Source organism: Medicago sativa, chromosome 5 (genome assembly GCF_051527215.1).
Source record: "Medicago sativa cultivar Bolivia chromosome 5, Bolivia_mono, whole genome shotgun sequence".
NCBI lineage: Eukaryota > Viridiplantae > Streptophyta > Magnoliopsida > Fabales > Fabaceae > Medicago > Medicago sativa.
The window spans coordinates 14,774,703-14,918,881 of NC_140753.1; the positions used below are offsets into that span (position 1 = coordinate 14,774,703).

The following is a 144,179-nucleotide window of genomic DNA, read 5'->3' on the forward strand; positions in this document are numbered from 1 at the left end:
TCCCTCGATGTTTTTTTTTTTATTTTTTATATTTAACAGTAATGATATTTATCTCTTATTTTTTAGTTTCTTATTTTGACAAAAAAAATTCATATGCAAGAAGCAATGTAGTCATTTGAGATTGTAATTTTTCAATCAATGCAAAATATATCTTATAAATAAAAAAAAATCTATTTTTGCAGATTTGAAATTTTATAATTCTAGTTTTTTAATTTTGAAATTATGTCATTTTATATAATTATTTATTTAGATTATTTTTCAAAATTTTGTTGTTGAAGATTTTTGTTTGATTGTTGGTTATAATTTGTTACTTTAGTATGTCATAAATGGTGTCATTAAAAAAAATGTTTGTCTTAAATGGTGTAATTGGACTATGACTTTTATGCTTCAACCTTACATTGCCACATGTAACTTTTCTTTTAAATTTGATTTGGATATGCCATGTGTATTGTTCATTTTAAACATTCTCAAATGTATGTATAGAGGATTTATAATGAGCTACAATAAACCACAAAAGCCGCATTATCGTATATATATATTAACAATCACGGTACCACACCAACAAATGCTTTTTTTCTTTTCTTTATGGTGAACACCAACCAACGAATGCTTTCTAATATCTTTGTTCTATGTACTATGATGTAGCTCATGGGCATGCATGTATTTATATTATTCATAGAAGTATGCATAATGTGGTTGTTTTTTTATTGACAGATGGTAATTGCTACAATTTTAATAGTGGAGAAATTCCATGACTCGTAACTTTTTTTATTACTTCTGGGTGTCCTCCAAACTCCGTTGTTAATTGTAAACATAACATTTTCCCTAAAAAAAAAAAAAACATAACATTTGAACTTATTAATATTATTTTTATTATTAAAAGTATCCTGATAACCATTCCCTCATATATGAGTTAGTTAGCACTTGGCCACTAGCAATATAACCATTCTCCTTTATTGACAAAAGTTATTTTCCTAAGGATTTAGACACCAATGTTTATTTTAATTAACTGGCAAACAGAGAAAGGGACATCCATAAAAGTTTCTGAAAAGAGGGGCATTTTCAAATCACTGGACCAAACGCAATAGCTCAAGGATTTCACCAGTCTGCAGATATTTATCACCACCCTTATTTATGGAATCTCTGAGAGTCTTATACTCGTCATATGTAAAAGGTTGATAAAGACGTGGGTGATCAAGGTCCATCAACTCCTTTGGAGTCTCAACATTTCCCTTCCTGTCCCAGCATAAATGTAGCAATTGAATAATGTGTAGTAGCTTCCTTGCATTGTACGCGGTGCTTCACATTGCAAAACCTTCCATTGCTCCATACCTGCATTCATTTCATATATTAAGGTCTTGCATGAAGCAAACAGTTTGCAAATACCATAAGTCAGGTTTTGCTTTTTTGTTTCAATTTTTATAGCTTAACTAAGCTAAAGCACAAGGGAAGGTCACTAATCACTCATTGAACTATTTAGTTTCAGAACTTTGACACTTTCTTTTTTCCCCCTTTTTTGGTTTCTCATTGATAGCTCTAATATAAGAATGTTTTTAGTGTTTTTTTTATGTGAACATACCGCATTGTTTGCAGTGCAGTAAGAATCGATTTTAAGCTAAAAAACTATCTAATCCTAAAATAAAATTATATGTGGTTCAGTTTGGTTTGGACAACTCATAAAAAAAACATGGTTTAATCCAATTCAATTTAATAGGGTTTAATTTAGACCAATTTTAGGATGTCCAAATTACAATTATAAAACTCCTATTAATATTATAAATACACAATAAGGTAGTATGTTTTATGCAAAATATAACATATAATTAATAAACTAAAAATTAACATTACGAAATGGCAGTGATCGATTATGTTTGAAACATATGAAATAATAAAAAAATAAGATTAAATTTTACTAATAAGTATCATTAAAAAATAAATAAAAACCAACAAAAAAATTATTCCTTAAAAAAACATAAGTATTAATACATATGTATGCAGTTTAGTTCGGTTTGGTTTTGAAAAATGAATTTGAAATCTGATTCGATCCAAGCGGTTTTACAAGTCCAGACGCATCCAATAATATTCAGTTTTGTATGGTTTTCTATTTTTTGAAATCTTATTAGGCACCAAACGTGACCATTTCCAGTCGGACTTCAAACTTGGTTCACCACTTTGTGGGAGTTTGGTCCCTTTCGCAAAACTCAATCATGTTGGTATGAGTTCTCTCTTGTTTTATTTATCAAGTAAATAAAAAAAATAAAAATAGTTTGTCACTATTTTCCACATTGAATAGAGATAAGACCCAACATCAATTGATAAAGATTGACATTTCTCATCTTACAAACATTTTTTTTGTAAGAATTAGTTAGATTCAATATAAAAAATATACTATGATTTTAGAGCATATCAATCGAGTCACCCACCATATATTCATGCATCAAATTGTTTGTTTTATAAGTTTGAATCATACTCAATATAAAACCTCAATTGTCTATATATAATTGTAGAGGATAAATAAGGCTCTCTAAAAAATCCAATTGTCTCTAATATTTTTTTCAATCTATATAATATTATAGACTAATGACATGGTAGAACTAAACATTAGAGACTAGTTAGTATTTTCATTTAGCTGCAACTTTAGCAACAAAATTAGTGAATTACTTTGTACTTAGTACTTACTCGAGCAATATCTCCAAGATTGGCAAGAAGGGTTCCATGAAATGGTGGGACCGAGACAAATGAGCCAGAACTGTCCATCACTTCAAGACCACCAACATTTTCATCATCTTGAAGAATTGTTAAGAACCCTGAATCTGTGTGCACTGAACCTCCAAGGGAACCTATTGATTCTGAAGTGAAGTGATATTTGTTAATTCTGTACTGACAAGGCCAATCCTCGAAATCAACATCCAATATGCCTAGTGCCTACTGATTCAGCAATCTTTTGTCCTATTTTTACAGCCACGTCATGTATTGCTTTGCCATATGTCTCCATTATTTTCCTTGTAATCAAAGAAAATCAACCGTTCACACTCTAAGAAAATTGCGAGGATTAAAAGCAAAGATGATATATTTTCATAAATTGAAAATGTATTTAAACTTATAAAATATGGGTGTGCGTGTCTGTATATATTTATATATATATCGACAAAAATAAATGATATTCATTCATTCAAATTGATAGAGTACGTCGATACAATACAAATTTAAAGTCGATAAAAACAAAAAGGATGAATATGGGAAAAAACTTACAACATCCATATTAATATCATAAAACGACGATGTACATATGCCTACATATATGACTAAAGTTTTCAAAATATCATGTCTCTAAATCTGCAATGTTGACAACGTCAAAGTCATTGAGTGGATCTGAATTAAATCAAGGCTATTATTTCAACCAAAATCAATTAAACAGGGCACTAAGACGGAAAATAAAAAACACATCGCATAAAAACAAAAAATCAAAACAAGCAACGATGAGATCACAAAAACATATGTGGAGAGAGAGAGAGAGAGAGAGATTGGAGGGGTACCGGTCCTCTTCCATATGTCAAGAACAAGAAGAAAAAAATGATGACAGGTAGAGTTTAACTATCAGAGAGAGCTATAAAGTTGTTTCAATACTATTAAAAGAAAAAATAGCTAATTTAAAAATATAAAGTTATAAACACACACGTTAACATTAATAAGTTTCCCTCAAAAAAAAAAAAGTTAACATTAATAAGTTCAATTTGTCACATGTCATTTCGTGATTTATTATTTCTTTTTGATAACTCGTCTATAATTCCCTCAAAAAAAGATAACTCGTCGATAATTAGAATCTTGTTCTCAATGGGCGCCTTAATATATCCCCATGATTTAGACCATTAGGCCTTTGTCAGACTGCTTTCTTTTTTTTTTGGACAAATGTGAGACTGCTTTCTGAGTTAGCAGCCTGACACATTTGGTTCATTTTGTGATTTATTCTACAAATAGAAAATAATCTATTTATTTATTGAAAGAGGGATAAATTACATATTTATAATTGCAATGAAGACAATAAGGAATAATATCATTAGTTAAAACAAATTTGGGTGGAATCATTTTTTGTTAGAGTTTACTTATATTCCTGTCGGGTTTTAAACTATCAAGGTCCCTTTCCCTTGAGAATCGAAGGATTAACACACGCAAAAAGTCAAAACAAATCTCGAGTAGTATCACGTTAAGTGCATCTAGACAGATTTTCTCAAAGACATATTTAATACTACCTCCGTCCCTAATTATAAGACCCTTTTAAGAATTTTTTTTGTCCCTTTTTATAAGACCCCTTTGCTATTTCCAACTACATTAATTATTTCTTTACATACATGCCCCTATTTATTATACATCTTTTTCTTCAATCAACAATAAATAACATGTTGAAAACATAAACCAACCCTCTCTCTTAAAGGATAAAATTGTAAAAACAATAGTAATTACAAACACATTTAATACAAATATCCACTATCTTAATTCCCGTTATTTTTTCAAAAGGGCCCTATAATTAGGGACGGAGGTAGTACGTGCTATGTATATTTTCGGAAAAAAAATAATAATCATAATAAATATGATGCCCAGTTAAAATTACCCAACGATTCTGATGTAACCTTTTGTGAGGATGGTGCGATCACGATCTTTCTGTCGTGACAATGCCTCTTTAAACCCCTTTTTAAGGGTTGTTAAAGTTGTCGCGATTTTTCACTGATGGTTTCTGGTTTCCTCGTTGTCGCCTATGTTGTCGTTGTTATCTGGCTTCTCTGACGGATTGACAGTGATGAGGGTTGTGAGTTACTCGTTGTTCAGTACTCCAAATTTCGATCTGTGGGTTGCAAGTTACGTGGTGACCTTCAGATTGGCTTCAGACTATGTTGCTCATAAAGGCAGTTGATGCATTTTGATATCTTGTTTCGATGTAGTGGGTTCTTGGTGTGTGGATTTGTTTTCTTGTCGGCAGTCGAGGTCATCCGCCGGTTATCAAAATTTGGGTTTAGTGCTCACGAAAGTTCACACACCACTTTTTTTTTTCAATTTGGTTTTGCTCTCGTACGCGATTTTGCTGGATTGTGCATATGGTGCATGGTTGTTTGTTTTGGATTCGGATTTACTTGTCTCGTTGTGGTTTCTTTACCCTTTGGGTTGATCTGTATTACCTTTTTAGATGTTTATTTTTCACTTTCATTAGGTCGAGTTTTACATCTCTAATCTTTTGTAATCTTCCTTTTATTTTAACTTACCCCATTCTTCTAATAAAAACGTAATTCATGGGTTACCAAAAATATATATGCAATTTTTTTGACAAAAACAAAACGATATTTATTCATTCGAATTAATTCTCCAATAAGTCGGACCTAGTTTTCTCTCTCTACGTTCTCCCTCCCATTTTCTTCCTTGAGGGAGTGGTTTTGGGTCAATTTTTTTTATTTGAAATCACCCCTTTTCATATTTTTCTCCCCGTTTTAATCTAAATAAGTGATTTTCACATATATCTAGATTTATTTTTTCGTCGTCCGAGTGTGACATTGTGTTCTTCATCGTCTTGTGTCGTATTGTTTGATTTCTCATCTTGGTGCGGTGTTCGTTTGGTTCTTAACGAAAGACCAGCTTCAGACAATTATAGATTCAAATAATGGTTTGAGCATCAACGTTGCAGATCTATATGCATAAGTATTCGATCACTGGGAGAGCGAGAGAAAAACCTCATGTGAGGCCACCACCAACGATGACATAGTTTTATTTTGTGGGTGGCCATTTTTTTTAAGTAAATGTGGGCGGCCAATTTATTTAGGGTGAATTTTTTTTTATTAGTACATTTTATATGGGTTAATTCGATTGACTATTGAATTGCTTTATGTTAAATATGATTCAATCTAGTGTTTTAACTTTTAAAATTCAGATTGGTTATCAACTCAGTCAAAGTACTAGGTTGTTAATCGAACAACTAAGTCATTGAATAAATCATGTGATTGAACTGAATGAGTCGTCCGTGTAACTCGACTTCTATAAAAGAAAATATACACACACACCCACACATTAAATCGAGTTGAACCTTATGATCGAGTTGTTACATATATATTTTTTGGTCAAGTAGTCTAGTTGATGTGGCTCACACATTTTAAAATGTGGAGAAGTGGGAAGTTTGGGGTTCAACCTCGGTCCCCGCCTAATATTGTACTTGCCGCTACCAATTGAGTTGTGCCTACATGACCGAGTCATTACACATTGTAATGTTAAAAAAAATAAAAAAAATCATTACATAAGAAAATATATTTATATAGAAGTATGATAATGAAATATATTTTAATTTAATAAAAAAAATAGTATTTATAAAATTAATATTCAACATTTATATTATATGTTGGTGGGGATGGAAAACATATGGTAATCGATTTAATGGAGGAAAACGGAAGTGAGTGGAAAATAGATGGTATCAAGGAGGTGTTCAATGGGAGAGATGTCGAGAATATTCTTGCCATGCCAATTATGGATAAGATAGGAGAAGATATACAGTGTTGGAAATTTACAACCCATGGAGACTACACTGTTAAATCGGCATATCACTATACCATATATAGTCTTCGGTTGAGTGAAAGGTAATGAAGATTTGGAGACTTCGAATTCTGCAAAAAAAAATAAAGGTAGTTTTATGGAGGGCAGCTAGAGGATGCCTACCTACGAGACATGGCTTCAAAATCGCGGTGTCCATTGTATGCAAAAATAAAGGATTTAGTAGAAGGGAAACCATTAAAGACTACAAAATCATGGGAAACCATTATAAGCAAATGACTATCATTCATTAACCCTAAACTCAAATTAGTCATGAAAACCCCAAAAGGATTTAGTATACACTACATTTGTTGGTTCTGATAAGCAGCCAAGAAAGGTTGAATCAAGGTTGCACATTGGATTTTATGGCAGTGGCAATGAATATCTTTGTTGACAGAGTTCCCTTACATGCTTTGAATGGTTGAAGATTGAAAAGTTTGGCTTTTTAACCGAATAGTAGGTTGTATAAATATCATATATTGCATTGAATATAGTAGGCAAAACATAAAAGCTCCTTAATAGAAAAACAAAATAGTGAGCATTATGGATATGATCTAAAACTTAAACTATTCCTGTTGATCTAAACCGAATCCTGCTGCGACTTACAAATTAAACTTAAACTGAACAACATTATGCACAAGAATTGATTTCCCAACTGCGCATTGGTTAGCAAACAACTTTACCACAGACTATCTCTTCCTCTCGTTTTGAAGACTTAAGAACTAATCTTAAAGTGTTTCACCCACCTTGATCTTGAAGGGGTATTAGAGTGATCATATAAACAGTCTTCTGTTATAGAATATGTTATTCATCATCTATCTCCTAGAGTTAGTTTAGTTAGGATCTGTGTGTAATGTATTCATCTCAGTACTTATATACTTGTGCTCTACTTTGTAATCCTTACATCAAATAATATCAAATGGTAAAAACAGAGTATCGCCAATTTTCCCAACTATCATTCTCTAATAGCATGTAATCAGTATCATATAATCAACTACATGTACACAAGGATGTACACTTGTACACATACTTATTTGTGAGTTGTGACATGGCCATGGAGTGTTGGATTAAAAAAAATGATTATCAACAAGATGCGCATTGCTGGATGCACATGCCCAGTAGAGAGGATGAAGTCCTAATATTCTCAAATCTTTACGCCAAGCGTAATAGCTCAAGGGCTTCACCAGTGTGCATCTTTTTCGAAACTCTAAGCTTTCTATAATCATCATAAACAAAAGGTTTATATAGACATGGGTGATCATGGTCCACCGCCTCTGTTGGGACCTCAACATTTCCCTTCCTCGGTCCCAACATGAATGTAGCAATTGAAAAGCGTGTGGTAGCTTCCTTGCATTGTACACGATGCTTTACATTGTAAAACCTTCCATTGCTCCATACCTGTATTCATTTTATTTCATATATTCAGGACTTGCAGCACACAATTTTCAAAAACCATAAGGTTAAAACATAACCTAAGGACCAAATGAAGGAGACTAATCATTGATTAACCAATTTAGTTTCTGAACTTAGGCACTCTCTCTTGCTTTGGTTATCATGTAAACAAAAATAATAATATAAAACATTTGTTATCTATGTTACTATAGTATCTAATATTTTGTTAAATTTCTTATATTCTGTCAATATAAAATAGCAGGTAGAAAAGAATGTGAAAGTTTAGTGACAAAGTTAGTGATTTACAGTGTAACTACTAACTAGCACTCACTTTAGCGATGTCTCCAAGATTGGCAAGGAGGGTTCCATGAAATGGTGGGACTGAAACAAATGATCCAGAACCGTCCATCACTTCAAGACCACCAACATTTTCATCGTCTTGAAGAATTGTTAGGAACCCTGAATCCGTGTGTATTTGGACTCCAGGGGACCCAACAGATTCTTTGGTGAAGCTATATTTATTAATTCTGAACTGGCAAGGCCAGTCCTCAAAATCAGCACTACCTATGCCCAGTGATTCGGCCATCTTTTGTCCTATTTTGACAGCCAAATCATGAATTGCTTTGCCATATGCCTCCATTATTTCCCTAGTAATAATCAATCAAAATCAACCGTACATAAAAAGGTCAACAATTGGCTACAAGTTGAAACAGAAAACTAAACTAAACTAGAAAAATAAATATGAATAAAATGGTCGCAACCGTTCAAAACTAGTAAACCAATGAAGCACACTACAAGATCATTTTTTGGAGACATTGACAAAGATCATAAGAAACTAATAGCAAAACATTCTGCTCATAAAAATTGCTTTCTGGAAATCTAACTACTTATTAGTCACATTCACAACACATGAAGGTTTTAAACAAAGGTCCCGGCCAAAATCTATATTGCAGAATCAAGATATTTAATGTAACCATCATCATAACACAATCCTAATTAAGACAAAATCATCCACATTTGACTATAATTATGTACAACAATACTATCAAGGATCATAAGTTGTAATGAACAACAACCTTAATCACATGAGACTGATAGTTTGATCTGATGGTTATGATTAATTGACAGTGTATATGAATAAAATCCTATTCCTAGATCAATTAAATGATAAACTGAACATAAGAAAAATGAAGAAACCTTTGATGAGGTGTGGCATTCAATTGAGAGCAGAATTCCTGCACAGCTTGTGAAGAACCTAAGTCATAGAGGCCTAAAGCTTCATAGAGAGGATTAACAGCACTTGGTGCCATGTAACCACTACCAGCAATAACATCTTGGTTGTTTATCTTGATATCCATAGGAAGATCAAGAAGAGCTTGAACAACGATCTTCATATCAGACATAAGAGTAGAAGGAATAGAGTGGTTGATGATCCTGAAACAACCCCATTTCTCACATGCATCTCTTAGCTTTTTGCATTCGGATTGCTCTGAAATCTTGTCAAGATCAATCACTGGAATAGCCTCCTCCATCCTATAAAAGATGAATCGGTGATGAAGCAAAGGTTATGACTTATGACACTGGTGCTGGTGCTAGTGGGATTCCACTTGAATGATTTTGACTTTGATCCTCTTGTTTTTATCTCTCTCCTATTTAAACATTCTCTCTCATCTCATTAACAACGTAATTTATTTTAATTATTTATTTATTTATTTATTAAATAAATAAAAAAACACAAATGTCACTGGAGTATTTTCCCTTATTTAGAGGTTGCAAGTATTTTCTCTAGTGTTTTGCTGATTTGAAAAAGTAATCGTTGCTAGAAAACGTGACTTTGATTAAAATTATAGCTATAGATATTGAAAGACAATAATATCCCAAAAAGACAAAAATAAGAGTCTTAAAAAATCATTAAATCATTAAATCCCCGCGTGCTTAGCTCATTTGGTAGAGATAATGCATAATATATGTAAAGTTTCGGGTTTAAATCTCGGACACCACAACAAAAAAAATCACTAATTTGATTAACAATATTATAAAATAAAATTAAAAGTAAAAGAAAACAAAGCCTAACAGCTAACAAATCTTAGGATAACTAGTAAAAAACAATAGTGTTAGTATTTTTTTTTTTTAAGGGACAATAGTGTTTATAGGATATAAAAATACACTCACATTGAGTGTTGATAGCACCATTCAATTTAAGCTTTCAGACTATTCCCACGTTGTAAAGTTTGTTTAAAGTAGAGAGGAGAGATTAGCTGTAAATAAGTAGTAGTGTAATGTAGGGCATTGCACTCTTGCAAGTCTGTACTTGCAAATTGGTTAGCGTTACGCTTGTTTGCAACCTTAGCAATTTTGTGACTATGAGTCTGATTCACCGTCGTCATCAAACTCGTTGTTGTGATACTAGCATCAAGAAAAACTGGTGGACGTGATGATGAGCCTGTCTTTCGGGATAACAAAGGATTGCAAGTCAAAACAACAGAAAAGTAGAAGAAAAACACAAGGAGATTGAAATAGAATGGAGCAAGGGCTTAGCTCAAAAGCTAAGCTGCTAAAGGAACTAACAGCTGAGAAGGAAAAGCTGTTTGAGCGGACCAGAGACGATCCTAAACTTAACAAACTATTGGAGGAGAAGGTAAGAAGGAATGATCCTATGGCACATCTAGTTAAGAAAAAAATATCCGGAAGAACCGGTTCTTCCATAGTTGGGAGAAAGTGATATAATGAATGAATCTGGTTTTGTTGTCCCTCAAGATATTCCAAATAATAGCTGCTTGAAGAGACGTTTAGCAGCTGCTCCAAATCGACGACACTGGGACGGTGTTGATTTGAGTAATGGGTTCGAGAAGGAACTGTTTAAGAGAACAAATGAGAAACAAGCTATGGACAAAGAGGCTTATCGTGGGTCTGTCTCTGATATGTGAAAACTGATATTGTATTTATAGGCATGTGTTGGTATTTGCATTTATTTATTTTTATGAGAAGACACTGAATAGACATATGTTTTCTTCATTGTATAATTTGTCTTTATTGTTCAAATCCTGCAGAAATATGAAGATAAATTTTGTCAGCATTGTTTTGGATGAGACAAACTTGTTTGTTTTATCGACCTATTTCTCTGACTAAATTAAAGTTTTTTTAAAAGATATATACATATTTTATCTTTTGTGACACTATATTCTTCAAAAGAATAAAGGTCCCGTCTTTAACATAATTTCTTAGTTTGGAACTCAACTCCAGATTATCAACATCTAACCTTATACCATCTCACAATCATGCAGTGTATCAAAGTACCCAAAATTTTCCTTTTTTGAAGCTAGCTTATATTTTGAAATCTATACCAACACTTCATTTTACCTCAATACTAACACTATTTCCTTGTGTCATTGTGAAACGACATGTCTTCAATATTAGTTAGCAGGAACTATCATATTAAGGTAGCATAATGTATATACTTATGTATATGTGAATGAGTTAAAGATTACTAAAAATATATACATGATTAAACTATACAGCTTGTACCCCTCTGAAACAAATTACAACAACCTATTAAGCCTATGAGATCTTGGAATGTGGAGACTGCAGCATTCCATAGACAAAAATTACAGCAGGTGGTCAATCCATTGCACTATAAGCCATTTATGAACTCTCAGTTGCCTGAAGCTACTACATTGAATGGCGGCCATCGCTCCGCTCTTTAGTTGGTCGTTTATCTTGAATTTCTTCTAAATCTTCATCCTCCCCTTTCCTACCTGCTTGCTCCTTCCAATAAGCAACCAATTTCTTCAGTCGAGCGATCTCTTTCGAAGATATGTTTTTACTTGGATCATTCACAATTGACCTCACACGCGACGCATACCTAACAGGAGTGAAAATCAGCCAAGTTATACTATTTAAAATTTGAAAGTCAAACATTTATAAGTTCAGAAAAGAGATAACATACATAAGAGAGTTATGCGTCTCATCCAAGCTTGATTCTACTGGAGATACATTCACAAACATGAGAGTTTTGGCGTTGCCTCCAAGTGAATCACTCATCAACATAGTTAACTTGTGATTTCTGTAAGGTATGTGTTGACCCCCTGAAGATAAAGCACTAATAACATCTCCAAGTGCTGATAATGATTTGTTTATACTTTGAGCTTCTTTCAATTGACTACCCTCAGAGCCTGACTTTTTAATTCTTTCAGAGCCAGCAAGATCCACAAAACTCAGCTGCATAATAAAATGTTCGTGTTTAAAATAGTTAACAAAAAAAAAATGGTATAAGTTGCATATATAAAGATATTCATAGATATAAGACAATTAATACCTTTCCTCTTGCAGTTGATTGGCTTTGAAGGTTGACACTTTCGATTACAACTGATAGTATAAGATGAGATCTTGAGCTTTCTTCATTCATTTGTGTCCCTGCTGTATGCCGCCGTTCCGAACCCCTTTGTATTATTCTATTCAATTCCTCCATGGTGGAAATCGACACAGTGGTTGCGTTTTCTACCGTTACCATTCCCTAAAATAAACAATCACAGCTTAAGAGACCAATCCATAAAATTAAAAGAATTATGAAATGGAAAAATTACAATCACAAAAATAATGAGTAACCTTTGAGTCCTTCTTAATCTCCAATTTTAATCGCTTTGCATTCTTCGGCAACAAGAGATCTACAAGTGTATCTTGATATAATTCCAACATGTACGCCTGCATCGTAAACACAAAAAGAAGTTTACATCAAACCGTAAAGAAAGACATTTGTCAAATCAAAGTTGTGGTTAATTTACTCAACAATTGTGTGTGCATTAAATGTATTTAATGACATAAATTTATATAGATGGATAGACAAATGTTTATCAAGCTCCATTTTGCAATTGTACCTTCAAGGAAAAAGAAAACTTGTTACCATCTCTCCTTAAAATTCTAAAAAGCTCTGTAGTAGCACGTGGCGTAAGGCCAGGATTGTTTTCGGATCCATATATTGTAAACGTCTTTCCAGAGCCAGTTTGACCATAGGCAAATACGCAAACATTATAACCGTCTACAGCAGATTGCACCAAGTACTGCATTGTGAATTTCCAAAAGAAAGACTTAGTAACGAGCATAAGAAAATGTTAAATCTATTTCAATGTAAACAACTATTTTGCTTGTTCGGAAAAAAAAGTAAACAACTATTATTTCTTAGTAGTTATGCTAAGACTTGCCCTTGTATCTTCAAATACTTCTTCTTGAGTTGCATTGCCGTTAAACACGCGATCATATATGTGTTGCTTTGCTTTATCATCTTTCCATGGATGCTCAACAGTAAACTCGTCTACAAAAGTAAGAACTTTTCTTTCATTCACGGCAATCTCTTTTTCACCAAGGGGTCTTAGACGACAGTAAACTCGTATTTTTCCTTTCATATCTGAAAAAGATAACCATATTCCAATGTTTTTATTATGTATGTGAGTTATATATGTAAATATATATACACATTCACATAGACATTAAACTTTATGTTCACCTTCTATGGTATTGAAATATCGCTTTCTGAGAACCTGCTCCTCCTTATAAAGTGATTCCATGTCAGCTAGTTGTGCCGCTTGCATCCTCAGTATGGAAGCTGTTTGTTCATTCTTTCTGTCAATATCCTACATAAAGCAAAATTGAAATTGATAAATGAAATTACTTTGTACTTGACGCAAATAAAGTGAACATGTTGAACCTATAAATAAAAAGTAGCAAAACCTCTTTCATTTCTCTCAAATCTTCTAGTTCTTTTAAATTGTTCCTCAACACAGCCAATTCAGAGTCCTTCGCCAAAAGTGTAGATTCAGCCATAACCAATTCTTGTTTAAGCACATCTAGTTTTCTTTCAAGGCCATGTACTTGAGAGTTCAGAGCTTTGCGTTCTTGTTCAAGTTTTCGTTGAACATAATTAATCTGCGTCACACCAACCAGAATTTATGTTGATTGAATATATCATCTTAAAATTAAGGCTTTTAAATTTATATATCTAGTTCCAACATGCTATTTTACCTCTTCAGTATTCTTCTTCTCAAGCTCAGATATCTTTTGTCTCAAAACTAACTTCTCATTTGTCAAGCATTTGATGGTCTCTTCAGCTGCCATAAGCTCATCTTTACAAAGTCTCAAGTCATCTTCAAGCTTTTGCAACGCCTATTAGGTAACATCGGAAGTCAACATTATAAAGATGAAAACAGTGGTTGATCAGCAAAAGAAAAAGAAAAAATCAATATCAGCAACAGAAAGTATCTTACTCGGTCGTTAGCTCCAATAGAGTCCTTGTTGGTAATCCCCTCTATCATCAAACTATTCAACTTGGCTATCTTTGCTTCCAAGCTCCTTTTTTCTATCATTTTAGCCTAGTAAATTTGCATGATCAATAAGAAAAGTTAGTAATGCAAAGATAAAAATGAGACTCGTACGATGAAGTTATCAAGAGTCAAAAGTTCTACCTGAAGTTCATTATCTTTTTCACTGCATAGTGATGTAAGCCTATCACGGTCATTCGTAACTTCTGCAAGACTATTCTTGGAAGTTTCTAAAGATTCTTTCAAGCCTTCTAATTCTTGGAGAGTCTCCTCTTCTTGTATTTGCTTCTCGTGCAATTTTTCCATCAACTATTCAACATGATTTAAATATTATAAACAGTTAGGTGCTTGTTCTACACCTTGTGTAATACTCTAAATTATATACCATACATTAGAATCTTAGACTTACTTGATCCGCCTTCCTTTGAGAATCTTCAACAGCTTTTGTTAAATCTTGAACACGTTTCTCATACGATTCCATATTCGGAGACTTAAATTCAGTAGAAATTTCTTTATCCAAAGAACCTGTAGGAGAAGATCGTGTTTTGGAATATCGGCGCAGCATTACATCATTTATGTGTGTCTGAAGGGCTACACAAATTTCTTCTCCCTGCAAAAATGATAAAACAACAATGATATAAAATAACTCCAATCTAACAAAAAAATATCCATCAAGTCCAAAGAGAAAGATTGAGAACTTGAAGAGTAAAATGGTAAATTTCAATGAAGGTGTTAACAATACCTGCTTGGTTTCAAACTGGAATATGTGAAGAACACCGGCAACTCGCATTTTAAAAAATACAGCAGTGTTACTGCTTCCAAATTGCATTATGTCTCTCAATTCAGCTGAGTGCAAATATTCCTTTGGAATGGGACGAAAAAAATGAATCTATAGAAAATTGATCAGAAACAAACATTTAATTAATTAAAAGTACAATTCAGTGTTCTATTACATGTAAATTATAATAAACCTTGTAATATTATCATTATGACGTTAAATCAGTTTTGAATCTTACCCCTCTCTTGTTAATTGCTAGTATTATTCGTCCAGGTAGGAGTCCAATAGGATCATCAATTTTGCGAACATTAAAAAATACAGAAAAGCCATAAGGAAGTGTTCTTATTATATGCAGAAACTGTTGTCTTGCATCATCTTTTGTGACATTCTCCTGAAAAGGGAAATCCATCTTATCACAGATTGAACAAGAAAAACAATCAGATGAAGTTAAGCTCTTATACCAGTGAATGATAGCAAGAAAGAATATCCAACTCCCATTCGCGTCTAGCTCTAGTCATTGCTATTTGCCTGGGAAGAAATCGCTCGAGAAAGGAATTCCAATCACTGATAAACACAGAAATCACAGTCAGTTGCAGTCATAATATAATAGATCACAGAAAGTAGAAAATATTGTAAAGTTTGGTCACAGTAAAATCGATCAAAAGATGTTAAAATAATATTGGAACATAGTTTCTAGCAAGATGAACATTCAAAGTCACCTACGGGCATGATTCGGGTCTTCTAACAAATCCAATCTCAGCCAAGATTTGCAATGCAGAAAGCTTTGATGCATCTTCCCTTCCAATGGGATAATTACCCAAAATATAATCATGCTGCAACTGTAAATAAGTATCCAAGCACCAACAAATCAATACCTTGAAGCAGGTCAGAATTCTATTCAAATCAAAACAATAGATTGTCTGGCTGGAGAAAACATTTTCTAGTTTCACTCATAATTAAAAAATGTAACATTTTTTTCACTTATTTCCTGATCTCAAATATTTGTATAGGAAATGGTAACAAAGTAGAAAGATAAAAAAAAAGTGACATTTTTGTAATTACTAGTGAAAACTGGAAATAAAAGGAAACCGCTTTCTCAAGCTAGACAGCCCAGGAAGAAAAACCAAACAAAACTTGTAAAACAAAAGCAAAAAAGGCATACTTGTACGTAGGACAACTGCCAAAACATAGGATCTGTCACAGCTTCATCCGATTCACGAAATAACTTTTTCTTGAAGACCAGTTTGCAGTGCAAAACTTCTCCCTTACTTCGTTCTTTTACGGCCTTAAATTCCGCTAATAGATCCCCGATATGTTTATTGTCGTCCAAACCAATGTACTCCTCTGAATAATAACATTAGAAGACTTGTTATACTACTGATCTCAGCTAATTTAATAATATTCACAAGCAAGAAGTGAAAAAGCCATACCATTGCCAGAATCAGATGATTTAGCGCTTGTGACAACTTTGCGGCATTCGTACAAGCCAAAGCTAGAGTATGTTGACAGTTTAATGATTCCTGCGAGTTCCTCGACAGCATCCGCTACGGTTGTTGACATGTCATATGTAATTTCTTCAAATGTTTCATCCAGAAAGAAGACTATAGTTGTGAGCTTTTTCCCAGTCATCCGAGCTTCGATCTCAGCAGGTCCGGGTATTATATGCCTAGGACCAGCCTTGAGAGAGTGCTTCAAAGCATTTAAAGTGTTCAATGCAACACCTCGGATCCCAGAATCAACAGCCACGCCATGCGCCACGTTATGGGTATATTCAGACAGATATCCTCCAATGTCTTTGCTTGGAGGCATGCACGACACACATAAATACATTAGCTCCCATGATTTCATCAAGTATTCCCTGATTTTGAGACAAGAAATGTATCAACCATTAACCAATAGTACACAAACAACATAAATCCAGCTACATTGAGCAAAGACTAAGAAAAGAAAACATGAAGCATGCTACTAAATACTAAGAAAAAAAATTTACCTCTCCGGATTGTTTCTTGTTTGTTTTGATATCTGCACAAAAAGTTCATCGCGGAGTTCCGAACGCTTCAAACTTTGCTTGTATAGTTTACCTACAAGCTCAACCCGGTCCTCTAAGCTTAGTGAAGACGAATCAACACCCATATACTTCAAAATCATTTGGAACAACTTTGTTGCCCGGCTTGCCAAATCGCCATTCAGCTTAAGCAATGATGTTGGTATTGGATCCTGCAACTCATGAGTTAGATTTTCGTGTGCTTAATAAAAAAAAATAACCACATTGAAAAGTTTGTATTTGATTACCTTTTGGAAGCAAAGCATGTCTTCGATTGTAAGTTTCTCTCGAACTTGGGGTCCCACGGATCGTTTAGAAAAAAATCCTCGCTTCCCGGCAGAGTGAATTTGTTTTTGCATCAACTTTAAAAAACCTTCCACCTATAACATACAACATTTGAGAAAACTTGATAACAAAAGATCATGTCCCCATGATCATAGCAATATAGCACTAAATTAGAAAGTACACTACCTTTCAAGCAGAATGTTATACAAAAATCACTGAGACGCAAAATAATAGGAATGCATGACTGTTAAAGAAAATAATATTTGAAACAAGATTAACATATATAGTTTCCCACCTGAAATCTGTCAATCAAAGGTGCTGCTCCAGCGAGTTCTGCTGGAATAGCCGTTGATAGAGTTGTTGGTGTGCTGCAAGTAAAAATAAAATACAACGTCAAAAACTGAAGAATACTGCATACGAGCAAACACACAATTCATTTCACTTTGTTGTTAGCTAGTCATTCAATTCAAGATTTGAGTATGTTTGGTTCCACTTTCGGGGGAAGTAAAGTTGATTCTAGATGTGTAGAATTGATCTTGACATGTTTGATTGTTCTCGAATAGAATTGATTTTGCCTCTAGAATTGATTCTAACATGAAGCTATAATTTAGAGTTTTTGCTTCTACAATTGATATATAGCCATAAAATTATTGTTCAACCCACACTTTTACACGAATGCATTCAAACATAAATCACTTTATATTTTACCGACTTTCAGCCATAATCAAATTTGTAGAATCAATAATCCTTCCCACCGCAAAACCAAACATGCAAAAAGCATAAAAAGTACATTCTTAGAATTGTGGCTGGATCAGACAATAAGAAGATAATGCAAGAATTAAGCTTGTGTACACTTTCCCTTCAATAAAATCTCTCCCCTCTCCCCGATGAACCAAACACAAACGATTTTAAAATTTCTCCCCTCTCAATGGTTGAACCAAACATACCCTCAGAGAAACAATATGGAAGAAGAAAATAATATTACTAGCTTCAAAAGTAAAATTAGCTAATGTGACTTATAAATTTCAACATTTGCTTGCTAACATCCCAAATTAATAAAATGTTCATTTTCCACACAAACAAAGTTATAAACATTAGGGTGTAACTCGAAAAGAAAAGATAATACTCACGCTGGTGTGAAATTGGAGCCATCGCTGTCATATCCATCGCCATTGCTAACAGTAGCATAGCTATGTAAAGGTGTACCCTCACTACCATTGATAGAACCAAATGAAGATCTGTTTGTCCTCACACTTTGGGCGCCGGATGGTGGCATATCAAATATCATATTCTTTTGCCAACAAACAAAAATTGAAACTAGTCAAAGCAAATAAGCTTGTTCTTCTTCAAGCTCCCCCACTGCATCACCAAAAACTTATACATAAGTTCAAACAATACAACACACACACACACACACACACACACACACACACACAATTTGAGCTATGTTGACTTAAATAAAAATGTTAGCTTGTAAATTGCAGCATAAAACACAGGTCAGGTATAAATTCAAAACCATATCATAAATAGAACAGAACAGAAAGAAATTAACAAAAATACAATTTTTTTTTAACAATTCATGAATTTTATCACCAAAAAAAAACATAACAATTATGAAGGACAAAGAAAGAAACAGACCCAGAAACCAAAATGCTACAACATTAAACTAGCAAGTACAAAGTTAACAAAAGTAAGAAACTTTGCATTTCCACTAAAAAAAACATGAGGATCCAAAACATGAAGAATGAGGTTAAGATGAAGGGAAAAAAAACAACCTTTGTAGCAGCAATGGAACAAACAATGTTGTGCAGTGCAAGAGAGAGATCTGGGCCAGTGAGAAAGTGAAGATGAAGCAAATTAAGAATAGATTTGGTTGAAAAAAAATAATTGAAGTTATGATTTTTGAGGCTGAATTGTTACCAGTGGACAAAAAAAAAAAAACAAGTGAGAGAAAGTCACGAGAACATTATTAAACAATGAGGCTTTTGGGAAACTTAAACTACTTTTACACTTTCTTCTTCTTCACTCAAAAATAAAGATTGACATGAAAGAAAGAAAACACAGAGAAACAAGATTCTTGTTTCACAACTAAATATACATAAACATAAACTTCATTATCATTTAAGTAACATTATTATATTATATTATATAGTTTTTATTTTTTAAATCTTGTATTTCCATTTGGCATAAGACTATGTTTGAGTGTTTTGTTTAGAAAAAATCTAAAATATGAATGGTCTTTGGAGTTAATAATAATTGATACTAATTGATGATTTATAACTATTCAACCGAAAAAAGATTCTCATAATCTAGTGATTATGCGGCCAAATACTTTGGCTTACATAAATGTGAGTCCCTTTCTCTTCTTCCCTTGGTAATTTATTTATTACTACATGCATATGATATGATATTAATGTACATAAATTAGTTTGTGTGACTATCTTTTGGTTTTTCACACACTCTAAAAGTATGTCATTTCGTGTTAGTGTAATGTCACATACTTTCAAAAAAAATTGTATTTAAATAAATGTGACATCTTTGATTAAAATTAAATTCATTGTTTCATGAAAAAATAGGTAATTATCTAAAATTTGTCAAAAATAGACGGATAGGGGTATACATTTTCTTATCCGAGATTAATGATTAAAATTTGTCCTTTTTTTTACTGTCTTTTATTTTTAAATAAATAATATATTTGTCATGCATATGTGTCGTAATATAAAAATGTAATTAAATAATAATTCATGCATAATTTGAAAAGGTCATAGTGGACCCCACAATCTTTGTGCAAAATTTGTCACTGTCTGCCTCCGGCGGGAAGAGGCCACCCAAAAATTCTTGCTTAGTCGTCACACACTCTTCATCTTCCAGCTCATAGGGTTTTCCAATTTAATTGTATAATAAAAAAATAAAATTAAGAATGCATGTTTTCCACCCAAATATTTTACTCTATTGCATGATCAATGTGTATACTCCCTCCGGTCCTATAAAAAATAAAATTAAGAATGCATGTTTTCCACCCAAATATTTTACTCTATTGCATGATCAATGTGTATACTCCCTCCGGTCCTATTTATAAGATAAAGTTGACTTTTTAGATACATTGAATAATGTATGTATTTAGTCAAGAACCTAAACCAAATACATAAATTATTCAATGTATCTAAATAGTAAATTGTCTCTTGTAAATAGGACCGGAGGGAGTATAATGGATGACTGTTCTTCTTCTTTTTTTACAAATGGATAATTGTTCTTAGTGGTGCTTTTTTCTGGTACAATAGTGCATATTTTATTAGGGTTTTACTTTTCCCACCCTATGGGTTTCCTTGCGCGCCCTATTTTTTTTAAGAATGTCTTTGAGTTTCCGGATTTTAGAACCCGGAATGGTGTTTTCTTTTGTTAAAGGGTGAAAAAAATAAGTTACGGATTTTTCCGGATTTTGTAATTCGGAAATCTCAAAAAATAGGGCGCGTTACATGATTTTTCGGATTACATAATCCGAAAACCCCCTAAACACCCTTTTTTCATGGTGTTGATGCAATCCGGATTCTATAATCCGGAATGCACCAGCACCAATTTTTTCATATGTAACAAGTCTTCTGAAATTCTATGTGCATCTAAACTCTTAGAACCAGGACAAACTTTAAAAGTAAGAGTCCTTAACGATGTTGAATTTGCATTCTGACTCTTCTGAATGATCCGACACTTGTACGGTAGAAACATCGATGTAACTCTGAAGTGTAAAAATTAAAGTGTCAAAATACAACAATAAGAAATAAGCTAAGAAGCTTAGGTAATCATGTTTACCTGTATAATAAGTTCAACCAAGCCATGAGCACATTGGAGTGCACTAACAACATACAAAAGTTCTCCTCTGTCATTGAAATTCACACCACCCAATTTCAGATACTTTATGGACCTGAACGAGCCTTTTAGCAGCGTTGGACGAATGATATTTGCATACTGCATCTATATGCATATTAGAAAAAACTATGAGATAAGCAGAAACAAACCACACTTACAAGTGAAAAATAATAACTTTCAGCATATATATTCACTAATGATCCAAGGTTGATATATGTCAAACTCCTGTTAAGGTTGATATATGTCAAGCTCCATGATTTTTACACCCAAAATTCAAAATTCCATCATTTATACTTTTTTTCATGGTGCTAATGCAATCCGGATTCTATAATCCGGAATGCACAAGGGCATTTTTGAAAAATTTACAGGGCGCGGGAGAAGGCCATAGGGTGGGAAAAGTAATTCCCATTTTATTATCATATGAATTGGTGATAAATGTCACGCAAACATGTGTAAACAAAATACTATGATATACTCAAATAATATATTTGTTCCTATATATAAGACCCTTTTGTTAAAATCACGGGAATTAAGAAAGTAGATATTTGTATTATACTGTAGTTGTTTGTAATCACTATTGTTTTTACAATTACAATTTTATCCTTAAGAGAGAGTGTTAGTTTATGTTTTCCATATGTTTTATTGTTGATTGAAGAAAAAGATGTATAATAAATAGGGGTGAATCACCGTTGTTTATAATATATCTATTTTTGATTTGTTAAAAAAAAAACTATTTTTCTTAATGTATGTTAATTAGTTAATTTTGTTTATAATGAAACCGAAGAAAGTATATATAGATAAAATAAAATGGAGTCAGTTTTCATTAATTTATATTGATGAAATCGTATACATATGTAATTCGTACGTAACCTTGTCAAAGAAAATGTGACTTGTACGTAATGATCTTACTATAACCTAATTAATCTGCCAATGGAGCCGGCCATAGCCTGTACAATCTACAATGAAGAAAACAAAATATTTATAGAGATTGCATATTAGACAAGGAAACTATAGATTCAATTAATGTGTAGTTATAAGATTCACGAGAAAATGAATATTTCATGACCTATTTTTTCAGCTACATTATGCAACTACGATCGTTTCTACATAATATTATGAAAGGTTGCTTGAAAGTTGAAACCAATCAACCTTATGAGTTAATTAATACCCCACGCCCAACAACCGTGGCATTGCAGAGTCATGTGATAGTTAAGACAAGCATGAGAAATGCGAGGGACACTGATCTTTACTCCTCATATTGAGTGGTCCAAAGTACAATAAGGGTGTTAAAGAAACTATGCTTGATCAAAAGAAGCTAGTAAAGCCAAATTATATGGTGGCAACAACAAGAAAAGCGTCTCAAATTGCTTTATACTGTAATTTATTTTTAAATTAATTTTCTCTAGAATGAGTGCTAACAATATTCACTTTAACGTTCGGTATTCATTTTTTTTTATCAGATGAAATTCAAGTGGATTCTAACATTTTAAAAATTGGCTCGCATAAAGCGATAGAAACTTAATAATTTCACAACACTACTCTTTTACTGAGAGTTTGTAGGAACACTATTTTAACAATAATTTTTTATCAAGCGAAATTCAAATGAATCTCATCATTTTTAAAATGACCCCAATAACGAGCTCTAATTAAATTTTACACATTAAAAATGGACCATGGACGTTAAAGTGGATGTTCTTAGCATATTCCTCTAAATATTGTTTTTTTTTTTTTAAGTGATTTTCCACTAAATATTAAATATGCATTTTGTTTAGAACCGTATCAATGTTATCCTTCATAATTTTAATGTTTCAAAGTCATTCAAAATATTGTAAAATGTTGGTCAAGTTTCTTTTAGTTTGGATTTTCTATCAAATGCGTTCTAGATATTATTATTACTTGCCTGGTTTTAAATGTATTATAATATGCTTTTGTAAAAAAATGTATTATTATGATATTAACAACTTAACATCATTTTTTTGTCAAGACAACTTAACATCATTACATAGCTCTTGGAATATTAATGGGGGTACTAATTTAATTAACAATTTACAATTTTAAAAATTGTTAAACACGTTTGTGGTCCTTATAAAATATTTATTTCTTTTTTTTTGAGCAAAAAATATTTATTTCTTATTTTAGTCAAATAAAAACTTTAGTCCTTGCCTTTGACAAAATCGGGTGTTTTTACAAAAAAGAGTGTTGAGATAATATGCGCCACCAACCAGGATACCCGAGGGCTAAATTACCATATTTTACCTTCAAGCACCAATAGGAAAGTGACTTGATTTTACCTAAAGGATTATGAATAGAGACCTCCTTTCGACTAAATATTCTATTATTCATCTCTTTTCAAATTACTCAAACACATGAAAACCAAATAACATACATGAAAGATAAAAAGCCAAACTGCATAAAATGATACGGAATACTTGAAAGATCAACCGAAGAGAAATCAATCTAATGTTGAACATGTTGTCAAGTGTTGAAGAAATTACTATTCAAAAACAATTGATTAGCCTATTCTTAAGCATCACACCCGCTAGCACAAAGCTGAGAGTATTGATTAAGGATGTCTCGCCTAAATATGTTATCCTTGGTAGGAAGCCGATTTCTAAGAAGATGTCTAGCAAACACAGATACCTCCAAAGGAATATCATTGTGTCAAAGAAGATCTAAAACAAGAGTATGAACATGGGGAATAGATTGAGCTAACAATTGGTCAGGTCTAATTTCTACTGCCAATGGTCACGACTGCTAACTTGTAAAGTAACCATGTTAAGTAAAGCCCTACACTCCACTACCAACTTCTTCTCCCACACAAACAAATGACGCCTCCAATTCCAAGCATCTCCTCCCTCATCCCACCCCAAAGCAGATATATTTGCCATTGACGCCCCTTGATTCATTGACAACTCAAACAACCTCCTAAATCGTTCTGTGATAGGAATACCTCCAACCAATTATCAAACCAAAAATAAGTATCAACACCATCACGCACCACCCTTCTTAAATTCACTTCAAACTAACTTCAATCTCCGAACTCAATAACATTACGAATCCACACCAACTCCTTCCACCAAACATAATCATCTCTACCTCCTTCCTTCAAGTGCTCCCTCCTAACCATATTCCGCCCTTAAAACCTTATACTACAACCCTCATTTATCTACCAACATCCTCCAACACCACTTCCCAAAGAGCAATATTAGACTCCCTCATTCTCCCATATATAGAACCTAAACATATTTAACTTATATAAAATTAGTTGATATATATCAAATAAACGATTGATTTGGTTCATAAACTATCACCATCTCTTCAATTTAGTCCTTAAACTATTGAAAGCAACCAAAAGGTCTCTAAACAATGAAAAATACATCAATTTAGCCCCTAAACTATAAAAAAAACTATCAATTTCGTTTCTAAAGGGATTAAATAATTAGATGACAAAATAGTTTATTGACCTTTTAGCTGATTTTAATGTTGTAGGGACTAAATCAATGAGAGTGTGATAGTTTAAAGGTGTCGTTGATTGTTTATTTCATATATTTTTGCAAGTTAAAAAAATGTTACTCTACGTAGAAATTCACAGTAAAGATTGAAAATATACGAAAACAATAAGACAATTTATAGTCACACCCCGTTAAACCCTAGTTACACCCGAAGTAACAAAAATACCCTTAAAATGAAAATCAATTTTCAAGTGCATCCAAAACTTTTTGATTGTTATCTCCCTCCCGTAACGTGTATTTATCTCAAATAGTTGTAGCACTCGCAAACTTAGTTTACAAACTATGTAAACTAAAATATAACATGTGTAAATGGGACTTATGTATACTTTGTAGTTTGTATGTAAACCAGGTAAGGTAAATAAACTTTATTTACGTAACTTATATAATTTGAGTTTATATGTTCTTTAATGTAGACCAAAGCCATGTCATATACGTAAACTCAGTCTAGGTATTCTATATAAATGTTTATATCTGGGAGGATAGTTCCAGACTTCCAGTGTTATCATTAAATTTTAATTAAAATTGTGTGTAACTTAAATTTTTAGAGTGTGACTAAATCGTCGAACAATAATATTAGTTGTCAAATCAACGGAGCAATACAATGGCCCATACAAGGTTTATATTATTTATAAGTTTACATTTTAGTAGTATATAAATGTAACGAATGGTTCTGACTTTAAGTTTACCACAATGAATATAACTCTTGAATCATATGATATACTCTCATTAACACTTAATTGTTTTTTAAATCAAATTTGACGTGTTAGCTCAATAGTAAAAATTTAACCTTATAAGATTTTCATTTTCCCTTATTTTCTCTATATTTCTTTTATCAACCAAACAAAGTAACTAAAAAATTGTTTTTGCTTTTCTCTAAAGAATAAATTGAATTTTTGGGCCAAACAAACATGGATCTTAGGGTTTTCAAAATCATAGCCCAAAACACACTACATTCCTCTCACCATCACAAAACAAGCCCTTCTTCTCACACACACACACACACACACACTTAGCAGTAGCACTCCCGCAAAAACCCTAGCTAGTGTTTCTTCCTCCCTCCACCAATGGCCGCCGCAGCAGCAGCACGTCCCCTTGTCACAATCCAAACCCTAGAATCGGAAATGTCCACCGATTCACCAACCACCCTTCCAATCCCCGATGTCATGCGCGCTTCAATCCGTCCTGACATCGTCAACTTCGTCCATTCCAACATTTCCAAAAACTCCAGACAACCTTACGCCGTCAGCCGGAAAGCTGGTCACCAAACCTCAGCTGAATCATGGGGTACTGGACGTGCTGTTTCACGTATTCCTCGTGTTGCAGGTGGTGGGACCCACCGTGCTGGTCAGGCTGCTTTTGGTAACATGTGTCGTGGTGGTAGAATGTTTGCTCCGACTAGGATCTGGAGGAAATGGCATAGGAAGATTAATGTTAATCAGAAACGTTATGCTGTTGTTTCAGCTATAGCAGCTTCTGCTATTCCTTCATTGGTTCTTGCTCGTGGTCATAGGATTGAGACTGTTCCTGAGTTTCCTCTTGTTGTTGGTGATGCTGCTGAAGGATTAGAGAAAACTAAGGAGGCTATTAAGGTTTTGAAGCAGGTTGGTGCTTTTGCTGATGCTGAAAAGGCCAAGGATAGCCTTGGGATTAGACCCGGGAAGGGGAAGATGAGGAATAGGCGATATATATCGCGTAAGGGACCGTTGATTGTTTATGGTACTGAAGGGGCGAAGGCGGTTAAGGCTTTTAGGAATATTCCTGGTGTTGAGATTACTAATGTGGAGAGGTTGAATCTTTTGAAGCTTGCACCGGGTGGGCATTTGGGTAGGTTTGTGATTTGGACTAAGCCGGCTTTTGAGAAATTGGATTCGATTTATGGGACGTTTGATAAGGCTTCGGAGAAGAAGAAAGGGTATGTGTTACCTAGGGCTAAGATGGTGAATTCTGATTTGACTAGGATTATTAATAGTGATGAGGTGCAGAGTGTTGTGAGGCCGATTAAGAAGGATGTTAAGAGGGCTACTCTTAAGAAGAATCCACTTAAGAATCTTAATGTTATGCTCAGGCTTAATCCTTATGCCAAGACTGCTAAGAGGATGGCTTTGCTTGCTGAGGCTGAAAGGGTTAAGGCTAAGAAGGAGAAGCTCGATAAGAAGAGAAAGACTGTCTCTAAGGTGATGTTTTTATTGCCATTGTGCTTGATTTTTGAATGTTGTCATGTTATTACAATAATACTAATGTTTGCGATGTGTAATCTGCATTTAGACTAGTTGACATGCTTGCATAACTTATTGCTTTGATTGTTTGATGTATAGTTTATTCATATGAATTGATCATTTTATGTTGATTTGGTATTGTTCCTAGGATTCTGCCAAAGGAGATGTATGTTCTAGTTGCACTTTGATTTGAATTGTGATCTTGCTGGTTTGCAGTGACTCGTTTCCATTTAGATTTAGTGCTTTAATTAGGTTGTGTTTGCATACCTTATATAAAAGTTGAGATTGTTTTTTTCTTTAATTTTGATTCTATCGTGAAGATAGGATGGGGATCTCAATTGCATGAAGGAAACCAAACTTTAATAATTTAGTATGAACAACTTCATTTTGTTTTAAAGTTGTTTTTTTGTAATAATTATTAGTTTTTGATTTGGGTTTGTAGTGATTGGTTATTAGATTTAGTTAACTTCATGTGTAAGTGAGGGCCTTTGCACTTATATTGTCTTAAGTGCAAAGAAGCAGAGTATCTAACTTACACAAAACTTAAGTTGTTTTTGTAATAATTCATAGTTTTTGATTTGGGTTTGTAGTGATTGGTAATCAGATTTAGTTAACTTCATGTGTAAGTGAGGGTCTTTGCACTTATACTGTCTTAACTGCAAAGAAGCAAAATATCTCACTTACATGTAACTTAAAAACTAAATGTAATCATAGTAGTAAATAGTGGCCACGCGTCGCCGCTACGCTAACCGTCGTAGCGGTGCGGAATAAGACAGCGGTCGCTTCAGCTGCTATAGCGGCGTAGTGGAGCGGAGTGGATTGCGTCCGCTTTAGCCGCTATTTGATTTTAGTTGAAAATTTCCAAATTGACCATATTTTAAAAACATTTTGTATGCTTTCCAAATTTCTAAATTGATTTAGGGCATTTTAGGGTTCTTAAAACCAAATAGACTTTGTTGTATGGTTTCTCTGTTCTTTTCTTATTCCTCTTTTTTTCTTTTGTTTTACGGTTTCTCTTGTTTTTATGATTTTTTTTATTTGTTCTCTATCTTTTGTTTTTTGGTGTTCTGTTTTATGAATGTCTCATGAGATTTGAGTGTCATATTTAATTTTATATTAAATATAGTTTTTTTTTTTTAGAAATATATAAGTTTGTTTATACTCCCACTTTTGGGGTCAGCCACTATGCTCCACTTTCCGAGATCGACTACTATGAATGTAATTAAAACTGATTAAAAACCATTACAATCTCAAATTTAAATAAACCCTAAATTATACAAACCAGATTAAAATAAAACTAAGTTCATCTTAAGTTATCAAAACTTGGATTCTCATCATGCTCTTGAGGTATGCATCAAGATACATACTTGTTCGAGTGATCAATGTTTGTTTGTTGAAACTAGTGAGCTCCTTGCATATTCTGCTCTTTACTTAAATAGTGACTGATCTTCCTGGTTTACTCTACTATTTTATTTAACAATTGGTATTAGCACACCCTTATTATTTATCATGCAAGAAAGTATTTTTTAGTTGTAAGTGGATTTGATGGCAGCTTTGGTAAATTCCTGGGAATTGCAGTTATTAATTTAATGTACTTGATTTTATTTCAAATTTAGACAATCAACCGTGTGTTTAGATGAGTGGATGAGTTGATTTTTTGGGGAATAATGGATGACTTTTGGTTTGTGCCATTCCATATGTTCCATGCTTCTTTCTGATTGTGTCTTTTTTTGCTGTGTTCCAATTTAGACATTCAACCGTGTGTATTTAGATGAGTGGATGAGTTTGTTTTTTGCAGAATAATGGATGAATTTTGGTTTATGCCATTCCATATGTTCCCTGCTTCTTTCTGACTGTGTTTCTGTTTTGCAGTATCGAGTAATTTGTTTTCGTTAATTGACAATTTTATTACCATTTATTTATTGTCTTAAACTAACATTACTTTTCATTGTGTTCCTTTCCCTCTTTCAGGAGGAAGCTTCTGCCATCAAGGCTGCAGGGAAAGCTTGGTATAACACCATGGTCTCAGATTCTGATTATGCTGAATTTGACAACTTCTCTAAATGGCTAGGGGTTTCTCAGTAAAATCCATTTATATGTTCGCCATAGTTTTTTTTGTGTGGTTATCTGAACTAAATAATTTTGGTTTTTTGTCGTTCTCCGGTTTAAGATTATTACACATTATGCAGACAGCATGGAAATTTTGTTTTTGTTTTAGTGCAAACTGTTTGTTGCAGCTGAATAATCTAGCTTTTCTACTATTGATTTTATAATTTGTTATATGCTGTCCCTGGCCAAGTAAGGTATGCACCTAGCTATCGGGTGTCTGCTGACTGTTAGTGCGTGTAAGCCTTGCGTAGTTTTGGAATATATATATATTGGTAAGAATCATAGTGAGGCACCACAATTTTGGCAAAAAACTACACTTTGGAGGCAGTGTTTGAATTCACTGTGGTGCCCTGTGCTACATATTGTAGTTGAGATTTTCATGCTATAAGTGCATTTAAATGCGAGAAATGTTGATCCAGTGCCAAACCAAAGATATATTGAGTTTCTGCAAAATCACTTTGTCACGGTGATTTTGTAGTGTAATAAATTGTTTTTGCAACTGTCTTCAAATTCAAAACCTCTAGTTTGTGTAATAAATTGTTTATGCAACTGTCTTTGAATTCAAAATCTCTAGTTTGAGTTAACGACCAGCACTTTTAAAGGATCCTTAACCTCATTTTCGATTGGCCTGCAGCCGTGGCTGCTGTCATGACATTTCCTTCCATGGGTTTCTTTTAAAAGAAAATGATGCCTGATGTGTTCAGCCTTAGTTTGATTGTGTGAATACACTTTAGAGAAATGCGTTATGCGTTATGTATCGAGTAATAATAGTGGCGGTGGTTATGTTTGTTTATTGTATGTTGAGCATTGAATATATTTCTGGGATGTTTTCATAATTGTTTTATAGGGGAATTAGTCACTTTAGTCCCTGAATGGGAAAGGACTAGTCACTTTAGTCCCTGAATGTAGAGAAGTTGCATAACAGTCCTTGAATGTAGATTCTGTTAGTCAATTTTAGGGACTAAAGTGATTAACAGAGTCTACAATCAGGGACTAAATTGACTAACGGATTCTGCATTCAGGGACTAAATTGACTAACAGAGTCTACATTCAGAGACTATTTTGCAATTTATTTGCATTCAGGGACTAAAGTGACGACTCTTTTCCTATTCAGGGACTAAAGTGACTAATTTTCCTTGTTTTATATATTGAGTATTGACTGCCCATGGAACTAGTAGCAATTTGATTGTTCAATCTCTATCAACTGTTTTTAACTTTAGTAATTTATTAAAGGCTTTTTCAATGTTTAATTTCTTTTATAATTTGGGTTGGTTCAGTTTTTAAAACAGATTTTGCAGATCACTTAAATGAATGTAATTCTTGCAAGGCTCTCATTAACTTACAAAGAGTTGCCAAATAACTTCAAGGGACTTGACAATGACAACCATAAAAAAAAGAGTAGAGATCCTCTCCATTTCTTAAAAAGAAATTAAGAAATGGACATCTCCTAACCTGATATAATTAAATAACTTAAAGGACTTTGTAATTTAGCCTTTAATGATTAACAAGCTAATGTCCAATTGAAGCTATTATATACCCACACCTTAAATCCCAGCAATTAAAGCAAACTCATCCAAAACACTCCTAGATTTACGTTTCTTCATGCAGAGCACATATTAAGAATGTAGAGCACGCATTAAGAGCGATGATTTGTGATTTAATTTGTACTAGTATGAACACCCGTGTCGGCACGGGTTAGAATTTCATCATCGAGAATACTGTGATGTATCAAGTGTTAGATAAAGTTCAACAATGGATAAAAGAGTAGAGGTTGAACAACAAATAAGTGAAAAAAAAACTCATAGACTTTAGCCTTAAAATATTAGATGTAGAGGTGATATCATTCTTACTTATGTGATTGCTCTTTCTCCAAGGTGTTGATCGATACTTGTGTTGGCTGCCCAACAAGGGCATATGGTAGTATCATATCCCACTTCAACAATGTGGGGGAGTGAGAGTGATTCTTGGTCGTGGATCTTGGTTGGGGGAGCTGAGGTGTCAAGTGTGAGCTAAAATTTCACGTGTATGCAAGAGTATAAGTTGAACAACAGATAAGTGTGATGACCCATATATCTAATGCATTAAGACTTTGGTGAAGATGTGATGTCAATCTCACTTGTGCGGTTGCTCTTAGCATAAAATGATGATACAATTAAATGTAGACTTCCATGGAAGTCCCGACATTATGATGATTCATTAATTTGTTTTGGTAGTTTTTGGGTGTTATTTGTTTGAAATTTAATCTTAAATTTTAGTTTTTGGATGTCGTTTTCTTTTATGCAATTTTTTTTTATTCAATCTCTATTATTTTAAATTCCTTTACTTTGGTCTTTGGTAGAATATGACAATGAAGAAATGAAGACGTGTTCTCTCGAGTTGATAAAATACATGTTTCTTAGACATTTTAAATTGATGTCGCATTTTTTAATGAGTCTAATATTTTGACAGCATAATTTCCAGGAAAATATAACTCTTTCAACAAACTCATAAAATAAAAGCAAATCACTCTATTCACTATACTCTCATGGATAAAATACACACTCCTTAGTTTTCTCCCGTATCATTTCTCTCATGTTCAAATTTATTTTTCATCTTATTTCTTTTTCTAATTCACTTTCTCTCTTCCTTTTGGTGAATAATTACTCATAAATCTCTAACTCATTCAATTAACCCATAAAATTCAAAATAATTCACTTTAATCACAATACTTCCACGGATAAAACACACTACTTTTTTTACTTACCATTTCTCTCATTTAAATTTCTTTTTCATATTTTTTCTTTTTCTAATTTTCTCTCTCTCTTTTTGTGGAAGATAGGAGCAAAAGTCTCACACTTCTTCAACTAACCCATAAAATTACCATAAATTCACTTCATTCCTTAAAACTCATGGACAAAATGAACAATTCTTATTTTTTTTACCAGTATCTTTTCTCTCAATCACAAATTGTTTTTCATCCTCTTTCTTTTTATAATTTATTTTCTCTCTTCTCATGAAAGAAAGGAACGGAAACCTCCCCCTATTAAACTACCATCAACCCACCCTTTTTACCGTGGTGTGTCTCCGTTTAACCTTATTTGGGTAATTCACATGATTACGGACATGGGGAGTCACAAACTTTAGGGAGAGAAGTTAATGTGTCAAATATGAGTTAAAGTTCTACAATGGATGGAAGAGTAGATGTTTAAAAACATACAAGCAAGATAACTCATATACACATGCCTAAAGATTTTGGATAAAATTGTGGTGTCATTCTCGTTTGTGTGGTTGCTCTTAGCCTAGTGTGATGAACAACCCAACGTATCTAGGCTCCACTCGAAGTTTCAACACTATGACGATTTTTATTTTATTTTTAGTTTTTTGGGTGTCATTTGTTTAATTCATTTTATTTAAATTTTATATTTTGAATGTCATTCACTTTCATGCACTTTTTTTTGCCAAGGTAGTATTTTGTTTATGCAATCTCTATTATTTCAAATTACTTCACTTTTGACATTTCGTGGATTTGACTAATATTCTCCAACTCCTTCAAAAACTCATAAAAATACCGGTAAGTCACTTTTCCCCTATCATTTCTTTCATGTTCAATTTCCCTTTTTATCTTCTTTCTTTTTTCTAACTTACTTTCTCGATTCCCATGAAAGAGTGGAGAAAAAACATCCATCTACGAAACCGCCACCAACCCACATTTTTTATCACGTTGTGTCTCAGCTCTTATTTGACCATTTCACCATATCATATAAGCATAGAGTCTCATACATAAGGGATAGATGTTGATGTGCCATGTATGAGTTAAACTTATAAATTCGATTGGAGAGTAGATATTGAATAACATATAAGTGAGATGACCAAAATACCTAATATTTTAAGGTTTTGCATGTTAATGCTGTGTCAATATCATTTTTGAGGTTTCTCTAAGTCAAATATTATGATTCAACTCGTTGTACACCCCCTCATAACTCTGAAGATTATAGTTAAGTTTTTTGTTAGTTAAAATTTAGGCTCCCTCACAACTCTAAATTTTTGTTTTAAAAGAAGATCAAATTAATTATTGTTCAGATTCACACGAAAAAAGCATATGTGATGTCAATCATATATTTTAGTAACCAAAATGTAAAGTTATTGTGTCATTGTTGTTCCTGAACAAGTAAAAAACATTGGTAACCGAAAATCAAATTTTAAATTATTGTTTCGTTTTCTTAAAAAAAACATTATTAAACATTATTTAATTTCTGAGAGTAGTTTAATCATGTGATCGAATTTTGGAGTTTCGTAGTTTGTATTATTCGCCTTTGATTTGTTCTCGAGGCATCAAACAACAAGCTTCCATTCTCACTAGGCATGGTGATGATGGATGCATTTGTATGTATTTGTAATATTATTTTATTATTGTTATTATTTGTTTTTTATTTTGAAAACTTGGTATCCAGTCAAAAAACTAACTAAATCAAGGAACCTATTCCTTCATGTACCAACGAATGACAGAATTGGAAGAATTATTAGCATTTGAAAAAATAATTGAGAGATTGAGATGAACAGATTATACGTTTCAATACTACACCACCATGCAACCCCCTGGAAGTATATTATTATTTTAGTTAAGTTGTAAATATAAATAATATATGTAATATTTATATATTTTTTAATCTTTTTGATTCCTAAGTACACATGAATCTTTAAATATTATGTGTGATTCATGTAACTCTATATTATGTGTTTTATATATTAGTTACATTTCATTTTTTTAATGTTACAAGAATGCTCATTGGATTAAAATTGGAAAATATGTCGTATGTAAATGATAAATAATTGCTTCCATTTTAGTGCTTAAACATAAAAGAACAATAAGTTTATTGAACAATAAGTTGTATTGTGAACATATGATTATGCAAATAGCAATGATTAATCTCCGTTGGGAAATATATGGGTACATAAGATATATTCTTTCCTCTGAACCATAATTTTTCTATACAATAGAGTCGGGGTCGAACCCCTGACCACTTGCCTATGAAGCTTATGCCCCTTATCATTAGACCAATCCATAGTTGGTTAATTGTTTAACTTTTTATTTGACAAAAAAAATTTCTTAGTCAAAAAAATAAATCATTGCATTTATTATAACATAATTTACGATATTAAATTTAATAGTATAATTGTAGGCAAAAAAAATTATAACGTAATTTTATTATTACTATATTTAACATTTTGATTTATAATGACTCAAGCAAGGATATGTTAAACTGAAGTACACTTCATCATTCTTGATAATCTCTCAAATCCTTCATGTATATTGTGTCATTGTTGTTCCTAAACAAGTAAAAACATTTATAACCAAAAAACAAATTTTAAAATTATTGTTTATTTTCCTTAAAAAACATTATTAAACTCTTTGTATTAATTGATTTCAAACACTTGAATGCTTTCAAACATTGTTTAACTTTTAATTAGACTAATAAAATTTATTTAGTAAAAAAAATCATTGCATTCATTATAATAATTTACGGTATTAAATTTTATAGTATACTTGTATCAAAAAAAATTATAACGTAATTTTCTTATTACTATATTTAACATTTTGATTTATAAATATGTTAAACTGAAGTAGACTTCATCATTCATTCTTGATAATCTCTCAAATCCTTAATGTATATTTGCATTATTATCGATGACATAAACGGTTAAAATTTCAACATCAAAAAATGAACTTTGTTTAAAAATTATTAATTTTGATTAACTTCCTTTGAGATATTGTAGCCAATTATCAATATTATTATGCTCGGAGACAACAACTTATTTAATGTGATAAATACACAATGCATGATTGAGCCTTCTTTTTTTCCACAGTAAGGTCAACCATTCTGCTTTCCCACCTCCCTTCAATTGCAGTAGATCAATAATGTTGTAAAACATTATTGTCATGGTATCAGGTATTGCAGAATCCATTAAACCACCAATCTTTTTCTCCCATAGGCATGAAACGTCCCAACTTCGCCAGCTGCAAGACCAAGACCTTATGGTTCCAAGGAATTTTGTGGAAAAGTATTGGAGAAGAGTATCAAATCCAATATTTCTAAAATTTCCAAATGACTCCTAGTGCAAAATGAATTGCGTACTACATGATAATTATATTTGGCTTCTAAATTGGAAAAAAATTGTGTTGTTTCTTAGATGTGGTGATCTTTAAGAAATTGACTATTTAAATATGAATTGTAAACAAGATGAGAATGACAATATTGATTATGTCTCAGGTACTAACAAAAGAGGCATGACAAAAAAGACTAAGAGATGTTCAATAATTGCAAATGCTAATGTAAAATCCAATAATGAGAATCCACATTTTGAATTTAAATTGACACAAACTTACGCCGATCGTTTCTTTTGCATCCCAACTCATTTTTCAAGAGAATACTTAAATGAGTTTGATGAGACCGCAATGTTAAGGGTTACCGCGGATAGAACTTGGAATATGACTGTGAAGTTTGATTATTATCAAAGACGTTCTGTTGTGTACACTGGTTGGAAGTTATTTGTGAATGAAAATAATTTGGGAGTTGATGACATATTTGTAAGTTTAAGAGGACCGAATCCAAACCGCTTTCATTTGACGTCTCTATTTCTCGAGCTAGAGATGAACCACGTCCTAGCAAGTCGCAAGGAAGACCTCCTGTTGTTGGCACTTCTGTTGTTACTAGTTTTGACAATGTTAAAAAGAAGGTAAAGGTTACATAAAGACCTCATATTGCCCCTGCTGCAAAGAAATCAAACAAACCAAAGGTGAATTTTATAGTATAATTGTACACAAAATAATATAACGTAATTTTCTTATTACTATAATTAACATTATGATTTATAAAGACCCGAGGAAAGATATGTTAAACTGAAGTAGACTTCACCATTCATGATAATGTCTGAAATCGTTCATGTATATTTGCATTATTCTCGATGACATCAATGGTTAAAATTTCAACATCCAAAAAGAAACTTTGTATGAACGTTATCAACGCTGATTGACTTCATTTGAGATATTGTAGCAAATTATCAACATTATTATGCATGGAGACAACAACTTCATTAATGGGAGAAGTACACAATGCATGATTGAAATTTATATATCTGGGTATTATGCAATCATTAGTCAGCATTTACGACAAACCCATCCAAAATACTCTTAGATATACAAATCTTAAATGTAGAGCACATATTAAGAAGAGAAATGATATTTGAACATCCATTTTTCAACAACTTTTGTGACAACTCTCTCTCTCATACTCTCATTGTACTTTTATTCTCTCTCTTCCCTTTTCTCTCTCTATTGTTATTGTCCAATAGAAAGAGAGGAAAAAGGTTGTCACCAAAAGTTGTTGAAAATTGGTTGTCAAAATATCATTCCTCAATGCATAGCACACATTAAGAATGATGATTTGTGATTTAATTAGTTAAGAATGATGATTTGTGATTTAATTAGTATTTTTGTCTTGAAATTGGTTAAGCCATTTGTTTTCTTTTTTATTGTTTCATAAATGCACATTGCAGTCATAGAGTGAAATTTATTTGTTGGTTTCAATAATTAAAATTTAATTTCATACTGCATTAATTTAATGATTTGCTTTTGTAAAGAAAATAAAAACAACATTATATATATATATATATATATATATATATATATATATATATATATATATATATATATATATGTGAGGGGGGATACTTTGACTCCAAGAGTAAGTTTGTTTACTTACTCCAAATCTTGTCCTTTAATCCTATTATCAATTAATGACTTAGATTGGTTAACAATAAGTAATATGGTAGACTTTAATTTTCTTCTCTACTGGAGTTAACACTCATCAATTCAAAATGGAACAAACAATTAATTGCTTTTAATTGATTGTTTTTTTATTGTTCTCCTTTGCCTTTTTTTATACTAAGGAAAAATTGGTATAGACTTATCAGCAAACTTGAAAAACCTTATCACGACAAAAACGCAGAAGCTGTAAAACTGTTCAGATAATTATGGTAAGTTTTTTTAAACAAGGTATGGTAGAAAGCAAATCTGAGTAAATTTTTTCATTACAATTCAAACTTTGAAATAATTAACCATTCAAACTCTTACATTTGTTATGGTTTGATGAAATTTTTTAGCTTCATCCCATTCTCGTGTTCTAAGTAGTAGATTAAATTTGATGCTGCACAAAATGAACTAAATCCACTAGAGTATAATATTTGTGCACAAGCCAGCTTTTATAACCATCGTCTTTACCAATCCTTTTTCCTTATGCGTGTAAAAAAAAAGATAGAGAAGAATAAAAAATTAATCAATTAAAAACAATTAATTGTTTGTTCCATTTTGAGGTGATGAATGTTAACTCTAATAGAGAAGTAAATTAAAGTCTACCATATTACTTATTATTAACCAATCTAAACCATTAATTGATAATAGGATTAAAGGACAAGATTTAGAGTAAGTAAACAAACAAACTTACTCTTGGAATCAAAATATCCCCCTATATATATATATATATATTTTTTTTTTTTTTTTTCAGAGGAAAAACAACATTTTATATTGGGTCTAAGGCAATGATTCAATTAAATTCCTCACCGATGAACCATATAAAATATACCTTTAGATTAAATCAATGTTCTAAATCTTGACAAACAAAAATCAATGTTCTAAATTTAATGAAAATGAAAAGGAGAACATTTACGTACCACCCTCGACTATAAATTATTAAATAAAAAAATATTTAAATAAAAGGTGTTACACTCATTTGTCAATACTCCATTTTATAAAATAATAATCATAGTTCAGCAACAGAATATTTCAACCAATACAATTAAACATGTGACATTCTCGTCATCAAGTAAAATAGACAAAACTTTCAGAACATTGAACTTTAGAAACATAAACAATGATAAACTCCTGACGCTAGTGTTACAGTTCAGAGAACATGTTCGACTACATAACTATCACTAATAGAATAATGACAAAATAAAAACTTTCGTCACTGCCTTCTAATCATCCCACAGCTAGAGCTCCTCGTCCTGAGCATCTGTACCTCACAAATACATACACCACAAATACACAACAACAACAAAGGGGTGAGAATATACTTCATAACATATAGTTGAAAAATATAATAGTTCATAAACAGTAATAACATCATTAGTCAGCATCTACTAGCATCCTCATAGTTTCTCATCAAGTCATGCATCATCATTCACACACCATTTTCATATCATTTACTTCAAGTTTAATATCACCACTTATACGCAAATAGACTCATTAAATACATCATAATAAACACATCAACACTATAACATCCTTACAACATAAATCATTTTGTCATTTACTCGTCATATCAAACAAAACACGTCATTCACAAGCATCATTTGTTACATCATTCATCATCATGTAAAGAATACTATTTCATCGTTAATCAACATCATACGACACTTATTATCTCATCATCAATCAACTTCATATATATATATATATATATATATATATATATATATATTAATTCGTCTCTTTGTTGACCAACATCTCGTTTAGATCCCTTATTGACATTAGTTTCCCTCTCTTTCTATGTCGTTATTAATAAGGACAATACCCTTTAATCTCAGTCATAACTACTCTATAACCTCGTACTTTGTCTCACATTCATTAACATCTATAACATCAACCATCCCCGTAACCTTAACTTAATTCCAACTTAAGGTCATTACCTCTCTAATTTTTATTATCTGTAACATCATCAAATTCTCTCAACAAACATCATATATATTTTAAGGCTCGGTTCCCTCATCATCGATCATCTTTATTATTTACCATTTATTTTAAACCACCATCCCATATCTTCCATTTCATTTGACGTACCCTTCTCTAGTTGGCTCCTATTTTAAAACCACCATCATTGTAATATTTAACTCACCCTATACTTACACCATTTACCCCATTAAAGATCCGTCTTATTAACTTTAAGTAATTCAATGTTTTGCCTCACCACCATCATTATCCCTAACATTATTCATTACTTAACACCCATCTTCCTACTTTCAAATATGCTTCGTTTTTATCGCTCCTTTTAACATCGTCAATCTTCTTAATCGGCCACACTCTATTCTTTATCTGTCTAAACCGTCTACATTCCTATCTAACAATTATTTATTTTAGGATCTTTCATTACCTTAAGGAATTTACTTTGGTTATCGTCAACTACTTCAACCCACCACTCTATAACTCATCTTATATTCACCTTATACTCCTTTAACTAGCCCGTGTTTTAGATTCATCAGGTACCCACACCATTTTCTCCATTAAGGTCTCATCTACATCCGTCTGGTCGTGTTTTTAACATTAATGTTCATCTTAATCGACCACGTCTTATTCTTCGTTTATTTTTGATTCTATACTCTTTTATATGACTAATACTTTAGAAACATTACTACTTTAAAGATATTTTCCGTGTTCTAATCCATCATCGTAAAGCCCCACCCCATACTATCAACCATAATCGTCTTACACTCCTCTAGTTAATTCTCCTCTTAAGCTCACCTTCCCTATACGAAATTACTACTAACGAAAACACTTAGATATATCTCCCTCACATAGGAATTACCTCTTTCTTTTGAACATAGAGTCTTTACCTCACCATTATCATTATTTCTAACATTATCCTTTACGTTAACTTACATCTTCCTACTTCCAATTACACTCGTCTTATCTCTTCACCTAATATTTTCTTTTATCATAAACCACTTTACCATTTTTAATTATTCATCTTAGTTCTATACTCTTCTATCTACATCTATCTTAGACTCATTACTATTCTAGGGATACTATCTTTATCATCATTAACTATTCTACATTGTCACTCCTTATCTCTTCTTACCATCGTCTTTCATTCCTTTAACTCATTCATGTTTTTGGCCTTATCTTCATATTTTCGATTCGCCTTTAATACCATCGAACATCGTAGCTACTATCCTTGTACACTTGGTTTATTCTAGTTTATACCCTCTCAAATAAACTACAACATTAGACTATTTAAATACTCCAAGAAGTTCCTCCCATCCTTGCCGATTCATCATGAACTACACATCTATATATCTTTTGGCTTCGCCTTTCACTTTTTAAACCAACCCACATTTTAAGCTTATCGTTTGTTTTTAAAAATATTTTTTCTAATTACTCATAAACACACACCCTTAATTAGGTACATTGGTTTGGGACCCTAATCCTTACTTTTTAATGGGGAAGATAAGTTGGGTTTTCTAGGCTTGGGAATGGTGAAATCTAATGCTCTCAAAATTTGATACAAATCACAGATCTTTGATTCGATTCAAAGGGCGAAAAACAACCAGACTCAACTAATGATACGAATCAAGGATCTGTGATTCGATTCAAAATTTTCCAGATGAAGATTGATACGAATCACATATATTTAATTTGAATCACTGACATGGAAAACAAAGTTTTAGCTTCGGGGTTACCTCTAAATTGTCAAAAAATTCCCGATCTGAAACCCTTAACTCACCCAATCGTCCCTAATCATCACCCTAAGGTTACCCTATCATTCTAACACCAATTTCCTATTAACCTATCCAATTACACACCCTTTTTACAGTTAAATTTCCAATTCATTCATCCTAGATTTGGTTTCTTTAATTCTAATCTTTTAACAACAACGTTAACCCCTATTACATCTGTTTATCATCATTCTTTCATTATAACAACATTCAGTTTCTTAAGATTAAACAACCCCACCATTACAATTAAGACACCATAAGATTAAAAGATTCTTCCCCTTACCTCAAATTCTCCGAGAATGCAGCTTTTGGTTTCACTTCTCCTTAGCTAGGGTTTGCCTTTTCTCCTTTCTTCCTTTCCTCTGGTTTCTCACGTTCATCAAGTGTTTTATGTAACCCTAATTCTTCCATGTTCTTCTCTTTATGTAGTCACTACTTGGGCCTAGTCTTTCTCACATATTTTTTTTTCTCGAACAATTTCTCACATATTCTTAGATTGGTTTGCTATCTGCACCGCTAGTCTGATTATTTATTCTCTTTGCAAATATTCAACCTTGATGTATACACCACCCTCCATCCACACCACTAAACGTTACATATCTACTACTTTACACCCATTTCTTATCGAGTTTTGCTAATGTATCTCCATTTGCACTCTACCTTCTTATCCGTGCCACAAACATGTATTCTTCCTAAAACTGTTTTCTCCCAATATTCAACCGACTGGTTAACTCTCCTACTTCCTAATTATTCATAAAACTACAAATAATTTAATTAATAATATTAAGCAATCAATACTCCCTCTGTTCCGTTTTATCTGAGCTAGTTGGTTTTTCACACAGATTAAGAAAAATGTATAAATAAAGGGGAAAGTGAAATATATTGTATTGGGAATGATGAAAGTAGTATTAATTAGAGTTATATTGTATTGAGAATGATGAAAGTTGTATTGAAAATTGAAATGACTCAGTTATTTTGGGACGCTTTTTTTTAGAAAATGGGTCAGATATTCCGGGACGGAGGGAGTACTAATTATAACAATAATACTAATATTATCCAATATTAATACTAATACTAATACTACCTGATAATGATATTAACGATTTAATATTAAAAATCGGGATGTTACAATTTACGCAATTTCACACACAATATTCTCTCTATGTCTTCTCTGTTTGTGTGTCTACTCCAAGGTTACTTCAATGGTGCAATTACACAAGTATTAATTTTTTCACTACAGCTCAATGATCTAAATTTAAAATGGTAAACCTTTAATTCCAAGAGACAATTAAATTCTCAGTATTTAGAAATGATAAAAACCCATGACATATCTCACTTTAATCTTCAACCAAAACACATGAATATTCCCAACTTGCTACTAGAATTAAAATTAAACAATCATAAAATATGAAGAGAAGAAAAGAAGCATAATTAGAACGTGAAAGAGCGCAACTATGAATGGTGACAATGGCACAGTGGTGCTCGATGGAAATTATTTTCGGGGCAACGAGAGCAGTTACACAGATGAGGAAGAGATAGAGATAGAATTTGACAAAACATAGATTTGAAACATTGATTTAATCTAATGATATGTTTTTAATGGTTCAACTGCGAGGGATTTAATTGATCCCCACCCTTGAATTCACCTTTCATATTGTTCAGCTATTTTTTTAAGGATTATATGAATTCTGCTCTTCTCCCAACAAGTTTTGCTCCCACCCAACCAAAATGACCAAAATACCCCTGTGTGAGTTAACTAACGCAACGCATGTGGTAATTTCTGCCTTAGTTAACTCGCGCAGCGTGCCTTAAGTCACGCAAGAGTAAGTATACGCGTGAGTTAACTCACGCAACAATTAGCACATGCGTGTGTTAAACTGATTTGATTAATACACAACTTTATTCGAATTTATTCAATACACAACTTTATTTGAATTTATTCAATAGCTAAACTAAAATTTAGCTATTTTTAGAATTACAAAGAAAAATCCATTTTTTTTTTAAATCTATATCAAACGGGCACATAATCTTGTTTGAGTCTATCAAATATTAATTATGAACATTGAGAAGATGAAAAGAAAACAAATTATGGACTGCACCTCAAAAAGTTTACTAACAAAATATCAAGCTCAATTAAAAATTTATCAATTCAAATCATATTTAAACACGTGAGGGAAGCTTTCCCCACGTACAACATGACCTAAAATCAAATGTATACGTCCCGTAAAAATGCAAATATTTTGTTTTAGAAGTAAACTTCCTGTCAAAATATGCTATCCAAAAACATGTAATCTCAATATGTTTGTGATCATGGATGATATTAACAAACACCTCAAATATATCTTCAAATATATCTTCGCACTTCAAAAGGATAAATAACAATAAGTTAGTGGTTATGATAATTTTCTTAAAACTTCTCTGGTGTCATATAGCTCACAAATGAAATTATCTATGACTGAAAGATGATTGAAAAAGATATAAACCGATACACATGACACACCACGAGCTTCCACTATATGTCTACATGAAATCATGGAATGCCAAGAGAACAAGAATGCTGTTGTTGCGGTTCCTGTTCCCTTGTAGAGGGATCATATGCCAAATAATTTCCAGCTACCTTTTTGTAAATTACTTAATTAGCTCTAGCTTATTTTATTTTTTAGCTTATAAATAAATATGTAGACCCCTTTCCTTTTCTCCACCCCATAGCCGAAAGAAAAATACAATACATAAAATAGTGAAAAAAAAAAGTTGATAGGGATGGTTCAATTTTTTCATTCATTCATTAAAAAAAATGCATATCCAAACATTTGGCAAATTAGAGATATTTTAGTTTTAAAATGTTTTAAAATTTTAATGAATTAATCATTGCTTAGTGTTACATGAACTAGTTATCCTTTTCTTGGTTGAATCTTACCATTATATTAATTTTAGAGGATCTTACCTGCATTCTTCTTTGCCGCCTGATATTTTGGAAAATTATCCACAACTAGAGCAATAAAATTCCACTACATTGTACTTTTGATGTGTAATCATTAATCCCAAACTTAAAAAGATAAAGCAAGATACCGTGATATACATTTTGACAAATTTGACACCAATTCTTTATTTTAAACTTGAAAAGAAAGCTTTTTAATTAAAAAACTATTCATGATATTGTCATAAACAAATATATAAATAATTAATGGGAAAAAAGGAGGACTCAAAGTAATCAATATCCTTTATAAAGCGTTAGAATTCAGAGGTTGAACTTCAATTTCTTATTGATAAACAGTTAAAAGAAAAACATAATGAAGACATTGGGTAGGGGACCCATCCCATAATAGATATAACATATGTACGTAGTCTAGTTATAACTTAGGTTTGTGTTAGGATTAAAAATATGAATTTTCTCATTAGTGATATATAAGTAAATCTTGGTCACTCAACGAAAGATAAAAAAATCAATGATTATTATTACCACAACATAAAATAATGAACACCTATGTGCTAATATATCTTGGTCTTTATCTTTCAAAAACAAAACTTGACCTTTCATGTTTGGTGAATGGTGATAATAATTAGAATTATGATATACTAATTTCACTTTAACATAAGACACTCTAGTTCAGTGTTATAGAATGGAAAATATTTTGCATGAATTTTATTATGACACTCCCTTAAAGTACAATTAATTTACATATGGATACAATGACGTGTTGCTACATCAATTAATGAATATGAAAATATAAGTTACTCCTATTATATTTATTAATTGATGTGATAACACATCATTAAATACATGCTTAAAATAATTTTAGACTCACAACATACTAATTAAACTCATTTTGCATTGTGTAGCACTACAAATTAAACATTGATATTTAGTTATGAGAAAAACCATTTTTTCATGATGTTCATGAAGTATAATGGTGGTAATTATAGACATAACTAACTACATGCAACCCATAAAAACATAACTTGATTACTAGTCATTAATCACACACAATGACATTTTACATAATGTCCAAAATAGCTTCAAAGTCTTAATACATCAAAATAGTAATAATTGAACAAAGAAACTAATTATTTGAACTTGTGTGCATGACTAAAATTGCTTCACATGATTGAACATGCATTAGGGTTATCATCACTGAAGAAGGAAGTGATCTTATCATCTGTTCCATTTGGGTTTGGTATGGCTAATTCAGTGTTTTTCACATATCCAGAAGGTGCATTTTTTGCATATGCCTGTGTTATGTAGGGATATGCCACCAAGTTAGCTTCAACATATGGCCAAAACTTTGCTCTTTTTCCTGTGCTCTGCACCTTCCTTAGGACCTTATTTCTATCCACATTCCCAGTCACGGTTACCTTGCTTTGCTCTCTATTCACCTCTACTTCCTTCACACCTACATTATCATATTGTTGTAAAATGATTTAATTCAACTTTTAATCATCATTTTGTTAAAACAACCAATTTGGCTATAAAGAAAACATATAAATAAACACAACAAAAACTATAAGAATTGATAATCGAATATAGTACAAATTATGTTTAAATACTACTATTTAGATTACAAATTTATCTCTGAATTTCTACGTTATGCTCAAACGCTTGCCCACTCATCAATGAAGATATGAGTTATATTAAAAAAATTTCTAAGGGCAAATTATAGGGTGAACTGCTTTGATAGGCAGTCCATCGTGAACCTAGATATCCGAGAATCGTTTGAAATATCAACGACAAGAACATCGCTATTTGTAAGTAGAAACTCCGGCTAACCCGATTTTTATCGCTGAGACCGTGATAATTGTTCTCAAGTCGAAAAAAACAAAAGAAAATAAACGTGTCTCAAAACTCGAGTCATATTTGTTTTCTCCTTGTTTTTGTTGAACTGACACAGATCATGTCAGTGTCTCAACTATAAGAACGATGAAGATTGTGAACGTCTACTTTCGAGGAGCACCATTGGTCGATAGAGTTTCTAACTTTCAAGTGATTTTATGTACGGTTACACCGTATAAATTATAGAACCCACCTTCATTGAGAATATGAACATTCTTATTATGTAAACTACCTAAAAATCATGCCATTTGATTTGAGATAAGAAGAGAGAGAGAGAGAGAGATATGATTATATACCTGACATGTTAGTAACAGAATTCCGAACTCTTCTTTCACAGCCATCACAGTCCATTTTCACCTTTATTTCCACTGTCTATAAGAGAAAAAAGTTGCAAAAAAAAAATCAGAATTTTCTTAATACATGTACATAAATGAGATAGGATACATAGGAGCTTGTGAAATACCTGCATTGGTTTGTGTTTCTTTTTTGGGGTGACAGTGAAGTAATCTGAAAGGAAATCTAGAGCACCCATTTTCTTAATTCTTGTTCTTTTTTTGTGTAAAGAAAGAAATAGATTGGGTTAGTACTTAAAAAGAAAAAGGGGTTGAACAGTGGAAACAAAAATGATGGAAAAGGAGGATGTATGGGACAATATTATGGTTACCAAATTATATACTTTTATAAGGGAATTATGGAACTATGGAAGTGATTTCCGTTACAATATCTGTGCAACTTGTGCTAAAATTTAATGTATAAAATAATGCTTGGGAAATTATTTTTCATATGGTCCCTAATCATGCATCTTCCCGCAAATATCGTGGTGACACACAAATTGGTTTTGAGATTTATATTTCATTGACTTATTGACCCCTATTCACTGAATAATTGAAATTTGAAATGATTAATTATAAAATTAAAATATTTATTATCAAGCCGTATCCTAGCTTAAAGAAAAATAAATTGTTTTGGGGTTTTCAACTTAAACTCTTTTGAGAGGTAAAATGTAATATTGATGCGGTAATTTCAAGGAACAAAGTTGCTATGGCGTGAGGATGTGTCTTAGAGGGGTGAAAGGAGAGAACATAAGGGCAAAAACAACATGGTATAAGGTCGGCCAAAACCTCATGAGACGGAAGCATGGGGATTAAAGTAAGCGATATGACTTGTTAGTATAAGTTTATCTAAGGTGTTTATTGAACTTGATTGTAAGCAAGTGATGGTTGATAATATTTCTAGCAAACTCATCAAATCCATGTTAGGAGCAATTCTTGATATTTGTAAAGCTTCACTTAGATTTTTTCAAAAAATTAAGATAAGTTTTATTAGAGGACAAATAAATAATATTGTCCATTTGATAGCTATGATTTCACTATCTTATGCCGGTTCTCATATTCATGACTATATGATATCTTGTTTATGTAAAAAAACTTAAAATTTTCTTTTTTGGTAAAAAAAAACTTAAACTTTCCTTTGTTATGTAAAAAAAAGAGAAAGAACTTGAACTTCCTTTGCATTTTTTTTAAAAAAAAACTTAAACTTCCTTTGGAGTTTGGACTTTTCTACACAATATCATCTTGATCTGTACCTCTCTGTGACAGGGATTTGACAATAAGAATGTTGTGTGGATTTTAATGGAGATGCGTAGTCGTTGTATATATGTTCTTTTTTATTTTGACAGATCAATGTGTACATAGAGAAAAAGAAAAAATTGGAAAAAATATATTTGGAGTTTATAGAATAATAAAAGTTTGTTACAATGGGTATGATACACGATCATAGCTTAAACTAAACTACTTAAGTGAATGTTTAGATTCATAGGAAGTTTGTGAGACGAACGTCATGTGAGATTAACTCACTTGATAGGAATATTGTATAATATTTGTAAGAATTAGAGTTCGAAACCGAATACCCCACCAAATCACCTTAAAAAGGTAAATTTCTAGTCACTATTGCTTGACCAACTGCATGCTTGGATTCATAGTAAGTTTGTCAAAATTATATCTCTGTGAGTCAAGCTCAGTTGATACAATATTGCATAATATATACATGAGTCAAGGTTTGAACCTCATTAAATTTCTACTCATTAAACTACTTGACAAAAGAAAAGTCATAATTTTTCAAAAGCCACTAGCTTTTGCAAAAATCACAGTGACCATAATTTTATTTATAATACAAAACATACACTTTTATTATAACTAACTTGCAACTATACTCTCTCCAATTTGTCCCAGAGTTTGCTTAGTTTAAAATCTTATAGAAAAACGTGGATTTCAAATATTAAAACTGGATTTTATAGGTTGTGGTAATATAATTCATTTTAGCTTCTTCAAAAAAAACTGGATTTTATTTATTTATTTTACCTTATCAACTGTGATTCATAATATCCAGTAAAAAGTTACGTGATTGACTATATATCAAAATTTAATTTTGTATCGCCTCTCTACTAAAAAAGTGTAAAGAAAATAACTTCTCAATAATGAATTGCATTTCCTTCAAAACAAAAAATCATGAATTGCATTGTCCAGACCAAAAAAAAATCATTAAATTTCAATATAACCAATAAATTCATGCATCCATAAATGTGATGTACTTATCATTTTGAAGGGTCAAAGTTTCAACCCAAATAATAAAATGAAACTATACAAAACATACATATCTATAATGATAGCGATGAATCATTTGAAGTGTCAATATTGATATCTGAACAGCTTCAAAACAATGAATACTTTGGTTGGTCATGCTTGTTTTTTAAATGAAGACTTGATTGGTCACAACTCTAAATAAAAATGATTTGAGCACACACATAAAAATAAATATCATTTAATTATTTGCATAAATATATATGATTTAATTTATTAATCTTTTATAATTTTTCAGTTGTGTGTGCTCAAATTAATTTAATTTGGTGATGTGATCAAAGTGTTCTATATTCTATGACATAATAGATAAAGAAAGGACTGGTACATTTTCCATATATGTAATTTTCCTTGCACTATTCAAAGGGATTACATACACAAATTGGGTTGTGTGAGATAATTAAACAAACAACAATCATTCAATTATCATTTCCTTCAAAAAAAAAAATCATTCAATTATCATGTGCATCTAATATGGTTGTTCTCTCTCCAATTGCGGCCTCAATTCATGGAATTTCATGGTTTTGCCAATTTTCTGCGTTTTGTCCTACTCCATTATTTATCAGAGTGTCACGGTTCAATCAAAGTTCATGTTTCTCTTGTCAAGGATCAAGCATTGGTACTTTGAAGACACCCTTCTAGGGACTTTTTTGAATAACCCTTGTAGGGATTTCTACAAATCTACTAGGGGAGTATTTGTTTCAAGTTTAAGATTTATATTCCTAAGAATGAGTATATCCATCCTTATTTGTTACAAGATTGAGAAATCACATTTTCTTTAGAGACGACGTGCTCTTGTTCGTAACAACTAACCCTTCCCATGCTCGTTTAGGGGTTCAAATTAGTCTGGGTAAATCAAGGTTGTATGCTTCTAAAGGTGTCTTTAAATCTAGGCTAAAGTGCACTTTTCACCCCTTAAGTTTTACAAAGTTGCGATTTTAGTCCCCTACGAAAAAAAATTGATAAAAGTGACCCCCTATGTTTAGGGAAATATGCTCTTTTGACCCCCTAACATAAAGGAAATATGATCTTTTGACCCCTTATCTTCTCAAAAAGTTGCGATTATGGCCCCTTTTTTGGGACACGTGGCATCTTCTCAGCAATTTTGGGACGAAAGGGGCCAAAATTGTCATTTTTTTAAATAGGGGGCCAAAATCGTAACTTTTTAAAACTTAGAGGTCGAAAAGTGCAGTTTAGCCTTAAATCTACTAAATATGCTCGTGTGGATTTTACAAATATTAAGTTCATGGAAAGGTTAGAGAAAAACTTGGGTTTCAACTTGCGGTACGGAAGGACTTGAAATTTATGATAAAGCCGCTACTCAATGAGTGTTTGGTTCAGCGGTTGCTAGTTATTTATCGCGTTACCAGGCACTCCTACCATGAAAATAGAGAAGCTAGACATTGTGGTTTAAGTTAGAATTGCGTCTAATGCCATCCCACCGTGGAAACAAGCAGGCCATAAATTGGCATCTTGGAAGAGAAGGACTTTGAATAAACCAGGTTGAGATACCTTGGCTAATTCAATTCTAATTGTCATTCTCTCTTATAACATGCAAATTAAACGGTTTCCACGATATGTTTGTCACACACCTTGAACAAGAAGGCAAGCAATTTCATTTGCCACAACTCTAATGATAAGGGTATGCACATAGTTGGAACTTAGAAGAAAATTGTCAAACCTAGGTAGATTGGTGGATTGGGGATTCGTACAACTCGACTTCAAAATGTGGCACTTCTTGGCAACCTTGTTTGGAACCTCTTGCAGTTGAAAGAAGAGGACTTGTTTTTGGATAAAATAAAACGACCATTGGCTCACCAATTTTTTGAAAGCGGTTTTAAAAAAATTAAAAATACTTGAAGGTGACTTTATTTTTATTTTATTTTTTTGGTACAAAGGTGACTTTATTACTTTCAAAATAGATTATGATAACATGAATAAACATGTCATTTATTATTTTTTAGGCTATTTTTAATTATTTCTTTGTACTCATTCAAGCAAGTGAAGAGAAATTTTAGTTTTCCTTTTTATATATTTATTTCTTTTTGGTGATGGTATTAGTAAAATGTTGTGCCGGTTAACTTAAAATGAGATTAGTAAGCTTTGTAAACCTATTACTTCGGTTAATGAGTTATTAAATTTTGTAAAAAAATAATTTTAAATAGAAAAAATAAATGAAAATGAAATGAGAATTGAGAGTGGTAACTGATTCAGTTTACGAAAGAGGAAGTTGCAGTTCAGGTCCTGAGATTTCAATGCCATCTTCATTTCTATCTGTTGACCTTCTTTTTCACTCTTCAATTCAATTCCATTCCATTTCATTTTTACACTGACAGTCCACAACATGAGTTACACTTGCATCACCTCTTTCCTTCTCCCTCCTCTTCACCTCCGCCACCGTCCACCACCAACACTCCCACATTTCTCGGCCACCACTTTCCACCCTTTTTCGTCCATCAAACTAACCCCTTCTCACCCTTTTCGCCTTTCCGCCCTTCCCACCGGCGGCAATAACAATAGCAATGGTGGTAGTGGTGGCGGCGGTGGTGGTTCATGGGGCAATAACCCTTTTGACTCTGACGATTCATCTTCATCTTCTTCAAATTCTCGTTACACCCTTTTGTTTACTTTACTATTCTCTTCTGTTACATTTTGTTTTTGCCAACTCGCAATGGCAAAAAACCGTTCTTTATCATCTGAAAATGAAATTTTGACCCAACCCATTTACGAAGTCAAAGGTGGAAACTTGATTAGGCTATTCCCTGATAATTTGAAAGATATTTTCACTGCGTCGAATCCCGGGTTGTTTTCTGAATTATCATCTTTAAATTCATCAGAAGTTCCAAGCTTTTTGTATAATAAGTGTAGAGAGTTTTTAGTTAGGTTGATGCTACCTGAAGGTTTTCCAAACAGTGTAACAAGTGATTATTTAGAGTATTCATTATGGAGAGGTGTTCAAGGTGTTGCTTGTCAGGTGAGTGGAGTGTTGGCAACTCAAGCTTTGCTTTATGCTGTTGGATTAGGGAAAGGGGCTATTCCTACTGCTGCTGCTATTAATTGGGTGCTGAAAGATGGAATTGGGTATCTTAGTAAGATTTTGTTGTCGGATTTCGGGAGGCATTTTGATGTTAATCCTAAAGGGTGGAGATTGTTTGCTGATCTTCTTGAAAATGCCGCGTTTGGGTTGGAGATGTGTACTCCTGCTTTTCCTCATTTGTTTGTGCCTATTGGTGCTTTTGCTGGTGCTTCTCGATCGGCTGCTTCTTTGATTCAGGTTATGATGGCTGTTTTCATTATATATGAACCTTTAGAAACTTATCTATCAACTGATATTGCAATGTGTTTGGATCATGATTATCAAAATGAGATTCATTGGAAGGATTATTTTCTTAATAGTGAATTGAATGACTATACTATACCATGTCGACAAAAAAAAAAGTGGTTGACTACACTAAATTTAGGTAGTGGTTCATAGTAGTGAACATGGGTTCACCATAATGGACTAGGATTCGATGAGATTCATGTCCAATGTAGACAACACTAGAGATTCATATCAATTAAGTTTGATTTTATAGTTAGTCAAGATTTGACTCGCGTGTATCATAAGATTCTACTTGACTCGTGTGTATCATAAGATTCTGATAACCATTTGAATAGTCAACCGAGCCTGTTTAATGTTGTTTTAGTATATAAGAAAGAAAATGAAATTTAGTATCAGTATGAACGTATGATGATATGTAAAAAGTTCTTGTTAAGGAACCATTGAGTTGAGTGGTCTTGGTCCCTTGAGTTTCAAACCATTCATCTGCATGAGTACTGAGTACAGAATGGATTTTAAACCGTTTTGCAAAGATATAAAAATTGTTTCACTAATTTAGCCATAGTTTTTTTAAACCATTCATCTGCATGACTATTTTCACATTTGGAGCACACATGAATTGATTTATCATTTTTAATCTCAAGTCTGATTCTGTTTTTTCTTATAGATATAATAGAACTTGGATGCTATATTCCATCCTGTTTAACATATCTACCAAACTTCACTGTAGTCTTCCTAGAATGATCAGATGAAAGCTAACATGAAATACTCTCCTGTGTGGTTGGGGTGCGTGAATATGTGAATTAAAAGTATATATTTTTTGTCTATTTGGTACAAATAAATAACTTCTGTTTCTGTGCCTCATTTATATGCAGTGTGAAACTGAATATTGCAAATTTATCTACTATTGACATCAAACTAAACTTTAAGCTGATTTTGTTTTCACAGGCTTCTACTAGGAGTTGTTTCTTTGCCGGTTTCGCTGCTCAAAGGAATTTTGCTGAGGTGAAAAATAGAGCCTTTTCAGTTTGATTATATGGGAGTTTTGATTTAATGATGCATCTGCACAGTAATCACTTCTATTTGTTGTTTCAAATATCTTCTTCTACTAATACTAGTGGCATTATTTGTGATTTTTGTTTTCAGCAGATGTTTCTAATGCTTGTATGTATGGTTTTATTTCTGAAAAATAACTCTAAATTATAGGTAATTGCTAAAGGTGAAGTTCAAGGAATGGTCAGCAGGTTTATTGGTATCGGGCTTGGTATAGGACTGGGCAACTGCATAGGTTCATCCACGCCTCTTGTTCTTGCTTCTTTTTGTGTCGTGACTTGGGTCCACATGTACTGCAATCTAAAGTCTTACCAGTCCATTCAACTGCGGACTTTAAATCCTTACCGTGCAAGTAAGTATCTTCTGATCTCTCTCTTAAGTCTATCACACCCAATTTTCTTGAAGCTGTGTTCTGTTGTTACTCTTGAAAAAAATTTGGTTATACCGGTGATGAAACAGAGGTTTTGTTTGGGAGTTGGGGGAAGAAATGAGTGCTTTGGGGTGGGGAGTGGGAGGGGAGAGTCTATGACTAGAATTCTCTTTGTTTAGAGAATATTATAAATAGACAGAAAGAATTTGGGAATTTTTTAAATACCTGCAAAGTCCTCCCCTTATTAATTTTGTTGAGTTTCCCTGAATCGGGAGGTTTTGGTTCTACGAAGAAAAATGAACCCCTATGCATTATGTCGTCCCTCTGCCTTCTCTTTCCTCCTCCCTTTCTCCTCAAATCCCTCCCAGTCTCTCACTGCCAAACAAACCCTAAATAGTTTGCGATATCTCTTATAACCGATTTAACCAATTGAACCATAACTCTTGTCTCCAATATGCAGTCCGGATTTTAAAGCACTTTTTATAACACTTGGCCGCCTTAGAGAATCTTGAATTTCTTATAGGTTGCAATTGTGCAGCACATGGTTGTTAAGCGTGCGGTCTAGATTGTGAGATCGTACAATCTCACACGTTCTTCTCCATCAACCATGCTGGAGCAGTGCAAAAATTGTTGGAGGGCGGCACACAAAGGTAGATCGTGAAATCGTGGGAGCAGCGATTTATCTTGCACCGGTTCTGCACCTTTTGATCCATATGACCCGTTTTAACCCTGTTTGCGGTGAAGATTTTTTTGCCCAAAACGACCTGCTTTGCAGCACATACATGGATGTTGAAAAGTCAAAACAATTGAGTGTGCCTTTCGCGCAGAGTGAATAATAAAAGCTGATTTATGATTTTTGGAAAGTGTGCCTAATTGCTTGCTAGTTGCTATTGTTAATTTTGTTTTTGACAGAAATTTTTATTTTTTAATGCTAATTTGGTAAGTTCACCCTTTTTTTTTAAAATGATTTGATTGTTTTTAAATCTTATATTTAATATATTACTTAATATATATTTTAATAGTTTTTTTTTTTACATTATTTTAATCGTTAATATTGGTTATTTATTTAACATAGTATATTTTTCCTTCAAAAAAACATACCATTTAATCATATAGTTTTATAATATAATACTATATACTCAGTAATATTAGTTATGTTTCTTAATTATCATATAATTTTGTCTCTGGTGGGGTCTTACGATCTCACAATTTACGATGTTTCTATACCCATGGTGCAGCAGTCTTAGAAATGTTTCTTTAATCAATTGTTGGAGGACTGGACATCTAGAAATGCTGCTAGGGTTTGATTTGTTTGTTAAAAGGTCAAACTTTATATTCCTTGTTTATTGATTATTTTACCAGGTTTGGTTTTCAGTGAATATCTACTGAGTGGCCAGGCTCCTCCAGTTAAAGAGGTCAATGCCGAGGAGCCGCTATTTCCAGCAGTACCCATATTAAATGCACCTTTTGCAAACAAAGTGAGTTGATCTTTCTTTTGTTATAGTTAATATGAAATTTAAATCTATAAAGCAATGATCCTGTCTTCCAGATTAGAAATTTGCTATATACTAAAATTTGATCTACTTTGTTTTTTATTTATATCTCAATATCTCTTTGGGCTCTTGAGGCTGGGGTCATGGGTATCAGATTACATAAGTCCCTCTTTCTCTTACTATGATAACTTAAGGGGAAGGGTGCTTTTGCAATTTTGAAGAGTTAATTTCGTCATTGTTCTTTACCACCTTTGTTATTCATTATACACACTGTTGTGAAGGTGGACCGAATCTTGGAATTATTGGACATGAAACATGTGGGACTTGCTCTTCACCACTCATTTTAAATACTAAGGGTTGATGTTGTGAGATTTTAGATAAAGTTTGAGAAAGTTCTAAAACTTTTAATATTATTGATAATAACTTGGTACAGAGTTTATACAAAAGACTAAACACTAATCCTAGGGAGATCAGGAAACAAATAATAACAAGAGATATGAAAATTAATTTTAGGAGATAATAATTTTTTTGAAGAAGCAATTGTAGGAGATAATCTTAAGATATGCTAAGATTGAAAACTAATCCTAGGGGCTAAACCAAGATATTCTAGAATGTGATATTATCAGATTTCCTAACACTGTGGGAGGGGGGTTTTGGAGGGGAGGGGAATGGAGGGCTTGTTTTTCTTTTCTAAATCAAGCAAGCTATATGAACATATGTCATGGTATTCTTTCAATTTTTTTTTTTTAAATCTCAAATATATATTAAATTATAGACCCAGCCCTCCCAAACCCTTCCCTCCAAAACCCTCGAGTATCCTTCTTGGAAGTATTAGATTGAAGCCATGCAGGACACCCCCTATCTACAATTACTTCCTCCATCGCTTTTCATAAGCTCTTTTTTCTTTTTTCACATATATCTTCTTTTTTTGAAGGAACATATATCTTCTTAAAATGTTCTTTGTATATTAATGTGTCTAACTTTAACCTTTCATCTTTCAAGATAAATTAGTAGTATTAATAAGGGGTGTGTTTGGAAAAAAATAGTAATGCACCTAGTAATTTGCATAGGGGCATTTATTCAGGGACACAACTTTTTTTCAAAGGGGGCCTTATAATTACGGACAGAGGGAGTACATGATATATCATGCATCAATTGATTTAATAGCTGGGCACAAGGGTGGGCAAGTATTAAAAAAGTGATTGGTATTTTTTTTTGAAGGGAAGTGATTGGTACTTTTGTTTTGTACAATCTGATATGTATGTATATTACTTATGACTTCACTTTTATGATAGGAGACACAATCAATTGTTTTATCATCTGAAGCAAAAGATGCAGCTGTAGAAATTGAAAGCCGTCTGCAGCTTGGATCCAAACTCAGTGAAATTATCAACAATAAGGAGGAAGTGCTTGCTCTCTTTTCTCTTTATAAAAATGAAGGCTACATCTTGTCTGAGAACACGGGAAAATTCTGTGTAAGTTAACAACAATATTCACTTTCAACATGATAGCCAGCTAATATATAACTACAAAGATTTTCTATTATATTTCATGGGTCATAACAAACACATACATGTAACATGTTCGTGATGATTCAGGTGGTGCTTAAAGAAACTTGTTCACAGCTGGATATGCTCAAGGCATTGTTTCAGGTCAACTATCTTTATTGGTTAGAGAAGAACGCAGGAATTGAAGGTAGAGGAACCCTTTATGACTGCAAACCTGGTGGTAGGCTGCAAATATCTCTAGAATATGCGGAAAGGGAATTCAATCATGTTAGAGATGATGGAGAATCAGTTGGTTGGATCACAGACGGGCTTATTGCAAGGCCTTTGCCTAATAGGTGTCGGCCAGGAAACATGGAGTGAGTTTCTGATATGGTGAATGGCTGGTGGTTTTTCGTACACGACCACTTGCTGCTGCATTGTTTTTCCCGAGGAATCCAGGTTGATTCAAGATGTTGAGGTATTCAAGGGCATTGATTGGTTCTTTGCTAATGCTGTTGAAGATCGCATTCCATGGTGCAAAGCATGCAACTCTGCTGGTGTAATGGCTGGAAGACAACATCAAATTGTTGAAGCCACTTGGTGGTGTGACTAAAACTACAAGCCAAAATGCCAATTCACCTGTCTTTTGTCAACGTCAGTGAATGGACCGACCCAGAAAGGGTCAAATAATTGGGAAACAGAAAATGAGACAGATTTTACATGCGAGAGTTTTCGTTCGACACTTAGTTTGGAGTGATTGTTTAGAGTTTGAGATGTGCGTCTAAATCATAAACTTTTGTGTGATGCATAATTAAACTGTACAGTTTACTCAAAATCTCACAAATTTGATGTTTGATCAATATACACTGTCTTTGTTCCACAAATGATACAAATACAGCAGATCAGCAATTTACAGAAAGTAACAATAACATTATATATATACTCCTGTGTTGTTGAAGCAAAAACAATCACCTCTGCATAAAGGCTAGTAGGCTATTCTGTAAATACTTTGTTTTACCATATTACGTGTTAGCAAGAGTATGAAAGTAGCATATAAGTTGTTTCTAGCTCTCTGATGTTTCTGTCTTCAAAAGTATGAATATTTCTTGCAAACCAAATATTGTACACAGTAGCTGCTACGTAAATGAGATTTTCCTCATCTCTATAGTGTTGATCATATGGCCTAACCAGTCCTTGCAACCAGAATTCATCCCATCCAAATTAATGCCCAACTTGGATCCAAAGTAAATCCTTTTAACTTTAGGGCATTGTATAAATGCATGATCAATTTAGAGTAGGCATGGCAACGGGGAGGGTCGGGGCGGGTTTAAGCATCCCCGTCCCCAAACCATATTGGGGGTAAAAATTGAACACCCAACCCCGCCCCCAATGGGGACGGGTCTCCCGGCCCCACTCACGAAATCTCTATTCTTTATAAAATATTTAAAAAATGCATATTTTTTTATTTTTTCATAGCAACAAAAGACAATAATTATATTAATAATTAAAGATCTAATAATTTTTTTTCAAAAGAGCAAAATAATTATAATAAACATGTTTCTAAAGAGTAATAATATATTAAAATAGATTGGTAGTTATGAAAATAAGATTAAAAAATTTAATAAAGTAAATTTCAAAAAGCGGGTGCGAGGCGAGTGTAAGCATCTCCTGGCCCCAGCCCCGCCCCCGTACTAAAAACCCAGATTTCCCCCACACCCGCACCCGCACCGAGTTAAATCGAATTTTTCCCGTTAAATTCGGGGCGGAGGCGGGTTTTGTTGTCATGTGAGTCTAATCTAATTTGATGAGAAAATGGTGGTTTAGGGATTAAATGGATTATTTAATCGAATTTATTGTCTTTTAAAAATATTTAACATATATTGTTGATTAAAAAATGAAGAATCATTTTAGTCTAGGACAATATCCAAACCCAAATATCAAGTTCATCTCAGATGAGAACCACCTAAACCCTAAATTCTCAGTCAGGGTGGGAAATTAGAGCTGCTGCTCATTATCAATATCATTTCTAAAAAAAAAAACCTAAACCCACCGCCCTATCATTTCTGCGTGTGTATTGTATTTTGAGCGAGCGCTTGTTTTGCTTCTGACGGCCTTTTCCTTTGTTTTACCTTGTTACTGCTGCTTTCTGGATCTCGCCTTCTGTTTCAGTTTCTTTGTTCTTGCAATTTTATTTTATCTTCAGGAAAACAAACAGACAAAGAAGCACGACACATTGGAGCCAAAGTGAATCACAAATTCACAATTTAATGTGATTATATGGACTTTTTGTTGATGATTTTTTTTGTTTGGTAGATAAAAGAAACAACGCTATTAAAAACTCACATACACAGATGAAATAGTCGAAGTTCGAATGCTGACCATATCGTCTGACTTAATGATTTCGGCATTTAAAACAATATCAAAGCATTATTTTCTAAGTTAGCCGGCCACTTATTGTCCATATAAAAAAAAAATAGCCGGCCACTTTTATTCTTTTTATTGAAATATCAATAGACCGGTTGTGCCAATTGTTCTTGTTACAAAACTTATTACTCCCTCCGTCCCATAATACATGACACAGCTGACCCTATTACGCATACCAATGTATAATTTGAGCTTAAATATATTGAATAATATATTAGAAAAAATGATGAAAATTTGATATTTTGAAAATACTCATCGAGACGAATCTAACGACATCTTATATGATATTATTTATCTTTGTATATTAGTAGAAAAATATGGTCAAAGTAAATTAGGTCAAAATTGCACATTTTCAAATGGGTCATCTATTGCGGGACGGAGGAAGTACCATTTATCATTGTATCGTTACTTTTAAATTCATGATGATGATCAATATAAATATGAACTGATTTGAAAAAGAATAATCAATTTTGACTGACAGAACCAATGTAGAAAATATTAGATATAATATTAATTTTGTATTGATTTAACCAGATCCACAACCAAAGCTAATTTGATCACAAAGGCAAAGAATAGCTCGCTATGTGTTCATCACACGGCTCCGTGGTTTTAACAAGGAGAGGTCATATCTTTTTATATGGGAGCTGCATAGTTTAGTTTATGAATTGGGCGATGTGGGACTTTATTATAAGGGCAAGGAAAACGTTTCATTGATATAATTGCAACTTATAAGGGCAAGGAAAAAGGAGCTCTCGACCCAAAATAAGAAATAATCGAGCTTCAAGCACAGGTGGAGTAGTCCACACCACAAGACGCAGGGATCGCTAGGACATTGTAAGTATTCAATCCACACTTATTTGTCTAATTCATGGCCTTGGTGATTTCTATTGTGCACGAGTCTGAGGCTTGAAAAAGAGCCTACTTTGTAGCTAAACTAAATTCTTATAGATACCATAATATAAGTATATTTTCAATTATAATTGCAATGTTAACAAGGTTATGTACTGTCTTACATTCTTTCAAAAAAAAAAATGTACTGTACATGCTTTTCAATTATGTGATAGGATTTCATGGTCAATCAAAGTTCATATCTTATAATTTGATTTTTATCATCATATTGTGCATTTCAAATTGCTAAACTACAAAATACAAAGGTAATAATGGGCTTCTTTATTTGAATTTCAGGTGTTCGCACTCATAATTAGCTATTAAAGTTGAACTAAATTTCTAAGGTTGATTGCGGAAAGAGAAGTGTATTCAACTTGATGCACTGTTGTTAAGAAATTGAATGAAACATGTTCGGCACTGGCAGTGCTTAGTTTACTACTTTGTTATTCAGTAAATTCTGTTAGCAACATATAATTGTGTGATTGTGTTCAGTGTAGATTTTCCTGCAACCTACTAGTTGCTATACATACACACCTTTTTTTTAGGCGATTGTCCAAATTCATACTTGTCAAATATTAGAGGTCATCAGGTCAATCCTAATCAATTTTTGTCAAAAAATAATAATATTAGAGGTCAATCCATCTATTAATATGTGATTTTCAAAACTTGGTGTGTGATATAACTATATAGTTGTTAACTTAACTAAGTAAGTAATGCAGAAACTCTTTGATGTAAAAACCACAATTTTGTACACTTAAGCCATAAAACAACCCAAAATTTATGAGACAACAAACTTATCAGTTTGCTTCTTTTGTTGATATGAATCTCTAAACCTATTAGCTGGCTTCTGACTTCTGTACATTGCGAGTATGTAGTATTAACATTAACATCTACAAAATTTGTTAAACAAAAGCCACTTATAGAGTTTTAAGGAGAAACAATAGTACACGTCTCAAAACTAACAGAGGAGACGAGACACAAATCTGGCCTAGTGTCGCTAGTATTATAGTGAGCTTTGGCATCAATAGTTAATAGTTCTAAATACAAAGAAAGTACTATCACGATTCACGACTAGAATGACAACATTGTTCCGTAATTATCTCTCTATGAAAACACAGCAGCGTCCAATTTATTATTGCTCTCAAGCAACACAAGTTTGTTTGTGTATTTTTTGATATAAGTTAAATTATTTGTCTGAAAAAACTAAGTTTGATTTTTGGATGAAACAATTTTTAGTGAAGCACAAAAGTCCACTTTCTCTAGAAATGGCAGGATTAACACTAAAAATAAAAACTTGACAAGCAGAGCTAAACCTAATTTGTTTTTCCTTCATTATTTGGACTAATCACATAACTTTGGTACTACATTTCAATCTAGTTAGAGGGCATTTAGGACAATTTTCATTTTTGTTTTAGTTAGTTCATGGTAGTTCTTGTATAAATACCTCTTTGTACACATTGAATCAATAATGAGAATTTTCTCTCTTTCATTCACTTCATATTACTGGCTTTAGAGAATTTGATTACAATTGTTATCATATTTCATTTCTATTTTTTAGTTTATTTAAAAATTATATTTTTTTATTATATTGTTGATGTTATTGAAATAGATAAACATAGTTTGATTTGTTATAATTTGAAAGTAACAAGCATTTATATTTATACTTTTAATCAAAATTTTATAAAAAACACCGTTCATAATTTTCAATTATATCTCTATCCTAAAATAATTACATTAAAAAGATAAAATTTATAGTAAATTTACTATATTCTTGGTGTCATTGAAAAAATTTCCTAAAAATTATTATTTATAATTTATACGCATTTGCGCAATATTGAAAAATTTACCTAAAAATTACGAGCAATGATATATGAACAACCATTTAATGACAACTTCATTTACCTCTGTTTCTATTGGTTAAAAATAATATAGAGAGAAAAAGGATGAGAGAGAATATAAATATAATGTGAGTATAAAAAAAAAATTGTCAAAAAGTTGCACAAAAATCTTTTCTCAAAATTTATTACTATCTATAATCTATATATACACATTTGCACAACAAAAAGCGTCTGCATGCACTCCCATCTAAGCACATACAAATTGCAGAGCCCTCCATGAAGAGAGCTCTTACAAAAACTAGCGTATGCCACTAATTATGATGTTCACACGGTATTCTTTAGTAAAAGGCAAAAGAATAGTTCATTATGCAAACATCACACAACTCCATGATTTTTACAAGGAGAGGTCCTATCTTTTTATATGCAAGCTGCATAGTTTAGTTTATGAATTGGGGGATGTGGGACTTTATTAGACACCCGCCTGTTCTCACATGATTCCCATGTTCACTCCTTCACACATTAATTTGAAAGGTTTAATCTTTTCTCTTCATTTTCATGTGTTTAAAATCATTTAGTTATCTTCAACATCTCAAAGGTAGAACATTAATCGTTCATTGGTGGTTGGAATGCAGGTGACGCTCACATCTAAAAGGATACACACACCACAGAGCAATTTGATACATCTGGCTGTATGAAAATTAACATGTGTTGATGCCTTTCTCATGTTTAATATGCCCCTGCTTAAGAAAATGCAGAGATTTAATCTGTCTTACATCTAAGAGGATACACCATAGATCACATCTGGCTGTATGAAACTCCTGGACCTGCTGATGCATTCTGAGAACCTGATTCACGAAAGTTTAAGATGTAAATAAACATTGATATGAAAAGATCAGGGAAGAATTAGTTTCATCTTAAGTTCTTAAATTAAATAAAAGATATATTGTTATTATGACAACAATCAGCACAAAGATAATGGCTTTACTAATTGAGGTATCCCAATCTAACAACAATTGAATTTCATCATCACTTTGACTATAACTAGTAACTACACTCTTGATTTTCTGAAACAGAAGAGACTCGTAAATCCTATTAAACTTACATAAATGCAACCTTTGATAGCAGCACGACGACAAAAAGCTTGTCGTAGTTTTCCTTCACCATAAATAGGACAACACATGTTAAAACCTTAACTAAGTTTCGGTGTCTAATGTTTTTGAGTGCATTACATTCAACAATAAAACTCTTGCTAGCTCCATTCTTTTGGAGGTTTAGGACCTTCACATCAACAACATTAACTTCCGACACAAGATTCTCTCTATACACAGAACCAAAACTTCCTGATCCAATCAAGTTTATATCCAAGAACCCATCAGTTCCTTGATGTAAGTCTTGGTATGAAACTTTAGCTAGTTGATCGATTGTTGGTGAATCAAAAGATGGCTTTTGGTTTCTTTTTTTCATCCAAGTGATAATTATAATAAATGAAAGTATGATAAGAAAAGAAACCACACTAACTATCACTGATATCAACCTGGAATTATGGTTTGTTGCATGTTTCCTACCATTGATAGGGCATGTTGCCAGATGCAACTCTGAAATACCTCCACAAAGCTTATTGTTTCCGATCATTGCTACATGGGTTACATTTCCAAAGACACCGTTTGTTGGTACCTCCCCTTCCAACATGTTAAAAGAAACATTCAAGTGTTTTAAACCAGAGATATTCTGTATGACATTTGAAAAAGAATAATGACTTTGACAGAACCAATGTAGAAAACATTAGATATAGTATTAATTTTGTATTGATTTAACCGGCTCAACAACAAGGCTAATTTGATCAAGTTTTGTTACCACAATAATAACAAAACCAAACAAAATCAGCCTTGCGGTTCGAGTTAGTCATATCCATACAAAACAGACCATGGTCCCACAAATTAAAGGCATGGGATTCTATTTGATATGCTTTGAAATAGGAAAGCTTCTTTATTTATAACATAGCCTTGCACTCAATGTTTGCAAACTAGCCGATGTGGGACAAACTTAACTAGTACTCATGCTTTAAAACCTCTATATCTCTGAATTTTTGTGATACTGATTATTATATTTATACAAACAACAAACCCAAGCGTACCGACTCTGTATACCTCCTTACGTACCGAATTCTTTGAAGATTGCGAACCGCGTACACGAATTCGTACCACGAACCAAAGCGAACTCTGAACCGTGTGACTATGAAACAGACAAATAATATATAATACAAATAATAATTGCTGTCTTCTAAACGCATCCGTGATTTTAACAAGCTGAGGTCTTTTCATTTTATAAGTAAGCAGCATAGTTTAGTTTATGAATTGGTTGATGTGGGACTTTATCAGACACCAATTAACTTGACTACTTCCTTTCTCCCCTTGAGAACGAAGAACCTGTTTTCACATCTTTCCCCTATCCACTCATCCACAGTTTAATCTTTTCCCTTCAGTTTCATATGTTTTAAATCATTTAGTTTCTTCAATATCTCAAAGCTAGAACATTAAACATTCATTGAATTTCTTCCAAAAGAAAGAGACTAAGATACAGAGGCTTCTTTCTCCTCTTGGTGGTTGGAACACTGAGAGATAAGAATGGGGGAATTTGATCTCTATGAAAACATACTTACTGTATTGATAACTACAAAACTCCAAGTTACTCCTTTAGACAAAGATTGTGTTGATGGAATTACAAAGGATGGATCCAGGATAAACTGATCTGACACCTTTATACAACACAGTCACCTGCACATTCATTTACAAATGACATATGAAATTGCTTTGGATTTGGGGGATTATTCAACCTCATTTCTTCTCAAAAATATTACATTAGTATAAACATATCAAAGACCATAAGCAGAGAAATAACCGGCATTCGGCGTACCAGATTCACAAAAGTTTAGGACGTAAATAGGCATATAAGTTCAACAAAACAACAACTTGCAATATTTAAAGAGAATGAAATGAAGGTATTTAGAAATTTTAAGAAACGGCCTCATAAATCCTTTAAAACTTAAATAAATGCAACCTTTGACAGAAGCACAACGACAAAAGGCTTGTGTTAGTTCTCCTTCACCATAAATAGGATAAAGCAAAGCCCCCGGTCACCCAGTGCACTCGCAAACCGGAAAGGACAAAGATAAATATCTTTTGAAAAATATTAACCATATCACTTGATTAAAAATCAAGACAAATACATGGAACAGCGTTGAATAAGAACTCACCTTCCAACAACTGAGCTGTAATGAGCTAAACGATCTATTCTGTCTTTTGTTTTAACTAAGTCTTTCCAAAGCTCGACATTTTCTTGATCAAAATCTACCATGGCTATAGAATACAAAAGAATTTTGTTGAAGACAATGAGACTTTATCTTAGTGTACTGATGCTGGTCAATATGTTACGGATGCAGTATAAACAGTTATTATGTGTCATTCAAAAATACCAATGAAATATGAAACGAGATAATACTCTTCATCGCACAAGAAGGTGATGAATTTAACTTTTTTAAAGAACATAGTACACTTCATTGTATAGTTCATATTGTTGCACTTGGCAAATACTTTGAAATGACTCATAAATGCAGATTTGTATTTTGTTGCCAAATGCTCAGTCCTCACACCATCAATCAAATCAGTTATGGCATTACACCCAACCTTTGTTTTAAGAAAATAGAATGGACACATGGAATGAAGTTCTAAAAGTCAGCTCCAAGCCTTGCTTGCAAAGAGCAGAATTGCTTTTTACTTATCAAAGTCATTGTAGCAACTCTGAATGCTTTTTACTGTGACACGTTTTTGGACTTGTAACTTGGATTTGTAGAAAATCAATATTTCAAATTTATTTTGTCGATAGACAAATATTTCAAATTTTTTTGGCTAAAATATGGTATTGGTCCCTGTAAAATAGGTCAGTTTTGGTTTTCGTCCCTGCAAATTTTTTTTATGGTTTTTGGTCCCTGCAAAAATAGGTCAGTTTTGGTTTTAGTCCCTGCAAATTTTTTTTTTTATAGTTTTTGGTCCCTGCAAAAATTTTTGTTTTTGAAAATAGTCTCTGACCCCAATTATGTGATGATTTGTCACTTTTGTGCATATGTGGCATATGTGCTTACTTAATAAAAAGAATATTATTTTTTATAATTTATATAACAATAATTATTTTTTAATTAAAAAATAATAATAAAACAGATACAATAATTATTTTTTAATTTATAAAAGTGACAAATCATCACATAAATGGGGTCAGGGACTATTTCCAAAAATAAAAATTTTTGCAGGACCAAAAACTATAAAAAAAAAAATTGCAGGGACTAAAACCAAAACTGACCTATTTTTGCAGGGACCAAAAACTATAAAAAAAAATTGCAGGGACTAAAATCAAAACTGACCTATTTTGCAGGGACCAATACCATATTTAAGCCAAATTTTTTCATATACAAAATAAAAATAATCATTAAAAATTCACAATATATATAGTTTGCCTTAACAACAAAATAATGTTACTTGCACTTAACCAGTAGCAAGTGAAAATCATTTTTTTATTTGGTGATCGATCACACACACAGCAGCAATGAAGGAGAAGATAGAAGAACTATGGAGAGAAGTACGAGAATTAAGTTTAGGAAGCAACAGAAGCATAGAACGGTTAGAATCACCACCAACACCCCTCCAATTCCATAGAAACTTCATCACTCCAAACAAACCTTGCATCATCTCCAATTCCATCTCCCACTGGCCTTCCCTCTCTCTCTGGTCCCACTCTTCTTACCTCACTCAATCCCTCTCTTCCACCACCGTCTCCCTCCATCTCACTCCCACCGGCGCCGCCGACTCCTTAACCCCACTCCCCACCACCTCCACCTCCCTCTGCTTCGCCTCCGCTCACGTCCAACACCTCCCATTCCCCGAAGCACTCCGTCTCATCAACTCATCTAACCCTTCCCAATGTGTCGCCTACGCGCAACAGCAGAATGATTGTTTTCGTTCAGAGTATGATTCCATTGCCAAAGATTGTGATCAACATATTGGTTGGGCTACTGAAGCTTTTGGTTTAGAGCCTGAAGCTGTTAATCTTTGGATTGGGAATCGACATTCGTCTACTTGGTTTCATAAGGATCATTATGAGAATCTTTATGCTGTTGTCACTGGTGAAAAACGGTTTCTTTTGTTTCCTCCCACTGATGTTCATCGCTTTTACATTCGGAATTACCCTGCTGCTACTTATAAATATTCTATGGTATTCATTTACTTTATTTGCTTATTTACTTAATTGATTTCATGGGGTGTGTGCTTTTTAGGGGCTATTTGGATTGACTTAATTGAGCTTATTTACTGGGATAAGTACTTGTGTTGTGCGAGTGTTTGAGGGATATTGTGAAAACAACTTTGATATGTCCATAAGTTGTTTTCCTTTTTTTAATATCATGACTGCTTATGAAAACAACTTATATGAAAATAGTCTGACTAAAAGCCTATTTGGATTGACTTATTTCAACTTAGCTACTTACATAAATACTTATGACAGAGCTTAAGGGAACAACTTATGACATGTTCATAAGTTGTTTTCAGCTAAATAAGCTCTCCATAATAGCTTATACATGACTTAAGCACTTGATGGGGTGTGTTGTTTAGTTATTTTTAATGATGGGGTTTGTGTTTTAATGTTAAAGGTTTTAGCTTTTCGAGATGGAATCATTTGGGGTGTTTTGGATTTTTTTGTAGGAATCTGGAGAGTTTGATTTGGAACTTGACAAGCCGACTAGGTATGTGCCTTGGTGTAGTGTGAACCCTTTTCCTTCTCCGGAGAACTTGGAAGACGAGATTTCAAAGTTTCCTTTATACTTCAATGGCCCTCCACCGTTTGAGTGTACTGTCAAGGCTGGGGAGATTCTTTACCTGTATGATTCTCTTCTTTTACATTGCATCATGTATCTGTTTTTCTTAATCTTTCTTCTGTTGAATGATATTTTCAATATATTTAATTTACCTGATTTCATAGTGTACCGTTTATATTTTATTTACATGTGAAGAAAATGCTGCAGCATTGCACGGCGCACTCCCCCGGTTTTTATGCTATTGCAAATTCATACCATAGTGTGATACCGTAATATTCATGATTAAGCAACTTGGCTTTCCAATATGTCATGTCATACCCATGCTACATGGGAATTTTCTTTCGTAAATTACTAGTTACGAAGACCACAAATTTGGTGGTAAAATGGTGGAGAATAGAGCTGTAAAATTCTGTCATGCTTCATTTAGGGAAGATATAAATTAAGACGAGTAGATAGATTGATTATGTTCAATTAGAGATGCGGATATGTGATACCTCATACGTACATAACCTGGCTTCGGAACTCCTTACTTCAGATTCTGAAGTGGACCAATATCTAAATTAGCATCTAAATTTGGGGATATCAATATAGTGTTATTATTACTCTGTTAAAACTTAAAATTACATAAATCTGTGTGAAGGTTCCCTCATCATGCATTCATTTTTGAGTTATTCCATTTTCTCTAACAAAACTATCGAACTTGATTGATGCAATCGTTAATTTCAGCAGTTTTAATCACTTAAAAATCTTTACCATACTTAAACCTCCACATCCACTAGTAAAAGAATCAATGGAAAATTCTGATTTCTGTTAACCATATGATTGTTGAGACAAGAATCAAACTGAAAGGTTATAAACCTAGCCACATTTAATTTACAGATGACCAATCAATCATTTACTTCAACTTACTGGAGTGAGTTTTGTTAGCTGATAAGCTATAACTATTTTTCAGTGCTGCATACACCTATGGCATAGATAACATCACTGCTTAGATAGTCATGCAGCATTTACCTAAGCTTGTTGCCCAACCCGTTATAAAAATAGAAGAAAAATAAGGAATGAATGAACAACTGAACATCCACATTGCACAAGGTTTAAGCTACATGATGAATATATCAGTTGCTTGTCAACATTAATGAGAATATTTGGCAACCTTGTTAAATTAAACAAGAATACAAGTTATCTCTAATCTTATTGTTGCATGTCCTTTATTTATATAAAATTATATTATATATGTATATAGTAATGCTGGTAATGAGAAGATGGGATTAATGCAGGCCAAGCATGTGGTTTCACCATGTTAGACAGAGTGGGGATGACGGAGAATTAACTATTGCAGTAAATTATTGTAAGGATCAATCCTCCTCTTTTCTGGTCCATATCCAATGTTAATAAGAAAATTTGACACAAATTTTATTTTATGCAGGGTATGATATGCAATTTGACATTAAGTATGCTTATTTCAACTTTTTACAATCTATTGATTACCGATCTCCTACGAGTCCAATGATGCCTGAGAAATTGTGCGAGGAGATAGATTTTGGTCCTAATGAGGATGACACTAGATGAATTATCATTTCTCAGTCGGTGATATTCGGCAATGTGGCCTTTCGAGCGAATGCTAAAGACCAAAACAGACAAGGCCAGCAAACACAATGGAAACAATGCAATGAAGCATTACTTGCTTGCTGCTAACTTGACTTGTGCCAAATGTATACACAATTTTGTTCTGTCCTTCATTTGTATATGATGATGATGATGATGATGATGATGATGATGATGATGTGATATCAATTCACCCCTTTACCATTTGTCTCCTTTGGTTGGAATGTTGTAAAAGTACGGTTGGAGGCTACTGTCCCAAAACAAACATCTAGTTTATCTCAGTTGGGTTATTCTATTTGTTTTTCACTTTTAATTTTTTCATATTATTACTCTACATTGTTTGTGCAAACCCATCATTTTATCCATCAGTGTTAATTTGCACTATCTATTCACTTTTCACTTTTTATTTTCTCTCCTAAAGTTGTTTCTGATAATTATGTGTATGTCTTTGGCTTAATTTGGTCTCATCTTTTCTAATCAATACTAGTTCAGGGAAATGCTGGGTTACCTGTATTATAAAGGAGCATGAAATGAGGAAAAAAAATTCGTGATTTATGTACAAAAAATCAAACCGATATAAAATTTATGTTACAGAAGTGCTATATAATTATAAAGCGAAGCAAATTTCCACCAAGTCATCGCGAAAATGAATTTAACCAACCATTAGATCTGGGCCACACATTGCCCAAGTGTGTGTGTGATGTGTGTGAGTGTGCGCCATTAATGGTCAGGATTTAATGGCACGGTGCCATTAATGGCACCCAAGTGCTGCAAACAGTCCTTGCCGGAATTGATGGGGGAGTTATGGATAGATAGAAAAGTCAACAAAATTGTGTGGTGAAATAAACATGCTGCGATGTGTCTTGAAAATATAATTCGCTATAAGTAGTAGCATTATTCTTTATGTTAAAGTACATTTTTAGTCTCTATATTGAGATTGGACCGTCTCATGTATAATTTTCACATCAAATGGTAAAATATGGTCTCTCACCATTAACAAAACTAAAGAAACACGTGAGACACTTAGATGAAGCGAGTTTGAACGGTAAGAGATTATAACTCATCATGTAGAATTTACACATTAAAGGTCAAAATCCCTTTGTTTTACCTTTTTATGCCACTTAACTCATTTTTAAATCAACAATGTTGGTCTCTCAAATTATTTTTTTTTGTTGAGGATCAAAAGAATTAAATTAAGAAACTAAACGATAAGAACTAACGCCTCTTGCATCATCTTCTAACAAGGTTTTAACGTAGAAGAAAAAATATCATAGAAACTACAATAAAAATTTAAAGGAAAATTGAATATTTGACCTTTTCCATCTATGCATTTTAAGATTGAATTTTAATGATATGACAAATGAGATATTTTTGTGACAGCCGAACTGATGATGCAACACTATCTAAATTGATTTTCACTTAAAATAATTAATTTTTACGCCGTAAGACATTCATTAATTTATATCACAAAATAATCAAGTTCGATGCGTTGTCTACATGGATTTTTATTGAACAAAAATGTCGAATCAATTGTTACATAAACATTTCATAGACATCATAAAAATCAATCTAAATTTTTTTTGTTGAAGAAAAAAGTAAAACATTTTAAAAGTGCTAGGCATCAAATTTGACCATAGAGATTAAAGATTGAAATTCTGAGTAAGAAAAATAGAAGACAAAAAATGTATTTAGGTTTAAAATTCATAACAAAATTAAATTAAATTGAAAAGAAAATGAATATGAAAATTTAAATTCAAACGAAAATGTACACAAAGGTGGCAGTTTCCAGAAAAGGAAAAAACGATGATGACTAGAAAACATTTTGTGCGATTTGTTGTCTGTCTCTGTCCAGTTGAAGTCGAGATGGAAGCCATCGTTGCTCCACCACCACCGGCACCACCCACCCGCCGCCGCAACGCATACACCACTTCAACAACCTCTCCTTCTTCCAACCACCAACCTCACCTTCTTCGTTTACCTCATCGCAATCCCAAACCTAAAAACCTCTCCCTCCTTCACAATTTCCCTCGTCACCACCCTTCTTCACAACCCATTACTTCTCCGAAGAAGAACAAGAGAAAAAGAAAATGTGCCACAACCTCACACATCTTACCCTTGATGGACGCTCTTCACTTTCCCATATCCATTGACATTTACACCTCATTGGTCAAGGAATGCACTCTTTCCGGTGACCAAGAAACTGCCATTGACTTGCATACACACATCATAACTAGTGGCATTGAACCCCCATTGACATTGCTCAATCGGATTCTTATCATGTTTGTTTCGTGCGGTTTGTTGGAAAATGCACACCGTGTGTTTGATTTAATGTCTGTGAGGGATTTTCATTCTTGGGCTATCTTGTTTGTTGCTTATTATGAAAATGCTGAGTATGACAATGCTATAGATGTTTTTCTCGGGATGTTATGTCAATTGGGTGTGACGGGGTTTTCTTTTCCTCCGTGGATTTGGTCTTGTCTTCTAACGGCTTTTGCTTGCACTGTGAATGTACCTCTAGGAATGCAAGTTCATGGATGTTTATTGAAGTTGGGTGCTTGTGACCATGTGCTTATTAGTAGCTCTTTGATTAGATTTTACGGGAGGTTCAAGTGTTTGGAAGATGCAAACGTTGTTTTTAATAAAGTATCGCGGCATAACACGTTGACTTGGACTGCGAAAATTGTTAGTTGTTGTAGGGAAAGGCATTTCTCTGAGGCTCTTGGTGATTTCAAGGAGATGGGAAAGGTAGGGGTAAAGAAGGACAGTTTTACGTTTTCTAGTGTTCTCAAGGCTTGTGGAAGGATGCAGAATCATGGAAGCTGCGGTGAACAGGTTCATGCAGATGCGATTAAACTTGGATTGGACTCAGATAGTTATGTGCAGTGCAGTTTGATAGCCATGTATGGAAGAAGTGGATTACTAAGATATGCAGAACTGGTATTTGAAACGACACGAAATGAAAGAAATGTCGATAGTTTGAATGCCATGCTTATGGGTTACATACAAAATGGTTTGTATATTGAAGCTGTTAAGTTTGTGTATCAGATGAAGGCGGCTGAAGTGCAGCCACATGAACCACTGCTTGAAAAACTAAGAATTGCTTGTGGCAGTTCTAACTTTTCAAGCATGAACTAATTAAGTAGGTTGTACATAGACGTGTTAAAGATGCTGAAGGGAAGTTTTTAAAATATACTGAAATTTACACATACCTTTGCAGTTTCAAACTTGTGGATAGTCTGTAATTGCATATAAAAGTATTATGAAGAACTCTAGTTTAAATTCCATTATAGAGAGTAAACGTGCAGATTAATGTGAATCTGGTATAAGGAAAATAAATATTGATAGCATGATAAAATCATTGATGGTGAAGGATATTAAGCCAAAAACATTGTCTTCCAAGTAAAAGTATAATGGAGTAAAAAATTTACTACAAAAGAATATACTTTCAGGGAAGAGAAGAGAAAATATCTTTACTCCATTATACTTTTACTTGGAAAATATCTTTTACTCCATTATACTTTTTCTCTGAAGATAAATCAAACCGAAAGAGAAGAGAAAATATCTTTACTTCTACTTGTTTGGCTTTCACTGTCATGACTTTGATTTATTTATAGATTTTATATTTTCCCATTGAGGTTGACTTTTCTTTTGAATGTACAGTATTAGGCTGCTAAACGAAGGTTGTTTTTTGGGACATGAACTGCTAAACGAATGTAATGTACTGACTTTGATTTGGAATAATATTTTTCTGGTTTCCTTATTGTTCAATGATTTTTTATGTACTGAACTTTTTATGGCTTAGATTGCTTGTTCTAGGTGTTTGTAATTCACTCCACTGTGAGTGTTGATGTGTTACCAGAATTGAAGATTTAATTAGACTTGCTTGGCGGTTATCAGATTGGAGAACCTTTAGTCAGTTTGTAACTATTTTTATCAGATTGGTTTAATTAGATTTGCTTCCTTGAATCCCCTTGTTGCATTATTTAGGCCAGATGAAGGTTTGAATGGGGCTTAGTTATATTATATACCATTTTTGCTTCAATGCAAAAACAATGAGAGCTACCTAAAGCATTAAAACTTTGCCATTGTTTTAAAATCGATTGTTGAATTTGGCCAATTAATTGGTAGAGCTTCGTCTTGAGATAAATAGAGGTGCGTTGTTTTGTGATTATTACTATTGACATTGAAATGTGGAAGTGCTTAACTTAGGATACATGGTAAATAAGTAAGCTACTATTGAGCTGATTAGAGTTAAGTCTCTAATCTGCATCGATCTGCCATGAAAGTGTAGGAAAGTATCTGCCATGACCAGTAAAAGGAATTATGTATATCAGAATTGGCACTGCTTGTTTTTTATTGTATATCAGAATTAAAATTTAAAACCTTCTGCTGCAAGTCCATCCTCCCAGAAGGAGTTTATCTTCCTGGCTGGCAGCAGATGCAAAAAAAGTTGAATATAGGCAATTAAAGTTCTTAAAATTAACACAAGTCTGTGTAATGTAACTATAACAAAAGTTGATAGACCAGTCGGTGAAAAAAATATCACCATTTAAAATTTTCTCGTTTGAAAGATATTTGCACTAGAATAACTAGATGGTGAATTAAATTTTGTCTGATTATAATTAATTTCATTCAATCAATTATTGCATAAGATGCATCCCATTGCTTCCTTCAGTTGGTCAGCTGTAGGTTTTAACTGGTGAGGGTACCAACTACCAAGAAAATTGACATGAAGTTGGATACTTCCAAATTCAACCAAGTTTGACAAAAAATGGTTTCTTAGAAGTTAGATATAATGCTATGAAAATTGAACATATAAGACAATATCAGTTTATCTTTTTGTTACACTTTGCATCAGCTGATTCTAGATGTGTAAATATATGTTTGAATGTTCTTGAGTGTAATTAATTTTGCCTTCAAAATTTAATTTTAACTTTTTTTTTTTTCACATAAAGTTGCACATGAACGGAATACAATACATTAAGAAGCTGCATCGCTAACAATTTTTTTATAGTAGATGAAAATCTTGTTGTAGAACTTTGTTTTTGGTAGATAGACGAAATGACAAAGTTATTATAAACTCACACATATAAGTGGAGGTACCGAGGTTCGAACCCCGGTCATGGTATTCGGCCTAACAATTTCGGCATTTTGCCAGTTGAGCTAGGACGTTGTAGAACTTTTTCTAATTAAATAAATTGCTCAAGTTAGATGTTTATATATGTATTTTAGTTTTCATTTTAGACCGAGTTTAAATAAATTAACATATATGTAGCGGTGTCGGTGTCCTATATTTTTTACATTAGCGGTGTCGATGTGTCCGTGTCAGTGTCGTGTCAGGTGTCCGTGTCGGAGTCCATGCTTCATAGCTCTCAAGTCGAATATGTACGTTTTCTGCTCCTGACTCTACTCTCACTTCCAATAGCTTCCAAGATTTAATTACCCAGCGTTTCTTTCTTCCAAAATTCACCCTCGCCGACTTAACTGAACCAATCAGAATCTAAAACAACACAACACATATTTCAAATATTCAAAGAGAAGAAAAAATGTTCAACTGGTTGAGATCTGGATGTGACCCACCATCAACAATGTTTCTTTTTTGTAGAACAAGGAATGAAGGTGTGAAACAAAAAAAAATGCAGAATTTGACAACAGGAAGGAACGAAGGTGGGCAGTGGTGATGAAGTTGTAGGACCATTGAGAAGTCAAAGAGAGAGTCGTGAATTTTTTTTTGGAGATTGAGATTGAGGTTTTGAAGATTTTTGGTAATGAATTGGGGAAGATTTAAATGATATTCAGGATTGACTGAAGAATATGGATTTTGGTTAAAAAGGGAATGGAGTAATTTCTGGAATTATGAGAAGAGAAGAACGTTTTAATGGGTTTCAAAGCTTTCTTCTTCCCCATTTTATTTTAATGATTTTAAAACACACAAAAACTAATATAAAAATAAATAAAAACTTTTTTTTATTTATTAATTTATTTAAATCAAATTAAATGCCACATTTACCGTTTAATACAGTCAACAAGTGCCATCTAAGCAAAACGGTGCCAAACAAGCAAGAAAGTGGGTTCAGAGACTATTTTAAAAAACAAAATATTTTGCAGGGATGAATTTCAAAAAAAAAATTATTAGAGACCAAAACTCAAACTCGCTATATTTACAGGGACCAAAAGCATATTTTAGTCTTAAAGATATGATAACTAAACATGAGACCCACTTTAGTTAGAAAGATTTTTGATACATTTTGACCCTATGTGAAATTGGGACATAATTTTGACCATGTGGTACATGACTAGAATAACTAGGCGGATATAATATACAATATCCACCTAGCTTCTTTTGATTTTAACTAACCAGTTTTTTTAACAAAAAAAGAATAGAAAACTAAAAAAAAAATTACTTGCCTATATACCTAAATGACAATGTATATTTCACTCACGTGTCACATAAACATTTCATGTCACACTATCAAGCTTATGTCCAAATTTCATCACATGCAGGCAGACTTCTCCCTTTTTTCAAAAAAAGTACACCAAAATTGTAGTTTTCTAAAAAAGGAACGAAAGTTGTGGATGACACAAACTATGGGAGACCAAAAGTGTAATACTCAGGCCAAAAACCTAGTAGTAGTATGAAGTTATAAGGATATATATATATATATATATATATATATATATATATATATATATATATATATATATATATATATAGCAGAAGAAACACAGAAAAATAAACGCAGAGAGCTATATGTAACTCACGGACACTTATAAGAATTAGAAAAATCAAAACACAAGGCACACATAGAGATTGGAAGAGGGATTCATGTACAAAAAGCTTTTCAAGAAGCTACTCAATATGCCTTTTTCAAAAGACAAAAACTCTCAATGCATCTAATTCTTTTTGTGCTCTCAAGGAAGTGGAGCATCATCGACGTGCGGTTGAAGTTGAGCATCCAGGATCATGCGCGGATGAAGTTTAGCATTTAGTTTGACCATGATCCACTGAAGTTGAGCATCCAGGTTGAGCATCACGCGCGGTTGAAATTGCGCATTCAGGTTGACCATGATCCACTGAAGTTGAGCATCCAGCTTGAGCATCAGGCGCGGCTGAAGTTGAGCATCCAGGTTGAGCATTGCGCGCGGTTGAAGTTGAGCATTCAAGTTGAGCATGAGGTTGAGCATGCCCCACAGTTGAAGTTGAGCATCCAATTAGTTGATCACCATTCATGGTTGTATTACATATAAAACTTGGGAAATAGGTTGTTACCTCCCTGCATTAATTAATGACAATAACAACCAAGTAAATTATACTATAGTTTCAACATCAACATCAACATGTATATATAAAAAAAGTATATTCATAAAAATAATCTTGCACATACCGTAGGCCGAGTATAGTCATGAATTTAATCATATTTGGATTTTGAGTAACAAAGCTTCGCCACTCATCAATCTCTATTTGACCATCTTTGTTCTGGTCCATATCCAAGAATGTCTGGCCAGAAAAATATATACAATACCAAACTAATTAATTATTTTATTCAATTTTAATAATTTATAGAGAAGAAAAAAACAAGAGGTTACAATTAGTATAACTTATATTAAGAGCGATTTATTTCTTCAAAATTGTATAGATATGCTTCTAGTCAAGAAATTTGTGAAGAAAAGAAAGAAAAAAAATCACAAACATAACACCTTGTCTAGATTTGCTTCTATTGCCTTATCAGTAACACCAAGTTCAAGCTCGTCAAAAGTTGCAACAACCATGTGCTTCACCTATAAAATTAGAAGGAGGACAACCAAAGTTATCACTATCACTTTGGAAAAAATTTATAATAGATTTAATTTAATTCATTTTTATTAAGGGTCTATGAACAAACAAATAACAACATTCAATAATATTTACCTCTTCTCGCTCTATAAAGCCATTGTCATTCAAGTCATAGAGCCTAAATGTAACTGCATCACAATACCAAAGCCACATTGATAAGGAACCTAATGTGTTGTTAAAGAGTAAAGTGATAAGAAGATAAATAATTGATTTCCACACTTAAAAATTAACAATTAATAATATTAACATTGATTGTTAGAAAAAGATTACTCTTGCCCTGAAAATTAACAATTAATAAGTCATAGGTGCAACAACATTAAAAGATTACATAAAGTTTGTTCCTATAAAATTTACAAAAGTATTAAATAACAAGAGTAATATCCGAAGTCAAGTAATATCCTAAGCCAAGCATCGACATCAATCGTCATGCCCTTGCTCTTGCCCTTGTATGTTTTGCTCTTGTATCCTAAAACATGAAACTATAATGGATTAGAAACATCTCATAGTGGCACACATGTGTATTTCCAACATTGCCTGCTTGCAGCCTCAAAATCTGTCAACCGGTTTATAATATGTTGATGCCCACGAAGCATGACATTCCACAGTGGCACGTTGTCATTTGAATATGAATTCAAATTAAATATATCAAAATGTGGTTTTCTTTTTCATTCAAAGTAAAGAAATTAATGATTATACATAAATTTATTTGAAAAAATGGGAGTAAACAAAACAAATACGAATAATATGTGATTGTTCTCTGACAAATAAGTCAAAGTAAAATTGTATGTGTTCATAGTATCTAAATGGTTAATAATAACTTGGAAATTCTAACGTAGCAGTGATTGTCATAATTAAAAGCCATAACTAAACATTTCTTCAAACAGGTTAATGTGTATATTCATTTTTTCAAATTGGTTAGTCTATTGCACATATTGAACAAACTCATCTATAAATTACTTCATACAATACAGTAGTCAAGTATATAATAAAGTAACTACCTGTTATATTGGGATCAGCTCCAATATCAATAAGAATAGATAAGCTGAACCTTATCATGGTCTCCATGCCACACTACAATATGCTGAATTTGTAGGAACAATTAATTAATTAGCAGTTAATATCATACATTATATATATAACCAAAAAAAAATCTAAAGCACGTCTATTTACTCACCAGAGTTGTTCGCCCCACACTGACCACTGCATTTGAATTAGGATGATCTTTCATGAGTCGATGAAACAATAAATTGTTTCTTCTGTCTAGAGCGAACCTTAAACTAACTGGAAAAGCGATCCGAACCATGACTTCCTTTTTTCTATTTCTATCAAAACTTTTTTCATTGTATCATCATTGTTGAGCTCACGCAATGACTGCAAATCATAATAAATACATGTTTTACATACATAAATCAATTTGTAAGTCTTGCACTTTTCCTTTCGAAAACTCTTTTTACATACTTTACCGGGGCATAACAAAAGTATTGTGGTTGCAATAAAATATCTTTTTTTATGAAATGGAAAAGTTAATCTTTAACAAAGAATGCATGATAAACAACTTAAGCTAAATAACATGTGATTTACAAAATAAAATAAATAAATTTGGTTTCTATATTACGCATATCAAATGACGTTATTCATGATTTTGGATCCTTCCTCGGCTTTGGCTCGAACAATGTCAAAGAGCTCCTTACAGTCCATTTTACCAATTTGACATTCTTTCCTAGTTTTGACTGTGAAAAGTTGTGGCATATTAATAAGCACACAACTCTCACGAAAAACCCCTTCAGCTACAACTCTTTAGACTATCTAAAATTATATTAATGATTCAATTCATTCATAATACAATACTTATTCAAAATATATGTGTACTAATAAATAAAGAAACTTACTTTCAACCCCATCTTCAAGAAATATGAAATCTTATTGACAAAATAAGATAAAATGTGAGATGGTAAAAAAGGATGAGACAATTGTTATCATCTTTAAAAAATGTTTTAATCAGAAAAAGCATCAAAATATTATATATATAATTAAACCCATACGAAATTTTAAAACTTAATTGAAATTGAAATTGAAAAAAAAGATAAAAAGTAACTCACCACCGAACCATTTATTACAATGTAAAAGCATGTGGGACGCTCACTTTGGTGCATAACAATTTGATTTGCAGGATACACCACAACTTTAATCGCTCATACCTTTTAAGATACGAATAAAAAATAAATTTTAGAGCAAATGAAAGATAAAGGAATATTTAGTGTAAAGTAGTAGTTACAAGTTGAAATAGAATTTGAGTCCCCAAAAACTAATAGATATCTTTAAGATTGTCGTACAGAAGAAAGTGGACAGTTATTGATTTTATTCCTCTAGGCAGTGATTCAAAAAAGTGGTCATCCTAAACTTACCGGTAAATTGATCCTACTTGTGGCTTCTTTTTTTCTATTTCAACTAAGACTATTCATTATTGGATCTTTGAGCTTTCTCAATAGTTGTCAACAATAATAAATGCATGATTTACATACATAAATCAAATTGTAATTTTTGATACTTTTAATGTAAAATAACAATTATAAGTTGAAATAAAATCTCAATTGAATCCCAGGCAAACAAGTAGCTTTCTCTAACTTTGTTTTATAGAAAATTATAAGTTGTTGTACTTATTTCTATAGCTAGCGATTAAAGAATGTTGTGATGTTATAATGCTTGCAAGCTTGTTGTATACTCCAATATTCTTCTTTTCTATCTATTAATCATCCAATTGACTATATATCATGATTCATATGACATATGCTCATGCTACAAGATTTTGTAAAACATAAACAATGGTAAAAATCTTCTCTCTAAAAGTCACTGCGTGTTAATCTCAATATCTGACACTCGTAGAAAAAATTGCAATGACGTCAAAGGAAATTATTTTGAAGTATTGTATGATAATCCTCCTTGGATTGTCCACCATCACAAATGTGTTGTTATCGATATATGCAACTAAAAATGTTGTATATATAACAATGATACGTAAAAAAAGATAATTATGCTATCCACCACATAAATATGTAGTACATGCGGTATTATAAAAGTCTATTGCACTAATGATACAAAACAAATATAGAATGATAAAACAACAAGATAAAAATATCATATCTTTTTTAAGGAAAAAAAACAAGTTTGAATAATTGGTTCGTAAATTTAATTGCACATAACTAACTTTTAAAAATTAAAGTATATTTAATGTAAAATAATAATTATCGGTTGAAATAAAATCTCAATTGAATCCCCTACAAACAAGTAGCTTTCTCTAACTTTGTTGTATAAAAAATTATAAGTTGTTGTACTTATTACTATAGGTAGCAATTAAAGCAATTAAAGAATGTTGTGATGCTATAATGTTTGCAACTTTGTTGTATATTCAAAACGCAAGAGAGCAAACGAGCTCGAAATACTTTATAAAAATAAAAATTGTAACACCCTGTTTTCCCAACTTAAAAATTTCATAAAAATTATCAGAGTTTATCATCATAACGGAGCATCACATACATCATTTCCAACAATTATAGTAATAGGAATACTATTTATTTAAGCAACTTGTCTTTATAAAATTCAATAATCAAATGCAGCGGAATTTAGTTTACATCATCTCATAAAATCCTTGGCATTAAAAGGCCACAACTTAACATCTCAATTAGTCTTCATAAAATATTTCAACATTATTAAAATAAAATACGTAACAAGGAAAAACAAGCATCAGACAATCCCCATCTCGTTACGTATCAGAGCATCCTAGACACGATGTGAGGAGTCTACTCACGAACACAGCTAGTCCTGGTTACCTGCAAGTTACCCATACGAAGGGCAACATTTTCAAGCAGAAGGGGTGAGATTTCACATTCATTAATGACAAGTAATAATTCATAAAAAGATAATCAACAACATATATCTAACATTAATATCACCATTTTATCTTCATTTAACAAGATTAGGCAGTCAACAGCTTCGTAATTACCCAATAGTAACATATTCATCTTTATAACGTATCGTTTACATCATTTATTAATGTTAGGACAACAACAACAACAGCAAGACAGCAACATCATCACAACATTCGTCATTTATTTTAAGTTACGATGACTCTACAATGCAACAACAACTCCAACAACAACTTAGACAACTTCAACATGCATGTGGTACCACCAGGGCATTAAGCCCCCTTCGCTAAGGTCATATTTGGACCTGTCGGGCATTAAGCCCCCGTCGCTAAGGTCATAAAGAACCTGTCAGGCATAAAGCCCCCATCGCCGACTATGCAACAACACAACTCTAAATGCAACAACTTCATTTTTAATGTTAAATTCATTAACCAATATTCACAAGGATATCATCATATCAAACAGCATCTACTGGAACAACAATTAAATCAACAACATATTTCATTTATACATCAGAACCTAACCTATCAAGAAACAAGTCAAAACGGCCACAATTTGCGAAACAGCAGGTCTGTACTGCACTAACTCGCAGTGGCGGGCTACTCTACTCGCAATGGCGAGCTCATCAGGGAAGCTCGCAGTTGTGCACAACATTTCTCGCAGTGGCGAGCTAAAAGGGGTACTCGCAGTGGCGAGAGAAACTACTCGCAGTTGCGAGCGGGAAGGTTACTCGCAGTGGCGAGCTAAACTGCTCGCAGTTGCGAGCGATGACAGAACAGTCTGTCGCAGGCTTCTGTTTTCACGTCTCAGACATTCAAAAATCACTACCAAAGTCTCTAAATCATCAGGAATCAACGTCTAAACGTTTTCTATGGCTAATTAACATCCTACTACATCAAATTACACAAGGTTCACTTAAAATCTTCCAATTTCTAATGATTCTTGACCTAATCCCAATTTCCTTAACCCTACAACAATTGACCGCTTTCTATGAATCAAAACTTGTTAATAATGAGAGTTAGTCCCACCCTTACCTTAGATTATCTTTCTGAAATCCAACAGCCGCGTTCTTCGTTCTTGAGGTTCTCTCTTACTTCTCTTCTTTCTCTCCTCTTTTCTCAGTTGTACGCGTTCTAATTTTTCTTTCTCACTTACATATTTTATTCTTTCCCTAATTGCTCTTCTCTCCACAATCCTACTCTTTCCCCTATTAATTAATTATTTCTACTAATAATAATATTTCTCCCCCACTTAAGAATAATACTTATTTATCAACTATTAACATATATTCCACCAATATAAACATAATAACAATATTAATAATAATAATAATAATAATAATAATAATAATAATAATAATAATAATAATAATAATAATAATAATAATAATATTCTAATAAAATGCAATAATTCACTCAAATAATAATTATTAAAAAGTGGGCGTTACAAAAATCATAAAATATAATATATGTTATACAAACAAAAATATAAAATTATTAACAAATTGACAAATGATACTCACATATTTTTCTTTCCTATCATACAATTAAACATCTAATTGATATATAACCATTTGAAACAAAAAATGATTGGTCGCTAGGTTCGAATGAAGTGGATGTCTAATCCCATTTCCAATTCTATCCTTGTAAATGTCACCTTATTCAAGAGACAAAACTATAAGATGACAATGATTGACACACCTGCTCATGTTGATTTCACTACTGAGGTTAAGAATGCTTTGTGTGCCTTTGACGATGCAGTTCTTGTTCTTTCTAGTGTTGGTGGGATGAAAACCCAGTCCATTCCTGTTGATAAGCAAATGATGGAATATCAACTTCCAAGACTTGTGTTCGTCGACAATCTTGACCACAAGGGAGCAGATCCGTGGGAAGTTGTAGATCAGACAAGATCCAAGCTTCAGCATCATAGTGCTGCACTACAAGTTCCAAAAGGCCTAGGAGATAGTTTTAAGGGACTTATTAATCGCGTGCAATCAAAAGCCTACTTTTATCATGTTTCAAATGGTGAAAAGGTTGTTGGTCAAGAAGTTCCTAGAAACATGGAATCCTTGGTGTCAAGAAAAAGGTGTGACCTTATAAAAACGTGTCCAAGATGGACGATAAACTTGCTGAAACTTTTAGCAGTGACAAGCTCATCTCAGCAGCTGATCTTGAGTATGCAATTTGTAGGGCAACCATAGCACATAAATTTGTACCGGTTTTCATGGGTGCGCATTAAAGTATAAGGGGCTGCAACTACTTTTGGATGGTGTGCTTAACTATTTTTCGTATCCAACTGAAGCTATTAATGAGGAAAAGATAAGCTTAATTGATACACTTGCTCATGTTGATTTCACTGTTGAGGCTTTTGGTTCCGTTCTTATTTTTGATAATGATGTTGTTGATGGTGTTGATGGGTTGTAGTGCCACCCCATTGCTGATGATAAGCAAAAGGTAACATATCAAATTTCAATACTTGTATTCATCAAAAATCTTGACCAGCTGGGAGGAAATTCGTGACAAGTTGTAATTCAGGTAAACTTACTTAGGATTAAGGGATTGGAGGTCATCATAGATTATTATTATTATGTTATTAATCCCAGATAGCAAGCGGTCTGTAGCGCCGAACTTCAAAAATGCTATATCGGTATAGTAAATAGTGAGAAAACCACTATTGTCAATCTAGGATAGTGAAGCAGAGTTGAGTTGTTGTTTCTATTTTGTTTTGTACATGTCAATCGCGATGCTTCACACTGCTATTGATATCATGTGTTTTCTAGTTTTATTGCTAGTTGAACAAAAAAAATATGTAACAAAAAATATTATAAATATATAAAAAGTTAATTATATTCTCACAAATTATATTACCCACCGCAAATATATGTAGTGCATGTGGTGTTATGAAAGTTCATTGCACTAATGATACGCAAATATAAAATGATAGAACAATGAGAAAAAAGAACATATCTCGTAAAAAGAAATTAAGTTTGAATAATTGGTTCATAGATTTAATTGCGCGTAACTAACTTTTTTAATGACATTGTAATTACTTCCTTTGTCCCTAAATATTGTTCACATTTTATTATTTTTATTACATATACCGCTATAAAAATTATTTTTGTCTAACATATAAAATTAATGTCAAATATAATTACCAAATACCAATTCACCACAAGTGAACGATTCTTGTTTCACAATGATTCTAGTAGATTGTGATCGTGTAATGGTTGCAATCTTAATGTATACTTCAAACACAAGTGAACAAGCATCTCATCGCGTAAAAATGAAATATATCAATTCTTTTGCAATAGTTTGAACCACGAGCTTGATGTAATTTCTAAGAGTATAAATAATATATATGAATTGAGCTTATGTGTTATTCAGTTGAGGAAACAAGTTTATATACAAAACATTTATATGATATGAACAACTTCGATAGATAAAATCAATTAGCAAGTATAAAGAAATTATGCATATACAAACACAATTCAATTAAATAACTAACTCACTCTATATATTAAACATAAGATATCAATAACTTTTCCTTTTGCATGGTATAGTGGAAATACCATAAGGACTCATTTTATCTTCTAGATAAGATCACCATCATCTCCCAAAATAATGGAGACATTGCTAGCACTTGCCTCAGAGTCTTTTTCAGAAACTGCTCCACCTGGACAATTTCTCTTTAAATGCCCAGACATTCCACACTTCCAACACGACATATTCTTTGCATGGATCTTCTTCCCATTAGCCCCACTTTTAGTTAACAACATCTACAAATGCGACAACTAAAGGGACTAGAATATCAATGACTCTTGATTTATAATTTAATGAATATGTTGAGGATCATGTGTACTTGTCGGGAGAAGAGCATTTTTCTAGTTTTTAATAGATGGATCCAAACCAATCCATTAACAAATACTTTTGTTTCATGGATAGATTTGATGGATTTTTTATTGGATGGATTTGATGGATATGGATCTCATGGATCATATTGCCATTCCTAAGAAATATTGACGAATACAGAGAAAAATGTGTTTTTTCTCGTTGCGTAAAGGGGAAGGAGCACGACGTGGTTGAGAGAGGGAGAAGGTGATAGACTTAGAACATCTTTAATGTTGAGTCATTTACTTTCTCTGTTTCAAAATGAATGTCATTTTACATTTCCAATACAACTTTAATTTGTTCTTTCAACTTTACCCTCAATAAATACTTCAATTTTTCTCTCACTCAATTTTCAATGCAACTTTAGGTTTGTCTTTTTCTTATAAGGTAAGAACAATTTAGTAAAAATGTTATGTCTAATGATTATTTCATTCCATTTTTTAATATGTGTGACAAAACCTTAAACGACACTCGTTGTAAAACGGAGGGAGTACTTAACAAGGATAAAAACCAGAAAAAGGTAGAAATCAATCCTATGATTATTAAATGTAAAAAAGGGAAAGATCATTTGACAATTGTAATTCATCTGTCTCACAATTATTGTCTCTTTTGTATTTTTTTCTTTTTCTCCAAATAATTATCACTTTACAATACCAATGCAACATTTATTTTTTTCCCCATATTATACCCTTTTTTATTGAAGTTCATTCAACTTAACTACTCCACTAACTACAATTAATAAGGTTGTTTTAGTAAATGCTACTAATTTTACCATTGAAATCAACACAATTAATCATTACCTTAATAATTGTGCACAAATCTTAAACGTCTAATATTGTGAGATGGATGGAGTATTTTATTTTTTTGTAGTGATAGGGATTTGAACCCCTGACCTTGTATATTTTATACATTGTCCATATCAACTAAGCTAAGCTCACGAGTATAGACGGAGGGAGTATAATACACTAGTTAAAAGGAAAATGCTAACAAAAGCCCTAAGGGCATTGCTTAAGCATATAAAAGTAACAACTTTTGCATTGAAAATTGTACGGTTATGACTTTAATATGTGTTTGACTTGTATTTGCAAGACATAATTTCTTTTTGTGGGTTTTTTAAACAATATTAAATGTCCTTAGAGCACTTGTTAGCAAAACCTAGTTAAAATTATTACGGTCAACTTATAATGTAAATTAATAAGTTAAGGGGTGAAAATCTTTTCCCAAGTTAAAATAAAGACGGTGGGGACTGAGGTTTTGTTTTCACTCTCTCTATAAAATCAAAACCCGCACAATAAAACTTTTCCTTATCGCTCTTCAAGATACAGGTTTCAACTTCTTCACTCTTCTTAATAATTTCTCATTCTTTAAATTTCGTTCTTTAAAATTGAAGGGTTTACAATCTAATTTTTCTTCCTTGCCGTCGATTTGAATCTGTAAGTTTATTGTATAACCTAGAATTTGTTTAATCGATTTTTTCTAGATTTCTTCGCTCATGGCTTCCAATTCCCAAAAGGATTTTCCTGCTGGTATGTATCTATAATCGAAGACGATGATATCGTTATTGGATTATTATTAATTTTTTACTATTGCTTCAAAAATCCTAGTCTGATCTAAATTACTAAAAGACTTCGATGTTTTGCTCGAGTTATTGCATATGAAGCACGGCACATCGACATCCATAATTATTTGAAAAATTGATGGCTTAATTGCATGTTTGATCCTTATGTTTATTTTAGTTTTCAAGTTGATCCCTTATGTTTTAAAAGTTTCAAGTTGACCCTTTACGTTTTAAAAAGTTTCAAGTTGGTCTAAAACGTTACCCACATTGGAATAAGTTAGTCCTAAGTTGTTTTAGACCAACTTGAAACTTTTAAAACAACTTAAAAACTAAAATAAACATAAGGGATCAAACATGCAATTAAGCCAAAATTGATATAATTGAATGTGATCACATGTGTCAGAGTCCGACACTAAACACCCTTTGATCAGATGTGTTGCTCTAGATAGGTTAATACAAAGGGCACTGCTTTAGACACCCATCCTTTACTTATGTGATTTATTTACACTTTTTTTTTTGTTGATGATTTTGTAGATGATCAGCAGAGAACAAATATTCCGAATAAGATTTGTAAAAGAAAAAATAAAAAATCCAAAATTAAATCATCCTTCACAGCAATCAGTGGACGTGAGACTGAATGTTACCAAAGTTTATGGGGCCGTTAGCAATGCTTTTGATTCAAGTTTAACAATTTTCGTGTCTTTGTGCATATTTTAAATCTTTAATATCAATTTCTAAACAGCAGGGTGCTGGGAGTGACGGGTTGCTTACTATTCTGACTAGAGTTATGAGTGAGATTCCTTCCGCTCGATTCGCACAAGAATTTGTTCTAGTTCTCTTTCTCGATCCGCACAAGAATTTGTTCTAGTTCTCTTTCTGTATCATTGCCTTTGCACCATGCCTTCTGACCAGTTTGATAAAGAAGACCCGGCAAGTTTTGTAAACCCTTTCAATTTCTCATCTCTTCTCTATGTAAGCTATTGTCTCCTTTCCTGTGTTATTTGCCTTATATGTGTTGGTTTGTGCTCTATTTATTTATAATCAGCCTGTGTTAATTAATTGAAGAGTTTAAAGTTAAGTGAAACAAACTTTAACATTTGATAACTTTTGAACTCTGAATTACTAACGTATATGATCAATATGTCATAGGATCCAAATATCAAGAAATTTGCTGAACATGTAGAAAAATATCCATCATTCAATCAGATGGCTGGACAGGATGGTCTCCCGAAATCTCATGATCAGGAGTATCTTTCAGCCATGACACAAATCATGAATAATGTTGATTTATGGACCTTGACTGATCGCCTGTGTCATGCATTGATGCAGGTATCTTAAAATTTCATTGTTATGTTTGTAAACTCATCTGCTGGTTGTTTGATTAGAATGTATATGATGTCTATCACAGGACCCATCAATGTCTTCCCTGCTTGAAATTTATGCCAATCCATCATTAAGAAGGAAGCGTAAACAGGAAACGGCACACTTCAACCAAGATCCATGTTTGAAACTTATCTTAGATGAGATAGAGAATGGTGGTCCTGCTGTAATGATGAGGTTTAAATACTAATTTTAAAATCATATTTTATTGTTTTGGCATTTCCATATTTTCACCATAAATTGTTCTGGTGTAAATTGGTAAATAATTTCTGAAGTGATTCTTCCCATGCAGATACTGGAATGATGAGAAGGTTTTGAAAATGTTTGGACTAGTCATGGGCATTCCTCTAGTTGCTTCTGAAAATTCTCGGCTATTGGAGACAGAAAATGAAGATGAATCAATCGTTCATCATACTGCTATTATTCGCGACGTCAAGGTATGGCATGATGGCTATTCACTTTATCGTTGAATCCATTCAAATGAAACAGTAAAAGATACAATTTGTAATTTTCTGTCCTTAATTGTTACGTTGGGTTTTAATTTTCCAATAATTTTGTGTGTTTGTGCATGCTTCTTTTGTTTTCAAAGGCTGAGAATGAATCCGTTATCAAAAAAAAAAAAAAAAAAGAAGGCTGAGAATGAATCATCCCTCTTGTGGGTGATTTCTCTTGTAAACTGCAACCTCATTTGTTTGTAATTATTCAAATTCCTGTGTGATTTGGGATCTAGATACAATGTGGTGACTGTTGGACACTAGAGTACTAGAATGTAGCTCTTGTCCCTTCATTCCATATGATACATTAGTACTTCAACAACTTTGTTAATTCCATACTAACAAAGAAATTCACTCAAGCTAAAGAAATTCTGGGTGAAAGTTAGATGGAGAAAATTCTGATTTTTCATTTTTAGATTGAATGCACACACTCACATAGACTTGCTTGTTCAGCAAGTTATTTATACAAGCATTGGATACACACTGGTTTGTTACAAAGTTAGTCACGCAACTAACTTTAATTAACTTACGATATCACTGCAGTGAACCTTGTTTTTGATTTTCAACTCAAGTGACCCTCACTTTTTTAAAATAAAATTTAGACAAAATATTTATAATGCTTTCCTGTAGTTTCTAAGAACCAATATTCTAATGAAATTCTAAGAACAACGTTTGCTCTATACGGTTAAAAAACTGTCCATAAAACGTTATCAAAACAAATTTGTCCATGTAATTGTGTCCAAGTTGGAGCTATCTTGACATAAATTTGGAGGCATTGGCTTCGGAAGAAATATTATATAATTGAGGTACCACATGCTCATAGCTGTTAAGTATTCAGGAAATGCACAAAGTTTCAACTGGACAAAAGAGTCTCAAATTCTTGTAATTATTCAAATTCTTGTAAACTACTACTACTACTACTACTACTAATATTATTATTATTGGTGTTGTTGTTGTTGTTGTTATTTTGATCGACATCGTCAATTAAATTGTATAAGACTTTTGTTCTTTCATACTAGTTGCGCTGTTCGGATTTGAAGGAACTAGCCAGCAACCGAGTGTCTCCCCAATTGTCATCGAAGTACAAATGCAATCAAATAGGTAACTCAAATCATCTCTTTTTAATTTCAACCAATTGTATGTATGTTTTTATCTTAGATTGTAATTGTTTTAAGATTAGGCAACTTAAAGCGAAAGTAAGTTTGCTCAATGTTGTCCATGTTGAACTATTAATATACTGTATTTTCTGCAGTTGGTTGAATTAATTTGGGTTAACATGCACTCCATCTATCTTTCACGATTTAGATTTTGACTTTAACACCACATGAAGATGCAATCTTTCTTTCATGAAGATGCAATCTTTGTTTTTATGAACATACAAGCTCTTGATGGTTTGGATTGTTTCTAGACTTGGGATATTGAGCCCATTTTGTTCATTATTATTTTAGTATATTGATGTCGTCCTTTAGTGATTTGTGATTTCATTCTTTCTTATTTTGGCTAGAAAGCACAGACGAAGAGCATTCTTTGGTTGTATTGATGCTCAAACTCAATCTAGTGGACCTTCTCTTTAGGCGCAAGCCCCCTGTGCCTCTTCCTTATTATTGGGACGGCTATGTGAGGACTCATTCCGGCAATTCAAGGGTTAAATCTTCAGCTTCTACCCACAACCTACCTGATCAAGAAACCCAGGTAAGTTTTTTCTGCAAATGTTACGGGGCCGTTGGCAATGCTTTTGATTCAAGTTTCACAGTTTTCGTTTCTTTGTGCATATTTTAAATCTTTAATATCGATTTCTAAACAGCAGGGGGCTGGGAAAGACGGGTTACTTACTATCCTGACTAGAGTTATGAGTGAGACTCCTTCCACTCGATTCGTACAAGAATTTGTTCTAGTTCTCTTTCTGTATCATTGCCTTTGCACTATGCCTTCTGACCAGTTTGATATAGAAGACCCGGCAAGTTTTGTTCTGAAAATCTTAACAAAGTTTATGTAGCCTTTAGCAATGCTGTTGTTTCAATTTTTTTTCTTTCTCGATGCATATTTGAATTCTTTAATATCAACAGGTTAAAAAGGCAGTGAAGTTGTTTGCTAGGGAAAAAGAATACTGGGAAAGTTTAGAGGCTGAGTGAGATCAAGGATGTCAGAATAGTCAATTGATGGGTCCTTTTGCCAATGGTATTTACACCGGAGCGCCCACCTTGACCCCCCTCAATACATTTTTAAAAATTTGTATTGATAAGAACTAGAAAAATTATATTGATAAGAACTAGAAAAATTATTAAAAAAAATGAATTTTAATATGTGAACTTAATAAAAAGATGGAGACAATTGTATGCATAAACAAATGTTCAAGAGGCTTAGGTCCAGAAGGTATTTATTTTATAATCTATTTTGTAATGTTGAACGGATAATGTTTTTGTTATGATGCAAGATTTCACTTTTTTATCTTTTGAGAGTGACTTCGTTAGTTTTGATTTGCGACAAATAATAAACATTTATGCAGTAGATATTTTTTTATAGATGTTGATTTTTGTGGTAGATATTTTGCATGGATGTTGCTTTCCTTGATTACTCATGCTACCGAAAATTTTGTTTTTGCCCCCCCTTGATAACCTTATTGGGAGTTATGAACCAGTTGGTTTGGGGATAACTTGTATTCACTTGGGAGATAAATCTTGACAGATAGTATTTTTATGATGGTATGTAGGTTGTATACTAATATCAACATTTACACTTAGGCTCAAAACTCTCACAAAGTTTTTTTTTTTTTTGGGGGTATTTGGCTCTCATGTTACCATCCTTATCTGAAATAGGCTCAATACTCATTTTAATTAAGATTTCTCTATTGGAAATGTTCTTATGTTTAGTTGCCTCCGTGTAAACTAAAATCTACGGTTTGACATTAAAGAGACAATGTTCCTACAATTTATCGTAAGAATCCCAGAAACTCGTATTGATCATCTTTACGCTCCTGAAATCAAATATCCTCTTCCCAGTAAACCAATTGAAGAACTCCACCACCTCCCTCAGAAACTTGCAACGTGGGAGGACTCCATTCAATTTATGCTAGATGATAATTGTCATTTTCATCCTTAAGACACCCGTGATTTCAAAAAAAATTAAAGTTGAACATTGAAGGTTGATCCTTTTAAATTGGGAAAAGATGATAGGGGCACTCTCTTAGAGCATCCACAATTTTGTAACATCTCAGACGACTTTAAGCATTGCCGACTGACCCTACAAACCAACACGAGTCTTTTCAGGGCGAGTCTTTTCAGGGTGTTTTGTTCTCACTCGCATGCTTACCGGGAAACTTTCCGGTAGGTCACCCATCCCAAAATTGCTCCTAGTCAAGCACGCTTAACTGTGGAGTTCTTATGGAATGAGCTACCAAAAAGAAGATGCATCTTGTTGATATAGGTAGTATCAAACAATTCTTATAAGCCTTACTTCAACCATGTAGTCCCATACCTACACGGCCTCAGGATCCCTCTCATTCCGATGTGATTCGGTTTCTCTATAAGCTGTCGGGAGCCGCTCATTGTCGTGCCTTGTGTACCGGCGATCACTCCCCTGCCCTCGTCAGCCGTGGGTTTTACATGCCCACCACGCTTCCGCTGGGCACTCATTTATAATTTTTTAATAGTAGTACCTAATAAACACTCAAGCCAGATTTCACACAAAATTCTTAAATGGGTCCACTAATCAACTATCAATAACTTTATATCATTACATTTCAATTTTTTAATATTAAAATAGTGCAGGTCCCGCTTAAAAGTGGGGGTTTTAAGTAAGACCACGAGTCTTATAAGACCTTGAAAAAGATTCTCCCCATTGGGGATACATAATAGGTTCCGGGTCTTAAATAGTTAAGACCCACCCAATGGAGATGGTCTTGTGTCTGTACCGTCTTTTCCCTATTTAAATACTTAAAATAAAGACGGTGGGGACCTGAGGTTTTCTTTTCACTTTCTCTATAAAATCAAAACACGCACAATAAAACTCTTCCTTATCGCTCTTCAAGATTCAGGTTTCAACTTCTTCACTCTTCTTCTAAATAATCTCTCATTCTTTTAATTTCGTTCTTTAAAATTGAAGGGTTTACAATCTAATTTTTCTTCCTTGCCATCGATTTGAATCTGTAAGTTTATTGTATAACCTAGAATTTATTTAATCGATTTTTTCTAGATTTCTTCGCTCATGGCTTCCAATTCCCAAAAGGATTTTCCTGCTGGTATGTATCTATACTCGACGACGATGATATCGTTATTGGATTATTATTAATTTTTTACTACTGCTTCAAAAATCCTAGTCTGATCTAAATTACTAAAAGATTTCGATGTTTTGCTCGAGTTATTACATCTGAAGCACGACACATCGACATCAATAATTATTTGAAAAATTGATGGCTTAATTGCATGTTTGATCCCTTATGTTTATTTTAGTTTTAAAGTTGATCCCTTATGTTTTAAAAGTTTCAAGTTGACCCCTTACGTTTTAAAAGTTTCAAGTTGGTCCAAAACGTTACCCACATTTGAATAAGTTAGTCCTACGTCGTTTTAGACCAACTTGAAACTTTTAAAACAACATAAAACCTAAAATAAACATAAGGGATCAAACATGCAATTAAGCCAAAATTGATATAATTGAATGTGATCACATGTGTCAGAGTCAGACACTAAACACCCTTTGATCAGATGTGTTGGTCTAGATTGGTTAATACAAAGGGCACTGCTTTAGACACCCATCCTTAACTTATGTGATTTATTTACACTTTTTTTTTGTTGTTGATGATTTTGTAGATGATCAGCAGAGAACAAATATTCCGAATAAGAATTGTTTAGAGGCTGAGTGAGACCAAGGATGTCAGAATACTCAATTGACGGGTCCTTTTGCCAATGGTCTTTACACGGGAGCTCCCACCTTGACCCCCGTCAATACATTTTTAAAAGAGTAAACCCTCATTTTCGTCCCTGAAAGTGTGCCTCGCTATCAGGCACATCCCTGGCTCACCGAAACGAATCAAAAACTCCCCCAATGTTTCTTCCGTTAGTCATTTAGGTCCAAAACGTTAACTGGCCGTTTTCTTTGCTGATCTGGCCTTTGGACTTGCCATATCACCTGCAACAAAGGTTGTCCACACTGGCAGGGACGAATTTGGAGGGTTAATAGAAAGTTTGCAACGATCATGTTTAGATCCCTCCTTTATTATCACCCATTTTCATGTTCATCCTTCCCTCATCTCCATTTCTCTTACCGTTCCCAATTTCAAACCCTAAAACCATTTTCTCACTCAAATTGATTCACTGTTGTTCGAATTCCCTAACCCAAATTGAGATTGAATATGATGGGAGGTGGGGCTGGAGGAAAGGCGATGCGCAGGAACAACAATAGCAGCAAATCAGCATCTGGTTCATGGAGTATGTCATCTTCCTCAAGAATAGATACAAATCGTTCCACAGTTCCAGTACCTGATTGTAACTGTGGGTTGAGGACAGTAATGTTTAGATCAGACACCCTAAAGAACAGTGGGAGACTATTCTACACATGTCCATATCACAAGGTATATTTGTTATTTACCTCCGAAATTGTAGCACCACATTGTACACATTCTCTTCCTGTTTTTGTTTCTAATTTCTCCATTTATGTAATTGCAGAACGATCCCCGAAATTGTGAGTATTTTATATGGCTTGATGACTGGGAGGCAATTCTTGCGGCAGAAGAAGTTGCAAATGCAGAGGGTAGAAATGATGGAAGAGTGAAGGTGAGAAAAACACAAGAAGGGGGGTTGAATTGTGTTTTGAAAAATTCTTCGTTTCTCCTAAAAACTGAACACACTGATCAGAAGCTAAGTGAGACAGCTTCTGAAGTGATGATCAGAATCTAAATGCAGCGGAATAAAACAGAGAGAGAGAAGAAGAACGACACAAAGCAATTATACTGGTTCCTTCCACAATCCGGAAGTAGTCCAGTCCCCCTTGCACTTCCAAGGAGATTTCACTAAGAGTAATATCTGATTACAATTGCTCAAGCACACAAGCAAGAGACTTCCTTTGCTCAAGCACACAAGCTAGAGACTTCCTTTGCTCAAGAACACAATCAAGAGACTTCCTGCTCAAGCACAACTGCAAGAGACTTCCTAACTAAACAAAATTACACAGAAAATTGTTTAAGGTTGAACACTTGATATACAATCAGAGGTGCTCACAATACAAATCAGATACAGACTCAATGGACTTAAGAATTTCTAAGATATGACTTTGAGACACAGAAATTCTAAGTGAATGCAGAACAATTTCAGCAGAGGTTTGGCACTTGTAAAAATGTTGTGAGTCTTTCGTTCAACGTTCTTGCATTTCCAAAACTCTAAGTCTTCACTCCTTTATATAGAGGTGTGAAAGAGACGTTGTGAAATTGCCAGCACACCAAAGAGTCGTTGTTGAAGCTTGATCTTTCACCAATGATATTTTGCCTGATTTGGTTGTTGTCCTATGAAGAACAAATTTGAAATCCATTCCTTATCCAAAGGAACATCTTTGCAGGCGAAGCCGTATTCTGAAGCTGTTTTCTTGTCTTGTAGCGTGGACACAAAACAGAGTAGTGGAGAAGGTGGTTGTACAGTTCGTACAATAGTACAATGTCAACGCTTTCGTCCAAATTGCAAGCACATGCCTTCAAACACCTTTGAAATGACCGTTGCAATGTTCCACTAATTTTCTGCTGTGTTTTCGAGTCCAATAGACAGCTTTTGCAATGTAGATTCTTCAATCTTTGAATCTTCTGCAAATCCAGTTGATCTTCAGCTTCTGGTGAAATGACTTCTGATGAGGCAGCTTCTGATGATGCAGCTTCTGATGATGCAGCTTCTGATAATGTGGCTTCTGGACCTCTTGTCTTCAGGAGCACTATTCTTCAGGAGCACTATTTCTTCAGGAGCGCTTTTACTATCTTCAGGAGCAGCTTGACTTCAGGAGCGCTTTCAACTTTCAGGAGCGTATTGCCTTCAGAATCGTCTAAGCTTCATTTTCTTTTGCTCTTTATTTGCTCATTCAGAACCAATTAATGATGTAACTTTTTAACTGTGGTCCTGTACACTTGAACAAATATTAGCTAGTCCAATTTACAATTTTTAATACCTTGTTATCATCAAAACTCTTTAAGGTTCATTGTTAAACACATTTTGTTCCAACAAAGAGAGCCTGTAAATGAAAGGGTGCTTGATGGGAGAGAGGCTGGCAAGCGAAATGCAATTGATGCAAAATGGAAGACAAGACTCAACTCTAAATTGGAACTTTTGGCCAAGGATGCTGAAGTACTTGGTCTTTGCATCTATTATCATGTAATTCCTCAACATGATAATGCAAAAGAAGTGAAATAAGAGGAACAATGTATTTTGCTTTAGTTTTTGTAGGTTCACTAGTATGTAAGACCTTGTGAAATGAAATGAAGGTTTGGAAACCAAATTATGTAACACTATATTATGAAATGAAATGAATGTTTGTTTATTTTTGGAAGCAATTGTGCAAGACCTTGTCAACATGAATGATTATGAATATAATGGGAATGAATTCAACAACATAAATAAATTGCACAAAAGAAGGTAGTCATAGTCATAATATTAGATGAAATAAGAGGAACAAAGTATCTTGCAAGGTAGCCATTGTTATAGACATTACACAACCAAAATGAAGATAGCTTAACCAACATTACCTAATATCTTGTTTTGAAAGCTATCTCAAAGGTTCTAAGCCTAAATACTAATTAAAGATGATACCAAATAAATTACATGTCCAAACCAAAAAACATAAGGAGCAACAAACATTAAATGCACACACTGTCTTCTCCTTTCAAAACATTAACAAAAGCTTGTCTTCAAGGGTGCCTAGGATGTTGATAATTTCCATTTCTTGGTGGCACAAACATGGGGAACGTAGGTCCATTCTGTCTCTGTCGTACATGAAGCCTTGATGTTGGGATGAAAGTCATATTTGATGCTGAGCTTGAACCTCTAATTGGTGGAGCCCTAACTGCAGTTGGTCCAGAAAATGGCCACACATTTCCAGCTACAAATGGTACAGCTTGTGGTCCTTCATGGATATGCATTTTCTATACAATTTAGTTCAAATTTCTAAACTTAAAGGCATTACTCTATTCAGCCAACAACAACAATAGTAGTAGAAAAATGATATAGCATATATGCAATTCAATATTAATATCTGAGAATCAGGTTGTGGCTGTGAGTCAGGCAACTCAATCTCAATTGCACCATCACCATGAGTTGATGTCCACCCTCTATGCCTAATTGGGACACCATAGTTGCTACACCCTTTGCTATTGTGACCTTGGATACCACACCTTGCACAAGTTATTGCAGGGTACTTTCTCTTGAGTTTGCTTGAACTAGCACCATCTTCATTCCCATCTTTCCTTCTTTGCTTCTTAGGTCTCCCTGTGCGCCTTCTTATTGGTGGGGGAACTGGTTTGTTAAAATTAGTAACTTCCCAAAATTCTTGTCCTTGAAGTGGTTGGATGAAGAAATTGTAAGAAGCTTTATAAGCCCCTATGGTTAACCATCCATGACAGTAATCTTCTGGTTTTTGATTCTTATATGCTATGACAGCAACAACATGAGCACATGGCGTACCTAATAACATGAATAATAGTGGGTGAGAAACATATTAACCAATGTAAATGAGTGTTTAAATTGACATAGTGGGTTAGAAACATATTCAGTCTATAAACATATATATAGTGAGCTTAATATGGCCTAAAGTGGACAACATTTACATTGGTCAACATGCATATGTTTTCTTAAATTGACATAGTGGGTTAGAAACATATGCAATAACAAAAATATGGTTATTGGCATCTTGACCCACTGTTGCAAGCAACTGCCCACCATAATATCCTTTCAAAAAACAACCATCAAGCCCAATAAAGGGTCTGCAACCAGTCTTAAAACCCAATTTGCAAGCCTCCAAGCATATGTAAATCCTTTGAAATTGAGGAGGGGCATTAGGGATAGGTATCACATCTATGAGGCATGATGATCTTGGATTCCTCCTTAATATTTCATGAGAATAATCCCATATCCTACCATATTGCTCCCTCAGACTTCCTTCCACCAACTCTCTAGCCTCTTTGATTGCCCTAAACAACTTTGAGTCATTGACATGTATACCAAACTCCCTTTTCAAGTAATCAAAACAGTCACTATAAGTGATGCTTGGTTGAATCTTAATTTGATGTTGGAGCTTGTTTACAACCCACTTTCTAGTTGCTTGCTTGTTCTTGAAACCTCTGCAACATGTATGATCAAGATAGTAAGTCTTGACTTGAAAGCTTTGATTCACCTTGCTCCATGAACAATATATCTCCCAACTACAATCAGCTTGGGCACACTTTGCTTTTGCTCTTTCTTTGTCATTCTTAGCCCACCTTATGTTCCTTCCATAAAAGATGTTGTAATCTTTGACAGCATTCTTGAAAGTCATCAACTTCTCAAACTCCATGCCAATTTCCAAGTGTATTTGACCAAACTGTGCATTTGGATCAAACTGAGGGAATACATCTCTCCCATTCCCTTCTCCTTCACTGCTAATTGGACTTTTCAATTCTTCAGAATGATATGAGTTTACATCATCATTCTCACTGCCTACATCAACATGCACATTACCATAGTTTTCTGCCACAGGCACATTAAAATCTTCCACTGGCACATCAACATCATTTTCTGCTACTTCCTCCATATCTTCTGGCTCATCAGCATCATTTTCATCTTCAACTGCAGCATCATAATAATCAAACTCAACATCATATCCATCCTCAGCTTCATAATCATCCTCAACATCATATTCATCATCCTCAGTGTGTGTGTGTTAGAAGGTATATACATAGAATCCTCAGAGTCATCATCACCAGGCATATGATCATTTGCAGCTGCATTTAAATCAGGTATCTCTTCACCATTTTCTTCAGGCACATGATGGTCTTGAGGATCTTCTTTCTCAGTCTCACCAACAACTTCTTCACCACCAGTGAGTAATGGTACTGGAACTTCAATCACAGGATCATCCACATCATGCTCATAATACAAGTGAACTTCATTGTTGGATCTAATAGCAATGTTCACCATCCCAACAACATCAGTGTCATTAACGACTTCAAACAATCCAATTATGAACCCTAGCTCAGCATCCAAACACCAGATGTGTGAAATCTTAAAATAGCGAGCACAACTCTTCACAAGATCATCAAGCATAAAGCGATTGATGTAATCAGTACATATGTCTTCCCAAACACAAAATTCCCCTCCAACATAGTCCAAATCATCATCATCAGCGATGAAATGTCCACCAAGATGCAAAATCAATGTTGCCTTTGGTTCCATCTGATCAAAACATATACATAAACACCATTATTCACCTTCGAATCCCATAGTCAGTCTAAACCATATACATAAATCAAACCCAAAATGTTTTTTACAAAAAAAACGAGATCCATTTTATCCATTTTAATGTTGTGTGCAATAAACTAAAATAAATAATGTTCTAAGCTATTCGTCTTCATATTAACAAAGTATTTTACACATTATTCATATTTTGCAAGTTTTTACACAAAACAACAGCAACAACAACATCAACAAAGCTTAAAGGTGATGTTTTTCTTACCTTAAACAAGCAGAAGCAGGATATGCGAGCAACAAGACAACGACGGGAATAAGTTGAAGCTCAAAGACACTATCAGTTGGTTTCCTTTTAGAGGAGCTCAAACAAAGAAACACTTTTGAGGGGGAAAATGACGTTATATTCCTTTTATATGTGCTAGCAACTGATGTTATTCTAACACTTTCATTTAAGTCCTGTCTCTTTATATCCTCCTTTGCCATGTACGCTCATGAAGTGGAAAAACAGGCCAGATCAGCAAAGAAAACGGCCAGTTAACGTTTTGGACCTAAATGACTAACGGAAGAAACATTGGGGGAGTTTTTGATTCGTTTCGGTGAGCCAGGGATGTACCTGATAGCGAGGTACACTTTCAGGGACGAAAATGAGGGTTTACTCTTTTTAAAAATTTGTATTGATAAGAACTTGAAAAATTATTTAAAAAAATGAATTTAAATATGTGAACTTACTAAAAAGATAGAGACAATTGTATGCATAAACAAATGTTCAAGAGGCTTAGGTCCTGAAGGTATTTATTTTATAATCTACTATCGTACCGTGCCCGTCTGTCCGCTTTTTCTACTGCGCTAACGTGTGTAACCCATAAACAATATGTTTTTCTACTTCTAATAGTTTTGTCCATCATATATCAAGAAAAACTAAACCAATTTAAGATAGATCATATACATGTACTATGTGCTTGATCTAAAAAATAAAGAATCAAACTTGATCAAAACGTAAGATGATACATGTCCATTTTTAACATGTTTTACTACTCAACTACTAAGTTTTGATTAATCAACACCAATAATTATCCTGCTTGCGAAAAAGAATTAGCAACTGAATGCCCATGCTGTCATTAATCTACACTTTTGATAAGATAGACCAGGTTGTGTAATAATATCCTGATCATTCTCATATTCATCCCATAAGTTGTAGGCATTTATCCCCATCATCTGTTTGTTTTCGTGTTATCCGCAACTTCTCTTGAAAATTTCAACTATCTGATGCCTCCTTTCTCAAGTTTGCTCTGTTTCAAGAAAACTACAATTCTTGAGTTAATGAAATTAAAATCCGTTTAATCCGTCCAATTAAGAAGACAGTCAAAGAATGATCAATATGGAAATATTTATAAGACCTCGATGATCATCTAAATGAAGTCTCACTCTCATTATTCCTCTCCCTTCATCAAATTATGAAATGAACTGCCTAAAATGTACATGTAATTTGTCTTAAAGAACTTTTGAAACCATTGATTTCGGTGTAGAAAGGTGTTAAATAATTTTGTTTCCACTATATGTAAAATGGATTGTCATACACCTCCTTCATCTTCTTCCTTTGAAAAAGAAAACTCCTTCCTCTTCTTAAGTTTCTTATTAAAAACAATAAAGGAGAAAGTGAAATGTGAGAAAAACAATATGAGATTTAAATAAAGAAACCATTAATTGAATGTCATATAGTTTCTGATGAATTGAGAACAATGCAAATATAAGAACTAATTTTAATCATTAACCCTTTTTTTTTTTTTGGGTAGTGAACCATTAACTTAACTTACCTATTGTTGAGATTGTGTTATGTCTAAGCAAGCATATAATAGGGTTATCTATTTTCATTTTGACTATCTCTAAAGGTGGGACGAATCTCTTCAACATCCAACCCTCAATAACCACAATGACATGCACTCGACCCATTTCACAATTCAACAATACGTAATTCAATATTTCTAAATCAATTTCTGCAAGCACCACAACATAGATGAAAAATGTAACACAGCATATTCATCTATTTTTTTTTGTAAAAAAAAGCATGATGAAAACAAAATTAATACGATTAGGCAGTAATGAACACAAACAATTATAGTCCTTAAACATTATTTAGTCCTTGCATCATGGATCATGAGTCACACCTTTCATTTTAAACAACCCATGCCCGAAGAAAACAACCATAATAAAACCATCAACAACCACAAAGAAGAAAGGAAAGACTAAGAGAGAAGTTTGTTTAGTAAAATAGCAAATTGAAAATTGAGAATCCTATTATGGAAATTCTCTTCACCCTTTCTTTCTCTCCATTATCTGTCTCAAACATGGGCCATTTCGTCTTCCCCTTCCTCTTCATTTACCTCTTTATCCATTCTCCTTCTATCTTCTTACATTTTTCTAATCCATTTTATGCTTGTCATCAAGTCTCCACTTTAGTGCACTTTAATCAAAGCCAACAAAAAAAGTTGAAATAAAAAGTCAATTGGTGGTTTTTTTATGGTGTGAAATCAGTTTAGTAAATAGTATACGCTTTAAAGTGGGTATAATATTCATTTTTTTTTTTTTATAAAAAAAGGGGTATAATATTCATGTATTTTACACTATCGATCAAGATATCAAAATACAGTTACATTAAAGATCAAAAGTAAAAGTGTTTGAAATTAGAAATTAGAAAATACTACAAAGTAGAAGGGGTTATAATTGAGATTTGTATGCATTTCAAAAATAAAATGTAAAATAGTATATTATTGCATAACAAACAATATAAACATAAAATCATCAAAGAAGAAGGATATTTTGACACTTCATAATACGCTGTTGCTTCCTTTCTTATTGATTAAATTTTTATTTACAGTAAGCTCTTAAATAAATGAAAAGGGATTATTACCTTTGCAATTAATCTAATGAGAATCATAATGGCTAAGGTCCAAAAATTATTCTCTATCCATGTAATCCAAATGTCTTGATTTCACCCTGCATATGAAGAAAGAGACATCCAATACCATGGAATCGTTGGAAACAAATAAAAGCAAAAAAAAAAAAAAAAAAAATGCAACCAAAACAGGAAAAATAAATCAATCACAAAGAAGATAGAAAATAACCAAGTGAGAAGATGAATATTCATAATCAATACAATGGTGCAACGCTCAACCAACTGCCTTCTTCTAGGTGAATGATGAGCATTCCAACAAACAACCAATTTGCTTCTGCAGAGACAACCAGATTTCTCGGTGGCAATTTCCCGTTACAAATATGGGACATGTTGATCTTATTATGGACTGGACCCCCTCTCCTTATCTTTGTGGTGTTTTAATTCAAAGAGATGTTACATGTTGATATCGAATATGATTGTGACTCACAACAAATTTCAGCCCGTGTACATCTTCCTGCGGTGCTTGTTTAAACTGAAATCAGTACTCATTTTACAATATTCAAAAACAATTTTAACTCTTTTTACGGAATTAATTATATTTATATTTTATCTCAAAAGCAAATATCGCCCTTACCAACTAGAGTTTCTTCATATGGGGCTAATTAACTCTACTTATTTTCAACACCAAAAGAACCTTACTTATCAGCCGCCACATTTTTATGTCCTTGAATAAACTCAGTTTTGTTTAGAATTTGACGTCAATGACAGCAACTCTATTATTTTGACAGCAACTCTATATTATCTTGACAAAAACTCTTTTATTTCTGCAAGGATAGTATATGTTATAAAAACGGTAAAAATGTCATAACGTATTTACTAAGAATAAAGAATAAATTCAAGTTAGTTTGTCAAAAAAAAAAAAAAAAGAATAAATTCAAGTTGTAGCTTAAAGGACAGAAGAAAAAAAGCCGAAATTGTTTTGTTGGTGCCGTGATCAAGATTTAAACTCTGACTTCTCCACTTATATGTATGAGTTTTCATGATTATTGTTATTTGCAGGTTTAGATTTTACATATATTAAAAAAAAGAGAAAAATGTTTTAACGAAAGTGTCTTATTAAGTATTAATGTATTCATCATTGCAATAAATTTAAAGTACCTCTCAAAAATAAATGTAAAGTACAAAATATTTTATTGGGAGTTCAATTAATATCAATTAGATATACAATTGAAAAATAATAATTGATATTATATTAAAAATCGAAAGGGATCATCTATTTTGAAACATTTTTTTTTTATGAATAAATCACCTACTCGATTTGATGAATAAGTATTTCTAGTTGCATGTGAAATACGTTCGATTTAAAAAAAAAAAAGACATAGACACACACGCGATATATCAATTTTGTTTTCAAATCATTGTTTTTCTTTAATTGAAGAGAGAAGATTTTTTTTTTTTTTTTTACAAGAAGAAACTTATTGCATTTCATTCATAATAATAGTAGAGATACAAGATGGAATCCTAATATGAATATGGAAACTAGCATGACGCGAAGCCACTTTAGCGAAGCTATGAGCGACTTCGTTGGCTTGTCTCCGAATAAACCTAACATCAGAGGTTACTAAATCAGAAGCTAATATGCGTCTACAGTCATTGATCACTGCGCTAAAATTAGAGACGCCACAATTACTACCATAAAGACTATCTACCACAGTTTTAGAATCAAGCTCAAAGTCCACAATACCCAGCTGCAGATCGCGAACCCAATACATTGCTGATAATGAACCTAAAGCCTTACCCAATTCCACATCAAGGATCGGAGTCATCCATTCAGTTTTGGCTAACACATAATGACCTTCATCATCTCGAATACACACACCAATTTCGACCCGATTCAGAGCTTGAGAAAAGGATGCATCAACATTACATTTAAACCTGCCGGGACTTGGTTTAATCCACTTCAAATCATTCGGAGTAGTGGGAGACTGAGGGATAGGATGACGAATAGTCTAAGCATTCCTCCAACTAGTAAGGAGGGATTCTGCACGAGCACAAATTGTTTGAGTAGTGTCGGTAACATTGTTCCATACCTTATTATTTCGATGCTTCCATATACTCCAGAGGGTCACGCTGAAAACTTGTTTTTGCTGTTGATCCAGGTGTTGTAAGATGGCAAACACATTGATTGAAAAGCTTGCATCAATATCAAAAACAACCATCAAAGGGCTCCAGAAGCCGATACGCTACCAACAGAGCATGCTTTTATTACACATAAAGAACAGATGGGTGTTATCCTCACCAAAATCATCACACACTGCACACCTATCAGTACATTGATCTCCTTTTGTTTGTAAGCGGATTCTCGTGGGCAAACAATTACGACAAGCTCTCCACATGAAATTCTTAACCTTCGGGGGCAATTTTAAACTCCAAACACGATTCCAATTACCCGGCACACGGTGTTGTACAACTGCCATATCATGATTCAGAATATCATTATAAGCACTTTTAACTGAATAAGCACCATCCCTCTCAAACTTCCAAACAGGCACATCATGAGTCACCGAAGGAAGTAACAGAGTATTAAAAATATTTCTGGCAGTAGCACTGTCAAAAAAAGCATTAATTAGCTCCATATTCCATTGTTTTTGGGGTGTAACCAATAAGTCAGAAACAATGATAGATGGCCACTCCAAATGATGATGAGTAGACGGTACAATTCGTGCAGCATTACTGAGCCATGGGTGATCCCAAACTGGTATGTGTTCTCCTGTGCCTATGCTCCACTGAAAACCACGACGAATCACATCTTTTACACTCCATATACTACGCTAAACATAACTAGGATTATGGCATATACTAGCTCCAAAATAATCACTTTGAGGAAAATATTTAGCTTTGAGTAAGCGAGTGATTAGAGACTCTGGAGTAGAAACTAACTTCCAAGCCTACTTGCCAACCATAGCCATATTGAATGCCTTAAGGCCCTTAAAACTCATACCTCCAAACACCTTAGGAACTGAAAGACGTTCCCAAGATAGCCAGTGTAATCCTCGAGAATTCTCTGAGTTATGACCCCACCAGAAGGAGTTCAACATTTTTTCTATTTCATTAATGAGGCATCCCGGCAGAAGGAAAACACTCATCGCATATGAAGGAATAGTTTGCAAAACAGATTTAATGAGAACCTCCCTTCCAGCCTGCGAGAGACATCTACTACTCCAGGAGTTGATTTTATTCAAAATACGATCCTCAATAAATTTAAAAGTTGCATGTTTGCTGCGTCCAATCATAGATGGCTGCCCAAGATATTTACCTGTACCCAAAACTTGACGAACGCCGAGAGTAGCAGCAATGAGGTTCTTTAGATCATCTGGAGTATTGCGACTACAAAATAATTCTGACTTTTGAAGATTAATGGCTTTCCCCGAGGCTTCTTCATAAGTAGCCAATTTTTTTTTCCATACAAACAGCCTCATGTTCACAAGCTCTAAAGAAAAGAAAACAATCGTCTGCAAAGAGAAAGTGAGAAATAATTGGTGCATCTGTGCATATCCTAGCACCTCTAATATCATTGCGACGTTCAGCTTCACGAATAAGAGAGGAAAGACCTTCATCACAAATGATGAACAAATAAGGTGAGAGGGGATCACCCTGACGAAGGCCGCGCCCTGGCACAATAGGACCCATCGATGCTCCATTAACCAAGACTGAGTAATCAATTGTCTCAACATAAAGCATAATCCAGCTAACCCATTGAGATGAGAAACCCATTTGAATCATGATATCTTGTAGGTAATCCCAATCTAATCTATCATAAGCTTTACTAATATCCAACTTAAGTGCAACATCTCCACTCTTTCCTTTAGCCTTAACCTTCATATAGTGTACAATTTCAATAGCCACCATAGCATTATCTAAGATGGACCTTCCTGGAACAAAAGCTGACTGATTAATAGAAATACACTTATTGAGCACCTGTTTGAGTCTACTTGCAAGCACCTTGGCTACAATTTTACACACAACATTACAGAGAGCAATATGACGCCAATCCTTCGTTGATGTCTGAGAATCACCTTTTGGTATAAGCTTAATATTAGTAGAGTTGACATGCGGTAGGAAAGCGCCACTTGCTAACCAATGACAACCTGCCTGATAAACTTCAGGACCACAAGTGTCCCAAAAATGTTGATAAAAACCTGGGTTAAAGCCATCCAACCCTGGACATTTATCTGCTTGCATGGAGAAAGCTGCATGTTTGAACTCCTCTAAATTGAAAGCTGCAGTCAACATATCATTATCATCCCCGGTGATTGAAGTTTGAACCAAGTTAATAACACTTGCACGAGAACTCTGGGATTTTTGAAAGAGATGCATGAAGTAATCACGCGCAATGTGCTTCAAACCATCTTCAGACCGACATTCAAATCCATTCTCATCCTCAAGGTGTTCAATTCAATTCAACTTTTTCCTTGTGGTGGCTGCCGCATGGAAAAACTTCGTATTAAGATCTCCATCACGATACCAAAACGTCTTTGCAAGCTGTTTCCAAAAAATATCATCTTTGATCAACAATTTATCCAATTTGTGTCGTAACATGTTGAAATAACTCACATTAGAGGCATCCACATGCGAACGAACAACTTCAAGCTTGTGTTGAGTCTTGCGGATTTCTTGTCTTGTATTTTGGTTGACATTCAAGCTCCATTTAGATAGGTCAACAACGCATTGTTTGAGTTTATGCACTAGATGACGCTCATCATAACCCTGCCATCTTTGAGAAACAAAAGGTCCAAATTCAGGTTCAACTAACCATGCATTTTCAAAGCGAAAACGACGTTGTTCAGAATTAGGAGAGGGTTGCGGTGCACAGTCTAGCCAAAGGGGGTAATGATCAAATGAAGTGGTAGTAAGACATTCAAGCTTTGCATTCTGAAATTTATCAAACCAACTATCATTTGCCATTGCTCGATCCAACTTTTCCTCTACGGCTCTGTTTGGTAAAAATAACGGATAACTGATAAGCTAGCTGATGCCTGATGACTGATAAGCTAGATGAAGTGTTCGGTAAAATTAGCGGTTCAACTAGCTTATAAACATAAAATGACATAAAAGGGTATTTTTAATGCATTATAAAATTTGTATCAATTGATATTTAAAATATTTAAAATTTCATAGTTTAAACATATTAATCTAATATGTCTTTCATATGTTATTTTTAAATTCATAAATTGGCTAATGTTTTATTTAAAATTGATTTTATTTCAGTTTTTAGACTTTATAAAAAAAATTAAACAAAACCTTTAAAAAAAATAATTGTTACCCGCTAAAACAAAATTAATCGTATTGACCCAAAATCAAACAAAATTTTGTTTTTAGACTTAAAAACAAAATTAAACATAACGTAATACAATTTATTTAGGTAAACGTAACATATATTTTTTTAAGGAAAAATGTAGTTTTTATTTTTGTAAACATGAGCATATATTTTGTAAAAAAAAATAAAAGAGTGAACATATACATTTAGTTAAAGTGAAATCTGGGATTAAAAGTGTCATGTTTTTCTTCAACGTAGTTATTTATTACAAAGGGTAAATATGGATTTTGTTAAATTGATAAGGGTAAAAATGAGACAAAAAATGAGAAGCTGTAAGCTATAAGCTCAAACACTACTTAGAATAGCTTCTGAAAAATAGCTTATAAGCTCGTGAAATAAGCTATAAGCTCATGGTCAAAAAGTGTTACCAAACAGAGCTTTTTTTGTCAAATGAGCTTATAAGCTATAAGCTAAGAGCTAATTGCTCTTTTTTGTGGTTTACCAAATAGACTCTACAGCTCGGCCGGTTCCTAAACTTTTAAACCAGGTGAAAGCATTTCCATCCATATGAATATCAGCCAGTCCAGCATCCAAAACAGCTTGCCTGAAACCTTGAATAAGCCAGGGTTGACGATTCAATCTTCCTTTCTTTCCATTACATGATAGCTGCACCACATTCAACAGCTTTGTCAACGTTATCGATTTTCCACTTTCATATGATATGATTATGAGGCTCACAAATAGTCAAATGTAACACATGATCATGATGATGATATGATACATTGATACTAATTAAGTGTAAACATGGTAAGAACTAGAGAACTCGCGTCGAGGATATGATATATACAAATCAAGAAAGTGGGATCCGATGCCACTACTTTTATATGGTGAGATAATGTGAAGCCCGGATACGAGATACGATACGGATACGATACTGCACCGATACGTTGATACGGAAAAATTTCAAAAATTAAGATACGATACGGTTGGGATACATTAATAAAAAAATTATATAATTAAATGTATAATATAATTATAACCATTTTTTAATATGCAAATATATTAACAAACAAAAAAACCAGTCACGGGCTTGTAGCACATCAACATAAATATAAATAATATTGACGATTAAAAGAGTGATGATTAGTCAATTACATACACAATATATATATATCTTAAAAAGGGCACCATCAGTGCTATACTATATCCGTTAGTGGTATAGTTTATCGATCAAAAAAAGAAGCACTATATCCAAAAAAGAACACATCAGTACTCAAGAGTTAAGTTATTTTAGTTAACATTAACTGGGAAATATTGGAGCAGGTATCGGTGCATGATAATTATCGGACACTCTCCTGATACGTATCGGGAAGTATCGGATAATTATTATTTAGAAAAATAAAATCTAATCTTCAGACACTCTCCAGATACGTATCGGGAAGTATCAGACAGGTATCGGTGCAGGATACGCAAGGGATACGATACGTCATCTATTTTAAAGTATCGGGACTTCACAGGGTGAGATTTAGTATGGCCTAAACTTTACTATAGCGACTTTGTACTATTTTAGAGATGATTTGATTCTAATTTTTGTCCTCCTAAATAAATATTAGATGAGTTGTTCTTTTAATACAACTCATATCATAAAAGGTTTAGGGAATATTTGATATATTAGAGAGCAACGTTGGATCTGCAATATATGTAATATCTCGTATTTAAAGTGTGAGAGTTTTGCCATCAGATAATGACATTAAAATTTTAGAGGGTGTCAACAACACATTCACATCTTGGCGTAGTGGCAAAATCACAATCTTTTACTTCATGTGTGTTGGTTAGATCCTTGTTATTTTTTGAAAAATAAATTAATAATACATTAACTTGAAACCAAAAATGACAGACCTAGAGATGTTAGCTCAATGGTTAGAGTCTGATATTGTAACTTTAAAGGACAAAGTTCAAATTCCATCTAAAATAGTTGTAATATGACATTATAAACCAAAAATGACAACTAATAAAACTGATCAGTGAATCTTGCAAAACAAACTCTTGTCACTACATCTTAAAATGCAATTGACAATATTTGGAGAAACATGTAATGTTTAGATAAAACAATCATGATACAAGGAGTTAAGATCATCTCTCCATTTGCTAAAAGTAAATGAATAATGTCATTTGGTGAGAGATAGATACAAAAAAATGTAGTGAGTCCTACCACTAAGTGAGTCTCACTACTACTCCCTCCGTTTCAAAATGAGTGTCGCTTTAGCCAAAAAAATTTGTTTCAAAATGAATGTCACTTTCAGTTTTCAATGCAATAATAACTTTTTCTTTTCAATTGTACCCTCCAATTAATACTCTGCACACTACTTCCAAAGTATTACTTTTAAAACTAACCGATAGTTAATAAAGATAATTTGGTAAAATAACCATTCTCTTTCTTTTAATCATTGCAGTTCTTAATATGTGTGTAAACACCTAAAACGACACTCATTTTGAAACGGAGGGAGTATTAATTATTTTCAAACTTCTGTATCTTAATCTCTCCAAATGAAAGAAATAGAGAGACTAATAAATGGAGAGGATGTTGAGACTTTAGCTTCACAACTCACAAGACTTTGCATTTAATCGGTACTCTTACTAGGGAGAAAAGGTGAATTATGTGAGTTCGGGTATGCTCCATTTAGGCTAAGCTCCATTTACTCCATTTAGGGTTTGGATGCAAGACATGTGGCAAAAAAATATCTAACGGTTGAGATTTTAAATTAAAAAAAATATTTGTTTAATAAAAATATATAATAATAACAAACAAAATCATGTTCCCTTCTTCTCTCATATTACAACAACCTTTTATTGTTTTTTAATTTAAAATCTCAACCGTTAGATATTTTTTTGCCACATGTCTTGCATCCAAACCCTAAATAGAGTAAATGGAGCTTAGCCTAAATGGAGCATACTCGAACTCGAATTATGTTTATGGAGCAGAATTAGAGTAAACAACATTAAGAAGCTTAAAGAGTTAATGGGTTGAGTTTGAGAGAATTCGTCAACAAAGTTTAAAAGGCTCGAAGAACATTAAGAGTTTGTTTGACTTTTTCTCTTCTTATATGAACTAAATTTTTATTAATTGAACAAGCTTCATTTATAAAATTTGATTCTAAATCATCACATATTTACAAGATAATTTTGATTGTTAAAAAGTACTCCATCAATTTTGAAAATAGTTTTACTTCAAACTAAAGTGATTATACACAGTTATGAAAAACAATTATTTTAGACCAATATTTATTAGAATTAATCCATATCATAGTTTTTTTCTTTATATGTACAAAATTTATGGTGAGACGTGAGAGGATGATGCCTCAATTCAAAGTAGAGAAGAGAATATCTTCGACTCAATAAGCATTTACAGAGGTATTTATATTCATTCTTTTTAAACTTGCAAATGCATCAACAAGACTCGAACTCGAAACCTTTTAAATCCAAGTTGTGTCATAATAATTAATGTAAGGTTTTTTTATACTTTCAATCATAATAATAGTTAATGTAAGGTTTTTTTCGTAAAAAAAAGTTGGATTCCAAAAAATATTTAACTTTTTATTTTAGGGAAAAAAATATTTAACTATAATTATATAACTATATTTATTTCATCAAGGGATGCAATTAAGTTCAACCAAATGACCGAGGAGGATGACATATGCGTTTCTTTCCCTTTAAATTTTGTACATGCATATCTATGGTGGGTGTATATAGCTTTTGACCAAAGAAGAGTAACCGTAGAAAATGCTTTGAACATGTCAAGCCTTTAAAAAAACAATTTAGACCGGAGAAAATTATTTATTAAGGAATTAAAAAACTTTTCATTTGAGATTATAAGACAAAAAATATTGAGCTAGTTCCTCATGAACATGTCATATCTTTTGAAACATTTTTCTTACAAATTGTACTTACGTACGAAACTTGTTTTCTATTAAGTTTTTATACTGAGTCCAACTCATTAAGACAAAAAATATTGAGCTAGTCTCATGAACATGTAATATCTTTTGAAACATTTTTTTTACAAATTACTTACGTATGAAACTTGTTTTCTATTAAGGTTTTATACTGAGTCCAACTCATTATAAGTCAAATTTTATTATGAGTGATGCCACTTCTTATGTTAATATATTTTCGAGTCTTTATCTTGTTTTAAACGTGAGTATTTTGTTTTTTCTTAGACTTGTTAAACAATGTTTTTAAGGTCTTTGTAGGAAAATGTTAACTAATGCTCCAGGGCACTAGTTAAGAAAACAAAATCCAGTATAGTATAGGTATCTTGAAACTTGTGTAGTCAAAGTTTAAAAAGTGTAAAAAATTATGTTTTCAATGTAAATATTTCTCTTTTTGTTGCCTTAACTAGTGTCCCCGAGGGCACTAGTTAACAAGACCCATAAAAAAAATCTCCACAAAAAACCAATCAATGTCAATAAGACACTTACTCCCTTCACATGGAAATATAAACAAGTGGTAATTGAAGAGTCAATTTATATGGTTAAAAATTAAATGAAGACACATCAACTACTTCAACTATTTTTTTTACGAAAATAAAACGATATTCATTCATTCAAATTGAGAGTATATCATATACAATAACATGTTCAACATTGCTAAAAAGATAAAGAGTGAATCTGTGAATAGACTCACAACACTCAAGTTAACTGCATACAACGACAAAATGCCTACAAACATAAAGAGTGAATTTGTGATTTTCCTTGGAGCACTTGTTAGCATTTCCCTTATAAAAATATCATTTGAAACTATTGATGTAACCGCAAGAGAGAAAAATAATTATTAATTAAAAAATAAGATAATATCTATACATACATGTGACCCTAGTTTTTTAATGAGAGAAACTCCACATTCTCTCTAAGCTTTTTTTCTTTCTAGTTTACTCATTGAAGAGGGTGATTTTAGATATTTTATTAATCTAGAATCATCCTCTATATCTTTTTTCCCTTTCTTTCAATCTAAATAAGTGATTTTAACATATATTTCTTTTGTGTTTGTTTATGATTTTATCGTTTGAGTGTGACGTTGTGTTATCTGTCGTCTTGTATGGCGTTGTTTGATTTCGCGTTTTGTTGCGATGTTCGTTTAGTTTTTGTTGAAAGATCGACTTTAGTCAATTACATGTTCTATCAATGATTTGGACGTTAACGTTGCAGATCCGGAAGCAATATTCTGGTGACTTAGATTTTATCATATTATTTGCATGCATTTTGTCGTTTTATGCTATTAATTTTAATGATGTGAGTTTGTTCATAAATTTATCTTTTACGTTTTTAGGGATGTTAGACGTGTTGTATTTAATATACCCTTGAATGAATAAATATTGTTTTATTTTTGTCAAAAAAAGGTATAGATATACATTGTTAGACAACCAAAAAGTTGTCAATGTGACATCATTTTAAAAAAAAAAACTAGTAAAAGACTGTGTTTTTGTACGGGTCATATAAAATTGTGGTAATTATATAAAAAAACAATTATATTGTTAATATTGTCGAATGCTTAAACATATTAAATTTTATATTAAACTAAAGTAATGCAAAGTGCATTACTCCAAATTCATTAAAAGAATGATAGATACAAAATAGAAAAGGGAGACTAGGTCAAGATCTTTTCAAAAAGAAACAAATCTATAATTTGGAAGACCTAGTCTATTCCTAACGAACTCAACCATAATACAATTAGGAACAAAGGGGAACCAAACATGTGAAGATAGAGCTAAGGGAAGACTAGCTAAACCATCTACACAAGTGTTTCCCTCCTTATAAATATGGCTGACAAAAAAATTCATGTTCTTAGTGGCCTCCATACAGTTGTTCCATTTGTTCCTTATGATCCAAGAAACCATTGAAGCATCTTTACAAGCCAACAACACTAAATGGAAATCAGTTTCAAGCCTAAGGTTCAACCAATTGTTTCCAACAGCAATTTCAATAGCCATAATAACAGCACATATCTCAAGAAAAACAGCAGAATTACAATTTGGGATATGAGGTAGTAATATACCGTATATTTTTTAATATCGTTTTCACTAGGACTAGTGCAATATCATAAATCGTTCAACATCGATTATCATCTTAAGTTAAAGTTTGATTGATTGTTTATTGTAAAAATTATCGGACTAAATTGCGGTAATAAAAACAGAGATTTGATAAGGCGTAAAACTTGTTAGGATTAGAGTTCGTCGACCAAGCTTCACATGTACTCTAATGACCACATATACATATTCTAGTCTTTAATTGATATTATCACGTATCTCCCGACAACATCATCCATGTTTAAATGATATTGTGATTTTGATTGTATCGTTTAATCGACGATTTCTCAATCTATTGTGGAAATGGAGCCCGAGCACATATTTGACTTAAATGGATTAATTATTGGGTTAATTATGTTTTAGGTCCCTATAAATAGGCGCGTTTCCAACATTGGTCCCTACTTAAATTTTATTAAATTTTTGGTCCCCAACGTTTTTTTCCGTTATCAAAATAGGTCATCGCTGTTAATTGTTGCTGATTGAGCAAACTGTGAAGCACACGTGGATGCCACATCTGACTTTTTTTGTTGGGTTAAATATGTTTTTAGTCCCTATAAAATTAAGGTATTTTAAGTTTAGTCCTTACTTAATTTTAATAGTTGTTTTAGTCCTTACAAAAATACTATGCATTCAGTATTAGTCCCTGCTCAATTCAAATTCGTTTAATTTATGTTTAAACTCTTAAGTTTTTTAACAATTTTTTGTAGTCGTGTTAAGAACATTACTAAAAGTTCCTCCGCAAAAAGTTATCGCAAAATTTGATTTATATGTCCAGATTTTATTACTTTTAACTTTAAATTTTATCGTTTTCAGAAATTCATATTTAATTCGTTTCATGTTAAAAAATTCTAAATTTTAGTAATTGAACCTTTCATAGTGTTCTAAACTTGTCTCAAAAAAATTGTTCAAAAATTTAAGAGTTTAAGGATAATTAAACAAACTTTGTTTTAGCAGGGACTAAAATTAGATTTTTTTTTTGTAGGGACTAAAAAACCTATTAAAATTAAGTAAGGACTAAACTATAACTTGAAAAGGTATTTATAAGTAGGAGGAATCCCTCACAATACAATCTGGTTTTGTAGAATTGAATTAAGCATTACTCTTTGGTTGATTTGTAGGCATCTTGTATACTGCCACTAGTTTTGCATGAAATGGGAGCATATGTGTTGGTTTGAATTAACATGGAATTATTTTCCCATGCTCATTTAATATTTTGTCCATGGTTAATGATATTAGGTTCTATTCAAATAATTTATGTTGCTTCAACATCTTTTGGTCAACGTATTTAAAAAAAAAGAATAGCTTATTCTTCAGTATCTCATATGGGTTTCATAATTCTAGGAATTGGTTCTATAAGTGATATTGGGCTCAACGGGGCCGTTTTACAAATAATATCTCATGGATTTAGTGGCACTGCCCTTTTTTTCTTGGCAGGAACTAGTTACGATAGACTACGTCTTCTTTATCTTGACGAAATGGGCGGAATGGCTATCCCAATGCCAAAAATATTCACGATTTTCACTATCTTATTGATGACTTCTCTTGCATTGTCGGGCATGAGTGGTTTTGTTGCCGAATTGATAGTTTTTTTGGAATAATTACTAGTCAAAAATATCTTTTCATGATGAAAATACTATCATAACTAGTTTTAGTAGGTTTTTTAGTCCCTACAAAAAAAATTACTTCTAATTTTAGTCCCTGCTAAAACAAAGTTTGTTTAATTATCTTTAAAGTCTTTAATTTTTGAACGATTTTTTTGAGACAAGTTTAGAACACTATGAAAGGTTTAATTACTAAAATTTAGAATTTTTTAACATGAAACGAATTAAATATGAATTTTTGAAAACGATAAAAGTTAAAGATAAAAGTAATAAAATCTGGTCATATAAATCAAATTTTGCTATAATTATTTGCGGAGGAACTTTTAGTAATGTTCTTAACACGTCTACAAAAAATTGTTAAAAATCTTAAGAGTTTAAGCATAAATTAAACAAATTTGAATTGAGCAGCGACTAATACTGAATGCATAGTATTTTTGTAAGGACTAAAACAACTATTAAAATTAAGTAAGAACTAAACTTAAAATGCCTCGATTTTATAGGGACTAGGGCTGGAAATGAGTCGAGTCGAATCGAACTTGTCTGAGCTCGGCTCGACTCGATAAGAATTAACTCGGCTCGAAACTCGACTCGAGTTCGACACGAACTTTTTTTTGAGCTCGAGTTCGGCTCGTTTAAAATTCACGAACAACTCGGTTCAGCTCGACTCGGTTCATTAGGCTCAAATTTTTAGCTCAAATCACACAATTTAAAAATCTTTTATTTTTCAATAAAACTACTCCTTTGGCCTTTCAATTTAATTTTTTTTTAAAAGGCAAAGATTGAACTAAAATAAAACTAAAGTACCAAAACGTTGTGTCTCTATCAGACTATCTGATAGTACATGATAACTCATATCCATATGGAAGAATAATATGTACCAGAAAACAAAATAATAATACCAATGTCCCTCAAAAATAAATATTACTAGGGGAGAATGGTAGTTGCACTTTATATTTGTTGTAGTGCTCACCATCAGAAGCTTACTCCAGTGAGGTGATGCGCTTCCGTTATATAGACACACCTCCTCTCTATTGTTTACTAACTCCCCGATGTGGGACTATTATAATTTAAAAGTTTGAACTATAAAGACTGCCATTGCATCAACATTCTGTGTTACACTATTATAATAATTAGCTTTTATTTTTTCTCTTATATATTATCGAGTTAATTCATGAACCAAACGAGTCGAACTATATATAGCTCAAGTTCAGCTCATTTAATTAACGAACTTAATTTTCAGCTCAAGTTCAGCTCATTTGGTTAATGAACCAAGTTCAACGAGTTCATTGTCGAGTCAAACTCCGAACTTTGTTCGAGTTAGCTCGGTTCATTACCAGCCCTAATAGGGACTAAAAACATATTTAACCCAACAAAAAAAGTCAGATGTGGCATCCACGTGTGCTTCACCGTTTGCTCAATCAGCAACAATTAACAGCGAGGACCTATTTTGCTAACGGAAAAAACGTTGGGGACAAAAAAATTTAATAAAATTTAAGTAGGGACTAATGTTGGAAACACGCCTATTTATAGGGACCTAAAACATAATTAACCCTTAATTATTTGACCTAGGAAATTAGCATAGTCAATGAAGAGTTGCTTCAGTCCCGAGATACTGTAATATTCGGGTATTTGACTTAAATGAGAACGCATGCAAGGAGAATTAAAAATGTGAGTACCTATTAAAAAAAAAAGGGTCATGTTAATTTGTGCCCTAAAGACACATGTTAAGGAACCCAAAAAAAGCAATTTTATATTGGAAAACATGATAGTTTAACTTTTAAGAAGTTGAATACACAACTTTTCATAAGTTTATTTCTATTATTAGTTCCTTAACATGTGCCCTTGAGGGCACAAGTTAACATTTGCCAAAAAAAGAGTGAGTGAATCATTGTAGTCATGTAGTGTTTGGAAGTTTAAAAAAAAAGGGATCAAGTTACTTGTCATTTTTCAAAGAAATACAGAGCTCCTTTTATAGCATGGAAAGACACATTAAAGATATGAGAACTAAACATGAGAAGACACATTAAAAATAGGCTAAAATATGATTTTGGCCCCTGCAAATATAGCGAGTTTGGGTTTTGGTCCCTGGTAAATTTTTTTTTAAATCCATTCCTGCAAATTTTTTTGTTTTTTAAAATAGTCCCTGGACCCACTTTCTTGCTTATTTAGCACCATTTTGCTTATATGACACTTGTTGACTGTATATAAATTGTACATACGACATTTAATCTGATTTAAATAAATTAATAAATCAAAAAATGTTTTTATTTATTTTTATATTAGATTTTGTTTGTTTTAATTTTAATTTCAACTATTTGCTCAACTATTTTTCATCATCAAACCTCTATCTTCATCTTCAACCATTAAAAATCACACAACCCAAACTAATAAATTCATCCAGAAATTTAGAAATTGACATATACCCAAATCCCATGAGCAATAGATCTATGAGCAAAGATGTCGTCACCGACAACGGAAAACCATCACACGCTCTGCAAAACCATCACAACCACCACTCTCCACCGTCACCGACGACAGAAAACTCTTCTTAAATCGCAACACACTCCATGTCGCATCAATTTAAGAAGTCAAAGACAAAGTCTCTCAAGCTATGAAGCACGGACACCTCTAGGACTAGGCGTGTCGCGGTGTCCGACACTCATATGACACCTGTACGACACGTGTCGAACCGGTGTCCTAAATAATTGTTTTTTCTTTACTTCGACACTCCTACGATCGGTGTCCAACACCTATATAACACTCATACAAGCCGTGTCGGACAACTCAAGCAAATACCTAAAACAATCTCATTAGGTCAGGGGGTGCGAATTATTTTAAAAATATATTAATATTTTTTAAGGAAAAAACATTATTAATATTATTAATCCTATATAATATATTAGAATTCGAATAATAAAATTTAATATAAAGTCAAGTTAGAGCATCTAAAATGATAGATGATTTGCATATTTAGCATCAAGTTAAACAAACACCCTCATTATGAAGTTTGTTAAAAAAACAAAAAAAAAAAAACTTGAATGCCTATAGAGAATAGTAGCAATAGAAGCACCATCTTTTTTTACATTTCTCGACACCACTTAATAAATTATATGAAAATAAATGAATTTTATTAAAATGAAATGATATAGAATTAATTGTGTTAGTTATTTTGCATTTTCTTTGGGTGGAATAAATTATAAAATAAACATGTATAAGATTCTTTTAAGCTCTAAAATAGGGAGCTTTGTTGTACTACTTCCCTCCTTAAATATAGAACTCTTTTATGAAAAAGAAAAAACATGAGAATTAAGAAAGTTAGTTGTTCTATTAATTTTGTTGATAATTGTTATTCTTTTACACATTTATCATTATAAGAGAAGTAGTTAATATTTTCATAAGTATTTATTATATATTCTAGAAATTTATGTAACTTAAATAAAGGTATATTGATAAAGAAAAAATTAATGCACTTTAAAATTTGAAAAATGTCTTATAAAAAAAACATAAAAGGGTCTTATATCGCGAGCCAGTGTTATTAGTAAATTATACTAATATATACCAATAGTAATGTACAAAATTTATATTAAATATCTTGTATATTTCACACAATTTTAAAACAAATATCGGATTTAAAATAACACAATTGAGTTAAACAATGAATCCGGTCTCCTTGCATATGTACAAACATTTGAGGTTTCCTCACTTTAGGCTAGTACTACGTGGTTCACAAACAAATAAATTATTGTAAAGAACTAAATGAAATGAAATTTACGCAAAGTACTCGTTCCATATTCGAGTAAAAATCTAGAAAAACCGGAAACTTGTACCTTGGCTATGCGCTTTAATCACAACAATGAATCATTATCAATCATCTGAGATATGCTCACTTTGGCTATCTTTCAAGCACATTGCAATTTGAAGTTTTGAGCATTTTTTCAATTTCTTTCAAACAAGCAATAGTAATAACCAAAATAAACTTCCACAAATTTGAGAGGCGGAAATACTTACCACTATAGCTCAAAATGAAGTACATCCACAAAAATAAAATAACACAATACGTTACTAAAACAATACTAATAACCCGTAATTAAAACACATTGTCTTGACACACATCACAAAACAACATCCCATAGTACGGAACAATACATAATTCAAAACATCACTACTAAAGTCATACATAACAAAGTAAACATCAACAGAAGCAAATAGTTCAAAGAGTAATTAACAAAAAGCAATAAAAGATGAGTTCTAGAAATAAGGAATTGACTGAAAGCATCTTCAAATGTTCTCAATTCAGATGTGCTTTCAAGTTCTGCTCCCTAAAACTCCTCCTCTTCGTAACTCTGAGTGTCTTCACTAGAATTTGTTGCACTCACCACCGCATCCGGATCATGTAAATCTGCCCCACCCTGATCATCATCAGCTGGATCATCAATATGCATATCTGAAGAACCACCCCCATTTTGATGAAATATTTTTGCATCAAACACAAGATAAGTATTTTTGTATCGTCTCCACAGGGAATAGTGCGTTATCAATGACAGTTTAACATCGACTATCATTCCAAGTATTAAGAGTACTTGTTTGTTTGAATTGAATTGTAACTAACTAAACTAATTGCAAAAAGTAAAAGTTGAGATAAATAAGGATTGAAACTTGTTAGGAGTAGCGTTCCTTAACCAAGCGTCACACGTAACCTAATGATCCATACGAATTCTAGCTTTATAAACAACATTATCACAATCAATTCTAAACTACCCTTCGTGTCCAAAGTGATATAATTATTTCTAAGTTATCGTTTAAACATTCGTGTCCAAATCCCTTAAACGATAACAAAGTCGATCGGATAACTTAATCGACCGTGTCCAGCCTGATTAAGCATCCGAAAGCATTAAACTCTTGATTATGGTGATTATCAAAGATTAACAAACTTGTCAAGAATGATATAACCTAAGATAGATTGCTACTCTAGCTCTAGATTCAAGAGTTTGTGTCCAAAGCATCTTGAATCTCATTGAAAGCATTAAGAACAAGAACAACAACAATATTGAATATAAATTGATAGAACCATATATTGCAAGATCAAAAGATTACATGTTTGCAAGGATCAAGTACCTCACATCCCAACAAAGGGTATTTAGCTACACATCATCATGGAAGCCTTGCAAGGATGGATTGAAAAGGAAGGATTCATTACCCTTGTGATGTCTCAACAAAGAAATAAAGATCCAACTTCCAAAATCACTCTCACTCTATATGATCTACCTTATTTCTCCCTAAGAAATATCTACCTATGAAAACTATGAGAAAAACTAAGATAAGAACTAACTTAATATCTAGAAATGAGAGAAAATGAGCTTTTATACAAATCTGCAAAAGTCAATTTCGCCTGGCCGAATATTGCTCGCCATGGCGAGCTCAGTTTTCTTCACCAATGGGATTCTGCCACGTCACCAAAAATCAGATCAAACCGCCTTTCTTCGCCTTTTGCCTCGCCAGAACTTCGCCTGGCGAAATTTCTCGCCATGGCCATATCAGTGGCGAAGTGGCCTGGTGCTCTCTGGAAGTCCTCGCCATTTAGCTCGCCTTTGGCTCGCCATGGCGAGCTGGCCTTTGCCCAAATTTGTTGTTTTTGCACTTGCTTGATGTTTGGACACTCAATTCCTGCACAAATGGGTAGAGTAAGATGACTAAAGAGTAAAAGGTCAAAATTTCACTTTTCTCTCGGCTTTTCCCTGGATAACTTGTGAAACAAGTAACAAACGTGCCATAAATAAACATTAAAAGTACTACTTCCTGGCACTTATCACGTGGCCACGTGTCAGATTTTTGTGTGGGTGTTAAGGAGTGTATTGCCACCTAATGGTGTCTATGTATCATAACACCGAAAAAGGGTGGTATTTGATCTACGTTCCCCATGACTGACCCAAAAGTAAACATCATTAAAATAATCGTTTTAAACCTGAAATAATATGAAAAAAAAAATCATTCGATAAAAAATACTTCATATTTTTATTGTCGACCAGATACCCGTGCTACAACACAGTTAGCGCGGCTTCGCAGCGCTGTATGGCCGCGGCTCCGCCGCGTGTCGCGTATCGGTTGCGCTTGCAATAGTGATTTTTTTTTGTCCATGGTGAAAATATGTAAAGTATTCAAAGCATAATAATGCATATATTGATCGGTAGTAATGAAAAATTATAAAATAATTAAATTTTAATATGAACAAATATATATTAAATTTTAGTATTGACGATTTTAGAAAGCTAATAAATAAAGATAATCAAGTTTTTATTTACTAATATGTTTTAGTGTGAAAAATATTAAGACTCTTTCTAGTTTCACCCCATATAATCATAGTTACACCCAAATTTATTAAATTTTTTACAATAATACCAAAATTACCCTCTTCTTCTAAATTTCTAAAAACCCTTATTTTACTATCATTCTGAACCCTCACCCCTTTTTCACCCACAAACCACCATGGATATGCAATCAATACCTACTAAAATCGTCAATTGAATCAACATCTCTTCCATTCATATGTACTCGATTAATACAAGTAAGTGAATTTCATAAACTTCTTCGAGTTTCTATTTATCGTTTGCTCTATGATTTATGGATGTTTATAGTTGTTGTTAATTTCACGTTTGTCTATCTACATCGATTTGATTGATTTAAGTTTACGTAGAAAGGTAACGTAATTTAAGTTTACATATAGGTCTCACGTGAATTTAGTTTACGTACATATTCTAAAAAGGAATAACATACACCTAAACTCAGTTTACTTGGTGTATGTAAACTCAGTTTACATAAACTACGTAAACTCAGTTTACGTGGTGTATGTAAACTCAGTTTACATAAACTACGTAAACTCAGTTTACATGAACTAAAAATCAGTCTTAACTTACTTATGTAAATTCAGTTTACACAGTGTATGTAAACTTAGTGTATGTAGTGTATGTAAACTCAGTTTACTTAACTCATGTAAACTGAGTTTACATACACTACGTAAACTGAATTTACGTATACATAATTAATGTGCAGTGAACATGAATAAAGGGTATATTAGTAACTTTGGGGTGTAACTTGGATTATTTGGGGTGTGGGTAGTATCTGTCAAATATTAATAAGCATCCGTGAAATATCATAATTAATGTATTATATGAAATTAGAAGCGTGATTTGTTTCAAAATTCAGAAGCGTGATCTTGAAATCGTAAAAAGCAATCAGCTACGATAATGAACCAGTCAAGATCAAATTGAGCGATTAGCAACTCTCTCTCAGTAACACAAACTACTGAGCGGACGTTTTGGCAGAGAGTGATTATTGATTTGGATTACCGATTGACTTTTCTTTGGGTGCCACATCTCTTGTTTTTGTTTTATCACAAATTGATTAATCATGATTAATTGAAGACAATTGAATTATTGCAAAAGCTGGTAGAGGTTTTTGTGTTGTCGCAATTTTGAGGTATCAGAAGCACTGCTACTGTTTGGTGGATTCATTACAAGGCTTCTAGCTATCCTTAGAAATTTCAACACATTATTGAATTTGACGGGATGATTGATCGTTGAGAAGACATACGCCATGCATTCCCAATTAGGGTTTCTTTCGTGCTGCTACCATTGAAACTCTATTAATCTTAAGTAAGGATGCCCTCAACCTGTTTGATGAATTGCTTGTGAATAATGTTTTTTGATTTTCCCTTTTAATAAGGAGTATTGATTTTCCCTTTCAATAAGGAGTATTGTTTTCCCTTTTAATAAGGAGTATTGATTTTCCCTTTCAACAAGGAGTTTTTGTGTTTTATCGGAGACAATGAGTTGCATAGCTTGGAATTGTCGTGGGCTTGGTAATCTACGAACGATTAGTGCGTTCAAAAAGCTCTTACGAGATAAAAATCCCACATGTGTTTTTCTCTCAGAGACTAAGAAAAAAGATTTTGAGATGAACAAGTTTCGGAATGTTCAAGGTTTATCTGGTGTTGTTGCCGTTAGTTGCTCATGAGAAGGTAATAGACGTGCTGGCGGTCTTGCAATGTTTTGGAAGGAAGGAGTTGAAGTGGAGGTATTATCTCTTTCATCTAACCATATTGATATCTTAATTGCTATTGAGAATGGTGATGAGAAATGGAGGCTTACTGGGGTATATGGTTTTCCGGAGTCTCAAATGAAGCATAAAACTTGCGAGATAATTGACCAATTATCATTGGTGGAAAGTACTGATAAGTGGCTTCTCATGGGGGACTTTAATCTGATTCTCTCACAGGATGAGAAGGAAGGTGGGAATTTTGGAAGCTCTCAGATGATTTCAATGTTTCGGGACACTCTTCAAAATCATAATCTTTCTGACTTAGGTTTTGAGGGAGATAAATTTACTTGGCATAATAGACAAGATGGTGTGTCTAATATCAAGGCACGCCTTGATAGGATGGTAGCGACGCCAGCCTGGTCCTCATTCTATCCTTCGGCTTCAGTGGTGCATTTAACGAGATATGCTTCAGATCATCTACCTTTGTGGTTGCGTCTTTCTTCTAGGAGGCCGAAGAAAAAACAAAATTATCTTAAATTACAACGTTTTGAAGAATGTTGGCTACGTGATAGTGGAATTTTGGAAGCAGTGAAAGGTTCTTGGGAGGTGGCAGGGGATTCTATGTCTGACAAAATTAATCGATGTGTGAATGATCTTTCTAACTGGAGTAAGGATCGTTTTGGTGATGTTCCCAATCAGATAAAAATTGTTCAAAAGAAATTGGATGATCTTAATAAGCAAACTCAGCATGAGGGGATGATGTCAGAAATTCGACGAACTGAGGCTAGATTGAATGACTTGATGGAGAGTGAAGAAATTTGGTGGGCTCAGAGGTCTCGTGCTTTGTGGTTAAAGCATGGAGATAAAAATACAAAAAAATTTCATCAAAAAGCTTCTCAGAGAAAATCTAGAAATTGGGTGGAATCTATATGTGACGATCATGGGGAAAAATTTGATGATGAGGAAGACATTGTCAGAGTTTTTAACAATTTTTTTCAAGATCTTTTCTCTACAAGTCACCCAGAAAAAATTACTGAAGTTGTGCAAGTGGTCAAAGATAGATTATCAGATGCTATGCGTAACATATTGGAAGCTGAGTTCATAGAAAATGAGGTTTCCCTAGCCGCTAAAAATTTAAAGCCTCATGCTGCCCCGGGACCGGACGGAATGCCTGCTTTATTTTATCAACAATTTTGGAGTATAGTTGGAGAGGATGTGACTTCTTTTGCTTTAAAGATTCTCAATGGTGGTGGAAATCCGAGTAACATTAATTATACAAATATTTGTCTCATTCCAAAAAAGAAGAAGCCGAAAGTGCCAGGTGATTTTCGACCTATTTCTCTTTGCAATGTCATTTTAAAAATAATTACGAAAACAATTGCAAATAGGTTGAAATTGATTCTTCCGTATATCATTGGAAAATTCCAAAGTGCTTTTGTGCCGGGACGTTTAATTACTGATAACGCCTTACTAGCTTTTGAATCTTTTCATTATATGAGGAAAAAAGAAAAGGCAAGAAGGGGTATGTGGCGTTAAAGCTAGATATGTCAAAAGCATATGATCGTATCGAGTGGAATTTTTTGATTGAGGTGCTTCAGTCTATGGGTTTTTCTCAAAAATGGCAGAACTTGATTTTCAATTGTATTTCCACTGTTTCCTTCTTTGTTTTGTTGAATGGAAGTCCTTGTCAGAAGTTTTATCATCAACGAGGCCTCCGGCAAGGAGACCTTTTATCTCCTTACCTTTTTATCTTATGTGCTGAGGTTTTTTCTGGGCTTCTAAATAAGGCACAAGCAGAAAAGGGCCTTCATGGAATTCAAATTGCTAGAGGAGCTCCAAAAATTAATCCTTTATTCTTTGCAGATGATAGCCTCATTTTCTGTAGGGATTCTTTTCAAGATTCTCAGATCATTCAAGAAATTCTTAATACTTACCAATCTGCTACTGGTCAACTTATTAATTTGGACAAATCTGAAATCTCTTTTAGCCGAAATGTACTTGATGATCGTAAAATTTTGTTCCAAGGTTGGATGCAAATTAAGGCTGTTGAGTGTCATTCAAAGTATCTCGGGCTGCCTGCTTTTGTTGGTAGGTCTAAGAAACAGATTTTCAATTTTGTCCAAGATAGGGTGTGGAAGAAACTGAAAGGTTGGAAAGAAAAATTTCTATCAACTACTGGGAGAGAAGTTTTGATCAAATCAGTGGTTCAAGCTATTCCTACGTATGTGATGAGTTGTTTTCTACTTCCGATAGGTTTATGTGAGCATATTGAAAACATGATTAGTAAGTTCTGGTGGGGTAGCAAACAAGGTGAACGTAAAATTCATTGGATTAAATGGGAGACATTATGTAAGGAAAAAAAGAAAGGTGGAATCGGCTTTCAAACATTTCATGAGTTTAACCTTGCAATGTTGTCTAAACAAGGTTGGCGTATTATGCACAACGACGACTAATTGATCTCACAATGTTTGAAAGCAAGGTATTTTCCTAGAAACAATTTCTTGAAAGCTTCAACTGGTTACTGCCGAAGTTATACATGGAGAAGTATTTTGCAAGCACGGGTGGATGTTATTGAGAAAGCTGGTATTTGGAGAGTAGGAGACGGTCGTCTAATTAATGTATGGGAGGATAATTGGCTTCCTTATCAAAATGGACACAAGATTCGGTCCCCTAAACCCCCTAATTGTGATATTATGTTTGTCTCAGATCTCATTCACCATGATATTCGATGTTGGAATGCTCCTTTAATTAATGAAATTTTTCTCCCTTTTGAGGCACAACAAATTCTTCAATTGCCAATCTCTTTCTCTCAATTGCAAGATGAATTTGTGTGGGGTGCTTCACGGTCGGCTACTTTTACTGTGAAGAGTTCATACCATTTCTTAAAGGCAAGGCGTGAAGCAGATAACTCACATATCTCAATGCAGGACAATAATCACCAAGTGTGGAAAAAATTATGGAAAATAAAAAGTATTCCAAGACACATCCACTTTTCTTGGAGGATTCTACATGAAAAACTACCAGTAAAAAATGATTTGTTTAAAAGAGGAATAAGTAGTGATCCATTGTGTGTTCTTTGTGTGAAACATAATGAGACAATTTCACACCTCTTCATGGAGTGTCATTTGTCAAAGCAGATATGGTTTGCTTCCTCTTTAGGTGTGGTATTTAATTCGCATGATTCCAGATACGTTCCTTTTCATAAGTGGTTGGAGGAAAATATTATTGATGTCGATGAGGATATTATAGTCCATGTTTTGGCCTTGTGTTCTGAGATATGGTGTGCTAGAAATAAGAAATATTTTGAGGGGACTGATGTTAATGTGACTGCCACTATTCAAAAGGCACAAAGATCTATTGTGAATTTTAAGGGTGCTAGTACGGTGTTGGTGGAGACACTAAGTGGAGGTCCAATTTTGTCAATATCTGATGTTCATTGGACACCTCCTTTTAGTGGTTTCTACAAGCTTAATGTTGACGCATCATGTCCGATAGAGGGTGATAAGTGGAGTATTGGTGTTGTGGTGAGAGATAATGAAGGTGTTGTCGTTGGTGCTAGTTCTTGGCAAGTCTTTTCATTACCAGATTCAGAGGTTGCAGAAGCCTTAGCTATGCGGAAGGGTTTGGAATTTGCAAAAGACATGTCCTTTCTGAATCTTATAGCAGAATCAGATGCTTCTAATGTGGTTTTAGCATTGAATGCTAACCATCAATCTCCCAACTATGTTGGCTCTATTATTCAAGATTGTATTAGTTTTAAGGGTAGTTTTCGTAGTTTAAATTTTTTGCATGTTAGGCGTGAAGCCAACCAAGCTGCTCATTATTTAGCTAAATATGCTCTTAAGAATTTAGATTGCATATGGGTCGAAGAAACTCCGCCTTGTATTTCTGCAGTCTTGGCATTTGATTTATTGCCAGACTTTCGTTAATGAAATTGTCTTTAACGTCAAAAAATAATAATTAATGTATTATATAATATTGTTATCGTAAAATATATATATCATAAATAAACATATGCTAACATATTCCCGTAAAAAAATACAGTGAGATATATTTTTGTTAATATATAGTCCATACACACATATATATTTTATGAATATATATAGTTCTCATTAGATTTCAAAAATAAGAATATACTAATATATTCCCGTAAAACAAACATATACTCATATATATTTTTATTAATATATAGTCCATACACCCACATATACTTTATTAATATATTAATAAAACTTAGGCAGTCGCGGTGTTTAAATAGAGATATTAAAAAATACTAATTAAAACTGATCATTCATTATAGTTATTAAAATGGGTCCCGTGTTACAATTATACACTCCAACGGTTTTTTTTATTGATACATTTAAAAAAAAAACAACGGAAAAAATTGAAGTATGATTAATCATAGTATATTATAATTTTCTTGTTTGTTTTAGTATTGACGATATTAAAAAAAATGAAAATACATTTCACAAATAAACATATACTAACATATTCCCGTATAAAAACATATAGTGAGATATATTTTTATTATTTTTATTAATATATAGTCCATACACTCATATATATTTATCAATAAATAGTTCCCATTAGATTTCAGAAATAAGAATATACTAATATATTCCCGTAAAACAAACATATAGTCACATATATATTTTTATTAATATATAGTTCATACACTCTCATATATTTTTTGAATATATTAATAAAACTTAGGCAGTCGCGGTGTTTAAATAGAGATATTAAAAAATACTAATTAAAACCGATCACTCATTGTAGTTACTAAAATGGGTCCCGTGTTACAATTGTTCACTCCAATATTTTCTTAGTGATACATTTAAAAAAAACAGCGGAAAAAAATTTAAGTATGATTAATCATAGTATATTATAATATTGTTCTTGTTTTAGTATTGACGATATTAAAAAAGCTAATAAATGAAAATTTATCAATATATAGTTCCCATTAAATTTCAGAAATAAGAATATATTAATATATTCCCATAAAACAAATATATACTCATACATATATTTATTAATATATAGTCCATACACCCACATATATTTTATTAATATATTAATAAAACTTAGGCAATTGCGGTGTTTAATTAGAGATATTTAAAAATACTAATTAAAACTGATCACTCATTGTAGTTACTAAAATGGGGCTCGTGTTACAATTATACACTCCAACGGGTTTTTCAGTGATACATTTAAAAAAACAGAAAAAATTGAAGTATGATTAATCATAGTATATTATAATATTGTTCTTGTTTTAGTATTGACGATATGAAAAAAGCTAATAAATAACAATAATAATAGATTTTATTTAGTAATATGTTTGAGTGTGAAAAATATTAATATGCATCCCGTGGAAAAACATAATTAACGTATTATATAATAGTGTTATCGTAAAATACAAAATCATATTCTGCTATAACAACAAAACTTGTTAATTTCCTCTTAAAAAAAACTTGTTAGTAAAACCGAATTGAAAATTAGTAGAGAAAATGAAAAATGAAGAAAGTTGGTAAGAAAAAGATAGGAGAGGAGAGTGAGATTGAGATTGAGAGAGAAAAGTTTATTATTAAAAAATAAAGGTGAGAGAAAAGTTTAGTAGTAAATAAATAAAGATGAGAGAGAAAATCTTATTATTATAAATAAAGAAAGATGAGAGAGAAAAATTTATTATTAAATAAAGAAAATTAGGTATGGGTAGTTAAGTAATTTTAGTAGAAGTAGAAGTAGATAGAAGTAGATAAGTAAAAATAAAATTTAGACATGTTTTACCCTTAAAAGTGTGACGTGGCAGAAAGGTAGCATGGGGCAAATATGTATTTTCCACAACATCTTATTTTCTTATATTAATTAATAATTAATAATTATATTAATTCTTATATTAAGGAGGATGATAATATATACACCCTCCGGTCACTAATATAAGCAAAAATCCAATTTCTAGGTTCATTCAATTAATGATGTATGTAGTCTTTATTATAGGCTACATACATCATTTATTGAATGAACCTAGAAAGTGGATTTTTGCTTATATTAATGACCGGAGGGTGTACAAGATAAAAAGCTCATACATTATACCTATGAGTATTGATTTTTTTAAAATAAAAAGATGTTAATATTTATTTATATAAAAACTTTCGATCATTTACTTGTAAAATGTTCAAACAGTTAAATATACAAATACTCTACCTTCCTCTCCTTACTATAAGTGGAATGTAGCCTTAATAACCCTAACAACAAATTATTATTCAAACCCATATATAATCCATTTGTGTCAATGATTGTTCATCTTTACTTTATAAACAACAATATTAATGGTATGTCTTAGAACAAGACAAACTATGCCTTCCCTACGACACCGACAACTTGGTGATGTCACTCTCCTTCACAAACAATCCATGAAAACCAAACGGCACCCTCCTTGGCAACTTCACCTCCGCCACAATCTCAAACTCCGGCGACTTCGCATCCATCACCAAAAACCTTGACTCTCCCTTCTTCTCATCATGCACATAACTCACTAAATAACCATCATCCTCTTCTTCACCATCCTCCCTCGCCACGAAAAACGGCTCGCCGCCATAACAACCTTCTCCATACAACCTACATCCAATTTCCTCCCCTATCAACACGTCTATCTTCACCACCCCAGAAATCTTCGGCATTGGATTCCCAATTGCCGCATAAACAAACCTATTCTTCTTCCCCAAAAAATCATTGTTAATCACTGCCCAATCAAGATTCCTCACCGATAACGGTTGTCTTGTTACTATCCCCGTTTCAACGTTAATCCTCACTTTCTCAATCATGGCATGAACAAGGTCCATTCTCTCCATCACATGCTCCACTGACAAAATATTCGGTCCTACCAGGGTAACTGTTTCCCCATCTTCCTCATCCCATGCGTTTATCGCATGCAAAATATTAAACCCTGGAACATCAAACCACTTCATCTTTGACTCGTCATTAGCATAACGAGGTAAAATTCCGATCCTTGAAACTTTTGATGGATCCGACCTTACCGGAGAACCACCGAAAATCATGTCAAGAGGATTCATTTCAAGCTGTATATCAGCGAACACAGCGTATTTTTTAGTAATGGCGAAATCGTGAAGAAACGAAGGTCTTTTCATGGACAATACTGGAACGTCATTATGTTTAACACCATTCGAATCAAAACGGAAATAGGTTAAAAAAGGTCGATTGTGACCATAACGGAAAGCGAAACATTCACCTGTGTCGCTGTCTACTTTAGGATGCGCCGTCATACTCATCAAGAGTTTGCCGTTAAAATCATAACGGCCCATTGTTTGGATGTCACCATTTGGAGTTAGTTTGACTTCATAAGGAAGATCTGATTCTCCTAAAGCAAAAAGACGGTTACCAAACAGAGCCAAACTTGTGTTGACCAATCCAATGCCGTTAGATGGGTTATACTGACCGGTTAACACCCGTGCTACAGCTACGGATCCACGTGTCGCTAAAGCAATAAGCGAGTTGAAACCAGAAAACACGTTTGGGATAAGTTGGTGACCAGCTTCGTTTTCGATTTTGTACTTGTAGGTTTTTACATAACGGCTACATAGTGTGGCTTTCCCGTTTGAGATTGTAACGGCATGAAGCATGCCGTCACCGTCAAAGAGATGGTAGGGTCCACGTGGAAGGAACTGTGCGTTTGGGCCGTTTCTTATGTAAGCACCGTTAAGTGACGGTGGAAGTGTGCCTTTGATGATTTCACATTGTGTTGGAGGGAGTTCGTCTAGGACTGGTGCAAAGTTTTGGGACAAAACATGTCTTGGATCTACAGATGGTTTTATTGGTGGGTCTATGAAGGTGTTGATATTGTCGTCCAGTGTGTTGAGTATTAGTGCTGGGATTGACGATGTTTGTAGTCTTTTGTTTGTGTTTTTGAGTTTTTTGGGTGTTGGAGTGGTTCTTAGTGTCTGAGGTTGTGAAGTTTGGGGTTTTTCTTCGGTTCTGACGGATGCTGTGTTAAATTGAGGGATAGGAATTGTGGGTGGTTGTTTAGTTGTTAATATTATTATGGGTTTGGGAACCATGTTGATAAGGTAAAATGGATTTTGGAGAAGATCGTAATAGAGTTGTAGCGAAAGAGTGAGGAAATTGTGATTTAGGTAAGGAGGGAGATATATGATACTTATCGTGTAGGTTGCATGAGAAAAAAAATCAAATACGTACGATTGTTATGGTTGGTGGCATTTCCTTTCCTTGAATTATTACGTTGTGCGGTGGCTTTGGGGGAAATTTAACCAATCTATCCAAGTGTACAGTGTAGTATGATAAATGGTAACATGAACTAGTAATATATTGCTGCTGATTTGTTTTATGTAAAAAAAGGAAGAAATTCTTAAACTTACTAAGAGCTCTGTCTATTCAGCAGTCAAATCAATGAATAGCTTACGAATAGTGCAAGAGGGAGGCATTCTTGCATGGACACAAATATAAATGCATAGTATTTGGTCACACACATCAAAAACCTTTTTCTCAAAAGACTAAATCATTTTATTATCAAGTTTTTTTTTTATTATTAGAAAAAATATTTTTATGTGTGTGTGTCTAAACACTGTACATTTATATTTGTGACCATGATAGACTTTCTCGTGCAAGAGGATAGAGGATACTATTACAAACAAAGTATACATCCTGTGGTGCAAATGATAGCATACACCTAAATATCATGATACTTGAGGGACGGCATTCATATAATTGAGTTTAAACTTGATAGACTAATTTTGCACAATCCTGAGCAATTTAACTATTAATAAAGTGAAATTAAATTATTTTTTAAAGTTTAATTTAAGAATCAATTATTTAATAGAGTAAATATAACACAGTTTATATTATATTTCTTATATTTTTAGTATCATTGAATAATAAAGTATAATTTGTTTCTATATTAAAGATTACATATCTATTATCAGTAATTTTAATAAAAAAAAATAATTTTAATAGAAATTCCACACAAAAATATTGTTTGTAATTTATAGGGTTAATTATGTTTCTAGTCCCTATAAAATAGCGACCTTGTAAGTTTAGTCCTTACTTAATTTTAATAGCATTTTTAGTCCCTATAAAAAAAATTTACATATAATTTTAGTCCCTGCTAAAACAAAGTTTGATTAATTATCCTTAAACTCTTAAATTTTTGAACGATTTTTTTGAGACAAGATTATAACACTATGAAAGGTTCGTTTACTAAAATTTAGAATTTTCTGACATGAAATGAATTAAATATGAATTTTTTAAAACGACAACAGTTAAAGATAAAAAGTAATAAAATCTGGATGTAGAAATCAAATTTTGCGATAATTTTTTGCGGATGAACTTTTAGTAATGTTCTAAACATGTCTGCAAAAAATTGTTCAAAAATTTAAGAGTTTAAGCATAAATTAAACAAATTTGAATTGAGTAGGGACTAATACTCAGTGCAGAAAAACAAAATTAGGGACTAAAAATGCTATTAAAATTAAGTAAGGACTAAACTTACAAGGTCGCTATTTTATAGGGACTAGAAACATAATTAACCCTAATTTATATGCACAAATTAACACTAGTAACTAATAATGTGAGTATTTTCATGTACCAACAAAACGTGAGTATATTTGACCTTACCGACGTATAATGTCAAACTATCCAGGTCCGATCACACAAAATAACTCGTCTTCATTCCTTCCCTTACTATATGTAGAGTTTTTCTTATGTCTCCGTCCCTACATATCCTCGGCCCATAGACAAAATATCTTCCATTAATTTTAGCAATTGTGTCGCGGCATAACACGTTAACTTGGACTGCAAAAATTGTCGGTGGTTGTAGGGAAAGACATTTCTCTTTGGTTCTTGGTGATTTCAAGGAGATGGGAAGGGTAGGGATAAAGGAGTGCTCTCAAGGCTTATGGAAAGATGCAAAATCATGGAAACTGCGGTGAACAGGTTCATGCAGCGTAGTTTGATATTAAGAGATGCAAAAATGGTGTTTGAAACGACTTGAAATGAAAGAAATGTTGATAGTTGGAATGCCATCATCTTTTTGGGTTACATACAGAATGGTTTGTACAAGTTTGTGTATCATATGGCAGCTGGAGTGCTACCACATGAATCACTGCTTGAAAAATTATGAATTGCTTTGTGGCAGTTCTACCTTTTAAATCATGATGAACTAACTAAGTAGGTTGTACATACACTGATACACATGTTAAAGATGCTGAATGGAAACTTTTAAAATATAAAAAAAATTTACACATACTTTTGTAGTTCAAACGTATGATAGTCTTTGATTGCATAGATATAAAAGTATTATGGGAAAGAACACTAGTTTAAATTCCATTATAGAGAGTAAACGTGCAGGTGAATGTGAATCTGATTTGAGGAAAAAAAAAATGTTTATATCATGATAAAATCATTAATGGTAAATGATATTAATTCAAAATCAAAACTATGTGTTTCCAAGTAAATGTATAATGGAGTCAAAATTTTGCTATAATTTCAAGGGCAAAGTTCCAAGGAAACTCAGAGGGAAGAGAAAATATCTATACTTCTACGTGTTTTGCTTTTACTATCAGGGCTTTTATATATTTATAGTTTTTGTGCTTAATTTTTCTTTTGAATGTACAAAACTAGGTTGCTAAACGAATGTAATTACTGATCTTGATTTGGAGTATTTTTTTAAGTAGCCCTATTGTTCAATGATTTTATATGTACTGAAAGTTTTCCAGCTTAGGTTGCTTGTTGTAGGTGTTTGTAGCAACGGTGAGTGTTTCCTAAATTGAAGATTTCATCAGATTTGCTTGGCTGTAATCAGATTGGAGAAATTTGAATAAGTGTGTAGCTATTTTAATCAGATTGGTTCAATTAGATTTACTTCCTTTAATCAAGTCATGATCAATTTGGGTACTTGGCTTTGAGGTCTGGATTTACTTATTTGCGTTTATCTACTAAGCACTAACATATACACTTGTGAAAGAGTTTAAGAGCGTTTTTTGAAACAACCTATTTAAACTTAGTTGGGATGTCATATAGTAGCTACCACTTGATGCTTTCACACCATTGTTTTAAAAGAAAAACTTATTTCCGTAAGTTCTACAAGAATAGTTTCAAACTTATATGAAAATAGTTTGACTTTATTTTATCTTTTGATATAAAAATATCTTACACATAACATTTATATGATAAACGTGTATGTTATAAGCGCTTAATTAAGTTGTTTAGCATTAACCCTCCTTGTGGCATTGCTTAGGTGGCCAGATGGATGTTTGAATGGGGCCTAGTTATATTATGGCTTAATAGCAGTTTTGCCCCCCTAAGTATCAGGAAGTTGCGATTTTGGTCCCCTAACAAAATAAAATACAATCCAGCCCCCTAAGTATTGCCTCTTTTGCAGTTTTGGCCCCATTCCAATTTTGACAAAGTCAATGCTGACATGGACGCCATGTGTGTAATTTATTTATTTTTTATTTTTTTAATATTTGTTTATTATTTTTTAATTAAAAAATTAATTAAGCATTGACTCGGTCACAATTGGTTTGGGGGGCCAAAACTGCAAAAGGGACAATACTTAGGGGGCGGGATTATATTTTATTTTGTTAGGGGGTCAAAATCGCAACTTCGGGGCCAAAACTGCTATTAAGCCTTATATTATATATTACCTCCGTCCCAATTTAATTGACACAATTTTGTTTTTCACACATATTAAGAAAAATGTATAAATAAAGGGGAAAGTGGAATATATTGTATTGGGAATGATAAAAGTAGTATTATTTAGTGCTATATTGTATTGGGAATGATGAAAGTTGTATTGAAAATTGAAATGAGTCAGTTATTTTGGGACACTTTTTTTTAGAAAATGGGTCAGTTATTCCGGGACGGAGGGAGTACCATTTTTGCATCAAGAGTTTTGTAATACTGCAAATTGATATTGCTTAAAGGTGGTGGTTGAATTTGGCCAATCAATTGATATAGCCATGTCTTGAAATATATAGAGATTGGTTGTTTTGTGATTACCATTGAGATGATTTACAAGTGAGAAGCATCCTTGCTAAGGAAAACATACTTCAAGTGAGAAGGAAGTTCTTTCAATTTTGGATTTTTCTCTCCTCCTCCACTCAAAGTAGGTGCACCAGTATAGTCTTTACCAACTAGTTCTTCAATTTTTATCGGCCCCAACTCTTGCTTGCTTGCCTTAAGTTGCTTGACACAATCACTAACTTCAAGGTCTTCATCCTCCTCACAACTCTCTATAGAATTTACAATTTCCCTTTCAAGAGGTTGTTGAGGTTCACGAGAGTTGTCTTCTACTATTTCTTCAACACTACAAAAAAACGCGTTAATTCCGGCGGTTTTGTACCGGCGGTCCCTGTAAACCGCCACTATATCCGGTATATTGCGGCAGTTGTTCTAGCCGCCGCTATCTACAGTACATTGCGGCGGTTTTGACCGCCAGTATTAACAAAATTTAATTGCATAATTAACATTGTGTATTATGGCATTTTAGACTGCCGGTATCAACCATTTTAATTTTCCCAATGGCGCACTAACTTCCCTCTTTGTTTTCCCCAATTTTTTAGAAAATCCCTCCATCTTTTTCTTTTGTCCTTTTCCGTTGACATAAAATATTTTTTAACAACACTTAGATCTTTTTTCCAAACATTCTCCAAGCTTCCAAAAACCCTCACTATTTCCATCTCTTCTAACTAACCCTTTCTTCCTCAATCTTTCTTCTATTCCCGTCCTTGTCTTCACCGATTCCTCAATCTTTTTCAATTCATTCCAAAACCCTCAAACACCCAACATTCGATTCCCTCAAACCCAATCTTCAACCGATTGCAAAACCCTCAAAGACCCAAACTATTCCTCAATGTTGCCGATCTGTAACCCTCATCTTTGGTCCCTGTCGAAGTCTTCTCTCAACTTGGTGAGTTTGAAGTTTGCTTAGTCTGAAATACCCAAACCCTCATCTTTGTATTATTCTTGATTTTAGTTGGTTAACAAGGTTCAGTTTTGATTATAAGGTTCAATTTTGATTATATGAGTAAGACTTTCTGCTTTTGGAATTTGTTGTTGTTTTCGTTATTGATTTTTTTGTTTTTGTTTTGCTGGTAGAAAAACTGAGATTTGTGAAAAAACAAGCAGATCTACTATTGATTATTTGAGAAGGTTTTGATTAAGCCAGAGATTTTGATTATTTGAGGAGGTTTGCTGCCAAATCAGGAGGATCTAGAGGTTTGTGAAATGGACCCTTTCAAATAACTAACATGTTTTTTTATTACTGTTGTTTTATGTGTTTCACTTTTTATGTTTATACAATATGTTCCATCAAATAACACGTTTATGATTTTTTTGTTTTATGTTTATTTTATTTCCATTTTTTTATGTTTTGATGAATAATTAGTCTCTAGCTTGGTTATTTTAATTTTGGTTGAGTTCTATACTTATTACTTCATTTTAGTTTGTTGGTGGAACCTTTCTACTGTACAATCAAAGGATAGAGTATCATTGTTCTTATCTTAGTAGTTAGGAGTTGATAAGGGATAGAATAAAGGGAAAATAAGAGTAGTTAAGAGGAGGTAGTGGAGTTTTTTCATCTCTGTTTGTGCCTGTTTTTGGTGTCTGAGTGGTGCTGTTTGACTGCTGGTCCAGCAGAAGTGGCAGGCCTCTGTTGTTTTTTCTGCTATGGTGTGTCTTGATGCGGCTTGGATTGCATTTTGGGTCCTTGTATGTGTTTTTTTTTTGTGTTTTAGGCATGACAGTAAGTTGTGTAAAACCTGTTAACTCGTTCTTGAAGCGCTTTGACATTGGAATACATGTTCTTTCTTTCCTTCCTGCATTTCTTTTTCAATTTTTTTCTTATGATACTGCTGGATTGGGTTTGTTATTAAGCAGATGTTCTGGCCTTCACCTATGAGTTGTATTTATTTAACTTTACCCAAAAGGAACAATTTGTAAAAGTATTTATTTAACTTTACCAAAAACCAATCATGTCACACCAAAAACAAAAACAACAACAACTAGCAACATTGCACAAGAATGAGGCCAATTTCAAAGATTTTAAACCATGGGCCAGTTTGAAAAAACTTCAGCTGCTCATATGATAAAATAAATATTAAAAGAAACTTATAATGACAAATTTTAATTCATTTTAAACTGGGAAAACGTATACAAATGCACCAATTGCCGGTGGATTTAGTGATTCTGCATATATGAATAAAAAAAGACAATGTTGGTTGAGGGAGATACTGCTGCTCAACAAGTGAGCGGTTCTGATTAACATTAATGGGTTCTAACAAGCTTTTTTAATGTTAAGAAAGACACTTTATTTAGTTCTGTACTATACTTTTAACACTTTATTTTTTGTTTGTCTCAAATATTAATTGATTTTCATTTCCTTGTGATTCAAATATACTTCAATTAGTTCTGTACTATACTTTTAACACTTTATTTTCTGTTTGTCTCATAGAACTGCTATAACTGTCAGCACATTAATCGCCGCTGCACCAAAATTGCCGTCTAAAATCACAAAACTGTGCAGGAGGTATGAGATGTGTTCCTTGTATCTTTACACTGTCATGCTATATCTTAATTCATCATCAATGATTATTAAAATTTGGTAGTTATAAATCTTAAGATGCAATGGTCTATTATGCAATGGTCTATTATGTTAATGATGAGATGAGTAAAGACTGGAGTGTTGTCCATTTAAAGCCAAGAGACTTGTATGATATGGGAGACGAAATAGATACTGAAATTTGTCCCGATCAAGACTTGAGTCAATTTTTTCAAGACTCTGATGATCTATCTTTGATAAGGGAGGACGCAGATGATGAGGACTGAATTAATGAGACTCAGAGTTAGCTGCTGCCTTATTTCCCAATGATACTCAACAGGTATAACAACTACTCAATGCATTTATGATTTCGTGCATGTGTCTTTCTGGAGTAGTACCGGCGCTACATTAAGCTTTGGAAGCATTGATATTATTTGATGATATTTTACAAAATGTATCTGAATGCTATTGGGCTAATGAAATCAATACTGCTAATTTTTTTTATCAATTAAATGCATTTCTCTAAGTTTTTCATCATCAATCTTTATATTCATCAATTATGAAAAATTGATTTTGGATAATATTGTCTTTCAAGCTTTTACTTTGATAATAACTTTTACTTTTCTTAGGTTGTTGAATTGGCAGTAATATCTTACTTAATATGAGTTAACAATTATAATAGTTTCTGCAGGCATCAAACGTAGGAGGTGAATCTCCAACACCTAATGACATTAATAGGATTTAGGAACATTATTTTTAATCAATTAGGTTTCTGATTGAAGTTTGTCCAAACATGGGGCTAGTCAGTTCATGTGATTATCTCAAGTAGTTACAAGCTTCTATTGTTTCAATGATGTACCCTTCTTTCATGAATAAACACTAGACAGCACAGTGTCACATTCCTTGTTTACTTCTTCATGCTTTGGTATTGTTGATCTATTTGGCTTTAGATGTCCTATAAAACTAATTATTATTTGAATTTATTTCATATTTTTCTGATAATGAAGCTTTGATCAGGAAGAAGTTGCGAAAGAGTTTGGCATACCAGTTGAGTACCAACATTTTTGGATGTGGGCAAAGTGCCAAAACCATACATTTCAGCCAACTAGATCATCATATGAAAGCAATGCCCGTGGAGCATGAGAGTCCTAATTTTAGTGACATTAGTTGTGTAGTCATTTTTATGTTTTGAAACTTGTTATTATGAGAATAGCTAAAGATGGTGGCAATGGTTTGTGTAACTTCATGTTTGGAGACATGTTTATATTTGAGACTTGTTTATTTTGAGAATGGATATTGAGTTGAATTATAAATATATCAATGACAATGTTCAAAATTTGTTTGTCCTTTAATTTTGTTCAAAAAATAGAAATGTACAATTATATATTCCTATGAAATAATAATATTATAAATAAAATAATTTCAATTTTTTGAGCATTGTGGCATTTTATATGTCAATTGTGGCAGCTAAATGGTTAAATATCAGAGGTAAATTCTGGCAGTTGGACATGCCACTACATACATAGGTCTCAGGAGTACTTTCTGGCGGTTAAAACTGCCGGTACTTTCTGCATGTTACGGCAGTCAAAAATGCCAGAAACACCTATTGGCTTTGTCACAATTATGTACATAATGGCGTTTGAAACTGCCGCTATATACAATTAAATAACCGCCACTTTAAACCAAGTATATAGCGGCGGACAACATGGCGGCTACGTAAAAACTGCCGCTTTAAACATTGTGGCAGGCAAAATTTCGGCAGTTTTTAAAACGCCAGAAAAGTGCATAGTGGCGGCTAAAACCGCCAGAACATTCATTTTTTAGCCGCCGGAAAACACGCGTTTTTTTGTAGTGCAACAACATCAATCCGGTAACACTTGGGGTTTTCCTCTCGGTGTTTCATTGCTTCAAAGATATTGAACACCACTTGCTCATTATGAAATCTCAACATTAGTTCTCCCATCTCAACATCAATTAAAGCACGGCCCGTTGCAAGGAAAGGTCTTCCTATAATGAGTGGTATTTCTTCATCTTTAGCCATATCTAGGATCACAAAATCTGCTGGAAACACTAGATCATTTACCTTGACTAGCACATCTTCAAGCACACCGAAAGGATAAGAGATTGATCGATCAGCTAGAGTAATGGTCTTTCTTGTTGGCTTTGGCTCCCCACATCCAAGCTTTTTCATCATTGAAAGGGGCATCAAGTTGATACTTGCCCCTAAATCACATAAAGCTCTTCCAATGTTTACCGGTCCAATAGAACAAGGGATAGTAAAAGCACCAGGATCTTTCAGCTTAGGTGGTAGCTTCTTTTGGATAATAGCACTACAATTCTCGGAAAGAGAAATGTTTTCATCATCTTTAGGCTTTCTTCTTCCCGTTAGCAATTCTTTCATGAACTTGGCATACAAAGGCATTTGATCAAGAGCTTCACTGAAAGGAATATTCACCTGAAGTTGTGAGATAAGTTGCATGAACTTCTTGAATTGTCCTTCCTCCTTCTTTTTCTTCTTCTCTAGATGAGGGTAAGGAAGCTTCACATATGATGGAATAACTTGTGGTTTATCTCCATCCTTCAATATTTGGCTCTTTGACTTCCTCAAGATTGAATCTTCATCTATCAATTTCTCACTTTTTTCTCCCTTTATTTTTTTCTTCTTTTCATTTTCAACTACTCCTTGATCATTCTCCTTTTCAACTACACCCTTTTCACTTTCTTTTTCAACTTCGCCATCTTTTTCCACCTCCACTACTACTTCATCAACTTTCTTTGGAACTTTTGGAACTAAAGGTGTCAAAACCTTTTTACTCCTCAACTCAATAGCATTACAAGATTCGTTCTTAGGATTCTCTTTAGTGTTACCTGAGAATCTGCCTTTGTTTTGTTCAGCCAATTGCTTAGCTAATTGCCCAAGTTGAGTTTCAAGCATCTTCCTGGAGGCTTCATTGTTTTTTCTCTCGGCCTCTTGACTCTTCTTCATCTCTTCAAAGTTGCCTTGAGTCATCTTCATAAAGTTTATCATAGTTTCCTCGAGAGCTGAAGGCTTTCTTGGTTGTTGTTGTGGAGGAGTAAGCATCTGAGAGTTCAAAGCATTGTTATTCGAGTAGCTCAAGTTGGGATGCTTGTTGATGCCTGGAGTGTAGTACTAATTTTGCCTTTGGTAGTTCCCCATGTAGTTGGCTTCCTCACTATATCCTTCGGGAACACATTCTCCGTTAGCATGTCCTTCACCACATAAGTCACACTTGATTGCAGCCACTTGTTGTTGCTTATGATCCAAAGTGAAACCTTGAAACTCCTTAGTTAGAGCCTCGATTTGTTTGTTCATGGCTGCTTGGTTAGCTAGGATTGCAGTTTGCTCACTCACCCCAAACACTCCTCTTTCTTTCTTTTTCGCTTCAGCATGATATTCGTTGCTGGACATGTTCTCGATTAGAGCTTGAACTTCAAGATCGGTTTTACTCTTAAGACTACCTCCCGCAGAAGCATCTAAGAACATTCTAGTGTTAGGTGTCAGCCCCTCAGTGAAGATTTGTTTCTCAGTAAACTCATGGTTAGGGCATCTCTTAAGAAGCAAATTAAATCGCTCCCAAGCATCATATAGTGACTCATTCTCCGCTTGTTTGAAGTTTGATATCTCCATCTTCTTATCCCAATATTTAGACATAGGGAAATACTTCTCGAGGAACTTAAGCTCTAGCTCCTCCCATGTTTGGACAGTCCCATTGGGTATAGTTAGCAACCAATCTTTCGCTCTTCCCGTCAAGGTGAAAGGAAATAACCTAAGCTTCTTTTGTGCATCAGTAACATTGGCTGGTTGTACACAAAACTCACAGGTTTCAGTAAAGCGGCTCAAATGTTCATGTGGGCTCATGGCTTCGGTCCCGTCAAACTGTTTGTCTCTCAACCCATTAAGGACGGTGGTTTAGATGTCGAAAGCAACGGGGTTAGCTGGTTGGAAAGTGTGGGTCAGTTGACCACAATGAGTTGCTAACCCATAGTCTCCCAATTTTGGTCTCGGTGGTACAGGTTCTCCCATAGTTGTAGATATAAGAGAAGAGATTGTTTCAGATTCAGCAGGTATCGGTTCTCGTACACCCGGTGGAATAGAATGAGACAACCTTTGCAGCCGGACAGCTTTCCGAAGTGCTCTAGCAGTCCTTTCTATTTTTGGATCGTATTCTAAATCGTCGGCGCTCTGTTTACCTCGCATAAACAGCAAAATACCTTAGTAGTACAGCACGATACAAAATACTTGATGAATACTGAAACAAAGAAAAATTAAAAACAGAAAATTAAATTGTAGAAATCCTAAATTATAACGTAATTGCCTTGTTGAAATAAATCAACAGTCCCCGACAACGGTGCCAAAAACTTGATAGACGTTTGGCAAGTGCACCAAATACTATCGAAGTAGTAAAAATATCGATCCCACGAGAACTGTTTTTAATCTCAATGATTCAATTACGTTGGAACTTATGATGTATAAATGTTAATTTGTTTTGCCACTAGGCAGTAAATTGATTTGGTTTCAATCAAATAGTTGCTGAAAGTAAAATTGGTTTTTAAGAATAAGAGAGAGATGAGTTTAGGTCTTTCGAATCATCGATGTTTCCCCTAATTGTTATGCTGCACCTATTCTTATGAATGATCTTCCAGTCCCACGATAGTTAACAAAATGTCTTAATCAATCCCTTGAGTTAGGACCCTCTTCTCAAACTACAGCCCCTAATCCCTTAGGTGGTCTAATAATCTTTGAAGGTTTAAGCACGTTAACCTAATATCACTAACAAACGATTATCTATTCCTAGACTAACCATGTTTATTAGAACAATTCAATAGGTCTAAGTCGAAAGCTATGGTCAGTAGTCATTCGTTCTCACAAAATCATGTTTATATTTGATCAGGATATAAAAAGCATTAAGAACAATTGAATTGAATAAAGACTAGAATATCATTCACAATAAATAGAGTTTCACAGCATAAGGTATCAATTAGGGTTACAACGAATCATCTCAGACCTAACCTCTAATAGATTTAGCTACTCATAATAGTGTTTACAAATAACATAATCATTAGAGGTATTAAAACATACACAAAGTGATTGAAGGATGAAGAAATCGTCCTCCTTGGCTTCCTTGCAGCCACAAAATAGCACTTTGCTCTCTAGAATTCGTTACCCTTATTTTTGGAATAGACTTCAGCTTAAATAGGCACAGAATATCGCCCAAATCGTGTCACATTTTAAGTGAATCGTGACACGTTTCCACCTTGTAGAGCAAGAAACTGAATTAGGGTTTCACCAAATCGTGTCACGTTTTACCAATCGTGACACGTTATTGACTGTCGAACCAAAACTTCTGATGCTTTCCAAATCGTGTCACGTTTGTACCAAATCGTGCACGTTTTCTTTCTTTGTATTTCTTCAGTTTTTCTGCTCTTTTTGCTGCATAAGTCTTCTTGTGAACTCCATTTTGAGATAAAAATATGATAGAGCCAAACCGCAAGCGCACGGCCTATCGAAGTAATAGTAGTAAGTAGAGTATCGTTCCGCTAGGGAGTTGGTCAATTTAATTAACTTTTAATGAATGATTAGAGGAGAGAAAGTTGATTAGGAAGGGTTTGATTGCTGAAGGTAAAAACAATAATAATAAAGGGGCCTTAGGATCATTGGTTCATCTTAATAACTAATCCTTCACTAGACAAAACCTAAACTTCTAATTTCATGGTTTACACACTAATTTCTAAAGACCGGTTTCCCTTAGCCCCTCACCTTTCCGATGAAAGTCCGGTGAGAGTTTACTTCTAGCAACCAAGCCTATTTCACTGACATGATTACTAGAAGATGCATAGAGGATTGAAACTACTCTTTGTCTCAATAGTTGCAAAGACTATTTCACTGTTTTGCAACTATTGTCTAGATTCACTTGTTCCAACATCAAGACTCCGCTCTCGCTTTATGAATTGATGTTTGGGATGATGGATTAACGATTATCAAACCCTCCGCTTTCGCTTCCACAGTTTGATAATTGTTAATCCACGTTAAGACGGTGAATCTAGATTAGAAATTAGGGTTACATAGAAATTAGGGTTTAGACATGTTTTGTTTAGGATTGAGTCATTAGACTCCCCAATAATCCTAAGACTAAGAAGTCTACTCACTCATGTTCATCGTAGACATGGAGGAAGAAGAGAGAAATACGGTAAAATAAATTGCAAGGAAAGTAAAAGGAAAATAAAGACTTTTATTAAAATAATACTTGAAATAAACAAAGTAAAGGATGATTGTTTATGGTGGAGAGCTACTCTATTTATAGCTTTACATTCGACTTAGAAACTAAGCAACTAAAAGGATAAAACGGTAAAGCTGCAACAGGGTAACTTGGCCTTGAAGAAAAAGCAGCAAAAGTGGTTCTGGGGACGGGCACGGCCGTGCCACATGTTGGCACGGGCCGTGCCAAGCTTCTGGTAAGGGGAAATGTATTTTTGCCCCGTATCTTCGTATTCTTGCGCTGTATTTTGCTCCAGTCCTCTTTCTTTTGCTCCAAGGCACCTTCCACCATATATTTATTCCTAAAATAAAATAAAACACAATTTGAAGTAAAATATTCTAAACTAAAATAAAATGCAATAAAATAAAATCAAATCTAAAATAAAACTAAACTAAATAAGGCAATAAATAATACTATCTATGACTCATCAAACTCCCCCACACTTGAATCTTTGCTTGTCCTCAAGCAAAAGGCAGCAAACATAGCAGCAACGAAGATTGATTTATGGCAATATTAAGAACATAAGTCTCAAAGAAAGGTTTTGCCTCAAGTACACTAATTTCAATTTCAAACACTTCTCATGGACCTATTCTACCCAACATCAAGTCTCAAGTGAGTGTGTGTGTGCAGTCCAACCCTTTTCTTGCTCCTGTATAAGACAGATATTATGAGGAATAGGTTCTATCCTTAGTGCTAAAGTAACCGAGAAAAGTCCTTTCTTCATTTCATATAAGAGTGATGGGAATTTGAGTTAAAATTAGATTAGATATAACAATTAAGCACAAAGGGGCTGCAGATGCTTAGGGGTTATCTATCCTCGTAGGAAGTCTTCTCGGATGTAATTGTCCTTTCCCCCTAGATTCAAAATCACCCTAAGCAGTGCTGCAAAATTATTTATTTGTTTCATCTCCGCGTAGGAAGTCTTTTTGGATGTAATTGTCCTTTCCCCCTAGCATTGATGAATTTGTTTCACTTTAAGTTCAAATTAAGGAGTCACCACCACAATTAGGAAGTCAGGATGTAATTGTCCTTTCCCCCATATGTTGGTGCCATTCTCCCGCCCCATTTATCATTAACAAATTAATAAGAATATAACAATTAAGAACAATTTGATTAATTTTCCCACACAAACTTATACTACTTTTACTCTTAAGACTTTAAAGGGTCTAAGTTAACACTAAAGATAGAACGTGTTCCTTAAAATACCTATTCATACATTTACTCAAGGATTGCAACTGGGTGCTTTTCTCATTGGAGAATTTTCACATTAAAACAAGACATGGGTATAGCAAGAACATAAGAAACACAAGAAACTACTTTCATGTACAAGAAGCAACCTAAGGAAGAGACAAAACAAAAATTTTCATGCCATATTTACATTAAAAACAAGCTATTTAGTTATGCCTCTTGCTATAAAAACAAAACAAAAGAATAAAGTTCAAGGGAGTTTGGGAACACTACGACTCTAGACACTTTATTAGGCCCCCCCCACACTTAGGGGAAGCATTGTCCTCAATGATT

At 33.2% G+C, this 144,179-nt stretch overlaps 11 protein-coding genes, 3 long non-coding RNA genes, 1 other non-coding gene and 3 pseudogenes across 49 annotated transcripts; 7 read left to right on the forward strand and 11 right to left on the reverse strand.

Moving 5' to 3' along the window:
* Positions 1-981: 981 nt before the first annotated feature.
* LOC146920385 (2-oxoglutarate-dependent dioxygenase DAO-like) lies at positions 982-2,997 on the reverse strand (annotated as a pseudogene). Its single transcript, XR_015011750.1, has 2 exons — positions 2,680-2,997; positions 982-1,332 (listed from the first exon to the last, which is right to left on the reverse strand). The product of XR_015011750.1 is annotated as a 2-oxoglutarate-dependent dioxygenase DAO-like (transcript).
* Positions 2,998-7,409: 4,412 nt separating this feature from the next.
* On the reverse strand, positions 7,410-10,959 carry LOC146920386 (2-oxoglutarate-dependent dioxygenase DAO-like). The gene is made up of 3 exons (XM_085713804.1): positions 9,154-10,959; positions 8,288-8,603; positions 7,410-7,962 (listed from the first exon to the last, which is right to left on the reverse strand). Exons 1-3 carry the CDS (start codon positions 9,486-9,488, stop codon positions 7,717-7,719), a joined length of 897 nt encoding a protein of 298 aa, XP_085569930.1. The 5' UTR covers positions 9,489-10,959; the 3' UTR covers positions 7,410-7,716.
* Positions 10,960-11,345: 386 nt separating this feature from the next.
* On the reverse strand, positions 11,346-19,436 carry LOC146920387 (kinesin-like protein KIN-14I). Of its 2 annotated transcripts, XM_085713798.1 has the most exons (24): positions 19,295-19,436; positions 19,150-19,199; positions 18,505-18,733; positions 17,670-17,742; positions 17,338-17,469; positions 17,036-17,262; positions 16,476-16,903; positions 16,208-16,389; positions 15,769-15,884; positions 15,507-15,609; positions 15,284-15,436; positions 15,010-15,156; positions 14,677-14,877; positions 14,412-14,576; positions 14,214-14,318; positions 13,972-14,112; positions 13,681-13,875; positions 13,457-13,583; positions 13,155-13,357; positions 12,831-13,013; positions 12,562-12,657; positions 12,272-12,469; positions 11,903-12,174; positions 11,346-11,818 (listed from the first exon to the last, which is right to left on the reverse strand). In XM_085713798.1, exons 3-24 carry the CDS (start codon positions 18,660-18,662, stop codon positions 11,626-11,628), a joined length of 3,798 nt encoding a protein of 1,265 aa, XP_085569924.1. In that variant the 5' UTR covers positions 18,663-18,733; positions 19,150-19,199; positions 19,295-19,436; the 3' UTR covers positions 11,346-11,625. The 2 variants fall into 2 exon arrangements, with proteins under 2 accessions (XP_085569924.1, XP_085569923.1); XM_085713797.1 differs by having other exon boundaries at positions 14,677-15,156.
* A 6,309-nt stretch (positions 19,437-25,745) lies between these two features.
* On the forward strand, positions 25,746-29,246 carry LOC146920388 (large ribosomal subunit protein uL4). Its single transcript, XM_085713803.1, has 2 exons — positions 25,746-26,924; positions 28,938-29,246. Exons 1-2 carry the CDS (start codon positions 25,815-25,817, stop codon positions 29,049-29,051), a joined length of 1,224 nt encoding a protein of 407 aa, XP_085569929.1. The 5' UTR covers positions 25,746-25,814; the 3' UTR covers positions 29,052-29,246.
* An 8,630-nt stretch (positions 29,247-37,876) lies between these two features.
* Positions 37,877-41,020, reverse strand: LOC146920389 (uncharacterized). The gene is made up of 2 exons (XR_015011769.1): positions 40,885-41,020; positions 37,877-38,122 (listed from the first exon to the last, which is right to left on the reverse strand). It is a non-coding gene; the product is annotated as an uncharacterized LOC146920389 (long non-coding RNA).
* Positions 41,021-44,549: 3,529 nt separating this feature from the next.
* Positions 44,550-46,087, reverse strand: LOC146920390 (heavy metal-associated isoprenylated plant protein 22-like). The gene is made up of 3 exons (XM_085713805.1): positions 45,893-46,087; positions 45,726-45,801; positions 44,550-44,992 (listed from the first exon to the last, which is right to left on the reverse strand). Exons 1-3 carry the CDS (start codon positions 45,959-45,961, stop codon positions 44,700-44,702), a joined length of 438 nt encoding a protein of 145 aa, XP_085569931.1. The 5' UTR covers positions 45,962-46,087; the 3' UTR covers positions 44,550-44,699.
* A 4,165-nt stretch (positions 46,088-50,252) lies between these two features.
* On the forward strand, positions 50,253-56,752 carry RUS1 (root UVB sensitive-like protein (Protein of unknown function, DUF647)). Its single transcript, XM_085713782.1, has 6 exons — positions 50,253-51,339; positions 52,333-52,389; positions 52,591-52,789; positions 54,170-54,285; positions 55,596-55,775; positions 55,899-56,752. The coding sequence occupies exons 1-6, from the start codon at positions 50,410-50,412 to the stop codon at positions 56,166-56,168; spliced, it is 1,752 nt and encodes a 583-aa protein (XP_085569908.1). The 5' UTR covers positions 50,253-50,409; the 3' UTR covers positions 56,169-56,752.
* Positions 56,753-61,205: 4,453 nt separating this feature from the next.
* LOC146920392 (U5 spliceosomal RNA) lies at positions 61,206-61,322 on the reverse strand. Its single transcript, XR_015013115.1, has one exon. It is a non-coding gene; the product is annotated as a U5 spliceosomal RNA (small nuclear RNA).
* Positions 61,323-65,461: 4,139 nt separating this feature from the next.
* Positions 65,462-68,786, forward strand: LOC146920393 (2-oxoglutarate (2OG) and Fe(II)-dependent oxygenase superfamily protein). Its single transcript, XM_085713783.1, has 4 exons — positions 65,462-66,199; positions 66,685-66,860; positions 68,075-68,145; positions 68,224-68,786. The coding sequence occupies exons 1-4, from the start codon at positions 65,534-65,536 to the stop codon at positions 68,364-68,366; spliced, it is 1,056 nt and encodes a 351-aa protein (XP_085569909.1). The 5' UTR covers positions 65,462-65,533; the 3' UTR covers positions 68,367-68,786.
* Positions 68,787-70,177: 1,391 nt separating this feature from the next.
* On the forward strand, positions 70,178-71,738 carry LOC146920394 (Tetratricopeptide repeat (TPR)-like superfamily protein). The gene has a single exon (XM_085713785.1). The coding sequence runs from the start codon at positions 70,206-70,208 to the stop codon at positions 71,535-71,537; it is 1,332 nt and encodes a 443-aa protein (XP_085569911.1). The 5' UTR covers positions 70,178-70,205; the 3' UTR covers positions 71,538-71,738.
* A 13,570-nt stretch (positions 71,739-85,308) lies between these two features.
* LOC146920395 (ankyrin repeat domain-containing protein 2A-like) lies at positions 85,309-89,926 on the forward strand. Of its 26 annotated transcripts, none has more exons than XM_085713808.1 (10): positions 85,309-85,371; positions 85,527-85,572; positions 86,139-86,576; positions 86,754-86,933; positions 87,013-87,161; positions 87,277-87,421; positions 88,498-88,579; positions 88,983-89,170; positions 89,283-89,435; positions 89,545-89,926. In XM_085713808.1, exons 3-10 carry the CDS (start codon positions 86,502-86,504, stop codon positions 89,608-89,610), a joined length of 1,038 nt encoding a protein of 345 aa, XP_085569934.1. In that variant the 5' UTR covers positions 85,309-85,371; positions 85,527-85,572; positions 86,139-86,501; the 3' UTR covers positions 89,611-89,926. The 26 variants fall into 26 exon arrangements, with proteins under 26 accessions (XP_085569934.1, XP_085569942.1, XP_085569951.1 ...); XM_085713816.1 differs by having other exon boundaries at positions 89,286-89,435; XM_085713825.1 differs by having other exon boundaries at positions 88,992-89,170.
* A 2,357-nt stretch (positions 89,927-92,283) lies between these two features.
* LOC146920396 (uncharacterized) lies at positions 92,284-94,996 on the forward strand. Its single transcript, XM_085713836.1, has 2 exons — positions 92,284-93,044; positions 93,139-94,996. Exons 1-2 carry the CDS (start codon positions 92,826-92,828, stop codon positions 93,367-93,369), a joined length of 450 nt encoding a protein of 149 aa, XP_085569962.1. The 5' UTR covers positions 92,284-92,825; the 3' UTR covers positions 93,370-94,996.
* Positions 94,997-96,146: 1,150 nt separating this feature from the next.
* LOC146920397 (uncharacterized) lies at positions 96,147-97,353 on the reverse strand. Its single transcript, XM_085713835.1, has one exon. It carries the CDS (start codon positions 97,229-97,231, stop codon positions 96,275-96,277), a length of 957 nt encoding a protein of 318 aa, XP_085569961.1. The 5' UTR covers positions 97,232-97,353; the 3' UTR covers positions 96,147-96,274.
* A 1,486-nt stretch (positions 97,354-98,839) lies between these two features.
* On the reverse strand, positions 98,840-101,192 carry LOC146920398 (uncharacterized). Of its 2 annotated transcripts, none has more exons than XR_015011771.1 (3): positions 101,010-101,192; positions 100,796-100,881; positions 98,840-100,348 (listed from the first exon to the last, which is right to left on the reverse strand). It is a non-coding gene; the product is annotated as an uncharacterized LOC146920398 (long non-coding RNA). The 2 variants fall into 2 exon arrangements; XR_015011772.1 differs by having other exon boundaries at positions 98,840-99,176; positions 101,010-101,187.
* Positions 101,193-102,146: 954 nt separating this feature from the next.
* On the reverse strand, positions 102,147-105,762 carry LOC146920399 (uncharacterized; annotated as a pseudogene).
* A 22,179-nt stretch (positions 105,763-127,941) lies between these two features.
* On the reverse strand, positions 127,942-130,182 carry LOC146920400 (putative carotenoid cleavage dioxygenase 4, chloroplastic pseudogene; annotated as a pseudogene). The gene has a single exon (XR_015011751.1). The product of XR_015011751.1 is annotated as a putative carotenoid cleavage dioxygenase 4, chloroplastic pseudogene (transcript).
* Positions 130,183-134,391: 4,209 nt separating this feature from the next.
* LOC146920401 (uncharacterized) lies at positions 134,392-137,766 on the forward strand. Of its 6 annotated transcripts, none has more exons than XR_015011754.1 (5): positions 134,395-134,751; positions 134,940-135,059; positions 136,294-136,368; positions 136,462-136,720; positions 137,398-137,766. It is a non-coding gene; the product is annotated as an uncharacterized LOC146920401 (long non-coding RNA). The 6 variants fall into 6 exon arrangements; XR_015011755.1 differs by having other exon boundaries at positions 134,396-134,751; positions 136,516-136,720; XR_015011756.1 differs by having other exon boundaries at positions 134,397-134,751; positions 136,539-136,720.
* A 1,728-nt stretch (positions 137,767-139,494) lies between these two features.
* On the reverse strand, positions 139,495-140,260 carry LOC146920402 (uncharacterized). The gene is made up of 3 exons (XM_085711135.1): positions 140,064-140,260; positions 139,754-139,949; positions 139,495-139,611 (listed from the first exon to the last, which is right to left on the reverse strand). The coding sequence occupies exons 1-3, from the start codon at positions 140,258-140,260 to the stop codon at positions 139,495-139,497; spliced, it is 510 nt and encodes a 169-aa protein (XP_085567261.1).
* Between the last annotated feature and the right edge of the window lie 3,919 nt (positions 140,261-144,179).

Bases quoted from the DNA above. Each gene is read 5' to 3' on its own strand.
- LOC146920393 (XM_085713783.1), top strand. From the start codon at position 65,534: ATGAAGGAGAAGATAGAAGAACTATGGAGAGAAGTACGAGAATTAAGT. The intron at 66,200-66,684 runs GTATTCATTTAC...ATTTTTTTGTAG, and splicing joins CTACTTATAAATATTCTATG to GAATCTGGAGAGTTTGATTT. The intron at 68,146-68,223 runs GTAAGGATCAAT...TATTTTATGCAG, and splicing joins AACTATTGCAGTAAATTATT to GGTATGATATGCAATTTGAC.
- LOC146920388 (XM_085713803.1), top strand. From the start codon at position 25,815: ATGGCCGCCGCAGCAGCAGCACGTCCCCTTGTCACAATCCAAACCCTA. The intron at 26,925-28,937 runs GTGATGTTTTTA...TCCCTCTTTCAG, and splicing joins AGAGAAAGACTGTCTCTAAG to GAGGAAGCTTCTGCCATCAA.
- LOC146920387 (XM_085713797.1), bottom strand. From the start codon at position 18,662: ATGATATTTGATATGCCACCATCCGGCGCCCAAAGTGTGAGGACAAAC. The intron at 17,470-17,669 runs GTGGGAAACTAT...TGTATGTTATAG, and splicing joins CTTTGATTGACAGATTTCAG to GTGGAAGGTTTTTTAAAGTT. The intron at 13,876-13,971 runs GTAAAATAGCAT...GGTGTGACGCAG, and splicing joins AGAAGAAGAATACTGAAGAG to ATTAATTATGTTCAACGAAA.
- LOC146920396 (XM_085713836.1), top strand. From the start codon at position 92,826: ATGATGGGAGGTGGGGCTGGAGGAAAGGCGATGCGCAGGAACAACAAT. The intron at 93,045-93,138 runs GTATATTTGTTA...ATGTAATTGCAG, and splicing joins ACACATGTCCATATCACAAG to AACGATCCCCGAAATTGTGA.
- LOC146920395 (XM_085713808.1), top strand. From the start codon at position 86,502: ATGCCTTCTGACCAGTTTGATAAAGAAGACCCGGCAAGTTTTGTAAAC. The intron at 86,577-86,753 runs GTAAGCTATTGT...AATATGTCATAG, and splicing joins ATTTCTCATCTCTTCTCTAT to GATCCAAATATCAAGAAATT. The intron at 87,162-87,276 runs GTTTAAATACTA...CTTCCCATGCAG, and splicing joins GGTCCTGCTGTAATGATGAG to ATACTGGAATGATGAGAAGG.
- RUS1 (XM_085713782.1), top strand. From the start codon at position 50,410: ATGAGTTACACTTGCATCACCTCTTTCCTTCTCCCTCCTCTTCACCTC. The intron at 52,390-52,590 runs GTGAAAAATAGA...TCTAAATTATAG, and splicing joins CTCAAAGGAATTTTGCTGAG to GTAATTGCTAAAGGTGAAGT. The intron at 54,286-55,595 runs GTGAGTTGATCT...CTTTTATGATAG, and splicing joins ATGCACCTTTTGCAAACAAA to GAGACACAATCAATTGTTTT.
- LOC146920402 (XM_085711135.1), bottom strand. From the start codon at position 140,260: ATGAGCCCACATGAACATTTGAGCCGCTTTACTGAAACCTGTGAGTTT. The intron at 139,950-140,063 runs GTATTTCCCTAT...GCTTCTTAAGAG, and splicing joins GAGCTTAAGTTCCTCGAGAA to ATGCCCTAACCATGAGTTTA. The intron at 139,612-139,753 runs GTGAGTGAGCAA...TATGTGGTGAAG, and splicing joins AAGAAAGAGGAGTGTTTGGG to GACATGCTAACGGAGAATGT.
- LOC146920397 (XM_085713835.1), bottom strand. From the start codon at position 97,231: ATGGAGGAAGTAGCAGAAAATGATGTTGATGTGCCAGTGGAAGATTTT.
- LOC146920394 (XM_085713785.1), top strand. From the start codon at position 70,206: ATGATGACTAGAAAACATTTTGTGCGATTTGTTGTCTGTCTCTGTCCA.
- LOC146920390 (XM_085713805.1), bottom strand. From the start codon at position 45,961: ATGGGTGCTCTAGATTTCCTTTCAGATTACTTCACTGTCACCCCAAAA. The intron at 45,802-45,892 runs GTATTTCACAAG...TTTCTCTTATAG, and splicing joins AGAAACACAAACCAATGCAG to ACAGTGGAAATAAAGGTGAA. The intron at 44,993-45,725 runs GTATATAATCAT...ATGATAATGTAG, and splicing joins TTCTGTTACTAACATGTCAG to GTGTGAAGGAAGTAGAGGTG.
- LOC146920386 (XM_085713804.1), bottom strand. From the start codon at position 9,488: ATGGAGGAGGCTATTCCAGTGATTGATCTTGACAAGATTTCAGAGCAA. The intron at 8,604-9,153 runs GTTTCTTCATTT...GATTATTACTAG, and splicing joins AATGCCACACCTCATCAAAG to GGAAATAATGGAGGCATATG. The intron at 7,963-8,287 runs GTGAGTGCTAGT...AAATGAATACAG, and splicing joins ATCTTGGAGACATCGCTAAA to GTATGGAGCAATGGAAGGTT.